Source organism: Drosophila yakuba, unplaced genomic scaffold, assembly GCF_016746365.2.
Source record: "Drosophila yakuba strain Tai18E2 unplaced genomic scaffold, Prin_Dyak_Tai18E2_2.1 Segkk2_quiver_pilon_scaf, whole genome shotgun sequence".
NCBI classification, from domain to species: Eukaryota; Metazoa; Arthropoda; class Insecta; order Diptera; family Drosophilidae; genus Drosophila; species Drosophila yakuba.
Window position 1 is genome coordinate 1,386,227 of NW_025048801.1, and position 144,179 is coordinate 1,530,405.

At 40.2% G+C, this 144,179-nt stretch overlaps 3 protein-coding genes and 2 long non-coding RNA genes across 11 annotated transcripts; 3 read left to right on the forward strand and 2 right to left on the reverse strand.

Moving 5' to 3' along the window:
- Nucleotides 1-1,073: 1,073 nt before the first annotated feature.
- On the forward strand, nucleotides 1,074-4,631 carry LOC122319648 (probable serine/threonine-protein kinase mkcB). The gene has a single exon (XM_043207248.1). It carries the CDS (start codon nucleotides 1,294-1,296, stop codon nucleotides 2,233-2,235), a length of 942 nt encoding a protein of 313 aa, XP_043063183.1. The 5' UTR covers nucleotides 1,074-1,293; the 3' UTR covers nucleotides 2,236-4,631.
- A 27,387-nt stretch (nucleotides 4,632-32,018) lies between these two features.
- On the reverse strand, nucleotides 32,019-33,376 carry LOC120322252. Its single transcript, XR_005562020.2, has 2 exons — nucleotides 33,042-33,376; nucleotides 32,019-32,511 (listed from the first exon to the last, which is right to left on the reverse strand). It is a non-coding gene; the product is annotated as an uncharacterized LOC120322252 (long non-coding RNA).
- A 23,429-nt stretch (nucleotides 33,377-56,805) lies between these two features.
- LOC26535349 lies at nucleotides 56,806-58,463 on the reverse strand. 4 transcript variants are annotated; one of them, XR_005562018.1, is made up of 3 exons: nucleotides 57,876-57,943; nucleotides 57,718-57,802; nucleotides 56,806-57,655 (listed from the first exon to the last, which is right to left on the reverse strand). It is a non-coding gene; the product is annotated as an uncharacterized LOC26535349 (long non-coding RNA). The 4 variants fall into 4 exon arrangements; XR_001453626.2 differs by adding an exon at nucleotides 58,128-58,226 and having other exon boundaries at nucleotides 56,807-57,802; XR_005562019.2 differs by adding an exon at nucleotides 58,385-58,463 and having other exon boundaries at nucleotides 56,808-57,802; nucleotides 57,876-58,328.
- On the forward strand, nucleotides 57,891-66,081 carry LOC120322251 (serine/threonine-protein kinase haspin homolog). The gene is made up of 3 exons (XM_039377309.1): nucleotides 57,891-58,688; nucleotides 58,743-59,540; nucleotides 63,360-66,081. The coding sequence occupies exons 1-3, from the start codon at nucleotides 58,624-58,626 to the stop codon at nucleotides 63,478-63,480; spliced, it is 984 nt and encodes a 327-aa protein (XP_039233243.1). The 5' UTR covers nucleotides 57,891-58,623; the 3' UTR covers nucleotides 63,481-66,081.
- A 1,404-nt stretch (nucleotides 66,082-67,485) lies between these two features.
- Nucleotides 67,486-103,701, forward strand: LOC26536362 (serine/threonine-protein kinase haspin homolog). Of its 4 annotated transcripts, none has more exons than XM_039377307.2 (5): nucleotides 68,032-68,236; nucleotides 68,291-69,188; nucleotides 82,018-82,221; nucleotides 82,278-82,573; nucleotides 103,439-103,701. In XM_039377307.2, exons 1-5 carry the CDS (start codon nucleotides 68,172-68,174, stop codon nucleotides 103,641-103,643), a joined length of 1,668 nt encoding a protein of 555 aa, XP_039233241.1. In that variant the 5' UTR covers nucleotides 68,032-68,171; the 3' UTR covers nucleotides 103,644-103,701. The 4 variants fall into 4 exon arrangements, 3 of the variants coding, with proteins under 3 accessions (XP_039233242.1, XP_039233241.1, XP_015044648.2); XM_015189162.3 differs by lacking the exon at nucleotides 103,439-103,701 and adding an exon at nucleotides 95,765-95,828; XR_005562016.1 differs by lacking the exon at nucleotides 68,291-69,188 and having other exon boundaries at nucleotides 68,088-68,236; nucleotides 103,439-103,595.
- The last annotated feature ends 40,478 nt before the right edge of the window (nucleotides 103,702-144,179 follow it).

The following is a 144,179-nucleotide window of genomic DNA, read 5'->3' on the forward strand; positions in this document are numbered from 1 at the left end:
GTCAGTTATGAACTAATTTACAAATGTATTCTTTCGGCCAATCAAACCTTTTACAGAGGATTAACATAAGCCTTTTAAGTTCTACTTAGCTTTATATGTCAAGCTTATCGGATCGTTAAGCTCGTTACGGTCAAGCGGTTCGTATCTTGGGAGAATGTTATTTATGAGTCTTTTTAAGAGTGAAGCTTTCCAAAAGATCGGCTTTAGCTCTTTTATATGAAGAGTGAATATGTCACTATATATATTTATAGTTTATTGATAATTAATAGGTATTTATGTGTTGAAGTTCTTAGCTCGGCGAATGTTTATAATAAGTGTCCAGGTTACGGGGCGAGGACTGTCACCCGCTCTCCGCTCCCTCTCTCTCTCTCGCTCTTCACCACAGTATTGCTCCCTGAATCTCCAATTCTACTCTTCCTGTGGTAGCAAATTAGTTAAGTAGAATAAGCTTTAGTTTCTAATTGGTAATCGCCGAATAAACTAAACTGCTGTAAGATTTATTGTCAAATCTAACGGATTTCTCCGACAAAAGGCATTTAAAGAAAAAGTACTTATTCATTCCCTTTCACCCTCATTCGTGAAAGTAAAAAGTCCAAATCTCCGAATATATTTAAATATTCATCCCGTCCAAATTGCAAAGAAGAATAAAAAGTCCAAAAAAGTGCAAAATTCCAAATGTGAAAAAGTGAAAATAACTTGTACCAAGTTCAGTGAAAATGTCTAAGTCGAGAGCTCTGTCAAAAGTGTCATTCTGTTCTCGTTTCACTGTGTCCAACCCCAGCCAAATTCTTTTCGCAACACATTTATGCTCAAACGCCGCAGTCCACTTAATACAATTTGCTATCGACGAATACAATAACAAATTTTTTCTCAAATGCCGACGCGGAAAAGGCGTTTTGTTTTCCATCCATAAAATAAAAGATAAATAAATTTCCAAATCAATTTCCGAGCAATAAACTAAAAGCGGTTTTTCTTTTTTAACAAATAAATTTTTCAATATTTATTTATTAATTTTTAAATTTTCATAACAACTACAAGACCCAAAATAATTTTTTCATCCAAAAACAAATTTACTTTGTCATTAAGATTGGAATCGAACGTCGGCGAGTGCAGACGTGTTTCTTTCAAGCTACGAATAGCAAGTTCTAAAAACTACAACAGTATAGTGAAAGTTAAACACAAAGTGTAAAGTGCAGTTTGCACAACTAACAATTATTGACTATAGTAATTATTTACTAAAATAAATAATTATTCCATATTGTTCTGGTAATTGTTATATGTGGACTTAGAACAATGAATCAAAACGACATACGTTCTCAGCGACAATGTGAACAATACGAGCGCCGGCTCTCTTTACAACGCAACAATGCATACTTTTCTTTCGTCTCACCGCAAATCGGTGATCGAGCACCCTCACCTTCAACTAACTCGAAACTTTTGCCCTCAGAGAACGACAGACCGCGTTCTTGCTCTCCCTCTCTGCCTGCTTCGGCTCACAAGTCGTGGAGCGAAGAGACCGCCTCTCCTACCCCGCTCCTCTCGCAGCGCCAAACGACCGTCCCGGGTAACTGTAACACTGCAATAACGAGTGCAGTGACCTCACTGGCAACTGTCACTGCTACCACAACAACAACTTCGTCAGCGGCCCAACTAATTATCGCTGTGCCAGCTGTAAATAATTCAGCAGCACTGACCGTTTGCAACAAAAATAATGCACGCAAAGAAGAATCAAAACAAAAGCAGAAGTCGATTTCGACTGTGCAGACTGGCATGGATCGCTACATCCAAATCAAGAGAAAGCTCAGCCCTCAAAACAATAAGGCAGGTAATCAACCCAAAATCAATCGAACCAACAACGGCAATGAAAACTCTGCAGTAAATAATTCAAACCGATATGCTATCTTGGCTGATTCTGCGACCGAACAACCCAACGAAAAAACGGTAGGGGAACCAAAAAAGACCAGGCCTCCACCAATTTTCATACGAGAACAAAGTACAAATGCACTTGTAAATAAACTCGTTGCTTTGATTGGTGACAGCAAATTCCACATTATCCCACTTAAAAAAGGAAATATTCATGAAATAAAACTACAGATCCAAACAGAAGCAGACCACCGTATAGTGACTAAATACCTAAATGATGCTGGTAAAAACTACTACACATACCAATTAAAAAGTTGCAAAGGGCTACAGGTAGTACTTAAGGGCATTGAAGCAACAGTGACACCAGCTTAGATAATTGAGGCTCTGAAGGCCAAAAACTTTTCTGCAAAGACAGCTATTAATGTTTTAAACAAAGACAAAGTTCCGCAGCCACTATTCAAAATAGAACTCGAACCAGAGCTCCAGGCACTAAAGAAAAACGAAGTGCACCCAATATACAATTTACAGTACTTGCTACATCGGAGGATCACCGTGGAGGAGCCGCACAAACGTATCAATCCAGTTCAATGTACTAATTGCCAAGAATACGGCCACACCAAGGCATACTGCACCCTTAAGTCCGTATGTGTTGTCTGTAGCGAACCTCATACTACCGCAAACTGCCCCAAAAACAAGGACGATAAGTCTGTGAAGAAATGCAGTAACTGCGGGGAAAAACATACTGCAAACTACAGAGGCTGTGTGGTGTACAAAGAATTGAAGAGCCGCCTAAACAAACGTATTGCCACAGCACATACATACAACAAAGTCAATTTCTACTCTCCGCAACCGATTTTTCAACCACCCCTAACTGTCCCAAGCACTACTCCAACAATTTCTTTCGCTAGCGCCCTAAAATCCGGACTAGAAGTGCCCGCCCCACCGACAAGAACTGCTCATTCCGATCATACACCGACAAACATCCAACAAACACAACAAAGTGGCATCGAAGCTATGATGCTATCCCTACAGCAAAGCATGAAAGACTTTATGACGTTCATGCAAAATACTTTGCAAGAGCTCATGAAAAACCAAAATATCCTGATTCAACTTCTTGTATCTTCAAAATCCCCATAATGGCTTCCCTACGGATATCTCTGTGGAACGCAAATGGCGTTTCACGGCATACACAAGAGCTCACACAGTTCATTTACGAAAAAAACATCGACGTAATGCTACTATCAGAAACGCACCTCACAAATAAAAACAATTTTCATATACCAGGATACTTGTTCTATGGTACAAATCATCCAGATGGTAAAGCTCATGGAGGCACTGGAATACTCATCAGAAATCGCATAAAACACCACCACTTAAACAATTTTGACAAAAACTACTTACAATCTACGTCCATAGCCTTACAACTCAACAATGGTTCAACGACTCTAGCCGCAGTCTACTGCCCACCGCGCTTTCCAATCTCTGAGGATCAATTCATGGAATTCTTTAACACACTAGGTGACAGGTTCATCGCAGCGGGTGACTATAACGCCAAGCACACCCATTGGGGATCTCGACTTGTGACGCCAAAGGGTAAGCAATTGTACAATGCGCTTACGAAGCCAGAAAACAAGCTAGACTATGTATCCCCGGGTAAGCCTACATACTGGCCAGCAGACCCAAGAAAAATCCCAGACCTGATCGATTTTGCAATTACTAAACATGTCCCCCGCAACATGGTCACCGCCGAAGCACTAGCAGATTTATCATCAGATCACTCACCTGTTTTTCTAAATATGCTAACTCGCCCCCACATCGTCGACCCACCGTATAGACTCACAAATTTTAGAACAAACTGGCCAAGGTATCAAAAGTATGTCTGTTCACACATAGAACTAACGACGGCATTATCTACAAAGGAGGATATAGACAAGTCAACGGAAACTCTTGGAAACATTTTAGTTTCGGCTGCAAAGGCTTCAACCCCGCCAGTGACGTATGCAAAACCAAACTACATCAAAACTAATCGCGAAATCGAGCGGCTGGTATTAGATAAACGACGCCTACGAAGGGATTGGCAGTCTAATAGATCACCAATTACAAAGCACATGCTTAAGATAGCCACACGCAGGCTTACCAATGCTCTCAAACAAGAGGAAAAAAACAGCCAACGTTCATATATCGAGCAACTCTCTCCCACCAGCACTAAGTACCCTCTTTGGAGAGCTCACAGAAACCTAAAGACTCCAATAGCGCCAATTATGCCACTACGAAGTCCCTCTGGCACCTGGTTTCGAAGTGATGAAGAAAGAGCCAGTGCTTTCGCTGACCATTTACAAAATGTATTCCGACCAAATCCCTCTACCAACACATTTATTCTCCCTCCTTTAATAGCAGCCAATCTAGATCCTCAAGAACCCTTTGAATTCCGACCATGTGAACTAGCAAAGGTTATCAAAGAGCAACTGAACCCAAGAAAATCGCCTGGCTACGACCTAATAACTCCAAGAATGCTCATTGAACTCCCAAAGTGTGCTATTCTTCACATCTGCCTGTCGTTCAACGCAATCGCCAAGCTTGGATACTTCCCTCAAAAATGGAAAAAGTCGACCATAGTAATGATTCCAAAGCCAGGAAAAGATAAAACGCAGCCATCATCATATAGACCGATAAGCTTACTAACATGTCTTTCAAAGCTGTTTGAAAAAATGCTACTCCTTCGGATTAGCCCTCATCTTAGAATAAACAACACACTTCCAACACATCAATTTGGCTTTAGAGAAAAACATGGAACCATCGAACAGGTCAATCGAATCACATCAGAAATTCGTACTGCTTTTGAACATCGAGAATACTGCACAGCCATTTTTCTAGACGTCGCGCAGGCATTTGACAGAGTGTGGCTCGATGGACTTTTGTTTAAAATAATCAAGCTGTTGCCCCAAAACACACATAAGCTACTGAAGTCATACCTATATAACAGAGTGTTTGCAATAAGATGCAATACAAGCACTTCACGCGATTGCGCAATCGAAGCTGGAGTGCCGCAAGGCAGTGTACTGGGTCCAATCTTATACACCCTGTATACGGCGGATTTCCCCATAGACTACAATCTAACAACCTCCACGTTCGCTGATGATACCGCGATACTCAGTCGCTCCAAATGCCCAATAAAAGCCACGGCACTCCTATCCCGACACTTAACATCTGTAGAACGATGGCTTGCCGACTGGAGAATTTCAATAAATGTTCAAAAATGCAAGCAGGTTACCTTTACCTTAAACAAACAAACATGCCCACCACTGGTCTTGAATAACATATGCATTCCACAAGCCGACGAGGTAACATATCTGGGTGTTCATCTGGACAGGCGGCTCACTTGGCGCAAACATATAGAAGCCAAATCGATGCATCTTAAACTTAAAGCAAGGAACCTCCACTGGCTCATAAATGCTCGCTCTCCACTTAGTCTGGAGTTCAAAGCTCTTCTATACAACTCCGTCTTAAAACCTATCTGGACTTATGGCTCCGAGCTGTGGGGCAACGCATCCAGAAGTAACATAGACATTATTCAGCGAGCACAGTCAAGAATTCTGAGAATTATCACTGGAGCGCCGTAGTACCTTCGGAACGAAAACATACACAGAGACCAAAAAATCAAATTAGTAATCGAAGTAATAGCTGAGAAAAAAACGAAGTATAACGAAAAGCTGACCACCCATACAAATCCCCTCGCAAGAAAACTAATCCGAGTATGCAGTCAAAGTCGGCTGCACCGCAACGACCTCCCAGCCCAGCAATAAACTTATTAGGGCATTAATGAAAAAACTATCACTAAGTGAAAGTTAATTAAGTTAGATTAAGATTTGAACACTTATTGTTAGTCTCTTAACACAAAGGGAAGATTCAATAAATAATAAAAAAAGCAAAAAAAAAAAAAAAAAACTTTGTAAACCAAAATTTAAAAAATAAATAGACGACCGCCAAATATAAGTCGTTCACCCGACAAATATTTTTTCCTCTATTGCTTGGATATTAATTTGTGATTGTTTTTAGAAGTACTTACAACAAATTTCTCCGTTTCCAGTGGTAAAGAAAAAATAAAACTTTTTGCTACGTTCTAATAAACATTTTTTCGACCGTGTTCCACATTCCAAGTGTTTCAACCGTAAATCAGGTGGACCTGATTACCATAAATCACTGGTCATTTATACAATTCGCGCATCACTCCAAGTCAGCTGTCCAATTAGTCCTACTAATTAAAACTACCGCGTTTTACACCACTTTCACAACCGTTACATCCTATACGGTCTTTTTCTGCAGCTTTCTACCGTTAACGCAGCAATCTTAAACTTTTTAAGTGCAGTCTAACGATAATCTGTCCACATTTGCAAAAGTGTGACCGTGCTCCAAAACCGCTTCCTTTCCATTTTGCATTTCTTCGATTTTGCCCATCGGGGACGATAAGCAGAAATTGTCCGCTGACAAACCCAGATCTATTTTTTCACCACAAGGGCCGAAGAGTCCAAGAATTGCAAGCATTTCGGTGAAAACGCCTGCTCAGATTTCCGACGACAGCGCACAGCTAAAAATATGGCTGCTTCCGATTTAGCGCTAGCCAAATTCATTTCGGTTTCTGACCGCTTAAGCGAATTTGAGGCTCAGATCAACACTTCGGAATCAGCAGCTCCAACAGTCACGATGCTTAGCGTCCGTCGCGACCAAGTCCGAATCGTATGGGACAAGGTGGAAAAGGAATTCGACATCTGCTCCGAGTGCCTTATGTCAGCAGGCGAAGCGGCAGCAGACAACATGCCTATTCTCAGGGCTAAATACAGTTATTGCTATTCAGTCTATGAAAGGTGTGTTGGCCAGCTCGTTTATAAAATCCCAGCCGCGAACGCTGCGCCCCAGGCCTACATTTCCTCTAGCTGTTGGTTGCCTCCATGCGACACAGAAGTTTTCGCAGGCGACTATCTTCGCTGGCCGACTTTCAGGGATCTTTTCACAGCCATTCATATCAATAATCCACGGCTGACTCCGGTTGAAAAGTTATTCCATTTGAATGCCAAAACAAGTGGCGACGCACATGCCATCGTTTCGATTTCGCCTCTCACCAACGAGGGTTTCCGCTCTGCGTGGCAGAACCTAACAGAGCGTCTCGAAAATAAACGATTGATGGTAATCAGTCAATTGAAAATCCTTTTCAATGTGCAGTCGATGCAGGATTCTGTTTCGGCCTTAAAGGTACTGCAAAGTACTGTTCAAGGTTGCTTGACCGCCTTACAAATGTCAGGCATCAACATTGAGAACTGGGACTGCCTGCTGGTATATCTGTGTTTATCCAAGCTTCCGAAGATAAATCTCTCCTTATGGGAGCAGTCGCTCCATAAGAAAGCCGACATCCCGACATGGGTAGAGCTGAACACCTTCCTCACAGAACGCGATCGAACCCTGGAGGACATCGATGATGTAAGACCGCCTGTACCAAGTCAGTCGCACTCCAAAGCGATGAATTCAAGTGGGTCCTCTAGAAAAATAAGTTCGTGAGTGCAAAAGCACGCATCACAAGTTGTTGCACCGAAACAACCCCTTTAAGCAATTCAAGTCCTTCAAATCCTGCAAGGCCAATATCTGCTAATCAAGCCAATTTCGTTCCTAATGAGCAAGCCGGTGTTCAAAATTATTTTGCCACGGGCTCAAGAGCTATCCTTCTTGGCACTGCCGTGAACAATATTTCCCATCTTTGCACTAACTTTAAGGCACGTGCCCTGATCGACTCCGGATCAGAGGCAACATTTATAACTGTTCAATCTAATTAGATTGAATTTTTCCAGGTGGTTCAAGCCATAGTCTCAGGCTTAAACCAAACAGTGTCAGCTCAGTCAAAGAAGCTCTGCGGAAACGGGATCTTCCCGATTTTCCACTGGCGGATCCAAAATTCTATGAGAGCGCACAAATAGATGTCCTAATCGGAGCCGACATTCTGCCTTCGGTGCTTCTGAGTGGAGCAAAAACCAACATCTGTGGCTCTCTCTTGGGGAAAGAGACCATTTTCGGCTGGGTATTAACTGGGCCAGTGTCAGCCTCAGCACAAAGCAGAATTTCCTCCTTTTCGACGCAGATCTCCCTCGCGTACGATAATTCACTGGACAAACTACCCTCCAATTTGGGAGGTGGAGAATATGCCAACAAAAGTAATGGTAAAAGAATCCGATTCCATGTGCGAGAAGAATTTCCTTCAAACGATCACGAAAGACGAGTGCGGCAAATATGTCGTTTCTCTGCTTTCCGGGCAGGAAATGAGCAGCGTCTTAAAAGAGATGAGGCCTTAAAAGCGAGATACGATTCGGTGATCCAGGAATATCTCGACTTAAAGCACATGCGACAAGTTCTTCCTACCCATGATTGCAACGCCTATTATATGCCACATCACGCCGTCTTAAAACCGGAAAGCGTAACTACTAAACTCCGTGTAGTATTCAATGCCTCCACCCCTTCATCGAATGGTACCAGTTTAAATGATATCCTTCATGCTGGCCCTGTCTTACAGTCCGACTTGACCATTTAAATTCTAGAGTGGCGCTATTTCCGATACGTGTTTAGCGCCGATATCAAAAAAATGTATCGGCAGATCTGGGTAGATCCGAAACACACTCCATTCCTGCGAATACTTTTCCGTAACAATAGAGGGGAAATCAGAGATTTCGAATTGAAAACAGTTACCTTTGGAGTCAATTGCGCGCCTTTCCTGGCCATCCGAGTACTGCAGCAGCTAGCAGCTGACGTAGAACTCAGCCATCTAAAAGCTAGCAATATCATTCGAAAATGCATGTATGTGGCTGATGTTCTAGCCGGAGCGAAATTCACGGAAGAAGCTCAGCTCATGGTGCAAGAGCTCCGAGACGCTTTGAATTCCGCTGGATTTCCATTGAGGTAATGGACCTCCAACCAAAAGGAAGTTTTAGCGGCCATTCAGAGCGACCATCTATTAAATACTGATTTTCTCGAGATCGATGCAGAAAGTACTGCCAAAACCCTCGGTATTCGCTGGAAGACAACCTCCGACGAATTCTTCTTCGTTCCGCCAGAGTTGGCTATTGAAACGTCCTTCACAAAACGCCAAGTCCTGTCCCAAATTGCCAAATTGGTTGACCCTGCAGGCTGTTTAGCACCGTTTATCGTTCGAGCTAAAATTTTCGTGTAGGAGATTTGGCTACAGGAGCTTGGGTGGGACGAAAACATTCAAAATGAGCTTTTTCAGCGTGCCTTAATTTTCTTCAAAGTTATTCGTTTTTAGAGCAGATACGCATTCCACGCTGGCTCTCGTTTAATCCAGATTTCAAGGTCGAGCATAATGGCTTTTGCGATGCAGCGCAAAATGCTTATGGGGCGGCAATATATGTCCGCGTAGAAGTGGGCAGCACCATTATGGTGCAAATCCTAACCGCGAAGACCCGGGTAGCACCAGTCAAAACGGTTTCGCTCCCAAGACTGGAGCTGTGCGGAGCGTTATTGCTTTCCAAAATGGCTTCAGCCATCATTCCACAGATGCCTACGATCGATTCCGAACTTTACTGCTGGTTGCATGCTTGCATGGTTAAGCAAGCCAGCGTGCCACATTTGTAGCATTTGGACCACATTTGTAGCCAATAGGGTGACGAAGATCGCCCAGGCCACAAAAACAGAAAATTGGTCTCATGTTCAATCTGAGCAAAGTAAGAAGTAAATTCGTACAAGGTATGTGTGATCCGCAAAAAGCGGTACAAAGCCAATTGATGGGTGTCCTGCCCAAAGAAAGAGCATTGTTCTCGCGACCATTCACGTATACTGGCATGGATTACGCCGGTCCGTTCGATATAAAGAACTATACGGGAAGACCATGTCTTATCACAAAGGGGTATGCTTTAGTTTTTGTTTGGTTTCTCCACCAAGGCCATCCATTTAGAACCTACATCTGACTTAACGACCGAAAAGATTCTTGTCGCTTTCGCTCGTTTTGTATCCAGAAGAGGGTATCCACTTCAAGTCCAGTCAGACAATAACAAAACCTTTGTTGGCGCTGCCACCCTGCTTTCCCGCGATTTCCTTCAGGCCGTAAAAGAGTCGCTGACGGATGCCTATAGTCATCAAGAGATGGAATGGCAATTTATTTCTCCGGGGCACCCCATATGGGAGGCCTTTGTGAAGCAAGCGTAAAAAGTTTTAAGACACTATTTTACAAATACACTGCCATACAAATATACACGTTCGAAGATGTATCCCTGCTCTTGAAAAATAGAAGCGTGCCTTAACTCCAGGCCACTCTTTCCTATGTCTGAGGATCCGACCGATTTTCTGGCCCTGACGCCAGGTCATTTCCTTGTCGGGGGGCCCCTTATGTCCACGGTGGAACCCGAATTAAAGGGAGAAACGAAATCCATTCTAAATCGGTGGCAGCATTTTAGCTTTTGGGGTGCTTTTGCCGACGGAGTCTTCCGAAACTCCACAATAAATAGGCGCGCCTCTCGTCCTTAGTTGTAGTTCACTAGCACTAATCATTCATTCTTTTTAATTTCGTTTTCGATCTCCTTTCGCCATTCAACTACCCGCAGCATGGCCCCTCGTCAACAAAACGCACGCAGTGCTCGTTGCCGAGTCTGCCGCGGTATCTATCCTCGACGGAAGTGCGCGAGGTTCCTAAAGCTCAGCGCTGAAAAGCGTCTGCGCGCAGTCCTCATCAACAAATACTGTGCCAATTGCCTCGCTCACGAGCATTCCACAGGAGACTGCCGAAGGGGTGATCGTTGCGGGAAGTGCGACCGATCCCACCACACGCTGATCCACATTCACAAGCAGGTTATCTCATCGTCGCGGTCGCGAGCACGCTCTCGTCTCCAACCGGTGCCAAACCGGCAAGCAGTTTCGGCCTCATCCCAGCAAGCAAAACCCGCCAACTCAGCGTAGGAGTTAACCGCCACAACGCCCGGAATCGACGACGCCACGCCCATCGCTCTCGTCGCTGCTGCAACGCTACAGCGTGAACATCCTTCCGACAGCGCTGGTCTAGTTGGAGACCGGGACAAAGACCTTCGAGACCGCAGCACTCATCGATCCGAGCACCCCCATGAGCTGCATCGACGCTTCGTTGGGGTCAGCCTTTTAGTTACCGATGATCAGTGTTGGCGACGAGAAGGCCTGTACCACGACGATTCGCTCCAGGGTCGACGCGTGAACGAAGCTGGGGGTACTTAAGATCGAGCCCACCTGTCCGGGCATTGAGCGACACAGTGGTGTCCAAGTTCCAGGACAAGTTCATCAGCCAGCACTGATGACCAGTTCCGTCGGCCTGCTACCGTCTTGGTCCTGGGAGCAGACGTTTATCAAAAGGTCATCCAATCCGTATTCCTGACCTTCGACGAGGTAATGCCTGTCGCCCAAAAAACAGCTTTTGGGTGGATCGTGCCCGGTGCCTGCAGCCTGCCGTAGGATGGCTATGTTGCAACCCCAGTGATTGGAAGGGGAGCGGAATGTCTAGGTTACGGGGCGAGGACTGTCACCGCTGCGCTCAGGAGAGCTTAGTTAAGTAGAATAAACTTTAGTTTCTAATTGGTAATCGCCGAATAAACTACACGCCCGGTCGCGCCCGCGCAATAATTGAAAGTAAAGTGTTCTCCTGTTACTCGCTCCTCGAGTGTTTTTCATTTCAGCTAACCACAGAAGATTCCAGGCCAGCCACCCCCAACCAAACAATAAGTAAGAGACAAAAGAAGCTTGACAACAGCCCTGGATATTGGCTTCTGCAACGACGTTAGATTACAGCTTTAGATTAACACTTTAGATGCTTCTACTACGGCTCTCTACAACTCTCGACTACGGCTTGTCTACTTTAGTTCAGCTCGGCTTTTTTGTAGCAACGTGTAAAGACACGTTCTTATTCTCCGCTGGCTCTCGATCGACTTCTGACTTCTAGTGCTGCCAACTCTTGTCTCTCCAACCAATGCTGCCAACTGCTCGATATATCGCATGATTACATATATATATGTCTAGATAGACGACCTTTGCTTAGTGTGTATTCGTATATATATGTATATAACGTTAATGTTCAGTTTACCAATTATTGGTGCACGAATGTATGTGTATATAAAATCCTATCAGTAACAACACCCGGGATCCAACGCGTCGAGATCTCATTGCTCCGGATTAAAGTTGGGTTAGTTTGACGGAACACTGTTCCCGTGTTTTTCTATTTATATATATATATATATATATTTTTTTTTTTTAGATATGCATATACTCGGGTGCCAATTTTATTTTTATACGATTAGTAAATATACATATATTTTTGTAATGATGAATTCGATACTCCCCGCTAAAAACAAATATTGTTCCACTTCTTATAATCTTTGTATACTAGCCTTTAATTTCTGTATAACACATTACACAATGCACTAGCCAATAATTTATAAATCAATAAAATTATGCTATTATTTTAACGACAACAAAATGAGGAGGTAAACATTTCCAAAAGAGGTACTGACGGGAGAAGTGGAGTAGGTCAAAAACGATGTAACGTTTGACGGACAACCTTGATAAAAGGAGATCGTATTGCGCGGCCCGCAACGATCCATCAGGCATGCGGACACATGAAGGGGAGAGAATGTGGCCGAAACATTGCCCGATCGTTCTACGATCAAGCTACAGCTTGTGGGCAGTGAGGACTGCTGACTAATATTTATTCTCGTTATGTTGGAGAGGTGAGGGGCTTACCAAGATCCCACGACCCAAAATCGACAAGCTTACGCTGGCAACATGGTGCCTAAACATCAGATGCCCCTCCCTCGGCCTTAGTCCTAAGCCAGGACACGGGCACTGATACGCCGACGTAACAGAATTGGCGCCTAACGCAAGGATTTGTCATATTTATTAAGGAATATTGTCATTAGGTTCAACGAACTAGATTTCTGTATTGGGAGCTTAGGGCACCTAAATAGACATAACTTCCATCTTTTAATGTCCTAAATTAATTGGACCTTTTATAGAAAATTGGCCTTAAGTACAATCAGTGCACGCTTATTAACTGTTTTACCATTTATCATAAGTTAAAGTCCCCAACTTCTACCAAAGTATTAGGCCAAGTAGCCAGGTCGTTCGAGAAGGTTGAGTCCAAAGAAGATAGGAGCGCAGATATAACGGTGTGGTGCGGTTATATCGTTTATTTGACGATCCAGAACAAAAGGGGTGAGGGAACTGACAGGAAAACGTAAGATCGACGCTGCCGACGTACTATTCTAAGGAGCCAGGTCGTTTGAGAGGCTCGAGTCTTTACGGCTTTCTATGATTAATTTTGGGCGGGGAACGATTTTAGTTTCTTTGGTTCACGCTGCCGACGTAGTATGCCAAGAAGACAGGTCGTTTGTGAGGCTCGGGGCCAGGGAAATAAGAAAACTGTTGTGGATTCCGAACGGATAGCTCAAGCTACCGCGGGTGTTGAATTTCGAACGTATCGGTCAAATAGCAGCAGGTTATGGAGTCCGCAAATATCGGTCAAACAGCCTGATTTTCCGACGACGGGCGGGAGGGGGTTTTCGGAGATACACTGTCTTAGGTGGACCAGTTCACATATGGAACCACGTAAAAGCTCCCCAGGAAAAGGTGGGCCAGTTCACATATGGAACCAAGTAAAAGCTCCCCAGGAAAAGGTGGTCGAGTTCATATATGGAACCAAGTAAAAGCTCTTCAGGAAAAGGTGGGCCAGTTCACGTACGGAACATAGTATAAGTTCCATAAGCAGTGGAAGAAGGAGGTATGATGGCCGGATGTAACCATGTCAGGGCAACGACCAACATCTCCGGGTAATTATTTGTTTTTTTCTTTGGGGCTTAGATAGAGGACGAGTTTTTGACTGATGAGAGACTTTTATTAAAGGCATAACAGCACCCCAACTTACCTATCTTATTATAACAAGTTGTAGTCAGCAACGTTCAATGTAGATCGTGTCATATATTTAGCTTCATACCATGGATTTATTAAGAGGGGTCGCTCCAGCATGCTGCCGCGTACCAGGGAAGTGCGGAAGATCGGCCGGATGCTGCCGATAGGCGGGAAAAAGAACTTATGGATTTAGTGAGACAATAAGGAAAATACAGGCTTGGATTGATCGCTCAAATAAACGCTCTGAAGAAGAGGTTGGTTGAGTTTCAAGCCGCACAAACCTTAAGGAACAACCAAGAATGGCACCACCACCTGGACTACCCAGAAACCACACGGATACCTTCCTAAGGCATCAAGACACCCCGACACCAAAACAAGTATCACTAGAGTGCTTTAACAGCCAGATGCATCGATTGAGGGAGCCCTGACGAACGGCCACTCCGCAGCAGATACCGGAACAAGGCGTAGCAGCAGTGACCAGTCTCCAATTTCACCCCGAGTTAGATCGTAGTCTAACGTTTCAAGCGCCAGCTCCAAAGGGTTCGGCTATATAAATGAAACTTAAAATTTGACAGAACCGACCGCGGTATGACCGTTAATAGTTTTTTATTCCGTGTGGAAAAGTTACAAGAATTATATGGAATAAGTCGGCAACAAGTGTTCAGAGAATTCCATAGTCTGCTGATCAGCGCAGCCAGCAAGTGGTATGGGCAACTAAAGGAGGATCGAGCTGAAGATTATGATTTTGATTACAAACAGGGAAACGAAACTTCCTTTTTCCACAACTGGAAGTGACTTAATGAAGGTCAAAGAATTAATGGAGAGGAAACAAGGGGATAACGATTCCTTTAGCGATTATGTCTCCGAAATGCACAACTTGCACTTTAAATTGAAACACAAGATCGCCGAAGATGAGTTTTTAGAGCTTATAAAAGACAACATGAACTCCCAAATGGGTGGTTTATTGTTGACGTCCCCAATAAGATCTCTGGCAGAGCTTAAAGAGGAGGGACTCAGAATGTATTGGTGGTTAAAATACCATGGAAAACCGATGCGAAGTAGACCAATAAATAAGAACCAGCGCTCAAACGTGCAAGGACGCATTCCAGATGATCTCCTTGTAGAAGAATTCCAACGCAAGACGGGAGGCACCCGCAAGTCCAAAAGAACAGAGCACCAACGCAGTAGACAGAGGGTAGTGGACACTGTAGTAAGCGTCCAACGTGCGAGTTAACGGAGAAGAAATACTAGCTCTACTCTATACCGGTGCTACCCTTTTGGGAAAAGGGTAGAAACGTTCCTGAGTAACAGATCACAGACGGTAAACGAAATTCCATGAAGAAAGTTTGCGCACGGCCAGCGGGGTCAAGACTAGAGTAACAGGAGTCATTACACTACCCGTGGAATGGAAATGCGAAACCAAAAACTTTGAGTTCCTAATCGTGCTTGGTCTGACTCAGCGATTTTTTTTCTCGATTGATTTTTGAGAAAAGTTTGGCCCAACGTTTCTTGGGAAAAGAGGGCTCGAGTTAGCAACCCTAGAAACTCAAGCGAACGGCTATCCAAATCTGGTGGACACTGATCCGCCTGATACTGCATACACCCCACACCTGCTAACCGGAAGTTAAAGCCTACAACTGCAGCAAGTAATCGCAACTTTTCCATCACACCTGGAAAGGGGTTTATGGAAGACAGTCCTAGGGCAGCATATAATAGAAGTAACAAATGAGGATCTACCTATAAGGCAACGTCATTATCCAAAATCTCCCGCAAAACAAAAGTTGGTGTGGGCTGAGCTGAATCGCTTGCTAGGTTTGGGCGTGATTGAAGACAGCAACAGCAGCTGGAGCTCCCCAGTAACCCTAGTGCAGAAAGGCACTAAGAATCGCCCTTTGCCACACATTGACGGCCTACTGAGTCGACTACAGGAAACCTCTTATATTTCTGCGATTGATTTAAAAAATGTCTTTTGACAAATACCGCTAGAACTTAAAAGTAGAGAGACGGCTTTTACAGTTCCCGGCAGGTCACTATGCCATTCGGTTTGTGCAACGCAGCAAAAAGAATGTGCTGCCAAATGGATAAGGTTATTCCAGCAGCACTACGTGAGCAGGTACTTCTTTACCTCGATGACCTACTGGTCTGGTCACCTACCATTGAAGGACACCTAGTAATTTTAAGTCAGGTGAGCGATTGCTTACAACGAGCAAAACTTACCATCAATGTAGACCATCGTAAGTTTGGCTACAGTCAGGCCAAATACTTAGGGTACGTTGTAGGAGCAGGATGCATCCGTACCGGTGATGCCAAGATACAGGCAATACAAGATTTCCCTAGGCCGAGTTCCGCCAAGCAAATGCGTAGGTTTCTCGGCATGACTGGGTTGTACCGGAGATTCATTCCGAACGACGCTCAGACTGCATTCCCTCTTCATGACTGTCTTAAGAAAGATCGTGTCAAGAAATTCGAGCCATCCGAAGAGGCTCTCCAGGCTTTTGAGTCAATGAAAACCGACATGGCAGCAGCACCTGTACTTGTCACTCCAGAATTTATAAACCCATTCATCATTTAATGGGACGCCTCTACCACTGGCGTGGGAGGAGTCCTGTTTCAAAATGATGACGACGGCGACGAACACCCAATCGCATACATGTCCGCAAAACTAAACAAGGCACAGAGAAATTACAGCATAACTGAACCGGAATGGCTTTTAAAGTAATAACGGACCATGCTAGCTTCAAATGGCTTATGGGCCAGACTTCACTATCGAACATCGTCAGGGGTCCCTGAACTGGATTCTAGATGCACTGTCTAGGGTTCATATGGATGCAATACAAAAAGTTGAAGTCACCGCACGAGACCTACACAGCGACTTAAAATGCACTTTTTTCCAAGCGTCAGCATATCTGGCACTAGTAGAGGCTGCCGAATCCAACGCCGACAAATTCCCAGATATTTAGACATCAGAAGGGTATGTTTACAAACGAATGGCTTTGACGTCATCAACAGCGACAGAGCATGGAAGCTCCGAGTGCCCGCCGGATCAGAGCTAGCTACATATACAAATCCTTAGCGAAACTGCAACAGTGTGACAGAACGGGCCGGCCAGAAACGCTTTTTATAGACTTTATTGGACCATACCCCCGAACTAAAGAAGAAACTCCGTCATTTTTGTGTGCCTCAACCATTTTTCAAGATTCGTATGGTTCCAATCTATGAAACAGGCTGTAGCCACCGAAGTGGTAAAATTCCTAGAAGTAAACATTTTCCATCAGTTCGGTGTGCCCCAATACATACACTCCAACAACGGAAAACAGTTTTTTTCACAAACACTTGCTAACCTCATGAAACGTTACGGCATTAACGGCATTATTATATATGAACCGGGCTGTATTTCCAGAAGGCCAATGCCGCTGAAAGGGTTAATAAATTTTTGGGGCTACAATTGCCGCTAACCAAAATAATTGGGACTGGCAAAAAGTGGTACAGGGGCTTGACAGGACATATAGAAGAGCGGAGAAGTCATATAACAATTGGACAAGTTTTCTACAGGAAGAACTACCGGCAAAGTAACAAGGCAAAAGGGTATAATGCCCACCTCGGCCCAAATCGCGTGCGCTGCAATATTCTGCAGCGTAAGGGCAAAGCGTTTTACGAGCTAGGCAACGCTTAGGGCAAAAGTGTCGAAGTCTTCCATGCAAAGGATTTATATGTCACCAAAGAATTTCCAGCCTTGTCCAGAAACTCCCTACATAATAAGCGGAGCACTGAGCATGGCTATCAGAAGCAGAAATAGCGGCGTAACCTAACCCAAACATTTCTAAAAGAGGTGCTGACGCGAGAAGCGGAGTAGGTCAAAAACATGACATAACGTTTGACGGACAACCTTGACAAAAGGGGATCGTATTACGCCACGACCGAAAGTGCATGCATTTAGTGTATTACAATTATATTTAGTATATCCTTTTACTTTACGAGTAACGGGTATAACAGTTGTGAAGAAGAAGTTATGAAATATTGCGATCAGTGTATACCTCTTCCTCTTTAACGCGGCATATGAACAACATAAATTGTATTGTAGTAACAAAATAGGTGAAAGGGCTTATACAATTTTGGTAGTTCAAAAGCAGATATAACTACCTTTGGTCAACAGATTTAGCTGCAGTGGTAAGAAAGAGGAGAAGACTGAGGAAGGTCTGACAGATCAGCAGACGCCGAAGTGACAAGACTGCATACAATCGAGCACGCAAAGACCTCAACAGAATGCTTTAAGACCTCAAAAGTAGACCTCTGGAAGCATATTTGGTCGATCTTGAGCCTAACAACGCTCTAGTCAGGAAAAAGCAAACGTTCAGACAGCTTCCAGCCATTCGACCTGTGTGACCCAGAAGATCTAGACGAGACGATACAGTTCTTCGATGTAGCGTGTCCCATGGACTAACCAATACCTAAAATTGTTGGGGATGAAATTCAACAAGAAATCATCAGTTGAAGATATATTAAAATCTGTATGATACAACCGCATATACGGTGCAGCTATAAAACACCATCCACCAAACTGATTTGAAAATCTAAACTGTAAGAATCGAATTGTAAAGTTGTGTCCCCATATATATGGTTAACAAGGGATCATTGTCAGAGAGGTTCCCCGAGCTTCTAGGATGAAGAAAACGAACGACATCATCTTACAATGGAAAATCACACGCATAAAAGGGGTCGAACCAGCAAGGAATCATGTTGTCGACCTGGCCACAAGCTAGCCATGCTGCTTATTTTTCATTGAGAACTCATTAACATGATCTTAATGGTTACCCCCATTTGTCGTTGACAAACTTTTCACACACACACTTCTCGCAGGAATCTCGTTAAAACTAACAACGTGTTAAATAAAAGTCTATACACCCCCAAGACTGACATCTCATGCAGCACAAAATTGCTTTGTGTATCAAAAGCTTGGACAAAGAAATAAAAAATCTGTTTGAAATATCAACTCAGCGAGTGTTGGCGTTTAAAAAAAGTAAACCTCTACATAACTTTACAGTTTCCCCCTCTATGGTAAAGGACACAAAGAAAGGCCATCTCCTTTAAGCATTGCAACAGAACAGAAGGAAGCGGTTCTGACCATATAAAGTTTGTCGGTTCATGTTGCCACGCCCACTCCAACGCCTACAAACCGCCCAAAACTGCCACGCCTATACTTTTGAAAAATAATTTAATATTTTTAAATTTTTGTATTGGTCTTGTAAATTTCTATCGATTTGCCAAAAACTTTTTCCCATGCCCACTCTAACGCCCAAAAACCGTCCAAAGTTGCCACGCCCACACTTTTGAAAAATGTTTTGATATTTTTTAATTTTTTTTTTAGTCTTATAAATTTCTATCGATTTGCCAAACAACTTTTTGCCACGCCCACTCTAACGCCCACAAACCGCCAAAAACTGTCAGTATGGAAATTTCTTCCTTGCACTTCCAGCAGCTGAGTAACGGGTATTAGATAGTCGGGGAACTTGACTTAGCGTTATTCGAACTTTAAGCAGTATGATGGTATGATGTAATAATAATGTCGTTGGTACAAATAAATATTAAATATAGAAAAACTAAATTCCCTAAGAAACTGAAATAAAGTGAAATTGAGTTTGACAAACAAAATATTTTAACAGCCATAAATAGTCGACTCAGATAACAAGCCGACGGTTGTTAAAGTAGAAGAGTTAGCAACCCTGCCTAAATCTTGTATACCCACTTTCTTTGGTGATTCCAGAGAGTGGGATCTTTTTAATCAGGTCTTTACATAACTTATAACTTATAACTTACATAACTGTTGCTTGGCTCTGGAAAAAATTACGAAGCCATTTGGGAATTCTTAACCATGTGGTATGAGAATAAAATAATAATTTTCTCTGGACCCATGAATAGGTCTATGGATATGCTAAATTTAAGTCATTAATCCAATAATCAAATAAAAACATTTATTGACACAATTAATTCAATATTATAATTCAATATATATAAAATAAAACGCACAATAAAGAAAGATGTGGATGCAATTTTTTGCTCACATAATTCTGCGAAAATGTAATAAAAACTCTTTAGATATATTTGATTTAAAGAACAATAGAAATGAAGGCACTTTCTTATGTTATGTTATGGCAAAAACTCAATTCATTAATTTTCACAGAAAGTTAAACCTGTAAAGAAAATGGTTAATACTAACATAAATAACAAGAGAGAATGCTATAGTCGAGTTCCCCGACTATCTGATGCCCGTTACTCAGCTGTTGGAAGTGCGCGTGAGAGTCTTCAAGACTGACAGTTTTTGGCGGTTTGTGGGCGTTAGAGTGGGCGTGGGAAAAAGTTGTTTGGCAAATCAAAAGAAATTTATAAGACTAAGAAAAAAATTAAAAAATATCAAAACATTGGCAGCTTTGGACGGTTTTTTGGCGTTGGAGTGGGCGTGGCAAAAAGTTTTTTGGCAAATCGATAGAAATTTACAAGACCAATTCAAAAAGGAAAAAATATCAAAACATTTTTCAAAAGTGTGGGCGTGGCAGTTTTGGGCGGTTTGTGGGCGTAAGAGTGGGCGTGGCAACATGAATCGATAAACATGCGCTGCGTCTACGTCTTTGGAGTCTGTATGCTTAGTCTTAACATTCTAGCTTTTGTAGTTCCTGAGATCTTAGCGTTCATACGGACAGACGGGCATGGCCATACCGACTCGGCTATTGAACTTGATCAAGAATATATATGTATACTTTATATGGTCGCAAACGCTTCCTTCTGCCTTTTACATACTTTTCAACGAATCTAGTATACCATTTTACAGTACGAGTAACGGTTAGAAAAAGAGCTTACAAACAACCAAAAAAAATTCCTAGCGTAAGTAATTTATATAAACTACTCCTCTTATGACGACGCTTGAACCTTTCCTCTTTGTACCTTGGGGTAAAATTATTTCCGTGACGTTTATTAAGTTCCACTAAGACTATTTCCCCGACCTAAAGAGTTATTTTCCGTATTGATTCATTCATTCTCTTTAGTGGTACCTCTTGTGGTTTAAGATGGAATTCGATTATAGTGCTATAAAACCTTTCCACCTGCCCTTATGAAGTACTATCTAGTGGTGGTGCATATTCTACTTGGACTCTGAATCGATTGAATAAAAGTGATCTAACCGACTCACAGTGGTTGCGCCTATATGGGGAGAGCGGCCAAAAATACTTATAGCAGAAATATCGTTATGAAATTTTTACTGTAAGTTCTTTGAAAAATAAGAATTGGAAAAAATATAAAAAATGGTCGTTAGTTTTACGCCCACAAAAAAGCAAAAACCAAAAAATACACCTAAAAGTATGCTTCAATTTTGTTAATATGAAAGATTATAATTGTTAATGTTTTAAAAAATGTTTTTTTTTAAAGAAAAAATCCAACAAAAGGATAATATATATATCAAGAAATACAAAAAATACTTAGAGATACTAAGGAACATCGATTTCGCATTTAGATATTAAGCAAAAGTTTTAATAAAGACGTATATAATAATGTTACAATAACAAACAGAAAACAGATTTTTTTAAAATTGATTTGTGTTTAGGTGGCAATTTTCGCTGTCCCGTTATTAAAGGATCTGAAGTTATTAATAGACGGTAAAATAAATCGGTGTTTGTTGTTGAAATTTTGTTGTATCCTTATTTCTGGATTCAGCAGCTTCCTCTGACAACTCGCCGATCGATATGAGAGCATTTTTAATTATGGCAGGCCCGTGTATATTTATTTTGTGTAAGATAACTCAGCCATCTGCAAAGTTCTGCAGCTAAAATTTTTCTAAACATTATCTATAAACATTGACCAGAATTTTAAAATTAATTTCATCGTGCTATCAGGTGCCCATCACTTTTGAATACTTAAAAAGACACAGGTTTCACAATCACTTAATAAACTAAAAAAACACGTCAGAAACTCTAAAACTGCAAAAAGTTACATTAAATACCTTTATTTGTAATATTAAATGATTCCATTTTAAAAACACTTTATTTTTAACGCGTAACATAGGACAAGCAGCAAAATACGGCGAAAACTTTACCTTGTAGACTGCAAGACAGCTTGAGTTTATTATTGTTAACACGTATGTTTGGAAATATTTGCAGCTAGACTTACGATTTTTTTTCCTTAAAACATTGACAAATACAGTGATAGCACTCATTAAGGGGGGGTCGGGGGGCAATATATCTAAAAGTTTACTTAAACTAGGAAAATGACGTTCACATAATAAAAAGGTATAATCCATCAAATATTTACCAAATATGATAAATCAATTCAATGATATTCACAATAAGAATTTATTAAAGTTAATATCTGAAACTTTAAAATTCATTTTAAATAATTAAAATTGGACCTATCAATGGCACGTTTGACCACTTTGAAATTCACTTTTGTTGCGACGAAAAGCAATCAAAACTCTGCTTAGCTACACTATATTTTTAGAATGTCCCGTTAGAGTTAGGTCAAAATGGTTTTGCCATACACATATTTGGACATTTTTAAGGCAATCTGGTTACTTTTCGTAAATATTAGGAAAGATTTTTTTTTTTTCATTTTTGGCCTATGGGTGCAACCACTGTGCGACTGGGAGTTAATAGAAGGATCATTGTCCCAATATAAGGATTTCCCATGCGGATAGAAATTTTTAAATTAAATTATTATAGAGCCTGCAATAATTCAATTAAAGTGCTATTGTTTGAGAGCAAATAGGTTGCATAATCGCAAAATTTAGAATACGTATCGTGGTTAGGAAATACTTCCCGTCTGTAAAAAATATCAATACGAGTATACAGTCGGAAGTATAATCTTTGAAGAAAATGTTTTTTCTTAACTTGTACAAACAAACAGTGACGCTTCAGTTTAATGGACCTGTAGGCTTTCCCTAAAATGGATGTTTTTTAAAACAAGTATTCCAGAATATTTATATTACAAACCTTTACTCAGGGGAGTTTCTGGATTTTGAACAGAATCAATTATCCTGAAAACTTCTATTGAGTGAATGTATTCCAACAAAGAATATAACAAAATTTCCGTTTAATAAATTTTTTCTTTTTTTTATAAATGTCTGTATAAATCAACATATCTGTAGGGTCATGCAGCCGCCAAAACTGTGCAATAGACTAATCTTATACTCGTGCATTCGTTATAGCTTTTGATCGGCCCTAGCTGCCAGTAAATTTAACAAAATAAACTGTATCGGAAAAACACAAAACTTTCTACGGCTAGCCCAATAGCTCAATAGCTAAACATTTGGTGACCCCGACGTGATTGTGTTAATTTGCATGCATTAAAACATGCACATATCCCGTTTACATAAATATATTAAAAAGCAATCGGTTGGACAAGCGAGTGGTGATTTCGGTGATAGTGGCTGTGTTTAAGCGATCTAGCATTATATACATACATACATTGCTACATATATCAAGTGCAGCCCGCCGATTTTTTGCTATGCCCGCTGAAAGTGACAAAAACAGGGTTTTAGTGTGCGCTCTGTGACAGTTCAGCGACGACTGACTCTTTCTTTATTCAGCACGTGTGTGTATACTGTTTACATTCGCGACTCTTATAATTAGTTCTTACATTCTATTCTTACATTCTAATATTGCAATGGGGCTTATACTACTATACTTATATACAATTACTACTACTACAGGGTGACCTTCTTAAAGCGCAAAGCCAATGCGTTGTTCAGCAGGTTGCAGAGGCTACAAACGTCGCTGTCTAATGAGACGCTAAGCGGTTACGACGAACACACTCTTACGGTGAGGCTGGACCAGATTGATGAGAACAGAACTGGAGGAATTAGATTTCGACGAAATTGGCTGTGCAATGAGCGAGAGTTTCTATTTTGCGCGCGGAAATACACAAACGCAATGTGCATTTCGCGCCGCACTCGACGCTTGCGGAAGGCATTGTGGTCATCAGACGCAGCCGCAGCCGCGGCTGAGGCCGATGCCGTTGCTGCCTGTGCAGCTGCCAACGTTTGGCGGAGGCTACGCAACCTGGGCGTATTTTTAATCCGTGTTCACGAGCATAATCGACAGCCATCCGGACCTCTCCAACATTTTCAAAAGTGTGGGCGTGGCAGTTTTGGGCGGTTTGTGGGCGTAAGAGTGGGCGTGGCAACATGAATCGATAAACATGCGCTGCGTCTACGTCTTTGGAGTCTGTATGCTTAGTCTTAACATTCTAGCTTTTGTAGTTCCTGAGATCTTAGCGTTCATACGGACAGACGGGCATGGCCATACCGACTCGGCTATTGAACTTGATCAAGAATATATATGTATACTTTATATGGTCGGAAACGCTTCCTTCTACCTTTTACATACTTTTCAACGAATCTAGTATACCATTTTACAGTACGAGTAACGGTTAGAAAAAGAGCTTACAAACAACCAAAAAAAATTCCTAGCGTAAGTAATTTATATAAACTACTCCTCTTATGACGACGCTTGAACCTTTCCTCTTTGTACCTTGGGGTAAAATTATTTCCGTGACGTTTATTAAGTTCCACTAAGACTATTTCCCCGACCTAAAGAGTTATTTTCCGTCTTGATTCATTCATTCTCTTTAGTGGTACCTCTTGTGGTTTAAGATGGAATTCGATTATAGTGCTATAAAACCTTTCCACCTGCCCTTATGAAGTACTATCTAGTGGTGGTGCATATTCTACTTGGACTCTGAATCGATTGAATAAAAGTGATCTAACCGACTCACAGTGGTTGCGCCTATATGGGGAGAGCGGCCAAAAATACTTATAGCAGAAATATAGTTATGAAATTTTTACTGTAAGTTCTTTGAAAAATAAGAATTGGAAAAAATATAAAAAATGGTCGTTAGTTTTACGCCCACAAAAAAGCAAAAACCAAAAAATACACCTAAAAGTATGCTTCAATTTTGTTAATATGAAAGATTATAATTGTTAATGTTTTAAAAAATGTTTTTTTTTAAAGAAAAAATCCAACAAAAGGATAATATATATATCAAGAAATACAAAAAATACTTAGAGATACTAAGGAACATCGATTTCGCATTTAGATATTAAGCAAAAGTTTTAATAAAGACGTATATAATAATGTTACAATAACAAACAGAAAACAGATTTTTTTTAAAATTGATTTGTGTTTAGGTGGCAATTTTCGCTGTCCCGTTATTAAAGGATCTGAAGTTATTAATAGACGGTAAAATAAATCGGTGTTTGTTGTTGAAATTTTGTTGTATCCTTATTTCTGGATTCAGCAGCTTCCTCTGACAACTCGCCGATCGATATGAGAGCATTTTTAATTATGGCAGGCCCGTGTATATTTATTTTGTGTAAGATAACTCAGCCATCTGCAAAGTTCTGCAGCTAAAATTTTTCTAAACATTATCTATAAACATTGACCAGAATTTTAAAATTAATTTCATCGTGCTATCAGGTGCCCATCACTTTTGAATACTTAAAAAGACACAGGTTTCACAATCACTTAATAAACTAAAAAAACACGTCAGAAACTCTAAAACTGCAAAAAGTTACATTAAATACCTTTATTTGTAATATTAAATGATTCCATTTTAAAAACACTTTATTTTTAACGCGTAACATAGGACAAGCAGCAAAATACGGCGAAAACTTTACCTTGTAGACTGCAAGACAGCTTGAGTTTATTATTGTTAACACGTATGTTTGGAAATATTTGCAGCTAGACTTACGATTTTTTTTCCTTAAAACATTGACAAATACAGTGATAGCACTCATTAAGGGGGGGTCGGGGGGTCGGGGGGCAATATATCTAAATGTTTACTTAAACTAGGAAAATGACGTTCACATAATAAAAAGGTATAATCCATCAAATATTTACCAAATATGATAAATCAATTCAATGATATTCACAATAAGAATTTATTAAAGTTAATATCTGAAACTTTAAAATTCATTTTAAATAATTAAAATTGGACCTATCAATGGCACGTTTGACCACTTTGAAATTCACTTTTGTTGCGACGAAAAGCAATCAAAACTCTGCTTAGCTACACTATATTTTTAGAATGTCCCGTTAGAGTTAGGTCAAAATGGTTTTGCCATACACATATTTGGACATTTTTAAGGCAATCTGGTTACTTTTCGTAAATATTAGGAAAGATTTTTTTTTTTTCATTTTTGGCCTATGGGTGCAACCACTGTGCGACTGGGAGTTAATAGAAGGATCATTGTCCCAATATAAGGATTTCCCATGCGGATAGAAATTTTTAAATTAAATTATTATAGAGCCTGCAATAATTCAATTAAAGTGCTATTGTTTGAGAGCAAATAGGTTGCATAATCGCAAAATTTAGAATACGTATCGTGGTTAGGAAATACTTCCCGTCTGTAAAAAATATCAATACGAGTATACAGTCGGAAGTATAATCTTTGAAGAAAATGTTTTTTCTTAACTTGTACAAACAAACAGTGACGCTTCAGTTTAATGGACCTGTAGGCATTCCCTAAAATGGATGTTTTTTAAAACAAGTATTCCAGAATATTTATATTACAAACCTTTACTCAGGGGAGTTTCTGGATTTTGAACAGAATCAATTATCCTGAAAACTTCTATTGAGTGAATGTATTCCAACAAAGAATATAACAAAATTTCCGTTTAATAAATTTTTTCTTTTTTTTATAAATGTCTGTATAAATCAACATATCTGTAGGGTCATGCAGCCGCCAAAACTGTGCAATAGACTAATCTTATACTCGTGCATTCGTTATAGCTTTTGATCGGCCCTAGCTGCCAGTAAATTTAACAAAATAAACTGTATCGGAAAAACACAAAACTTTCTACGGCTAGCCCAATAGGTCAATAGCTAAACATTTGGTGACCCCGACGTGATTGTGTTAATTTGCATGCATTAAAACATGCACATATCCCGTTTACATAAATATATTAAAAAGCAATCGGTTGGACAAGCGAGTGGTGATTTCGGTGATAGTGGCTGTGTTTAAGCGATCTAGCATTATATACATACATACATTGCTACATATATCAAGTGCAGCCCGCCGATTTTTTGCTATGCCCGCTGAAAGTGACAAAAACAGGGTTTTAGTGTGCGCTCTGTGACAGTTCAGCGACGACTGACTCTTTCTTTATTCATTAAATCACCCGTATTAATTTCTTTAATACAGGGTGACCTTCTTAAAGCGCAAAGCCAATGCGTTGTTCAGCAGGTTGCAGAGGCTACAAACGTCGCTGTCTAATGAGACGCTAAGCGGTTACGACGAACACACTCTTACGGTGAGGCTGGACCAGATTGATGAATCAGAACTGGAGGAATTAGATTTCGACGAAATTGGCTGTGCAATGAGCGAGAGTTTCTATTTTGCGCGCGGAAATACACAAACGCAATGTGCATTTCGCGCCGCACTCGACGCTTGCGGAAGGCATTGTGGTCATCAGACGCAGCCGCAGCCGCGGTTGAGGCCGATGCCGTTGCTGCCTGTGCAGCTGCCAACGTTTGGCGGAGGCTACGCAACCTGGGCGTATTTTTAATCCGTGTTCACGAGCATAATCGACAGCCATCCGGACCTCTCCAACATTTTCAAAAGTGTGGGCGTGGCAGTTTTGGGCGGTTTGTGGGCGTAAGAGTGGGCGTGGCAACATGAATCGATAAACATGCGCTGCGTCTACGTCTTTGGAGTCTGTATGCTTAGTCTTAACATTCTAGCTTTTGTAGTTCCTGAGATCTTAGCGTTCATACGGACAGACGGGCATGGCCATACCGACTCGGCTATTGAACTTGATCAAGAATATATATGTATACTTTATATGGTCGGAAACGCTTCCTTCTACCTTTTACATACTTTTCAACGAATCTAGTATACCATTTTACAGTACGAGTAACGGTTAGAAAAAGAGCTTACAAACAACCAAAAAAAATTCCTAGCGTAAGTAATTTATATAAACTACTCCTCTTATGACGACGCTTGAACCTTTCCTCTTTGTACCTTGGGGTAAAATTATTTCCGTGACGTTTATTAAGTTCCACTAAGACTATTTCCCCGACCTAAAGAGTTATTTTCCGTCTTCATTCATTCATTCTCTTTAGTGGTACCTCTTGTGGTTTAAGATGGAATTCGATTATAGTGCTATAAAACCTTTCCACCTGCCCTTATGAAGTACTATCTAGTGGTGGTGCATATTCTACTTGGACTCTGAATCGATTGAATAAAAGTGATCTAACCGACTCACAGTGGTTGCGCCTATATGGGGAGAGCGGCCAAAAATACTTATAGCAGAAATATCGTTATGAAATTTTTACTGTAAGTTCTTTGAAAAATAAGAATTGGAAAAAATATAAAAAATGGTCGTTAGTTTTACGCCCACAAAAAAGCAAAAACCAAAAAATACACCTAAAAGTATGCTTCAATTTTGTTAATATGAAAGATTATAATTGTTAATGTTTTAAAAAATGTTTTTTTTTAAAGAAAAAATCCAACAAAAGGATAATATATATATCAAGAAATACAAAAAATACTTAGAGATACTAAGGAACATCGATTTCGCATTTAGATATTAAGCAAAAGTTTTAATAAAGACGTATATAATAATGTTACAATAACAAACAGAAAACAGATTTTTTTAAAATGCGCAAAGCCAATGCGTTGTTCAGCAGGTTGCAGAGGCTACAAACGTCGCTGTCTAATGAGACGCTAAGCGGTTACGACGAACACACTCTTACGGTGAGGCTGGACCAGATTGATGAGAACAGAACTGGAGGAATTAGATTTCGACGAAATTGGCTGTGCAATGAGCGAGAGTTTCTATTTTGCGCGCGGAAATACACAAACGCAATGTGCATTTCGCGCCGCACTCGACGCTTGCGGAAGGCATTGTGGTCATCAGACGCAGCCGCAGCCGCGGCTGAGGCCGATGCCGTTGCTGCCTGTGCAGCTGCCAACGTTTGGCGGAGGCTACGCAACCTGGGCGTATTTTTAATCCGTGTTCACGAGCATAATCGACAGCCATCCGGACCTCTCCAACATTGAGAAATTTCAACTTCTGCGGTCATGTTTGAGGGAAACTATCCGATCATTGAAAATCACAAACAGCAACTACGAAGCGGCTTTAGAGTTGCTTTAAAAAAGGTTTGATAATCGGCGTCTCGTTTTTCAGGCACACATCACCGAGATTCTAAAAGTAGTACGGAATGATTCAGTGGCATCGCTTCGGGAATTGTCGGACAAGTTTAACGCTCACATCCGTGCGTTGAAGGGTTTGGGGACCACTGAGCAATTCGCTGTCTGCATCATAGTGCAAGTGCTGCTGCAAAAGCTGGATGCGGCGAGCCGAGCTAAGTGGGAGGAGCGCTTGGAGGATCCGGTCTTTGTCAACCTTATTCCGCCGTGGGAATCGATGGCTGCATTCCTGGAGCAGCGATGTAGGATTTTAGAGGCCGTGGACTGCGCCATGGCAACCTATACGCCAGGCGTTCAGGTGGGCAGAAATCGTTCGACGCTAGTTGCTAAAAACAGGTTATCAGCTACGGCAATGCAGCTTGAGCCGCTGCCGCACCTGTGGAATCAGGCATCATACGCTGCTGCATCTAGATGGTCCGCCTTCCTCGCAGCCACATGTTCCGGCGTCTTCAAGCTCCCACACTGAGCCTTCCGCCCCGCTTTCGACTTCTTCTGCTCAAATTGCCCAGGATCTCGGTAGGGACCTTGTGGTGCTAGCCACTGCAACCGTTATAGTGCAGAATCGGTCGAATGTTCGTTTCCTGCCGGGCCTTGTTAGATTCTGGCTCTCAACTGCACTTGGTCACCTCTCGGTCTGCAAATCAACTGCAACTTAAGAGGTCGAGGTCGTCTGGCTCCGTCACTGGAATCGGGTATTCCAATTTCGCGACTGAAATTCTCGGTAGAAATTGCGATGCGGTGTGTCACTTCGAATTTATCATCGAGCATAACAGCAGTTATCGCTTCCAATATCAGGGATCACCAGCCAAGCTTTAATGTGGACATTGAGGACTGGAAGATTTTAGAAAACGTGCAGGTCGCCGACCCGGAATTTCATAAAGCTCAGCGTGTTGACCTGTTAATAGGCCAGTTTTGTGAGCTGCTATGCGTAGGTCAGATAAAGTTGTTGCCAGGACTGAGACTGCTTCAAAAAACTCGTATGGGCTGGGTTGTGTCTGGCGCCCGTGCGGTAGCGGCTTAATAGCGTCACGCGTTCCTTCTCTAGCCAGCGGAGAAAAATTTCCCGGCCCAATAGTTCAAGCCACGAAGGAGGAGCTAGATTGCGAGTCATCACTCTGGGCGCAAGGACCCGCCTATCTTATGGAACCTGAAAGAGATTGGCCACCAGCAGTTTATTCTGAGAAACCGGTCCTTGAACTTCGTCGATGTGTGTTCATCGTAAAGTCGCCGTACGTAAATGTAAGTGCAAGCTTCAAATTTGCAAATTCATACCCCTCAATGCAACGAGCGTTTGCATACATTTACAAATTTTGTAATGAAATTCGTCATCCTGGGCTCAGCGTCGCACACATTCAAGATGTTACTCAGATGATGCTGCTTTTGGTGCAGCGCGCGCAGTTATGGGAGGACATGCGGTCCCTAAAAACGCTGGGAAAAAAAAAAGTTTCCTCGTCTAGTTCCATATCCTCGCTCTCGCCGTTCCTGGACCAATTTCGACTTCTTAGAGTAGGCGGTCGCCTTCGGAATTCGTCATTGGACTTTGATGGCCGGAACCCGAAAATCCTTCCAAGGTCCCATCCGGTGACTCTGGCAATTATTTCGCATTACCATGGAACCAATGCCGGACCTCGAGCTCTTCTGGGTGCAATTTGGTCCCAATATTGGCATATTGGGGGGAGGAATACGGTTACCAAGGCCGTGAACAGATGCATCAGATGTTTTCGGATTAAGCCGCGGCTGATAGAGCACATAATGGCGGACCTTTCCAAGGAGCTCTTGGAGGAATCTCACGCTATTGAGGTTGCTGGTATAGACTTTTGTGGACCCTTCTTTCACAATTCAGGGAACCCTGCCGATCTGGACGTCCTCATTCCGGCGCATTTTCTCAATGGTGGTCCGCCTGCGTCGTTTGCCGACACAGATATAATAGGCCTTAACTATAATCGGCTTGACTCTCGGCAGCGCATCTCCTTTCTTCAGCAAATCTTTTGGTAGCGATGGAAGAAAGAATACTTGACGTTGCTCCAGAAGCGCTCCAAGTGGCGCACCCCAAGGCCTGGCGTTGCCGTGGACAACGTCGTTCTTGTTAAGGACAAGATGGCCTTTGGCGAGAGTCATGCAGTTGATTCCTGGCAGAGACGGTGTCGCTTGAGTTGCAGAATTGAGGACCGCGTCTGGAGTAATAGGGCGGGCAGTTAACCAACTGTGTCTGCTTCCCCTCGTAATATTGTAAGCCGAAGTAGTCAGTAGTTGCAGTTGCGAAGCCCATAGTGCACACCTCTATTCTCACATGAATTTATCTGGATGGCGCTCATTCCTTCGTCTCTTGTTATTTACCTACATTAAGCTTGGGCGCAGCACTCGGCTGTCTGTCCCGCCAATTGTCACTTCTTGGTTTTTGCAAAGACTTAACTTGTGCATTCGTTATAGCTCTTGGTCGCCCTAGTTGCCAGTATAATTAACAAAATAAACTGTATCGGACAAAAGACAAAACTGTTTTTCGGCTACTTATTTCTCGCAACAGCTATTAAAAAAGCTCAATAGCTAAACAAGTTCAATTATCTAACCCATAATCACACGTGGGACTCAAAGAAGTCTGCGCCTAGAAAGAAGCCGCCACAGGAGTGAAGCTAGTAAAGTAAAGTAATATTGCTGAGAGCTGTAATTATGAATAGTTATTTAAATTAGGTAGAAAACATAGAAACATAGGCGTAACGTAAATGTATAACTATGTAAATGATTAAATATATGAATGAATAGAATAGAATCAACCAAAAGAAGTGTAAGAATCAGTGAACATTAAAATGTGTAATTATTTCGCATACGACAAAGTAGATAAGCCAATTGATGATGACCGATTATTTTTGGACACCCCGTTATTTATAGCGCTTTTATCAGAATATTCAATTTATAACCTGTCCGGCAGATCAATGTATAAAAAAATCGTATGATCGAAATTTACATATATGCACATTTTGTTGTTTTGAATTTAAATTGAAAACCTAAGCAATCCGTAAATCATAATGAAGTTAAAAGTACAACATTAAAATACGCTGTTTGAATATATAAGCAATAAAGCTAAAGAAGTCTTATTTTTGAATTAGTACATTTCTTCGCGTATCCTACACAATAAATAAAAATAAATTAAATCGTATTAAGAATCGCAGAAGTGCTCAATTAGTATAAGATATAGAATTTAGAAATGCGAATATTATTGTAGTTTAATTTAGAAATATTACTGTTTTTATCGAATAAAATCCTATTATAATGTTTGAGTAGAAACACCAATTTTTAACTCCATGCTGACCCAAGAACTCCCGTAGAACAATAACATACAAGGGGCCTGAAGCAGAATTTTGTGGAATCGCGTTGGCCATGGCAGGGTGGGCACCTTACACCCTCAATAACATCCTGGGGTGTGCACTGAGAGAAACTCCTTATTAATCCTTCTATATTTCCGCATAACTACCACTAGTGACGACTTATTTAGGCTCGTTGCCGTTTCGCACACATGCACTTTGAATTCTCATCGTTGTTCGTTACTGGAATAATAATAAATAGTATCTTAAGAATTATGGCCCAACGTGGGGCCCGGGAGGATTGTCAAGAAAAATTATAAACAAATAGTATCTTCTTAGCTTCACTAAGAAGAGTTGCTCCACTACGAAGTATGCAACTCCTATACTATCCCTTTTTAATTTCACATTTCTCTATTTCTCAACCATTTGATCAATCTTTCTTTAGCATTGGAATGTAGTATCTATCGCTTTAGAGTATGTTGGAAGCTAACCACGAAGAATGTATTCAAAATGTTTATCATTTTTTTGTATAAAGTCATTTGCTTTGAATTCAGAATAGTTAAAAATATAGGATCAGCTTAATTGACTGCAATTAACAAAAGGATGAACACGCTATCTTTTTGAAAATGCTCTTTTGAAGAATGCTATATTCAACAAACAGCGACTGCAGGAGTACAGAACTAGATGTTACATAACATAAGCCTGGCCGCGGTCGAGAAGCCAATAAATTCGGTAGCGATGATAAATTATGAAGGCAAAGTGCCTGGACTCACATTCATGGTGTGTCCCTATATAGACTACATGGGTGGCCGCGCTTGCCAAAGTAACAAAGCTCCGCTAGGTGTTGGCGTAGTTAATTTTCCTTTTTCTTCTTTCTTCTGTCTTTCGCAGAAAATAATTAAAACAATTGGTCAATGATCTCTTGGTTAAGCATGGAGTAAAATGTTGTTAGGATATATTTGTCGAATAATTACGCAAGCGAGTAAGTTCTTTGCGAGGGTTGATAGAGTGTTATTTCATATATTTTTTATTTCTTTTATATTTGTCGTTGTTGACGTTTTGGTTATATTGACGGATACAACGAAGTGAACTCACAGAAAATACTGTAGAATATAGGGCTAATCAGAACCGAGGAACTACCGTATTTGATCATATCATTGGGTAGACACAAGATAGATTAGAGTACAGGTCTAGTTATAATGGGACTAGATCACTCGGATAACGAAGAGGGTGTTGGATCTTCACAGTTGTGTGCTTTATGAAGAACAAATATTTCTGAAGCAGATTCGTTCAAGACCATGTGCGGGCACCGATTTCATAGAAAGTGCATTCGAACTCATTTAGCGAGCAAGATAAGTTGTCCAACCTGCAATACTGCTTGCCCAGGGGAATTGTTGAAAAGACCAGAGACAGTTATTGCTCAGAACACCAGGCAGCAAGTAAGGCTTGCGAGTTTGCAATCCGATGACGAGAATCACAGAATCGAACTAATGGAGAGCACAAGTCTAGACCAAACAAGTGGACGTTAAGACTTGCAAAGCATAGTGCTAGATGCAGTTCGGGGAATGCAGCATGACTTATTAACGCAGTTAACCGAAAAGGTGTCTAAGTTTATCCAAGCCAATTTGGAATCGAGGGCTCTACAAGGTTCGATTCATAGAGACAAAGAGGAAGGTTCTCCTCTCGATGAGTTACTTGGCATAGACCCAGGGCAGTCGTTTAGATTGCGAAATACGGTGCAGGCCGACGTGTCCTCAAGATCAACCGTATCTGACCTTGTGCAAAGGCCCGATAAGGTCTCGCATTTAATGAACGGGTGGAAAATTCAGTTTAGCGGTGTCACGGGAGGAATAAGCGTAGATAATTTTATATACAGGGTGCAGGCTTTGACCCACCAAACGCTGGGGGGGGAATTTTCAGTTTTGTGCGGCAACGCAAGCGCTTTGTTTGAAGAAAAATCAGATGACTTTTACTGGCGATATCATAATTCAGTCCTAAACGTTAAATGAAATGAATAATGCGTTGCACTGCACCGCCAGTTTAGAGACACTAGAACTGATGTTGATATTCTCGGGTTAACTAGAGATCGCAAACAAATAGAAAGTTTTGATACCTTTTACGATGCGGTGGTTCAGTTAACTGATAATTTGGATTGTCAATTAGAAGAAAAAGCACTAATAGAAATATAAGGGCGAAATTTGCGGCCGGAAATAAGGCAAGAAATTTTAAATATTCCAACGGAATCAATTTCAAGGCTGCGCGAAATCTTTCGAAAGCGTTGATGTTTCCTCGAAGAAGTAAACCATCTTGCCAAAGATGCCTAAAAAACGTTCATCTGAACACCCAAGACGCTCGTTCTGTGTGTGTAGAAAACTCAGTCGACGAACACCAATCACGAGTAACAATAGTCCCAAGTGGCGTCTCCAACACTCCTGGGGATTCCGCCGCATTCGGATGGCATCAAAGCGTTAATGGTAGTAAAAACGTTAGGATAATTTCTTCTTACTTTAACAAACTTAGAAGTTTGAACAAATCAAAAAACACAACAAGAGAGAACGCTATAGTCGAGTTCCCCGACTATCTGATACCCGTTACTCAGCTAGTGTAAGTGCGAAGGACAGTTTTTGGCGGTTTGTGAGCGTTAGAGTGGGCGTGGCCAAAAGTTTTTTGGCAAATAGATAGAAATTTACAAGACTAATACAAAAATGAAAAAATATCAAAACATTTTTCAAAAGTGTGGGCGTGGCAGCTTTGGGCGGTTTGTGGGCGTTAGAGTGGGCGTGGCAAAAAGTTTTTTTGTAAATAGATAGAAATTTACAAGACTAATACAAAAATGAAAAACTATCAAAACATTTTTCAAAAGTGTGGGCGTGGCAGTTTTGGGCGGTTTGTGGGCGTTAGAGTGGGCGTGGCAGCATGATTCGACAAACTCTATGTCCCTGGAGTTTGCATTCCTAATCTCAACTTTCTAGCTTTTGTAGTTCCTGGGATCTCGACGTTCATACGGACGGACAGACGGACAGACGGACAGACGGACGGACAGACGGACATGGCCAAATCGACTCGGCTATTGATCCTGATCAAGAATATATATACTTTATATGGTCGAAAACGCTTCCTTCTGCCTGTTACATACTTTTCAACGAATCTAGTATACCCTTTTACTCTACGAGTAACGGGTATAAAAAGGCTAAACCTATTCTGGAAAATTACGAAAGATTTAAACGCTCTTCGTAATTCTTGCGTTGACCAGCGTGAATTCACAATGGTCAAGATATTAGACAAAGAAGTCCAAGGGCTATTGGATACAGGTGCAGCAATAAGCTGTATTGGTGGAAGCTTTGCACAAAAAATTCTTGGAAGAAAAATCACAATTCGTAAAGTCTTCAATAATATTTCTACAGCAGATGGCAACAAACAAAACATAGTAGGTAAATTAGATACAGACATAGAGTACAAGGGTCAAAGAAAGCCTTTTACTTTATATATCGTTCCTTCATTAAGGCAGAGCCATTACCTAAGCGTTGATTTCTGTAAACTGTTCTACTTATTGCCTCTAGAGATTGGAATTTCAGAGCTTAATGCTCATAAGCTAACTGAGGAACAGAAAAAAACCTTACAAGATATTGTGGGTCAATTCCCGTCGTTTGCACTCTCTGGGCTGGATTAGACAGCCTTCTTTCTCATCAAATCGATGTAGGTGAGACACCTGGGGCCTTGATAACAAGCTGGTAACCAAGAAGCTAAGGGGTTAAACCATCTGACCCTGGGATCCTGGCTAACATAGTTGGACAACTAGTCCCAGCGCAGGCGACATTATGGCGGCCAACAGCAGTAGCCCCAGTTCTCGATTTGCCGTGCGTCACAGAACTGGAAGTCGTCGAGGCAGCCAAGCGTATCAAACCCAATAAAGCCCCTGGCTTAGTCGTCAAAGTAGTGGCTTTGGGTAGATCTGAAATCTTCATGATCACCTTCCAGTAATGTCTGTTGGACGGGGTCCTTCCAACGAGGTGGAAGAGTCAAAAACTAGTCCTGTTGCCGAAAGGCAAGGGTCCAGCACAAGCTGAAAACAGCGTCGGGAAACTGTTGGAACGTATCATGTATAGTTGAATAGAATCAATCACCGAGAGCACCAACGGCCTAGGAAGTAACAATACGGCTTTCGGAAGGGAAAGAGCACCCTAGACGCAGTCACGGCAATTAGTAACATAGCCAAGGACGCCATTGCTGGCGATAGATGTCTAGGAGACAGGAATGAATATTGTGCAATCGTGACTCTGGACGTAAAGAACGCCTTCAACACCGCTAGATGGTCCGTAATACTCCGAGCCATGTACAGAATGGGAATCCCGGAGTACCTGAGGATAGTAGTTGGTAGCTACTTCCGGGACCGGGTCCTGTGGTACGATACGGAAGCTGGCGCAAAGAGATACCGAGTTTCTGCAGGTGTTCCCCAAGGATCTGTACTTGGACCGATCTTGTGGAACATCATGTACGATACGCACAAGACCGAGGCAGTTCTACTAAGTAGCAGAAAAAAGGTGGAAACTATGCTGGTCTCCGTCAACGGGACCCATTTGACCTCACATGAGTACCTGGGTGTTATGCTAGACCACAGGCTATTGTTTAAGAACCATACGGGATACGCCAGCAAGAAGGCTGCAATCACAGCTACTTCTCTGGCTAGACTCATGCCCAACGTTGGAGAACCCAGAAACCCGGCCAGGAAACTTCTGGTGACGGTAGCAAAGGCAACGTTGCTATACGCCCCACCAATCTGGAGCAATGCCGCTAGGAAAGGATCATACATGAAGGGAGCGCGCTCGGTGCTACGGTCCACGGCCATTAGGCTCATTAGAGGTTTCAGGACAATTCAGCAGGTGGTCCTACCATCTTATCCCTGAGCTGGCGGTGGGCCTGTACACCGATGGTGAGGAGACAACAGAGCATGTGCTAATGCACTGCTCCAGGTTTGCGGCGGAGAGAGAGCAGCTAAAGGCCTTGACAAGCAGTCCGTTCAGCCCTAGTGGCTTGTTCGCGGCTATGTTGGCGAACAGTGAGGCATGGGAGCCGGGACACAAAGTAATCATTAATATGATCTGACGAGATGGCCAACAGAACTGGTGGCTAAAACAAAATACAAAACAAATACATTTTCTGTGTGGTGGCGAGAGAAGAATACTACCTTAGCGTGCCTGGCATGTCGTATAAGGCGACTAAAGGGTGGAAGGAGGAACCCCCCCATGGCCAACTACCAAGGAAGGGAATGACCATCCTGCTCATCGAAGTCATACCTTAGCTGGCAGTTCCGGCGAACGAGAAAGAATCGTGTAATTTTTAATCGTTTAATTTTACAAGGCATTATAAAAAAAAATAAAAAAAACACTGCTCTTTAGAATTATTCTTTATAGCGCAAACCTTTCTATCCCACAAACCTCACCAAACACACATCAATACAGGGTTCCATGGTAGAATAACCACTTCAAACAATTACAAAAACAAAAACAAAAACAACTTTCCTGGAAAAAATTAAACCGAACTATTATTGTAGATAACATTATCGACTATAGACGCAAAAACGCAAAATTTAGGTTCGAATGAAAAAAAAGGAAAAAGGAAGCCTCCAACTCTTTCACCTCAACCATCCAACCCACTGCCCCCTCATCCAAAATATGGGCCAATATAAGACGCTTCTGCGGTATTAACCCAGTAGATAATATCCATGCCATCTCAAACCCAGTAAACAATGAGACTACATTGGCTAGCAACGAAATTGCTATCTTATTTGCACAATACTTTTCTGACCTCTCCGGCGACTGGAACTTTTCAGAGGAGTTTCGAAGGAATAAATATAGAAATAACCTACATAACTATACCCCCTCTTCAATAGCCCAAACCATAGAAAAAACATAACATATATAGAACTTATCTCAGCCCTACAAACATTAAAAGGATCTGCTTCCTTATAATAAATTTCAATAAAAACACAAATACAAACTTTAGCTTAGACATCCTATTAAACGATATAGAAAATTGGGGCTTTTACTCCCTATTCAAATGCAAACACCTCCACATATGTAAAAAGCACAACTGTACTTAGCTGCAACAAATACAAATGGAACACATACATAAACTTACTTCTATCCAAACTCCACAATAAGCTAAATATAATAAAATTTCTATCTAGTCTTAAATTAAATTCTAACACGTATACACTACTAGATGTCGCGAAGGCAACGGTCATAGCCGAAATAGAGTATGGTTTGTGTCTATACGGCCATGCACCTAAAAGCATTATAAAAAAAATAAAACAAGAGAGAACGCTATAGTCGAGTTCCCCGACTATCTGATACCCGTTAAACAGATAGTGAAAGTGCGAAGGAGAGACTTTAACACTGACAGTTTTCAAAAGTGTAGGCGTATCAGCTTTGGGCGGTTTGTGGGCGTTAGAGTGAACGTGGCAAAAAGTTTTTTGGCAAATCGATAGAAATTTACAAGACCAATACAAAAATGAATAAATATCAAAACATTTTTCAAAAGTGTGGGCGTAGCAACTTTGGGCGGTTTGTGGGCATTAGAGTGGGCGTGGCAAAAAGTTTTTTGGCGCTGCGTCTATGTCTCTGGAGTCTGTATGCTTAAGCTCAACTTTCTAGCTTTTGTAGTTCCTGAGATCACAGCGTTCATACGGACGGACAGACAGACGGACATGGTCATATCGACTCGGCTATTGGTCCTGATCAAGAATATATATACTTTATATTGTCGGAAATGCTTCCTTCTGCCTGTTACATTATTTTCAACGAATCTAGTATACCCTTTACTCTACGAGTAACGGGTATAATAACACAGACATAAAAAAAACACCTTAAAGCTGAACTTGCGACAAAAAAGAAAGAAAACATAATAAACTCCAGTTAATGCACAGTGGTTGCGCCCATAGGCCAAAAATAAAAAAAGAAATGTTTCCAAATATTTAAGAAAAGTAACCAGATTGTCTCTAAAATGTCCAAATATTTGTATGGTAAAACCGTTTTGTTAACTTTAACGTTACATTCTAAAAATATAGTGTAAAGAAGAACAACTGTTCATTTTTGCAGCACAGCGGAGTTTTGATTGTTTTTCGTCGCAACAAAAGTGAATTTCAAAGTGATCAAACGTACGATTGATAGGTCCCATTTGAAATATTTAAAATGAATTTTAAAGTTTCAAGTATTAACTTTATTAAAATCCTAATTGTGAAATTCATTGAATTGATTTATCATATTTGGTGAATTTTTGATGGATTATACCTTTTTTGTGTATTATGTGAACGTCAGTTTAAGTAAACTTTTAGATATATTGTCCCCCACTTAATGAGTGCTATCACTGTATTTGTCAATGTTGTTTTAGGGAAATAAAATCGTAAGTCTAGCTGCAAATATTTGCAAACATACGTGTAAACAATAATATACTAAAGCTCTCTTGCAGTCCTTCAAGGTCAAGTTTTCGCCGTATTTTGCTGCTTGTCCTACGTTACGCGTTAAAAAAAAGTGTTTTTAAAAGAGAATCATTTAATATTACAAATAATGGTATTTAATGTAACTTTTGCAGTTTTAGAGTTTCTGACGTGTTGTTTTTAGTTTATTAAGTGTTTATGAAACCTGTGACTTTTTAAGAATTAAATGTTAAGTGAACTCATTTTTCACTTAGATTTTTAAAAGTGATGGGCACCTGATAACACGTTGAAATTAATTTAAAAATATTGGTCAATGTTTATAGATAATGTTTTCAAAATTACAGCTGCAGAACTGTACAGATGGCTGAGTTATCTTACACAAAATAATGAACACATAATTGTACATTCATAATTGAAAATGCTCTCATATCGAGCGGCGAGTTGTCAGAGGATTACTGATGTATTTTACCGTCTATTAATAACTTCAGATCCTTTAGGAACGGGACAGCGAAAATTGCCACCTAAACACAAATCAATTTTAAATAAATCTGTTTTCAATTTGTTATTGTAACATTATTATATACGTCTTTATTACAACTTTTGCTTTATATCTAAATGCGAAAACGATGTTCTTTAGTATCTGTAAGTATTTTTTGTAGTTCTTAATATATATTTTATCCTTTTGTTGTATTTTTTCTTTATAAAATTAAAACATTTACTTTTATAATCATTGAAATGGTACCAGTCATTACCTTAACAGCCCCGACAAAATTGGACCAGACTCGACCAAGTAAAAATAATTCGACTTCTACTGGGACACACAAATATAACCCACCAACACTACCCAAATTCAATACCAATTTATCTGTGATATCTCAATAAACCATATATCCCTCCTACAAACCAAAAAAGCCATATTTGGTAACACTAACCCTGTAGACCTTCTTAGCAAACCCAGCCCAGATAACATACAAAAACTCATACTTTTCCTCAAATCAACCAAATTATACCAAAAAAACTGAAAGTAATAAGACAAATGTACATAACAAACACAACAATTATTTAGCCAATAACTAGATTAAGGTACAATAACTAGATTAAGGTACCTATTGTAAACCATTTAAGTTAGTTTAGTTTCGTAAACTGCTCTTTCTATTATAATAAAAAAAAATGAAAAATATGCAGATAAAGGTTCTTTTCCAGTTTGCCCTTATCTGGCAGATTCGATCGGGGCGAATATCCGAATTTGATATTATTTGTTGCTCCACAGCTGGCAATGTTTGCATGTGAGCCCTTAAATTCCAATAATAAATATTATATTTATAAATTTATATACATATATATATATATATTGTGAGGAGTTGGAGTTAGGCAACGCGTAGTAAAGCCAGTGCGAAGCCCGGAGAAAGAGAGTTTGGAAACTCTGAGCTGGAGAAAGAGAGTTTGGAGACTCTGATAAAAGAGAGTTTGGAGACTCTAGAAATAGAGAGAGAGAGAGTGGAGACTTAGGGTCCAGACTTACTGAGAAGAGAGTTTGGAGAGTCAGCAGACTCAAAGGCAAATAACGGGATACATCGAACTTTGGACCGGGACAACGGTAAAATCGTGGAGTTTGAATCCGGAGACTAGAGACCAAAGGGGTGAACCGTTAGAGGAAGCCTATATAAACAGGCCGAACGCTGGAAGCGGGACAGACAGTTGAGGAGAACAAGTCAACAACGTTAAAACGAAGTCAGCAGGGGAGCTACAGCCGTGGTAGTCAACAAGGAGCAAGATCGTTACGTCAAGACGTTCGAGACGAGAAGGTCTCCGAATTGAGACGCAGGTAGCTAGCCAACAGGCGAAGCCAACTAAGGTGGGCACAGGATAAGCGGCAGGGATTGTGGTGTAGACCCGGTGAACTCTGTAGAAGACCGCGAAGTTGATCCAGGCGATCGCCTAGGTGTGTCCGTGCGATCCAAACAGGCGTAATACCGGCGCCACCAGTCCGAATCAGACTTGGGGTTGACGTGTTGCTGTTCCACAGGCATTTTCTCCGCCTTTGGCTGCGTGAGTTTGGGTAAGACAACAACTCTCAGCCTAAGTATCGTGCGCCCAACAACGAAGGTCCGCGCCACTCAGGACGACAGGAGCGGCGAGACAGCGAAACGAGGCCGGTGGACAACCCATCCAGCACTACCGACGGATAATCAGATTTCTTTGTAAGTCCAAGCACGAATAAAGATCCAAGAACGAAACTGCAAGTGTTATTACTGGTAGCCGGGTGATCACGGTTTTCTATAAATTTGGTGGGACGAACGCACAAACTCTACTGAGCTAGCCGCACGTATTCCGTAGCGAGCAGACCAAGAAAATAAGTTCGTTACAATATATATATATATATACCAGAATTAAATTTTTTTTTTTATTATTACTTTGCTTTTATTTATTGAATCTTCTTGTATAGGAACTAACAATAAGTTTAAAAATGTTAACTATAATATGTATTTTTTGAACAGTTGTATTAATTTTCCAACTGTTCTAATAATTTATTCGCTGGGTTGGTAGGTCCTTTCGCCGGAGACGGGAACGGCTGCTGAGCCGGATTAGACATCTCGCTAGGTGGTTGGGGTGCGTGTAAAGCTTGCTATGGTATTTTTCCTTAAGTTCCGTGATTGCATTAGTAACTTATGGGATATTTAAGTCTCTTTTGATGTTTTCACTCCGAACATACCACGGTGCCCTAGTGATGGTTCTCAGAATCTTTGATTGTGCTCGCTGTATGATGTCAATAATGCTATTGCTGGCATTGCCCCACAACTGTGAACCATAGGTCCAGATAGGTTTTAATATAGAATTGTAGAGTAAGACCTTGTGATCTAGGCTGAGCGGAGAACCAGAGTTGATAAGCCAGTGTAAGTTGTTGGCTTTGAGTTTAAATTGGGTTTTTTTGGCTTCAATGTGCCTGCGCCATGTGAGTCTTCTGTCAAGGTGTACTCCTAGGTACACTACCTCATCTGCTTTCGGGAGTGGTATGTTGCTCAACAAGAGCGGTGGGCAGTCTTGTCTATTTAGCGTAAACGTCACGTGCTTGCATTTTTGCTCGTTTACTTTTATTCGCCAGTCAGAGAGCCACTTCTCAACATCGATGAGCTGTGCTGTAGGTTGGATAGGGGACCTTGAACGGCTTAGGATAGCTGTATCGTCAGCAAATGTGGATACCGTTAAGCGACTATTTGTAGGGATGTCGGCTGTATAGATGAGGTATAAGGTTGGCCCAAGAACGCTGCCTTGGGGTACTCCAGCCTCAATTGTATGATCAGTGGAAGTGGCAGTGTTGCATTTCTGTCATAGAGTTAAGACTTTAGAAGTTTGTGTGTGCTTTCGGGTAGGGCTGTTTTAATTTAAAACATTTAGCCGTCGAGCCAGACTCTGTCGAATGCTTGGGATACGTCTAAAAATACTGCTGTACAGTATTCGCGATGTTCAAATGCAGTTCTTATTTGCGTTGTAATACGATTCACCTGTTCAATGGTTCCGTGGTTTTCGCGGAATCCAAATTGATCGGCTGGGATTATGTTGTGGTATCTCAGATGTAGATTAAGTCGGATCAGCAGACATTTTTCAAATAGTTTTGAAATACATGAGAGTAGACTTATTGGTCTGTAAGATAAAGGGACTGTGTGGTCCTTACCAGGCTTTGGAATCATTATGATAATCGACCTCTTCCATCGTTGTGGAAAGTAACCAAGTTTGGTGATGGCATTAAAGAGCCTGGTTATGTAGCGAACTGCAGAGTGTGGCAGCTGGATGATCATTTCCGTTGTTATAAGATCGCAGCCGGCGGATTCTTTCGGGCTGAGATTGTCTTCTTTAGGACGAAACACAATTGGGGTGTGTTGCTGGTGGCAGTTTACAAGTGAGGACGGTAGCGCGAATGTGTTAGTAGCCTGGTTTGGCGTGAACACATTTTGTAGGTGAGCGGCAAATGTGGTGGCTCTGTCTGCATCACTACGGTCCCAGCCGCCTGCGGAATTCCTTATCGGCAAAACGGTTTCAGTCGGTGGGAGAAGAGTTGAGTGGGCTCGCCACAGTGACTTTTGTTTTGTGCCTGTTGGTGTGAGTTGCTCTATGTATCGGCGCTGATCGTCTTCCTCCTCTTGTTCCAGAGCGTTGGCCAGTTTCCGTGTGGCTACTTTTAGCTTTTGTTTTGCTGTTGGGGATCTGGAAGATTGCCATTCTCTGCGTAAGCGTCGTTTTATGTGGACGAGTTGCTCGATATGTACGTTGGTCTTTTTTGAATTAATTATAGTATTTGTTATTTTGAGTGTTGCAGTAAGAGCTGCTGCAGTAAGGATGGATTGCAATGCACAAGTGCAGCTCTCTATATCAGATTCAGTATTGAGCTTTGGGCTTTGCTCAATGTGTGAACTTATATATTTTTTATACCTGAGCCAGTTTGTTTTGTTAGAAGTCAATCTGTATGGTGGCTTCACGTTTTCTGCGTACCGGCGGAGGTGAATAAGTACAGGCGAGTGATCAGATGTCAGATCCGGCAGACATTCAGCTTTAACCAAACTGCGGGAAATTTTTTTCGTAACTGCGAAGTCGATCAGGTCAGGCAGCTTATTGAGGCCTGATGGCCAGTATGTAGGACTCCCGGGGGAAACATGGTCAAGTTTATTAGTGGCTTTTATAATGGTCTTATAAAGCTGTTTTCCTTTTGGGTTCACAAGTCGCGATCCCCAGTGTGTATGTTTAGCGTTGTAGTCGCCTGCTGCAATGAACTAAGGCCCTAGTGCTTGGAAGAAATCCAGGAATTGAGCTTCTAATACTGTGAAACGGGGGGGGCAGTATACGGCCGCTAGTGTGAGGAGAGTGTTGTCCTCCAGCTGAATGTTGATAGATGTGGCCTGAAGATGATTTTCCGCAAATTCTTTGTAAAAGTGGTGCTTCATACGGTTCCTTATGAGTATGGCGGTGCCACCGTGTGCTTTTCGGTCGGCATGATTTGTACCATAGAAATGGTAGTCTCTTATTTGAAAATTGTATTTGCTTGTGAGATGAGTTTCCGAAAGAAGCATTACGTCGATGTGCTTCTCATGTAGGAAGCACATCCATTGGCGTTCCACGTAGCTATGCGTAAGGTAGCCATTATTTATTTGATTGTTGGGCTAGAAGTATTTGTATCAAAAGGTTTTGATTACGCATTATGTCTTGAATGGTGGTCTTCATAAATGTCATAAATTCCATCATGCTCTCTTGTAGGGCTTGCATCATAGCTTCAGTTTTTGTTTCCTGCTGCGCACCTTGGTTATAGTTTTGTTGTGTGTCTAGTTTTGTGTGCACTTGTGGGGTTCGAGAATTTTGGGTTGGAGGCGTCATACCGGATTTTAAAACGTTTTCAAATGTTATCTTGTTAGTGTTGGATGTAGGCCAGGGAGCGAAACTTGCTGCTTTCGAAAAAAGTACTTCAGGATTTGTTTCTGATGGTGTCAGCTTAGCTGTTCCTTGGTGTGTCTGCGCCGTGTTCATTCTTTTGTGAAGACGGATTTTCAGCTCTTTGTAGATTGAACAGCCTCTGTAGTTTGCTGTGTGATTGCACCCACAGTTATTGCATTTTTTCTCGCATGCATTGTCTTTGTTAGTTTGACAGTGTTTGGAGTCGTGGAGATCTCCACAGAATACGCACACCGGGCGAAGCGTACAATACGACCTCGTGTGGCCATACTCTTGGCAGTTTGTACATTGTACAGGAGCGTTACGTTTGTGCGGCTCTTCTACTGTGGAGGCTTGTTTTCTGGTTCATGCTTAATCTTGAAGACTGGTTGGGGCTGCCTGTTTCTGTTTTTGATATTGAATACGCTTTGGGCGTAAAATCACTTTTCCATAAGCGCCTCAGTTATCTCTTCGGGCGTAACATCAGACTCAATGCCCTTCAGTACTACTTGCAGGCCCTTGCTGCTTTTAAGCTGGTAGGTGTAGAAGCCTATTTTTTGTGCGGTAAGATAGTTTGTGACTTTTCTGTAGTTGTCCTCCGTTTTCGTTTGAAGTTTGATTTCATTGATAGTACCTCTTACGAGGGGAATTATATGAAAGCTATCTTTTCCAATAAGGCCAATCAAAGCATTTACAAAACCGCTTGTGCTCTTCTCGCGGATGTATATTGGCGAAGGCTTTGTTATCTTCGGTTCGATATCAATGGATCCCAGCGGCACGTCCTTAGCGGTATATGCCAGCAAGGCAAATCTGTTGGTATTTCCGGGGGCTACATTGTTGGTAGGTAGAGTTGTCGCTTGTATTTTTCGGCTTGTTTTCCATAACTGAATTTTCCGGGCTGAGCTTTCGCTTTATTGTAATGTAGCAGGCCATTCCAGTCTGCCAGGTCGACCCAGCTTTTTTGTTTACGTTTTCTTTTTGTTTTGCTGGTAGTGCAGCAAAACCGTTTATTGCTTGCGGTTTTGCTTTCGCTGACTCAGTCAGAGCGTGAGCGGGTGCAGCCGATGACGAGATAATAATAGCCTCGGTTTTTGAGATTTTCTAATATGGACTTTAGACTTTAAGGTTCTGATCAAATGAAGAGAGAGAGAGCTTTTGAGTTGCTGACTTTGAGTTGCTGTCTTTGCAATTCTCTTAGATTCAAGTGCATTCGCTCTTGGATACAAGTGCTCTTAGATTCTTATAATTTTGTTTATTGAAATCTAATACTTCTGTTTTTCGGAATTGTGAGTCCGAGCTTTGAATGTAGGAACGGGACGATGATGGGAGGGCTTAAGCATGGAATGTTTTAATTAGGCAACGGATATTTAGTCTACCAGTGGGTGACTTATCTGGAGTTAAGGTTTTTCCTCTCAACCTTGTCTTGAGGATCATATGACAGTCTTATTCTTATCTGGTATCTGTTGGGTACATGCAGAGTCGTGTAGGGTGTGTTTGGGTGTACATGTTGTATGTGTATTATTGTGTAGGCATGTGCTTAAGTCTTAGGGACCTATGGATAAGTCACTATATACTTTATATGGTCGGAAACGCTTCCTTCTGCTATTCTTCTGTTACATACTGTTCAACGAATGTAGTATACCCTTTTACTCTACGAGTAACGGGTATAATTAAACATATTTTCCACACTCATTTCTCCGACCAAAAACATTACTAAGCAGACACTACAAAACACATTTAATATACAACAAACAATGAAACTTTTTAATTAAGGAAGATTTTAAGGAATGGCACCCATCCTGGGGCTCCCCAACAACAAATACACGACGGAAAATAAATCATTGACAATACGCAACTTATTCTGTTAAACGACAAATCTACCACACACTTTTGAACACACAATACTTACACCGAACTCCCACCGAATAAAACCCTTTCCCCTTCACACCCCTCTCACCAAAAATCCACGGAGCGTCTGACCCAGAGTGGGCGGCTACGTGGTCTGCGTCTGCGCCATAGTGACCGGCAGTAAATCCAACCCTGGCAGAAGGGATAAATCTGCAACACAAACCTGGCAGTAGGGATAAAATGCATCCAAGTGAGGAATGTCGGTAAATAACATCACTACTCCAGGTGGCAACTACTTAGTTGGAAATCCACCCGTGGTTAATCCCACGACAGGGGCACGGATTCTGGAGGCCCCAAACCACGTTCTAAACCAACCTGGCGAGGTGGTGGCAAGCTTGGCTGCCTCGACAGTGATCGCAACAAGCAAACACTATAGCGAAATGGACAACGCGGGAGCTTTTCAAAGCAGTAAAAAGATCTTGCGTTCGCCGATCCTACCAAGGTCACCTGGGCCACCACAGACTGGTGGGTCAGTCCTGGCCGAGATGGGAGATGGTCAGGACACGCCGAAGCGGGCAAGGACCCCGAGCAGCCCCTCCGGCTCGAGCCGCAGTACACCTCCAAAGAGGACGAAGGCGGATGGGCAAATCCGCTGCGCCGACAAGCTATCGGAAATCGGACGGGTCCTGGATCAGCTGATAAACCTGACCAACGTGAAGCAGGTGAGGCACATAAACGTGCAGATGAAGGCGATGTTCGCCAGGATGAAGGCCCTCCAAGAAGACGCCAGCCGGGGGCTGGACATGGAGGACGAACAGCGCCACGCCCTCCCAGGGTGCCCCAAGTGTGGGGACAAACGAATGAAGACCGAGCATAAGTCGCAGCAGACCACCCCCAGGCGAAAAAGGGACAGTTTCGTGCAAACGGACCAAACGGCAAAGGGAAAGAAGCCGGTGGATAAGAGAGCGAGCCCCCCAAGACAGCAGGCGAAAGCAGCGGAGCAAATCCCGGCTCAGCCAACGGGAGCCCCAAGCCGTGGGAAGCCGGACACGTGGACGAAGGCGGAGACTAGGAAGAAGGCACGCCTAGCGCGGAGACCCGACGCTGTCATAGTCGAAGCGAAGGGAAAAACCTACAACGAGGTCTTGGCTTTGGTCACCAGGCGAAGCGACGGACAACTGCAGGAGTTGGGAAGGAACGTGCACAAGGTTCGCTGCACAGCTAGTGGTAACCTCCTGCTCGAGCTAAACAGGGATGGAGAGAAGAGCGCATCGCTAATGAAGAGCGATCTGGAGGCGGTGCTCGATGGAGTCGCATCTGTGCGAGCTCTGACGCAAGACTCGAGGTTGCAATTCCTCTCGATCTGCGACTTGGACCCATTAGTCGCTAAAGAGGACCTGTCAAAGGCGTTGGTGGACCAATTCCAAGTTGAGGCAAGCTCAATTAAGCTGAAAAGCCTCCGACCTTCCTTCAGGGACACCCAAACGGCAGTAGTGGGCCTGCCGTGCAGCGAGGCACAGGCGGTCCTTGCCAAGGGTAAGCTGAAGGTGGGATCGACAGTCTGTAGAGTCAAGGAGAGCGACTCCAGACCCAGGTGCTTCAAGTGCCTTGAGCTCGGCCATATTGCAGAGCGTTGCAAGAGCACTGCAAATCGCAGTGACTGCTGTCTCAAGTGCGGACAAACCGGGCACAAGATTGCTAGCTGCACTCAAGAGGCCAAGTGCTTCCTATGCACCAGTGCCAGGAGAGCCGACGCTAGGCATATTGCGGGTAGCAGGAGATGTCCTATGAGCACCAAGCCACCGAGGAAATGAAGATCGTCCAGATTAACCTAAATCACTGCGAAGCGGCGCACCATCTGTTGAGCCAAACCATGCGCGAAGTCCAAGCCGACGTAGCGCTAATAAGCGAGCCGTATAGAAAAACCCCCGGGTCTGACTACATATTGGACGGTACAGGAAGCGCCGCGATCCTAATCAACGGGACAAGCCGGCCAAGAAACCTGCGCATTGGCTCATTCTTTGTAAGGGGGCTGGTTGGCGACCTGTGCCTGTACAGCTGTTATCTACCGCCACGCCTTTCCCTTCCGGAATTTTCGGCAGTTATTGATGAGCTGGCTAACGACGCAAGAGGAGAGCGAAACGTGGTCATCGCTGGGGACTTCAACGCCTGGGCAGAGGAGTGGGGCTCAGTCCACACGAACGCAAGAGGGCGTACACTTCAGGAAGCCTTCGCGTCTATGGACGTAGCTCTTCTGAACACGGGGACGGAGCACACCTTCAGCCGAGCTGGAGCAGGATCGGTAGTAGACCTGACCTACTGCAGTGGCTCGCTTTTCCAGCGCGCACAATGGTCCATCAGCGATGCCTATACGGCAAGTGACCACAAGGCGATTATCTCCGACATCACCACCAGAGGATCCTTCACAGCCCCATCAGCGAAGAGGCACTTCAACCCAAAGACGCTCCAGCGGGACGCGTTCCTGAGGGAATTTGGGAGCCCCGACATCGGTGAGAATGCAGCGGCAAGCGCAATCAGCCTGACTAGAGCAGTCGAGAGGGCATGCACAGCAAGCATGAGGGTGTCAAGGAGCCACCACCGCCACCGGGAACCAGTCTATTGGTGGACCGACGAGATCGCGGAGGCTCGCAGAACATGCCTTCGGGCAAGACGGCGGCAGCAAAGGGAGCACGGCCACCCCAACAACGAGACTCTGAGGCAAGAATACGCCGACAATCGAAGGGCCTTAAAGAGACTCATCAAGCAGTCGAAGAGGAGATGCTTCTTGGAGCTATGCGACTCAGCCGAGCAGGACCCTTGGGGCTCAGCATATAAAATAGTGGTTAAAAAGCTACGCCAGGCGAAACCTCTAAAAGCAGGCGACGCGGCCACGATGACAGCGATCGTGGAACACCTGTTTCCAATGGTGCCCTCGGATCCGCAACCTCCTCACGCGGCTCCAGGCGACTTGTCGCAGATAGCGCTCCGACCGGAGGAAATACGCGAGGTCGCAAAGGATATGCCTTCGGGGAAGGCGCCAGGGCCGGACGGTATTCCAGATATCGCCGTCAAGCTTGGAATGTACGAGCACACGGAAGCATTCGCAGCCGTCTTCAACCAGTGTCTCACGGAAGGCTTCTTTCCAGAGCGCTGGAAGAGACAGAAGCTGGTACTGCTCCCCAAGCCCAACAAGCCGCCCGAGGACCCATCCTCATACAGACCGATATGCCTGATCGACCACATCGGCAAGGCTTTCGAACGCTGTATCAGCCTCAGACTGCACGAGGCCATCTCCGCTGCAGGGGACCTCTCAGAAATGCAGTTCGGCTTTAGGAAGGCGAGATCGACAGTGGACGCCATAGCAACGGTCAAGGAGATCGCCTCGAAGGCAATTGAAGGCACAAGATGGCACGGAGGCAGCAAGGAGTACTGCTTGGTGGTAACATTGGATATAAAAAATGCGTTCAACACAGCGAGATGGGGCGTAACCATAAGAGCATTACAGCACCTAGGGGTACCGGACGCTCTGGTGGGCATAGTCAAGGCCTACTTCAGCGACAGAGTGCTACTGTACGACACAGACGGAGGCACACTTGAGCACAGGGTGACCTGCGGGGTCCCCCAAGGTTCGGTTCTCGGGCCGCTGCTGTGGAACGCAATGTACGATGGTGTGCTACGGCTGCCACTACCAGGGAGAACCAAAGTGATTGGCTTCGCTGACGATATTGCCGTGGTAATCGTGGCAAAAACCGTTAATGAAGCCGAGAGCCTCGCGAATGCAGCAATCGGCATCATAGTGGAGTGGCTCCAAGCGGTCGGCCTGGACATTGCTCACCACAAAACGGAGGCAGTGCTTATATCTAGCCGCAAGCAGGTAGAGACAGCCACCATCCGAGTCGGAGACACCACGGTCACGTCGGCGCGAGCGATTCGATACCTAGGGGTCTTGTTAGACACTAGGCTAACGTTCAAGGAGCATCTGGCGGAAGCGAACAGGAAGGCGTCGAGCGTCGCTAGGGCTCTAGCGCGAATAATGCTCAACTGCAGGGGCCCAAGACAGGGACGCAGAATACTCCTACAGTCCGTCTGCAGGGCAACAGCCCTGTACGCAGCCCCAATATGGGCGGAAGCTGCGGAGAAGAGGTCTTACATAAGGGTCTGGAATCGACGCACAGGCTGTGCGCCCTAAGGGTGTGCTCCGGCTTTCGGACAATCTCAGACGACGCAGCCCAAGTCATAGGAGGAAACTCTGCCCATAGACTTGCTGGCCTTGGAGCCGAAGGAGATACACCACGAGGTGAAGAAGATTGTGGGACAGTGCAGCTCTGCCCAGAAGCGAGCCATAAAAGCCAACGCCAGAGCCAACAGCTTGGAAAGGTGGCAAAGACGGTGGCAGCAGTCGACGAAGGGAAGATGGACCTTCAGGATCATCCCGGATGTGGTCGCATGGACGCGAAGACGGCATGGCGAGGTGAACTTTTGGCTCACCCAAATGCTTAGCGGGCATGGATGCTTCAGGAGCTACCTGGCTAGGTTTGGCCACGATGACGACAGCCACTGCTCAGAATGCGGCGTCGACGAGACGGCTGAGCACATCATTTTTAATTGCCAGCGATTCGACCGCGACAGGGAAGGCTTCATGGAGGACATAACGGACCCTTCTACCCTAGGGGAGCGCATGATCTCGGATCAGACGTTCTGGGATCAGATCAGCAACTTCGCTGCAGTGGCGATGAAGAGGCTGCGGGCAGCGGAAAGAGAGAGAGCCGCTCGGAGTCAACAGGATCCTAGCTAGGGAAAAATGAGCGCATCCTGGCCCTGCGAAGCATAGCCTCGCGGTAGTACCGCAGGGACTCCAGGATTTCTCGCACCTCACAACACCTTACAAACCCCCCCCCCCACACACAACACCCTCCAACCCCCCAACAACATTACTACTTGTAAATATTAATATCCACCCACAACAATAAACATGAAATAAAGAAAATAAAAAAAAAAAAAAAACAATACTTACACACACATCCACCACTCTACTCTGGGGAGAGAGTCTGCACTTTCGTTGAAGCGAACGTCTCTTGATAGCGCTGCGCGAAAATTTCGTTTTAACACACACTCTGCTCTGAGGAGAGCAGTCCACACTTTCGTCGAAACGGACGTCTTTCGGTAGCGCTGCGCGAAAATTTCGTTTTAACGTGGTTGTGCCGAGCAGTGATAGCGGCAAATCTGCAAAAACACACTGTGGACTCGTGCCATAGTTCCGCGCGTAACCTAGTCATGCTGAATGACCGCGTGCTGCAGGTGATTGTCAAAATCTTTAAGTTGGCAATTTCTGCAGCTGACAGCGCTGCTAACTTATCTCGAAGGCGATCGTGAGCGAGTCGCGTTGCCAGATTAACGGCGAGACCAGTGCTGACCGTTGGGCGCGTAATTTAATTCCAAATTTTAAATTCATTTTGATACTGCTTTCCTGTGAGCGTTCTAAACTTTAGAAAGGGAAAAGGCACAAAGGTCGCGGACAGATTAAAAATCATTATCTCACCGTGCTAGTGCCTAAGCAGAGGCTGGTGTCCGAGTCGAGGCGGAACCAACCTCAATCAGGAACCAGCCAGGGGGAAATCCGTGGCCGCCGTGGGAACCCTTCACAAAGTTGGTGCTCCACATTGGTAAGCGTAGTAATTCTATAAAGTAGATGGAGAAGCTGCAGATTGGCGAGATCCCCGTCTAGAGTAGTCGGAAACCCGGTTCTGGGAGACGGAACTACAGTTCCGGCGATGGTGTCTAGCGACTGCTGCGCTGCTGTAGATGTGGAGAACTTGGCTCCTACAGTCTCTACTACTGCGACATGTCATAACAATTAACAACAAGGCAAAAGAACTGCACGAAGTAGCCGCAAACGTAAGGCGAACGTACCCAGACGTGTAACAGATAGTGTAGCCAGATTTTGTAGGACCTGGCGGCATGTAGCGGGGGTATCCGGCACTGAATTTCGTGACCCATTAATCGACTCTAGGCAGGCCATCATTTGCGTAAACGCTATAATACGATATGTAGTCCATCTTTGGAGAGATACCGCATGCATTAACCAAGAGGTTAGAACGTGTAAAAATATAAAAGCCATCCAAAGTTGCTGATAGCAAAAGACAGCCGACGCCGAGCGCTAAGGATTCTGGCGTTAGAAGATCGATTCCATCATTTAAGAAGATCTTTAGACCTCGACATTGAGAGTACCTCAGCCGAGGATTCATAAGCAACAAGCCGATCGCCGTTGGAATTAATTTGGCCGCCCAGGTCGGCGCCGCGCTTCACAAGAGGGCCAGCGCAGGGCGGATAATGGCATAGTATTTCCCCTAAAACCACGTCAAGAAGGATGACCTGATCCAATTCTATCCCGAATATCAACTTCACCGATCGTCAGTTGCCCGATGCCAGTTTCCGTTTTATATACCATTATCGCTGAGATTTTGTAAAACGGCGATGTGACTCCAATTAGATCCCATTCCGTTAAGATGGGGCTCTGCAAGTTGTTATGCTCGCATTGTTAAATCTCATTTAATTATCAGAAGGAAGTATTCAGTTCTTTTGGGTTATGAAGCCGCCAAAACTGTGCAGTAAACTAATCTTATACTCGTAATATTATAAGCCGAAATAGTCAGTAGTAGCAGTTGCGACGCCCATAGTGCAAACCGCTATTCTCGCATGAATTTACTGTACGGCGCTCATTCCTTCGTCTCTTGTTAAATACCTACATTAAGCTCGGGCGCAGCACTCGGCTGTCTGTCCCGCCAATGTCCCTTCTTAGTTTTTTGGCAAAGACTTAACTTGTGCATTCGTTATAGCCAGTATAATTAAAAAAATAAACTGTATTGGACAAAAGCCAAAATTTTTTTCGGCTACTTATTTCTCGCAACAGCTATTGAAAAAGCTCAATAGCTAAACATTTGGTGACCCCGACGTGATACATATCTTGCACATATCTCGTTTACATAAATATTTTAAAAAGCAATCGGTTGGACAAGCGAGTGGCGATATCGGTGATAGTGGCTGTGTTTAAGCGAGCAAGCATTGTAACTGCTCGAGCGCTTGTATGTACATACATACATAGAGCTGCAAAGTGCCTTCAAAGTTCTGCATACAGAACTGGAGGAATTAGACGCAATGTTTGCGGAAGGTATTGTGCCCCAACCGAGTAGTGGTCACCAGACACAGCCGTGTTCACGAGCATAATCGACAGCCATCCGGAACTCTCCAACATTGAGAAATTTCAGAATCTGCGGTCATGTTCGAGGGATTCGGCTCTGGAAACTATCCGATCATTGGAGATCTCAAACAGCAATTACGAAGAGGCTTTAGAGTTGCTTCAAAAAAGGTTTAATAATCGGCGTCTCGTTTTTCAGGCACACATCACCGAGATTCTGGGTCTAAAGGTAGTACGGAATGGTTCAGTGGCTTCGCTTCGGGAATTGTCGGACAAGTGTAACGCTCACATTCGTGTGTTTAAGGATTTGGGCACCACTGAGCAAATCGCTGGCTGCATCATAGTGCAAGTGCTGCTGCAAAGGCTGGATGAGGCGAGCCAAGCTAATTGGGAGGAGCGCTTGGAGGATCCGGTCTTTGTTAACCTTATTCCGTCGTGGGAATCGATGGCTGCATTCCTTGGGCAGCGATGTAGGACTTTGGAGGCCGTCGATTGCGATATGGTAACCTATGCGCCAGGCGTTCAGGTGGGCAGAAATCGTTCAACGCTAGTTGCTACCACCCAAAATTCTCTTGATTGAATGCTTCGCCCCAATGCAGGGCATGCCATATATTATTGCGCGCAATTTAGAAACTTAGCGCCAGTAGATCCTCTGCGCGAGGCAAAGAGACTAGCACTTTGCCTAAATTGCCTAAAGTCAGTTCATCGAGCGGCTGCTGCAACTGTGGAATGAGGCATCATACGCTGCTCCATCTAGATGCTCCGCCTTCCTCGCAGCCAGATGTTCCGATGTGTTCAAGTTCCCACACTGAGCCTTCCGCCCCACTCGAGGTTGTCTGGCTCCATCACTGGAATCGTGGATTCCAATTTCGCGATTGATGGATTCTCGGTAGGAATTGCGATGCGGTCTGTCACTTTAAATGTCTCAACGGGCATAACAGCAGTTATCGCTCCCAATATCACGGAACGCCAGCCAAGCTTTAATGTGGACATTGGGGACTGGATGATTCCAAAAAACGTGCAGCTCGCCGACCCGGAATTTATAAAGCTCATCGTGTTGCCCTGTTAATAGGAGCTAGCCTGTTTTATGAGTTCCTCTGCGTAGGTCAGATAAAGTTGTTGCCAGGACTGCCACTGCTTAAAAAAACTCGTCTGGGCTTGGTTATGTCTGAAAGCTGCGCGCGCCCGTGCGGTAGCGCCTTAATAGCGTCACGAGTTCCTTCTCTAGTCAGCGAGGAAAACATGATGTGGGACCTGATTCGCTTCTGCAGCGCTTTTAGGAGGTAGAAACTTGTCCCGGCCCTATAGTTGAAGTCACGAAGTCGTCACTCTGGGACCCGCCTATCTTATGGAGCCTGAATGAGATTGGCCACCAGCTGTTTGTCCTAAGAAACCGGTGCTTGAACATCGTCGAAGTGTGTTCATCGTAAAGTCGCCGTACGTAAATGTAAGTGCAAGATTCAAATTTGCAAATTCATACCCCTCAATGCAACGAGCGTTTGCATACATTTACAAATTTTGTAATGGGATTCGTCATCCTGGGCTCACCGTCGCACACATTCAAGAGGGTATTCAGATGATGCTGCGTTTGATGCAGCGCGCGCAGTTATGGCAGGACATGCAGTCCCTAAAAACGCTAGGAAGAGTTTCCTTGTCTAGTCCCATATCATCGCGTTCGCCGTTCCTGGACGAATTTGGACTTCTTAGAGTAGGCGGTCGCCTCCGGAATTCGTCATTGGACTTTGATGGCCGCCATCCGAAAATCCTTCCAAGGTCCCATTCTTGGCTGTCTATCCCGCCAATTGTTACTTCATCGTTTTTCGGCAAAGACTTAACTTGTGCATTCGTTATAGCTCTTGGTCGGCCCTAGCTGCCAGTATAATTAACAAAATAAACTGTATCTGAAAAAAGACAAAACTTTCTTCAGCTACTTATTTCTCGCAACAGTTAAGTGTTGAAAAAGCTTAATAGCTAAACAGTATCAATAGACGTTTTGGTTTATTTTTCTCCTAGTTAAGGAAAGGCAAGAATCTGCAAGACACGGATAAAATATAACAGTATTAGAAATAATGAATAGCTAACAACCATTATAAAACTTAAAATACAAATTTGCTACTTACATAATCATGAAATTAAATATTTGTAAATGTTATTGATAATTATTTGAATTAATAATTATACTTAATTGCAAAATACAAACCCGAATCTGAAAGCCGTCACTATTTGACGCCCTTGAAGATCATAAATTAAAACTGCAAGTGATCAAAAACAATAAAACAAAAACAAGAGAGAACGCTATAGTCGAGTTCCCCGACTATCTGATACCCGTTACTCAACTAGTAGAAGTGCGAAGAAGGGTCTTCAACACTGACAGTTTTTGGCGGTTTGTAAGCGTTAGAGTGGGCGTGGCAAAAAGTTTTTTTGGCAAATCGATAGAAATTTAAAAAACTAATAAAAAATGAAAAAATATCAAAACATTTTCAAAAATGTGGGCCTGGCATCATTTGGTGGTTTGGCGTTAGAGTGGGCGTGGCAAAAAGTTTTTTGGCAAATCGATATAAATTTACAAGGCCAATACAAAAATTAAAAAATATTAAATTATTTTTCAAAAGCAAGGCGTGGCAGTTTTGGGCGGTTTGTAGGCGTTGGAGTGGGCGTGGCAACATAAATCGACAAACTTGCGCTGCGTCTATGTTTCTGGAGTCTGTATGCTTAATATCAACTTTCTAGCTTTTGAAGTTACTGAGATCTCGACGTTCATACGCACGGGCAGACAGGCGGAAATGGCCAGATCGACTCGGCTATTGATCCTGATCCAGAATATACATACTTTTATGGTCGGAAACGCTTCCTTCTGCCTGTTACATACTTTTCAACGAATCTAGTATACCCTTTTACTCTACGAGTAACGGGTATAATGATTCCAGCTTCTTTGGCTGCTTCATTTTGTTCCCTTCATTTGCTTTCCGTAAGTATCGTTTGCTCAGAATTTGTTTGCTGTATCACCGGGCCTGGCTTTAATTTGAATACAATTAAAAAAGATGTAAGGATTATTGCAAAAACTGTTTCTAAACAAAGCATACATAATTCTGACATAAACATTAATGTGTTTGGTTTCGGCTTGTACGCGAAGAAACACGATTGCAAAACTTGAGCAATCGTTAAGATTTTGATTTTTTATCCTGACTCTACTAAAAATAGTTTAACAAAATGCATTATATTAGAACTCTAGAATAGGCCTTCTATTTCAATGTTTATTAGTGTTCTATGGGAAAAGAATCAAAAAAAAAGGAGAAGGAAAAATTTTTTTTTCACACCAAATTTCCGAATGGGACTATATTGTTAATTATATTATTGATTATATGAAAGCATACCCAGTTTTGACAGACGTCAGAGTCTTACACTCCCGTGCAACGCATCTGTAAGCACTCCTTAAAAGGATTCTTAATTCATTCCGGAAAAGGCTTCTGTAAGCATTACCTAAAAGGCGTCTGGATGTTTTCCAAACCAAGTATTTTAAAATATTTATGATACAATAATTTCGGAAACTTACTCTGGATTATTTCCCGGACTAATTATAAAGAAAAGTTCTATTGAGCAATTCTGAATGTATTGTAACTACAAAAGAGGAAGTGTTTCTGTAGAATATAGCAAACAAATAATTAATTTAACGATGGTTTTAAGATGGTTTTATTTTTATTGTATACCTACAATAAGTCTATATAAATTTCCGTATTAATAGTCGTGCTTATTTATTCTAGTAGAGGAATGGCGAACATCTGCAATATATATGTAAATATTATTTAACTGTATTACGACTGTTAAACGGTGTTAATGGAGAAAAACTAAATACGTTGAAAAGAAAAGTACAAAGTAAAACGTACGTATGTAAGGACAAATAAAAACTCATAGTTAAATTGAAATATAATATTTGCAAATATTAATAAAAAATGTGCTACTTACTTGGAAAACGCAAGCCTTAAAACCATCGTTAAATTTCTAAGGCCTTAAAAACACTTTTTGAATATTAAAAGTACAAGTAAACAGAAACGCAATAATACAACAAAAATGCTTAGTCTTTGTCTGCTGTTTTCGCTCTTTGTCTTCTTATTCGTAATAGTTTTTCGTAAGTACCGTTTGTTCAAAATTGGTTTGCCCTTCTTTCTATGGCAGTAAAAAATATAGCACCAGACAATGTAAAAAAACATAAATGTACTCACTAGAGTATTTATTGGTTAATAGAAAATAAGTTTTGCACGTTTCGTAAAAAGCGTTCTGTAGTTATCAGGTTCCAAGTCAATGGCATAAATATATGTAAATGGAAAAAAATTCCGAAAAATTGTGGGTCAACCCTATAATCTAAAAATAAAGTTATCGGATCACAGCTGTTATCGAAGCATCATATATCTATTGTAATGCTTTAAAAATTTAAAATTTATAGTAAATAAGCAAAACAAAAATGGATTATTCTTTAGAGGACGGTAAATGGAGTGATCCGTTCGATGAACTTTTGGACTCTAGAACGTAAGAGTAAACCCATTTAATGCATTAAAATTAAAATAATAGGTTGGCTTCTAGGAAACTACGTAAAATGAATATTGTAACACAATCTGTTAGAGTACCCCATAACATTGACTCCAGTGTTGAAAATAGCAGCTTCATAGAAATAAAGGAAACCATTCATGAAGACAAACCTTTGACTTGTGAAGATTGCTTTATAAAAGTGCATTGTCCCAGTGATTCTATATCAACTCCTTGCGACAAACGATTAGGCGCAGTATTATTTAATTGCGGCCTCTCTCCAATAACTCGCTTGAAACTTGAAGGTTTTGAGGGCAGCAGTGACACTGATACTAAAGACGCAAATATTAATGTAAATGTCGAGAATCCATTTCTAAACATAAATGCCAGCCCAAATATGTGTTCTAATTTCGGGAAAAGACAGTTAAGTAAATCATATAAGATGGTTACTGTTGTGCACCCTTCTTCGATTGTATTAAAACCGGGAAAGTGGCGAAAATCGCTGAACAATTTTATCCGAACTAAAATAACTGAAATAAATTTCAACAAAAAAGTAGAACGAAGCTCAATATGTCAGGATCGAAAATCTTTAGTTTTAAAAGGCGAACACAAATTTAAAAATAAATGTGAAGAAGAAGTTCTGAAATATTGCGATCAGTCTATACCACTTCCGTTTAATGATGCATATGAACAAAATAAATTGTTGAATTCTATTAAAATAGGTGAAGGGGCTTATGGAGAAGTATTTCTTTGTTCAAAAAATCAAAACAGATTAGAAAAACACATCTCCAATATAGTTTTAAAGATTATACCTTTAGAGGGTTCTACTGAAATTAATGGAGAAAAGCAAAAATCATTCAGTCAAATTTTACCAGAAATAATTATTACTACAAAAATGAGCAGCCTTCAAACAAACAAAATTAATTCTACGGATGGATTTGTAAGCATACACAAGGTAATTTTTGTAGTGTTTTAAGCTACTTTCATAAAAATATGTTTAACTAGAAATATCACATTGTTTTAAAAAAAAACTATATTTATTTATACAGTGCAAGGGCTTTGGGTTGCATATAAATTGATATATCTTATGAGTATTTGATTTCTAACATTTACTGAGTCTAAAAACATTCTATAATTACCGATGTATTTCAGTATTTATATATTGAATATAGATTTTATATCTCTTTAAATTATTATAATTTTAGCATTTTTGAGCAACTATAGGAAATTTGTGATCGCAGGTTATAAAAGATTATGCATTCGTTTGCATTGTGTTTAATAGGTGTACATATCTGAGTTATTGCAAAATTGGAATTGCTTCGATGGTGCTTGCCAGAATTTGTTCGGTTGGATTAATCTCATGAGATTTGTTCGCTCGATTTGCAAGAGAGAACGCTATGGACGAGTTTCTTTAATATCAGATACCCGTTACTCACCTAGTGAGAGTGCGAACGAGAAAGCTCAATCTTTTTGGCATGTTTATAATAAGAAAAATAAGTTCAAGGGGCACTTGCAAAAAACATGGTTCGGTTCTTTTGTAATACTGGGTGCGTGTCTTAACTCCGGCCTTTTTAAAACGAAGGCTGTCCACAGACTTCTTCTTGGGTTTATAGTCAGTTAATATCCCATTTCCAGTTCCAAATGTTTTCCAAATGGCAAAGCCCTTACATACCGGACAACCAAGGTACTGGCCTACTGACCCCGTTAGAATTCCTGATCTCTTGGACCTTGGCGTAAGCAAAGGTATTGACCCTACCAAAATATCCACATCTGCCTGCTACGACCTGTGTTCGGATCATAGCATTGTCAAGATCCTCTTAAAAAGTTCGTACATAAGGACCTCACCCGCAGTGAAGCTTATAAGGCGCAACACAAAGATCAGCAATTACAAAAGCTGGCTGGAAGAACACTTAGATCCTTAGCCGGAAATCCACTAGAGGATATCACTAGAACTACAAATCATATCCGCAGGGATAACTAGTTTTGGTTAACAGATTTAGCTACTATGGTAAGAGAGGGGAGCAGACTGAGAAGGGCCTGACAGATCAGCAGACGCCAGAATGATAAGACTGCATACAATCGAGCATGCAAAGACCTCAACAGAGTGCTTATAAAAAATCAAACGCTTTTGCCGAACACATAACACACAGCTTCCAGCCGTTTGACCTGTCTGACCCGGAAAATCTAGACGACAAGATACATTCTGAGAAGCTATACTTAAAGAAACTAATGCCAATATTAGAGGAGAAAAATTTTACTCCGGACCACCAGTTTGGTTTTAAAAGGGGTCATGGGCCTGTTCAGCAGTGTCAGACACCTGTGAGCAGAATTGTAGATGCTTTTGAAAACAAAATGTATTGTGGTGCAGTTCTTTTATATGTTATACAAGTCTGCGACAGAGTGTGTCATCAAGGATTATTTTATAAGCTCAAGCAATATCTTCCTAGACCGTACTACTTGGACTAAAATGGGGTACTGTTCAGCAGTCTCAGAGAGCTGTAAGCGGGATTTTAGATGCTTTTAAAAACAAAATGTATTGTTGTGCAGTTTTCCTAGATGTTAGACACTATTAAAAAAGATTACAAAGCAAGAAATGTACCGGACAAAATTACCACTATTAAATTCCAAAAAAAACAGCTTACAAACAAGAAAAAATATTCCTTGCGTAAGTTATTTTAATAACCTAATCCTCTTTTGAGAAAGCTTGAACCTTTTCCTCTTTATACCTTGGGGTAAATTTATTTCCGAGACGTTTATTAAGTTGTACTAAGTCTGTTTCCCCGACCTAAAAAGTTATATTGCATCTTGATTCATTTTTTCATTTACCTGTTGTGCCTTAAGATGGACCGTGTCATCCAAACCTCCTCTTAGTTTCATTTGCTAATTCGAATGAATCGGTTGAATAAAAATGATCTATTCGACTGGGAGTTAATGGTTCATTGTCACATTATAAGGTTTTCACATGCGGATAGAAATTTATTAATTGAATTATTCGCTATTTTTCGAGAGCACAATCGCTCAGATCGAATTCTGTCAATCAAAGATTTCCTGTCTTAGAATTTTTAGGGAAATATCGAAATTAAGTAACTGCGTTGAAGAGCAAGCAGATGTGTATAACTGCACACTTTCGGGGTTATGAAGTCCAAGCCATACGATTTTTCAGCTTGATTCTTTAATGACTCGTTATTTTGCTCGGCCGGAATTCTGTGGGATCTTGTGTACTAGGGGTGGGAGATTAAATTTATTGGTGACTGGGCTCGGTTGAAATGATCAGTGAAGGTCCGTGCCACTACAAGACCAGTTTCCCGTTCTGTTAAGTAGGAGTACAGTTTCTGTTGGCCTTAAGTTTCTCGATATACCGTTGACGTGCGTCCACTTCTTCTTTGTTAAGCGCTTTTGTAGGTCAGCGAGAAGCTGCCTTTAGTCCACTCTTTGCGCCAGATGATCTGTGCTCCTACCACTCCGCCGGTCACTATCTTGGTCTGTCCTTTTATTATTTGATGGCGTTGATTCTGGAATTCTAGCAAACCGATCAATGTCTTTCTCGCTTATCCAGGGACCAAAAAAAAATCAGTATGGGAACAAACATATATATTTCTAACTGTCCCAGTTGGTCCTATTGCTTGTAAGCCTATACGGCTCGTAGATTGATGTGATTCGATGTGTTTCTGCTGAAGCATAATTTAAACAAGAGAGAACGCAATAGTCGAGTTCCCCGACTATCTGATGCCCGTTACTCAGCTGTTGGAAGTGCGCGGGAGAGTCTTCAACACTGACAGTTTTTGGCGGTTTGTGGGCGTTAGAGTGGGCATGGCTAAAAGTTTTTTGGCAAATCGATAGAAATTTACAAGAGTGTGGGCGTTGTAGTTTTGGGCGGTTTTTGGCGTTAGAGTGGGCGTGGCAACATGAATCAACAAACTTGCGCTGCGTCTATATCTCTGGAGTCTGTATGCTTCTAGCTTCTCTAGTTCCTGAAATCTCAGAGGACGGACAGACGGACATGGCCAGATCGACTCGGCTATTGACTGATATAGAATATATATTCTTTATATGGTCGGAAACGCTTCCTTCTGCCTGTTACATACTTTTCAACGAATCTAGTATACCCTTTTGCTCTACGAGTAACGGGTATAAAAAGCAATGTACATATATTAACAGGATATTGAAATTATACTTGTCAGTAAGGTGAGTCTCTGCGAGTAACTTGACATCAAGGTTTCAATGGGCTAAAAGCTGAGTAAAATTCTAGGCTGTGCCTCGAAACGAAAGCGTTCCAAATAGCTATTATTGTCACTATTTTGTTTTATAAGAAGCAAGCATTTGTAAACAATGCATCCTCGCCACAGTTGCTTAATAGTTTAATTGAACTTTCGTCCTTGTTTTTAGGACAGTTAGGACGGTACTTTGAGCTTCGCTGCAAACGATAGAGATCGATTTTAGGGCGCAGTACGCTTTGGTGTGGCCATATTCTTGGTAGTTGGTGAACTGCACATGATTCGTGCGCTTATGCTTCGGTGCAGTAAAAACTGTGGTTTATAAATAAGTAATTTTTTGTTTCGATGGTTCAAGTTCAACTATGAAGAGTGGCTGCGGCACTTTCTTTCTGATAAGAATGCTGATCACCGTTTTGGCGTTGAAGTTGTTCTCCTTTGTTCTCAATAAAAAAGCAAAAACATTCAGTCAAATTTTACCAGAAATAATTATTACTACAAAAATGAGCAGCCTTCAAACAAACAAAATTAATTCTACGGATGGATTTGTAAGCATACACAAGGTAATCTTTGTAGTGTTTTAAGCTTACTTTCATAAAAATATGTTTAACTAGAAATATCACATTGTTTTAAAAAAAAACTATATTTATTTATACAGTGCAAGGGCTTTGGGTTGCATATAAATTGATATATCTTATGAGTATTTGATTTCTAACATTTACTGAGTCTAAAAACATTCTATAATTACCGATGTATTTCAGTATTTGTATATTGAATATAGATTTTATATCTTTTAAATTATTATAATTTTAGCATTTTTGAGCAACTATAGGAAATTTGTGATCGCAGGTTATAAAAGATTATGCATTCGTTTGCATTGTGTTTAATAGGTGTACATATCTGAGTTATTGCAAAATTGGAATTGCTTCGATGGTGCTTGCCAGAATTTGTTCGGTTGGATCAATCTCATGAGATTTGTTCGCTCGATTTGCAAGAGAGAACGCTATGGACGAGTTTCTTTAATATCAGATACCCGTTACTCACCTAGTGAGAGTGCGAACGAGAAAGCTCAATCTTTTTGGCATGTTTATAATAAGAAAAATAAGTTCAAGGGGCACTTGCAAAAAACATGGTTCGGTTCTTTTGTAATACTGGGTGCGTGTCTTAACTCCGGCCTTTTTAAAACGAAGGCTGTCCACAGACTTCTTCTTGGGTTTATAGTCAGTTAATATCCCATTTCCAGTTCCAAATGTTTTCCAAATGGCAAAGCCCTTACATACCGGACAACCAAGGTACTGGCCTACTGACCCCGTTAGAATTCCTGATCTCTTGGACCTTGGCGTAAGCAAAGGTATTGACCCTACCAAAATATCCACATCTGCCTGCTACGACCTGTGTTCGGATCATAGCATTGTCAAGATCCTCTTAAAAAGTTCGTACATAAGGACCTCACCCGCAGTGAAGCTTATAAGGCGCAACACAAAGATCAGCAATTACCAAAGCTGCCTAAATTGCCTAAAGTCAGTTGCAGCGGCTGCTGCAACTGTGGAATGAGGCATCATACGCTGCTCCATCTAGATGGTCCGCCTTCCTCGCAGCCAGATGTTCCGATGTGTTCAAGTTCCCACACTGAGCCTTCCGCCCCACTCGAGGTTGTCTGGCTCCATCACTGGAATCGTGGATTCCAATTTCGCGATTGATGGATTCTCGGTAGGAATTGCGATGCGGTCTGTCACTTTAAATATCTCAACGGGCATAACAGCAGTTATCGCTCCCAATATCACGGAACGCCGGCCAAGCTTTAATGTGGACATTGGGGACTGGATGATTCCAAAAAAAGTGCAGCTCGCCGAGCCGGAATTTATAAAGCTCATCGTGTTGCCCTGTTAATAGGAGCTAGCCTGTTTTATGAGTTCCTCTGCGTAGGTCAGATAAAGTTGTTGCCAGGACTGCCACTGCTTAAAAAAACTCGTCTGGGCTTGGTTATGTCTGAAAGCTGCGCGCGCCCGTGCGGTAGCGCCTTAATAGCGTCACGAGTTCCTTCTCTAGTCAGCGAGGAAAACATGGTGTTGGACCTGATTCGCTTCTGCAGCGCTTTTAGGAGGTAGAAACTTGTCCCGGCCTTATAGTTGAAGTCACGAAGTCGTCACTCTGGGACCCGCCTATCTTATGGAGCCTGAATGAGATTGGCCACCAGCTGTTTGTCCTAAGAAACCGGTGCTTGAACATCGTCGAAGTGTGTTCATCGTAAAGTCGCCGTACGTAAATGTAAGTGCAAGATTCAAATTTGCAAATTCATACCCCTCAATGCAACGAGCGTTTGCATACATTTACAAATTTTGTAATGGGATTCGTCATCCTGGGCTCACCGTCGCACACATTCAAGAGGGTACTCAGATGATGCTGCGTTTGATGCAGCGCGCGCAGTTATGGCAGGACATGCAGTCCCTAAAAACGCTAGGAAGAGTTTCCTTGTCTAGTCCCATATCATCGCGTTCGCCGTTCCTGGACGAATTTGGACTTCTTAGAGTAGGCGGTCGCCTCCGGAATTCGTCATTGGACTTTGATGGCCGCCATCCGAAAATCCTTCCAAGGTCCCATTCTTGGCTGTCTATCCCGCCAATTGTTACTTCATCGTTTTTCGGCAAAGACTTAACTTGTGCATTCGTTATAGCTCTTGGTCGGCCCTAGCTGCCAGTATAATTAACAAAATAAACTGTATCTGAAAAAAGACAAAACTTTCTTCAGCTACTTATTTCTCGCAACAGTTAAGTGTTGAAAAAGCTTAATAGCTAAACAGTATCAATAGACGTTTTGGTTTATTTTTCTCCTAGTTAAGGAAAGGCAAGAATCTGCAAGACACGGATAAAATATAACAGTATTAGAAATAATGAATAGCTAACAACCATTATAAAACTTAAAATACAAATTTGCTACTTACATAATCATGATTAAATATTTGTAAATGTTATTGATAATTATTTGAATTAATAATTATACTTAATTGCAAAATACAAACCCGAATCTGAAAGCCGTCACTATTTGACGCCCTTGAAGATCATAAATTAAAACTGCAAGTGATCAAAAACAATAAAACAAAAACAAGAGAGAACGCTATAGTCGAGTTCCCCGACTATCTGATACCCGTTACTCAACTAGTAGAAGTGCGAAGAAGGGTCTTCAACACTGACAGTTTTTGGCGGTTTGTAAGCGTTAGAGTGGGCGTGGCAAAAAGTTTTTTTGGCAAATCGATAGAAATTTAAAAAACTAATAAAAAATGAAAAAATATCAAAACATTTTCAAAAATGTGGGCCTGGCATCATTTGGTGGTTTGGCGTTAGAGTGGGCGTGGCAAAAAGTTTTTTGGCAAATCGATATAAATTTACAAGGCCAATACAAAAATTAAAAAATATTAAATTATTTTTCAAAAGCAAGGCGTGGCAGTTTTGGGCGGTTTGTAGGCGTTGGAGTGGGCGTGGCAACATAAATCGACAAACTTGCGCTGCGTCTATGTTTCTGGAGTCTGTATGCTTAATATCAACTTTCTAGCTTTTGAAGTTACTGAGATCTCGACGTTCATACGCACGGGCAGACAGGCGGAAATGGCCAGATCGACTCGGCTATTGATCCTGATCCAGAATATACATACTTTTATGGTCGGAAACGCTTCCTTCTGCCTGTTACATACTTTTCAACGAATCTAGTATACCCGTTATTCGTAGAGTACGGGTATAATGATTCCAGCTTCTTTGGCTGCTTCATTTTGTTCCCTTCATTTGCTTTCCGTAAGTATCGTTTGCTCAGAATTTGTTTGCTGTATCACCGGGCCTGGCTTTAATTTGAATACAATTAAAAAAGATGTAAGGATTACTGCAAAAACTGTTTCTAAACAAAGCATACATAATTCTGACATAAACATTAATGTGTTTGGTTTCGGCTTGTACGCGAAGAAACACGATTGCAAAACTTGGGCAATCGTTAAGATTTTGATTTTTTATCCTGACTCTACTAAAAATAGTTTAACAAAATGCATTATATTAGAACTCTACAATAGGCCTTCTATTTCAATGTTTATTAGTGTTCTATGGGAAAAGAATCAAAAAAAAGGAGAAGGAAAAATTTTTTTTTCACACCAAATTTCCGAATGGGACTATATTGTTAATTATATTATTGATTATATGAAAGCATACCCAGTTTTGACAGACGTCAGATTCTTACACTCCCGTGCAACGCATCTGTAAGCACTCCTTAAAAGGATTCTTAATTCATTCCGGAAAAGGCTTCTGTAAGCATTACCTAAAAGGCGTCTGGATGTTTTCCAAACCAAGTATTTTAAAATATTTATGATACAATAATTTCGGAAACTTACTCTGGATTATTTCCCGGACTAATTATAAAGAAAAGTTCTATTGAGCAATTCTGAATGTATTGTAACTACAAAAGAGGAAGTGTTTCTGTAGAATATAGCAAACAAATAATTAATTTAACGATCGTTTTAAGATGGTTTTATTTTTATTGTATACCTACAATAAGTCTATATAAATTTCCGTATTAATAGTCGTGCTTATTTATTCTAGTAGAGGAATGGCGAACATCTGCAATATATATGTAAATATTATTTAACTGTATTACGACTGTTAAACGGTGTTAATGGAGAAAAACTAAATACGTTGAAAAGAAAAGTACAAAGTAAAACGTACGTAGGTAAGGACAAATAAAAACTCATAGTTAAATTGAAATATAATATTTGCAAATATTAATAAAAAATGTGCTACTTACTTGGAAAACGCAAGCCTTAAAACCATCGTTAAATTTCTAAGGCCTTAAAAACACTTTTTGAATATTAAAAGTACAAGTAAACAGAAACGCAATAATACAACAAAAATGCTTAGTCTTTGTCTGCTGTTTTCGCTCTTTGTCTTCTTATTCGTAATAGTTTTTCGTAAGTACCGTTTGTTCAAAATTGGTTTGCCCTTCTTTCTATGGCAGTAAAAAATATAGCACCAGACAATGTAAAAAAACATAAATGTACTCACTAGAGTATTTATTGGTTAATAGAAAATAAGTTTTGCACGTTTCGTAAAAAGCGTTCTGTAGTTATCAGGTTCCAAGTCAATGGCATAAATATATGTAAATGGAAAAAAATTCCGAAAAATTGTGGGTCAACCCTATAATCTAAAAATAAAGTTATCGGATCACAGCTGTTATCGAAGCATCATATATCTATTGTAATGCTTTAAAAATTTAAAATTTATAGTAAATAAGCAAAACAAAAATGGATTATTCTTTAGAGGACGGTAAATGGAGTGATCCGTTCGATGAACTTTTGGACTCTAGAACGTAAGAGTAAACCCATTTAATGCATTAAAATTAAAATAATAGGTTGGCTTCTAGGAAACTACGTAAAATGAATATTGTAACACAATCTGTTAGAGTACCCCATAACATTGACTCCAGTGTTGAAAATAGCAGCTTCATAGAAATAAAGGAAACCATTCATGAAGACAAACCTTTGACTTGTGAAGATTGCTTTATAAAAGTGCATTGTCCCAGTGATTCTATATCAACTCCTTGCGACAAACGATTAGGCGCAGTATTATTTAATTGCGGCCTCTCTCCAATAACTCGCTTGAAACTTGAAGGTTTTGAGGGCAGCAGTGACACTGATACTAAAGACGCAAATATTAATGTAAATGTCGAGAATCCATTTCTAAACATAAATGCCAGCCCAAATATGTGTTCTAATTTCGGGAAAAGACAGTTAAGTAAATCATATAAGATGGTTACTGTTGTGCACCCTTCTTCGATTGTATTAAAACCGGGAAAGTGGCGAAAATCGCTGAACAATTTTATCCGAACTAAAATAACTGAAATAAATTTCAACAAAAAAGTAGAACGAAGCTCAATATGTCAGGATCGAAAATCTTTAGTTTTAAAAGGCGAACACAAATTTAAAAATAAATGTGAAGAAGAAGTTCTGAAATATTGCGATCAGTCTATACCACTTCCGTTTAATGATGCATATGAACAAAATAAATTGTTGAATTCTATTAAAATAGGTGAAGGGGCTTATGGAGAAGTATTTCTTTGTTCAAAAAATCAAAACAGATTAGAAAAACACATCTCCAATATAGTTTTAAAGATTATACCTTTAGAGGGTTCTACTGAAATTAATGGAGAAAAGCAAAAATCATTCAGTCAAATTTTACCAGAAATAATTATTACTACAAAAATGAGCAGCCTTCAAACAAACAAAATTAATTCTACGGATGGATTTGTAAGCATACACAAGGTAATTTTTGTAGTGTTTTAAGCTACTTTCATAAAAATATGTTTAACTAGAAATATCACATTGTTTTAAAAAAAAACTATATTTATTTATACAGTGCAAGGGCTTTGGGTTGCATATAAATTGATATATCTTATGAGTATTTGATTTCTAACATTTACTGAGTCTAAAAACATTCTATAATTACCGATGTATTTCAGTATTTATATATTGAATATAGATTTTATATCTCTTTAAATTATTATAATTTTAGCATTTTTGAGCAACTATAGGAAATTTGTGATCGCAGGTTATAAAAGATTATGCATTCGTTTGCATTGTGTTTAATAGGTGTACATATCTGAGTTATTGCAAAATTGGAATTGCTTCGATGGTGCTTGCCAGAATTTGTTCGGTTGGATTAATCTCATGAGATTTGTTCGCTCGATTTGCAAGAGAGAACGCTATGGACGAGTTTCTTTAATATCAGATACCCGTTACTCACCTAGTGAGAGTGCGAACGAGAAAGCTCAATCTTTTTGGCATGTTTATAATAAGAAAAATAAGTTCAAGGGGCACTTGCAAAAAACATGGTTCGGTTCTTTTGTAATACTGGGTGCGTGTCTTAACTCCGGCCTTTTTAAAACGAAGGCTGTCCACAGACTTCTTCTTGGGTTTATAGTCAGTTAATATCCCATTTCCAGTTCCAAATGTTTTCCAAATGGCAAAGCCCTTACATACCGGACAACCAAGGTACTGGCCTACTGACCCCGTTAGAATTCCTGATCTCTTGGACCTTGGCGTAAGCAAAGGTATTGACCCTACCAAAATATCCACATCTGCCTGCTACGACCTGTGTTCGGATCATAGCATTGTCAAGATCCTCTTAAAAAGTTCGTACATAAGGACCTCACCCGCAGTGAAGCTTATAAGGCGCAACACAAAGATCAGCAATTACAAAAGCTGGCTGGAAGAACACTTAGATCCTTAGCCGGAAATCCACTAGAGGAAATCACTAGAGCTACAAATCATATCCGCAGGGATAACTAGTTTTGGTTAACAGATTTAGCTACTATGGTAAGAGAGGGGAGCAGACTGAGAAGGGCCTGACAGATCAGCAGACGCCAGAATGATAAGACTGCATACAATCGAGCATGCAAAGACCTCAACAGAGTGCTTATAAAAAATCAAACGCTTTTGCCGAACACATAACACACAGCTTCCAGCCGTTTGACCTGTCTGACCCGGAAAATCTAGACGACAAGATACATTCTGAGAAGCTATACTTAAAGAAACTAATGCCAATATTAGAGGAGAAAAATTTTACTCCGGACCACCAGTTTGGTTTTAAAAGGGGTCATGGGCCTGTTCAGCAGTGTCAGACACCTGTGAGCAGAATTGTAGATGCTTTTGAAAACAAAATGTATTGTGGTGCAGTTCTTTTATATGTTATACAAGTCTGCGACAGAGTGTGTCATCAAGGATTATTTTATAAGCTCAAGCAATATCTTCCTAGACCGTACTACTTGGACTAAAATGGGGTACTGTTCAGCAGTCTCAGAGAGCTGTAAGCGGGATTTTAGATGCTTTTAAAAACAAAATGTATTGTTGTGCAGTTTTCCTAGATGTTAGACACTATTAAAAAAGATTACAAAGCAAGAAATGTACCGGACAAAATTACCACTATTAAATTCCAAAAAAAACAGCTTACAAACAAGAAAAAATATTCCTTGCGTAAGTTATTTTAATAACCTAATCCTCTTTTGAGAAAGCTTGAACCTTTATTTCCGAGACGTTTATTAAGTTGTACTAAGTCTGTTTCCCCGACCTAAAAAGTTATATTGCATCTTGATTCCTATATTCATTTACCTGTTGTGCCTTAAGATGGACCCTGTCATCCAAACCTCCTCTTAGTTTCATTTGCTAATTCGAATGAATCGGTTGAATAAAAATGATCTATTCGACTGGGAGTTAATGGTTCATTGTCACATTATAAGGTTTTCACATGCGGATAGAAATTTATTAATTGAATAATTCGCTATTTTTCGAGAGCACAATCGCTCAGATCGAATTCTGTCAATCAAAGATTTCCTGTCTTAGAATTTTTAGGGAAATATCGAAATTAAGTAACTGCGTTGAAGATCAAGCAGATGTGTATAACTGCACACTTTCGGGGTTATGAAGTCCAAGCCATACGATTTTTCAGCTTGATTCTTTAATGACTCGTTATTTTGCTCGGCCGGAATTCTGTGGGATCTTGTGGTGCTAGGGGTGGGAGATTAAATTTATTGGTGACTGGGCTCGGTTGAAATGATCAGCGAAGGTCCGTGCCACTACAAGACCAGTTTCCCGTTCTGTTACGTAGGAGTACAGTTTCTGTTGGCCTTAAGTTTCTCGATATACCGTTGACGTGCGTCCACTTCTTCTTTCTTAAGCGCTTTTGTAGGTCAACGAGAAGCTGCCTTTAGTCCACTCTTTGCGCCAGATGATCCTACCAATCCGACGGTCACTATCTTGGTCTGTCCTTTAATAATTTGATGGCGTTGATTCTGGAATTCTAGCAAACCGATCAATGTCTTTCTTGCTTATCCAGGGATTTCTATAGGTGCAGTCGCAGCAGATATCGAATTTTCTGTACTGGAAGCTACCGCCAAGCTTACCGCTCGAAACCTCTCGTTCGAAAGCGGATCTAAAATGGTTTGATGTCTCTCCTCATTGCCTGATTGCAGGCAACTATCAATTTCAATTATTTCAATATCAAATGTTATTATGTCATATGATGCAGACGAATTCATGTTTAATGTTAGATGAGCTCTAATGTTTGCCAAATCTATCACACAGCAAAACCAACCCATGGGGTCGAGCCTGATTGCCAATTAACACCTCCAAAGGACAAGAAATTGTAGAATTCAGTTCCACCACTGTTCACTCGATTCCACTTCTGCCAAAAAATTTTTCAGCGTGTTCATCCCCCGTTAGAAATCAAGCTAACTTGTAACTTTTGTTACATACAAAACTGTGAATACTTGAAAATTGTGAAGCAGCTGCCCTAATCGACGATAATGCGATTTGGTACTCCAAATAAGGATACGGAAAAATTTCATATCATTTTTACATCATTCAGCACCTAAAAAGTTTTCATACTTTGGGAAAAACTTGACACGAATTTCAAAAGTACGAGGCCAAGCCAATCAATTTTCTAATGCTAGTGATAGTTTGAGGAGTAGGCAATAATGAAGCTATATTTCGCACATTTGGACTATTCTGAACCATTGTTTTAAAAATGCTGAATTTTTTTAAATGCTGCGCGCTGAATAACACTTTTAAGGCCAAAAGGCATTGTCAGAAACTCGATTTGACCATTTTGGGTCACGCTTGCAGTGAATCGGATGGTTCACAATCCAGGTGAATCGGAATTTGGTTAACACCGCCTTCCATATCGACACATGTAAAATAATTTGCTCCGTGAAGTCCAGCAATTTGGTCATTGATATTATTTATTTCGCCTGTATTTACTGAAGTATGAGGTTATCATTGGTAAATTAAACTGAATGATTTTCAATTGATTAATTGAGCTTTCTAATTATTGACCAATATCAGTGTATAAACAAATTGTTAACAATAATTAATATAACAATTTGTTAACAACAATTAATATCAATAACTAATATTTGCCTTGACGTGCCTCAATTCGTTTTCTTTACCGGTGAATACTTTGAAAACTAAACCATATTCTATTTCGCCGCAACCAAAACCTTGGGCATAATATAAAGTCTCGCGTAACCCTATTAATTAGTTATTTTCAACACGCATTTTCATATTTCCCAAAAATTGGTAACAGCTTAAGTGCCATAAAGGCAACGGACCTATTCGTATTTTTCTTTTGCAATCTTTTCGCTCGTGTGTCTGTGGTCTCGCGTGTTATTAATACTCCCGCTGCTGACGCCGACGTCAATTGGCCGGTACACTTTGCACCAACACTGCGCAAAACTATCGCAGGCTGGTCGGCCAAAAAGTCGTAGTTTCGGCACTTTTTAGTACAACTGGCGCCCTCGACGCAAATTCGCTTTGTCGCTTTCGTTAGAATACCTGTACGGCGCTATCAGTAGTTGTTGCCGCAGTTGTGGTTTATAATTGCATTAATTCTCGCTTAGTCTACCAACGACGTAGAATAAGCAATTGGCAGAATAAGCAGACCACCGTTCGCACGTACTGAACACGGTCAACTACGGTACCGCCTTGGCCCCGTTTTTGGTGCAGCCGCACCATCTCGCTGAGATGCATCGCACAGACTATCCACTCGACTCTTCAGTCATTAAGTCGGCATTTTACGTGGATGACTTGCTCACTGGCGCAGGCGATCTCTTTCAAAACTGGAATTATGTGGACCGAGCATGCTAACGGAACTGTACGCCAAAATAAAGCATGATAAGCAAAACGCAGCATGCTTCTGGACCGATTCGCAAATCGTACTTCACTGGCTAAAGCAACACTGTGACACTCTCAGCATTCGTCGGAAACCGAATCTCTGAAATTCAGATCCTAACAAGGAATTTCAAGTGGAGATTTGTGCCTAGAGCAGCGAATCCTGCTTATATTGTATCACACGACGCAACTACATCAGAACTCCAAACGTGCGGTTCTTAATGAAATCATCTGGAACTTGGAAAAAAAAAAGGCATGTTTTGTTCAACAGTGGTCAAAAACCATGTTCTTAAACAATTGACCAAATTCAGTTCATACATTTGTTGTTTACGAACAATCGCATACATCTTTCGTTTCGCGCATCCTACAAAGGAAGCCAAAGGACTAGATACCCTGATCCGTCTGGAATAATGGATCGTAATGCCAGAGATTTTGCTCGTCAAATCGTACGTTCCTGCATGTCTTGCGTTAACTATAAGCCCAAACTGCAGAGAACCACTGACTTTGCAACATTTAATTTTATTTCTCCTAGAGCTGCGCACTTTAGAAGGCCCTGGGAAGCGGGCGTGAAGAGCGCAAAGGGTCTACTTTACAGAACACTGACGACTTCTATATTCACGCATGAAAAACTTTGCACTGTCACAGCTGAAGTGAAAACCATTCTTAATTCACGCCCTTTGTCTCCGCAGTCTTCAGATTCCAGCAAACTCTGAGAACTAACCCCAGGCCGTTTGCTGACAAAAAAATCTCTTCGTGCTCGTCCAGAACGCCCCATCCAAACGTAAATTATTATAAATCTGGAACGGTTTGACGCCGTGACTGCTGCTAAGCAACATTTTTGGGGAAAATGGTCAGCCGACTACATAAACGAGCTTCTAGGATGAAAAAAACGAACGACATCATCTTAAATTTGACGATAATCTTTCGCCCCTACAATGGAAAATCAGACGTATAAAAGGGGTCGAACCAGCAAGGAATCATGTTGTCGACCTGGCCACAAGCTAGCCGTGCTGCTTATTTTTAATTGAGAACTCATTAACATGATCTTAATGGTTACCCCCATTTGTCGTTGACAAACTTTTCACACACACACTTCTCGCAGGAATCTCGTTAAAACTAACAACGTGTTAAATAAAAGTCTATACACCCCCAAGACTGACATCTCATGCAGCACAAAAATGCTTTGTGCATCAAAAGCTTGGACAAAGAAATAAAAAATCTGTTTGATATATCAACTCAGCGAGTGTTGGCGTTTAAAAAAATAAAACCTCTACATAACTTTACAGTTTCCCCCTCTATGGTAAAGGACACAAAGAAAGGCCATCTCCTTTAAGCATTGCAACGTAAATCTTTCAGCTTATTATACCCGTTACTAGTAGAGTAAAAGGGTATACTAGATTCGTTGAAAAGTATGTAACAGGCAAAAGGAAGCGGTTCTGACCATATAAAGTTTGTCGGTTCATGTTGCCACGCCCACTCCAACGCCTACAAACCGCCCAAAACTGCCACGCCTATACTTTTGAAAAATAATTTAATATTTTTAAATTTTTGTATTGGTCTTGTAAATTTCTATCGATTTGCCAAAAACTTTTTCCCATGCCCACTCTAACGCCCAAAAACCGTCCAAAGTTGCCACGCCCACACTTTTAAAAAATGTTTTGATATTTTTTAATTTTTTTCTTAGTCTTATAAATTTCTATCGATTTGCCAAACAACTTTTTGCCACGCCCACTCTAACGCCCACAAACCGCCAAAAACTGTCAGTATGGAAATTTCTCCTTTGCACTTCCAGCAGCTGAGTAACGGGTATCAGATAGTCGGGGAACTCGACTTAGCGTTATTCGAACTTTAAGCAGTATGATGGTATGATGTAATAATAATGTCGTTGGTACAAATAAATATTAAATATAGAAAAACTAAATTCCCTGAGAAACTGAAATAAAGTGAAATTGAGTTTGACAAACAAAATATTTTAACAGCCATAAATAGTCGACTCAGATAACAAGCCGACGGTTGTTAAAGTAGAAGAGTTAGCAACCCTGCCTAAATCTTGTATACCCACTTTCTTTGGTGATTCCAGAGAGTGGGATCTTTTTAATCAGGTCTACACATAACTTATAACTTATAACTTACATAACTGTTGCTTGGCTCTGGAAAAAATTACGAAGCCATTTGCGAATTCTTAACCATGTGGTATGAGAATAAAATAATAATTTTCTCTGGACCCATGAATAGGTCTATGGATATGCTAAATTTAAGTCATTAATCCAATAATCAAATAAAAACATTTATTGACACAATTAATTCAATATTATAATTCAATATATATAAAATAAAAGGCACAATTAAGAAAGATGTGGATGCAATTTTTTGCTCAAATAGTTCTGCGAAAATGTAATAAAAACTCTTTAGATATATTTGATTCAAAGAACAATAGAAATAAAGGCACTTTCTTATGTTATGTTATGGCAAAAACTCAATTCATTAATTTTCACAGAAAGTTAAACCTGTAAAGAAAATTGTTAATACTAACATAAATAACAAGAGAGAATGCTATAGTCGAGTTCCCCGACAATCGGATACCCGTTACCCAGCTAGTGGAAGTGCGAAGGAGAGTCCTCAGGGTGTGGCAAAAAGTTTTTTAGCAAATCGATAGAAATGTACACTACTAATACAAAAATGAAAAACATCAAAACATTTTTCAAAAGTGTGGGCGTGGCAGCTTTGGCGGTTTGTGGGCGTTAGAGTGGGTGGAGCAAAAAGTTTTTTGGCAAATCGATAGAAATTTACAAGACCAATACGGACGGACAGACAGACGGACGGACAGGCGGACATGGCTAGATCGACTCCGCTATTGATCCTGATCAAGAATATATGTATATATATATACTATCTGTGGTCGGAAACGCTTTCTTCTTACATACTTTTCAACGAATCTAGTATACCCTTTTACTTTACGAGTATCGGATATAAAAATTATAGTGACCATTGTGTATATTGTAATCTACCGAATCATTATTTAATTCAATGCCATAAATTTTTAATAATGAATCCAGCAGAACGGTCTGACTGGCTAAAAAAAAATTGGATTTGCCTAAGATGTCTGAGGCAACCGTATAATAAACAAGAGAGAACGCTATAGTCGAGTTCCCCGACTATCTGATACCCGTTACTCAGCTAGTGTAAATGCGAAGGACAGTTTTTGGCGGTTTGTGGGCGTTAGAGTGGGCGTGGCCAAAAGTTTTTTGGCAAATCGATAGAAATTTACAAGACTAATACAAAAATGAAAAAATATCAAAACATTTTTCAAAAGTGTGGGCGTGGCAGTTTTGGGCGGTTTGTGGGCGTAAGAGTGGGCGTGGCAGCATGATTCGACAAACTTGCGCTGCGTCTATGTCCCTGGAGTCTGCATTCCTAATATCAACTTTCTAGCTTTTGTAGTTCCTGAGATCTCGACGTTCATACGGACGGACAGACGGACGGACAGACGGACATGGCCAAATCGACTCGGCTATTGATCCTGAACAAGAATATATATACTTTATATAGTCGGAAACGCTTCCTTCTGCCTGTTACTTACTTTTCAACGAATCTAGTATACCCTTTTACTCTACGAGTAACGGGTATAAAAATATACAAACAAAAATTTCGTTGACATACAGAAATAAGTAGAATACCTTCTACAGGAACGTGCATCTCCAAGCACAATGCTATTATTTCAATAAAAAAAATTCGCCAAAAAATCTCCAAGTTGAAGCACTCATTCTCCCAAAATTTATGAAAGTACTTTCGATAGTCAACGCAAATAAAGTTGATCAAAAAAAATAAAGAGCTTTAAATTAGCCGACCCCGATTTTTATAAACCTTACATTTTGCAAAATGGAGTTACAAAAATAGCAAATAAATGTAGAAAATCCAAAGGAAACTATTGATTATTTTATGGTTGCCATGCTCGTAATATGTTTTAACATAAAACATTTAGACATTTAAAGCATTTAGTGCATTAACTCACATGTCCGTCTATCCGTCCGTATGAACGCTGAGATTTCAGAAACTACAAAAGCTACAAAGTTGAGATTAAGCATACGACTCCAGGAACATAAGCGCAGCGCAAGTTTGTCGATTCATGTTGCCACGCCCACAAACCGCCCAAAGCTGCCACGCCCACACTTTTAATATTTTTATAATATTTTTGCTATAATATTTTTTCATTTTTGTATTGGTCTTGTAAATTTCTATCGATTTGCCAAAAAACTTTTTGCCATACCCACTTTAACTCCCACAAACCGTCTAAAAAATGTTATATTTTTTATTTTTGTATTAGTCTTGTAAATTTCTATCGATTTGCCAAAAAACTTTTTGCCATACCCACTTTAACTCCCACAAACCGTCTAAAAAATGTTATGATATTTTTTATTTTTGTATTAGTCTTGTAAATTTCTATCGATTTGCCAAAAAACTTTTTGCCACACTCTAACGCCCACAAACCGCCAAAAACTGTCAGTGTTGAAGACTCTCCCTCGCACTTCCATTAGCTGAGTAACGGATATCAGATAGTCGGGGAACTCGACTACAGCGTTCTCTCTGGTTTTTATATGGAACTTCGCAATATCCGGTTGAATTATAAAAAATCTCGTCGGTATAAGTGGTTTGTCGCTAAAAGCGGAGACATACTGAGCGGAGGTCCTTTTATATAACTTTTTATGGGGACCAACCAAGCCATCCAGTTTCCGTCGCAATAACTGGAATGGCGCTATAAGCGGAGTCGTTATAACCGGATTCGTCTGTATATCGAGTTTGTTATTTGATTTTCAAGCCTCACGATCAAAAAGGGGGTAAAGAGATGTGGTTTTTGAAGCTTCAGCTAAGATATTTTTGACATTATTATTAAATGGAGATATTAAGAACCAGTATGGGGTTTTGAGAGTATGCGGAGAACTGCAAAACTCAAATGCAGAATTTGAAGTTAAGCAACCGATTAGTTTAGAATAATGTTACATAACAAACTTATTAATTAAAAAATGCTTATAGCAAAACATTTTATGGAAGGATAAACATAATGCAAACATAAATCCAACGAAAATATTAAATTTTTATTGCTAGACTTGGGAAATGTGCCAATATATATTTAGATAACGGAACATATTTTGTAGGAGCTAGATCAAATAGTAAATTAGATCAAGAATTACGTTATGCAATTCAAGACCAATTAGCGATTGCAGCGCAGCTGGAAAAGAATTGGATTGATTGGCAAATCTCAATCCTTTTTAGATACAAGAATTAAATAAAAGTTTAAACTCAAGACCATTATACCGTATAGTAAATGTGATGGACCAACAAGAATTGTTAATGCCAGATAATTTTTTATTGGAATAAGTGAATGAGAAAAGATTTCTAGGTAAAATGGAAAAATAAATATTTGCATACGCTCCAGCAAAGGCATTAATTGAAAGGAGAAATTCCAAATATAGAAGAAGGGCAAATAGTTTTATTAAAGGATACAAATTGTCAACAAGCGAGTTGGTCTTTAGGAAAGGTGTCTAAAGTCTATTAAGGGAATAATGATTAGGTCCTTGTGGCTAAAATAAAGATGCAGGATGGATTTATCACAAGACTCATTGCTGAAATTTGTGCCTTGCAGGGAATAAAATCTGTTGAAAAGAATTAAAGCCGAATATGACAGAGAGCAAATAGAAGAAAATATGAAGAATTTCTTAGATAACCAGAACAACATTATGTTTATAAAGAATCGATAAAATTCTTTATCTTATGGCTTTTATCATAAGCTTTTTGATTGATAATAATCACGGTAGGCTAAATACAAATAATCTTAGGCCAAATCACCTTAAAAAGAAAGAACAATAATTCAGCAATGGTTTTCTGAGAATCTAGTAATTACAGGAAAACTGTTAGGTACGGAACTTAAGGAGGTGTATTCACTGTTAACAGCTACGGTCTCATTTAGTGACTACAAATTTATACTATTTATACTATTTCTTGGCTTCAAAGCAAGCAATTGCAAATATAAAAGGCATTTTCACGTTGTCTGATTTTGACAAATAAGGGAATATGCAAAGAAATTTGGCCAAGGGTTTCTGGAATTGATAATGCATGTGAGATTCAGCCTTTAAGGCCTGAAAGAGCGGTGATTTGTATCTAAAAAACAGTAGTCGACTCTAAAAGTTACTTGGAGGGTTGAAAGAGAAAAGCAATTGGTTATTTAAGGTGCCTTGAAATGTTAAGGTCCGAGTACAATGTACAAGCTCTCAAATTGAGTTGGTTGACTTGCCTCAGCCAGGATTTTTAAGCATTGCTCCATATTGTAGGGCATGAACCGACGATAAAATTTTAGAAAATTTCGGTCCGAAAGGAAAGAGGCACTATCAACAACTTATATAAGAGATGTTAGTGAAGTTCCGAAGCTTATTGTGATCCTCTGAAATGATCAATATTAAATAATACTGAAGAATTTGAACAATTGAATAATGAAATTAAATTTTTAAAATAACATCATTACAAATTGAAAGAGTTAGATTTCCATTATATTTGCGGACATGTTGGTTTTAATATTGCTTTAATACTCGTAATCATGGTTATATTAATAATATATTTCCTACGGAAATGTGCTGTTAGGATAAGAATGCAAGCAATATCCTTTGCACGTCCGTTGTTAGTACTTTAGAAGTAAACAGTTGTTTAACAAAAAAATATAAGCGAAAAGTTAAAAACAAAATTAATACATTTAGTCTAATTTATTTTTTTAATGTAAAATTTAAATATTCATTCAGCCTTGCAGCCGATTGCAAGAAGCAAGATCGCTACGTTGTGACGTTCGGGACGAGGAAAGCCTCCGAACTGAGACACAAGTAGCTAAGGTTCTTTAAGACAAAGAACGTTGACCCGACGAGTCCGAAAGCATTTAAACAGGTGGGTCCAATCGTAGCGAGTACGCGGCGGGACTGTAGTGAAGACCACTCCGACTGTGTCGGAGATTCCGTACGTAAACCAGGCGATTTCCGGGAGCGTCCATAATAACCGAGCAAGCGTTGTACCGACGCCACCAGTCTGAGCAGAGGTGGGGTTGACGTGATGTTAGTTCACCCGGCACGCAACCGTTAGTTGCGACTAACAAGGTGTTCGCCTTGAGAGCCCAGTTCACTCTAGAAACAGTGACGCTTTCCAAGCCCACCTCCTCGCCACCAAACCCGCGGGGCCGCGGCAGTACCTGGCTCGCGAATATTTCCACGTCGGATAAGAGACTCAACCCGGGATACCGAATTTAATTGTTAAAGCGAGTCAAATTTATAAAACTGTTTCGGATCCTGCGAGAGCTGCAACTTATAACGGTTTAAATAGTTTATCTAACTCTTTGCATTAAGCATGGTAAGGTTCAACAGAGCATTTTAATATTTAGAAAGGATAGTCTGAGAACCGTCTTTTTTTGGGGGACTACATAGTGCCAGGTATATATATATATTTGAATCACCTAGAACTACCAATTGGTCCCTATCATAAAGTCTTTTCGAAACGGATTGGATATAGGAGGATACAAAATAGCTCACGAGGGTACATTAATGTCACTTAGAACAACCAGTTGGTCCCTATCGGACAGTCTATTTGAAACGGATTGGATAACGGACAAATGGTTTATATATTCAGGAAATTCAGAAGACGGCGGAATGTAAGAGCACGTAATATAAACAAAGCTATCAGAAAATGACAGCCCTACGCATACGAATTCTACGTTGCGGAACTTGTCAAAAAGTACCTGCTCTGACGTGAAGGTAGACCTAACAGTAACTAGGACTCCACTTCCCCGCCTGGAGGGACAAAGATGCCTGTATACTATGTACATACCGGGGAAAATTTCAGAGTTAAGTATCTCCGGTTCTAAACAAGGTTCCCACGGACCCTTCTTTTTTCTTATTTTGTTTCGTTTTGTCTTGTCAAACATCAGATGACGAGAAACGATCGCTGACAATGCGATAGCTGCCGATCTTGGCAACATTTGTGGATTTGCAGCGATTGACAGCTGTTCAGTTGTGGAGTCCTGTTGATCATTTGCCAGTGGCTGCGGAGTGTTCCCCTTAGGCACCCTACCATCAGAGCCTTTCTTGCGCTTTGTATATTCTTCTAATAGCACGGAAAGGAGAAAGGAAGGCTAAAACTGCTGATCAGTCCTTTAAAACCGCCATTTTGGTGAAAAAGCCTTTTATCATTACCTAATGTCGTCTTTGGGGACTTAGGGTCCGCTTGAAAAATAAATTATTTTGATTTGATTCTACAATATTAATTCTCGCTTTAACAATAATGTGCTTAACAGCATTGATTGAAACGATATCCTGTCACGCGGGAATTACAAATAAATCCTTTAATACTTCAGACCTATAAAGTAGTGTTATGTAAATATACTAAACTTTCTTTCAAGGTATCACTAGTCAAAGGAAACTACCCACAACATTTTATAAAATTGTGGGAAAAGTATGATAACGAAAAGGGATCTGAGAACGACCATCCGCGACTTTTTGGAGAAAATCAACTTTTTGTCATCCTAGAACTGAAGTTTGCAGGAAGTGACATGGCGAATTTTCAATTTTTAAATTCAGAACAATCATATTACGCTTTACTACAGGTAACTCCCATATATATTTTTAAAATATAATAGTTAATTTATAACTTTATTTATAGATTATTCTAGCGCTTGCTGTTGGTGAAGAAGAGTATCAATTTGAACACAGGGATCTTCATTTGGGAAACATATTGATTGAATACACTAATAAGAAGCACATAATTTTTACACTTAAAAACACTCATTTAACTGTGCTTTCAAAAGGAGTGAACATGACTATTATTGACTATACTCTTTCAAGAATAACCATTGATAGCTGCTGCTATTTTAATGACCTCTCAAGTGATGAGGAACTTTTTCAGGCAACAGGAGATTATCAATACGATGTTTATCGACTTATGCGGAATGAATTGAAGTAAGTAAACCCATCAAAACTTTCAGTTTTTCTTTAGATATGCTTATTTAAAAATGAAAATATGTAGTCGATTGGAAAGTTTAGGATCCGTTTTCTGAAAAAGTCTTTATTTTGCTGATATCTGGAATTTTTTATAATATCTCTTAGCCAACACACATTTTTTTTTTTTAATTCCTTTTTTTATTCCTCTTGGGAACTTAGGGCTTCTACGAGAGCTTTCCATCTAACTCTATTTTGAGCTGTCTGTTTTGCACTTGCCCATGTGGTGTTTATTTGGGCTAGTTCTTGGTGAGCGTTTTTTCTCCAGGGTTCCAGTCTAGTGCCATCCTCACTATGCTACTCGGGTTTCTTCTGAGAGCGTGCCCTATCCACATCCATTTTTTCTTCCTTATTTGTATGTGAATCGGGGACTCGTCGGTAACGCGCCACAGTTGTGTGTTGGCTATTCTGTTTGGCCAGAATACACCACATATGACTCTCAGGCATTTGTTGCTGAAAGCCTGTAGCTTCTGTGTTATTTTCTTCGTGGCGAGCCATGTCTCACTTCAGTATAGCAGTATGGATTTCACACACGCATTGTAGATCCTGAGCTTTGTTCGTCGGCTGATTTGTCGGTCTCTCCATATGCGGTATAATCTCCCAAATGGGAACTCGATTGGGTTCCCATTTATGTTGATGTTTTCTTGGCTGGAGTGGTTGAAGCGCATAGGTTTTGTTTTCGCTATGTTTATCTCCCTACGCTGCTGGCTATCCTGACGAGGTTGTCTCTTTTCCTCTGTATGTCGTCGAGTCTGTGCGATATGAGGCAGATGTCGTCTGCGTAGTCCAAGTCCTTAAGGTGTCTGGTGAGGTTCCACGTAATTCCGCGCTTCGAAGAGCATACTTCGCTCATTAACTCGTCGACTACGATGTTGAAGAGGAGTGGTGACAGCGGGCATCCTTGCCGAATTACGGTGTTTGTCTGGAAAGGTGCACTAGTTTTTCCATTGTGCAGTATTGCCAGGTTGGCATCGTCATACATCGATTTGATGTGCAGGTACTCCTTTTCTTGCAAGTGCTCGCCATATTGCTGCTCTTTCAACTGAGTCGAATGCCTTTTTAAAGTCGATGAACAGGAGGTAAAGCGGGGCTCTCCATTCCACAGCTTGCTCGGTTATTATGCGTAGTGTATTTGCCTGGTCTACGCAACTCCTGTGTGGTCTGAAGCCTGCCTGTTCGTCTCGGATTGATGGCTTAATTTTTTCCTGGAGGCGTTCGTTCAGAAGTGTAGCTAAGATCTTGCAGCTGGTGTGAGCAGTGTTATCCCTCTCCAGTTGTTGACTGCAACTAAGGTCGCCTTTTTTGGGAAGCTTCACAATGATTCCGCTTTTCCAGAAGGCTGGCACCGTCTCGCCATCCCATATGCGTGAGAAATGTGGATGCAATATTTCAGCCATCAGTTGGGTGTCAACTTGAAGCAATTCGGCTGGTGTCTTCGTTTGTGTTCTGTTTGTGATGGGTTTCTGTGAACCGTGCAATGTGCTGGTATAGCGAGCGCATGTTGTTCTCGTCGGCTGCTCGTTCTGCGTCTGCCGCAAGTCTGTCGCTGTGCTCTTTTGTCCTTTCTGGCCGACCTTTTCACCGCTCTGCATAGTCCGTGATACGGACGGTACTGTGTGCGCTGGTCCGCCAGAGGCTTCAGGTGGTTCCTCCTTCTAATCAGGTCCCAGGTCCCTTCAGATATCCAGTCCGATCTTCCGCGTTGTTGCAGGCCGAGTATTTCCTCCGCCGTGGTCCTTAGTTGCCTGCAGGTGTGCTCCCATGGGTGGTCTTCTAGGGGGATCAGCTGTTCTCGCAGCGTGGACGTCATTCTCGTCTTCAAAGTAGAGTCGCTAAGGAGGTGCAGGTTCAGAGGTGGCGCTCGCCGGTGTTGACTGTTGCCAGTGTTCCTTGAGTGGTTGCGGTTGAGCTTTATTGAAAGTTCTCCAATGGCTGCTCCCCTTTTGTTCCGTACGTGAGTGTCTCCATTTCCTGCTAATGCGCATATGTGGTCGATCTGGTTGCGCGTATTACCACTTGGAGATGTCCAGGAGTATTTGTGGACATCTTTGTGTGGGAATATTGTGCCGCCGATGAACAGTTGGAATAGCTGGCAGAGTTCCACTAATCTCTCTCCGTTATCGTTGCGAGTCCCAGTTCCATGCTGGCCCATGACAGATCTTAGTCCAGTGTTGTTGGGGCAACTTTGCATTGAAGTCACCCATGAGGATGTTAATGTCACCTTGCCGTAGCTTGTTGAGGGTTGCTGTAAGAGCAGTATAGAAGTCGTCCTTGGTGTCGTCGTTTGCGTCTTCCGTCGGGGCATAGCATTGAGAAATGTTTAGTCAGTAATGTCAGAAATGGATTACCTGGAAACTAGTGCCTTCTTTATGCGCTTGGACACGAAAATTCCCACTCCATATCTGCTGCCGTCACTGTTGCCACTGTGTAGGACTAGATTGCTATCTGATGTTGTTGTTTCCCCACTGCCAGCCCACCTCATCTCGCTGATTCCAGCTATTGCAATGTGGAGTTTTTCCATCTCCGCCTCGAACTGTGCTAACCTAGATGGTTCTCTTAGAGTTCTAACGTTCCATTGTCCAATTCGTGTCCGTTTTGAGATGCCTATAGTCGTTATCGAATTTGGGGAGCCGTTTATGTTTAAATTTCTCGTATTAGTTTCAGTAATCGTTGTAAGTTTTTCGACCGATCTCTGGTGATTGGCCAGATGCGGCTTATCCCAGTGGTGGGGCTGCCACCTGTCGCCATCGGGGATTGGCGTCTACGGTGTTGTGTTGTTATTCGTAGAAAAGCGAACAGTCTGGTAACGCGCTCGCCCTGCTGGGTGTTGTTGCTGTTCGCAGAAAAACACAGGGTGCGCTTGGTACTATGTGGGTGCCCCCGTTTTTCTCCCATGTAGTGAGGAGGGAGTGGGGCGTTGGGGCAAGTGGAAGTTGCCGAAAATTGTTGTAATAGTCATTTATTATGTGGAGGAATACTTTCTAAAAGTTAGAAAAGCATTTCAGAGAGGAAGTTCAAGGCCATACAAAGGTCATGCTCTCGTCATGGGTGGGGTTTGAACACACGACCCCGTGGTTAGCAGGTAGTTGCGCAATCCACTACACCACACCCCCAACACACATTACATCATTTAATCGAGAGCTCAGCTGAACGGTCGGAATGGACATCGACGACCCTCTAACTATTAAACCAGATTAGACGTGCAAATTGTAAATTATATGTATATACCATTTGGAAAACATTTGGAAACAAGCTTGCGCTGCGTCTCAACTTTCAAGTTTTTAGAGTTTCTGAAATCGTCTCAATCGATTCGTTCATTTTACTGGCAAACGAGCGGACAAACGGACATGTCCAGATTGACTCAGCTTATGATATTAAACAATATATATACTTTATATGGTCTGAAACGCTTTCTTTTACCTGAATCTACTTTTCAACGAATCTAGTTTACCCTTTTACTCTTCGAGTAACGGGTATAAAAAATTATTACTCTACGAGTAAATGGTAATGAGGTCAAAATTTGTTCAGTCGCAGAATTAGGTGTATGTACTCGGTATTAAATATCTGTTCAAACGGCCATAGGCTCTAGTCCGGGATCCACTGGCATAGGCGTGTTCCTATCAATTCAGACTGCAAAATGCAGAGCGACAATAAACGAGTATCAAATAACCAGTCCAGCGGGCGCAAAATAGGGGAAATATTACTCCTGGGTAGGAACTCTTAGTCCATAGAACCGATTATGGCAGTGGGCAAGAGGAAGCTCTAGTCCAGTAGAAAAGACCTCCACAGAAAGAAAATACAGTCTCGGGAGAAGACAGTCCAGAGAATAGAGGGTCGTGGAGACAGCCTAGAGAGATAGAGATTTCGTGTCCAAAGGCTGACTACCGATCTCGGATCCAAGGGGGACACAGAAATTTCGTTCTCAAGACAAATAGAAGATTTTGAGTCAAAAGCTTCCGACAACGCAGCCAATGTTATCAACACCGTGAAACTAATAGGCCACAAGGACGTTTGCAACACACAAATAAGTTCATTGCCATAGTGCTAGTGTTTCCCACGATGCTGAAACTAGAAATGACTTACAAGCGATCAGTGCACCGGCGTCGTGACCATTAGCATCCAGCATTCCACATTGACAATAAGTCTAAGACGTCAAAATCTGGCATTTTTAAATGCCAGACAAACAAAATAATGGCAACACAATATCACCCAAAACAAGTGTAGTGACCAAGTAATTGGAGAATATATATGTATGTGTAATTCCAACTTCATGACTAGTAACACCCAGGATCCAAAGCGTTGAGATTTCATCACCTTGGATTAGAGTTTGTCAGAACAAAGTTCACCGATTTTCTTTATATCTTTTATATATATTCTTGTGCAAGTTTTATTTCTTTTTATTTTCAACATGTTTTTGGAATAATGTTCACACAAGTGTATTAAGCATAGAAGGTATTTTAATTTTTATGTTTTATAATTTATATTTTTTAAAAATTACTCTTTGGCGACGAGTATTAGCCTTGTTGATGTATGCACAAAGACAAGAGCCTTCAGATCGATATTTGTAGTTGTGAAAAGCTATCAGCTTTGCTGACGTGTGCACCGGTGCCTGGTGGTGAATTCAATATTTTCCGTAAAACAAATTATTCTCAACTTATGGAGCTTTGGTATACTAGAATGGCACTAGCCAACAATATATTAATTATTAAAAATGTATTCGGCATGAATACAATATACCGACGGATCAACAGCAGTACGGACAACGCAAGAAAGAGTGAAGAAATAATAACAAGACAAAATGCTATACACGAGTTCCCCGACATTCAGATACCAGATACTTAGCGAGTAAAAATGCAAACGAGAAGTTTGAACATTTGTGGGCGTAATGGGACTGATTTTGTTTTTAGGGGAGAGCATCGACTTTTCCAGCGGGAAACGGTGCCCACATTTTTTTTTAATCGCCATTATTGCGGTAACGCTCTTACAAAGGTATGTTGTAAGGCGCTAGCTTGGTAATCAATTTTTTCCAGCAATTAATTGAAAATTTCGGCTATGCAAGTTATAAACATATACCTTAGCTTTTGTTTTATGAGATTCTGAAATCTTCTTTTTAGCCAGTTGGCGTACAACTTGCAACATTTCGGCTGTTTTCAGAGCCACATAATCAATTAATGATTTAAAATTTCTTAGCGGCTCATAATCTATGTTTTGACCTCAACTGAGAAAATCTCATACTTTGGTGACTGCTCGATCTTAAGGATGGCATTCATGTTAACGTCCCAATTCTTATGATCTGTCCCGATATACAGTATATTTGCAACAAGGACTGACCTATTTACTCTATCATTTAAGTTTGCTTGTGGTTAATAAATAGATGTGCAAATTTGCTTGACTAATTTACCTTTAAACGCTCTAAAACAGGATGACTCAAATTATGACCCGTTATCCGTTAGTACTGATTCTGCTGTGCCAATGGTCTAAGAATTTTGTTATGCCTTTTTGTTGACTTACAATTGAAACCGCTTGACACATAGCTACAAAAATTTGAGTTAGCATTTCTGGCCATCATTGACCCCGAGATTAAAAAGCCGTCAGTGATTGTCAAGGACTTGCATTTTCAATTCCGCATACTGCTCTGAATTAAACTCCTTTGAACTTATATCATTAATGGTCCTCCGTTTACTATATCAGAAACAACTTCTTCGCGACGCAAGACTGCATCGGCGGCAACGTTCTCTGTTCGTCGGTCATCTAATTAGCCAGTGAAGACAAGCATGGTCCGTTATTACGAAAACCTCTTGCTCGTCGATTTAGGCTCTCGACAGCTTTAATCCCTTTATTTTGTTCTTTCGTTCGTTCGATCGTTGTACACACATATATATCACAGGGTTGCTTAGGGCTGCTATAAAAGAGTGTGTACAAAACAGAAATGCTTAAGGATACTATAAAAGAGTGTGTTTACATACAAAACAGAAATGCTTAGGGCTACTATAAAAGAATGTGTATATATACAAAAACAGCTTAAACTGCTTTTAAAAATTTGACAGCATCAAAACTGAAGATGAGGTGAGCTTGATCTTGGCAAATGCATCCGCCGCTTCTTAAATACGCATAAGAACTTTGTTTTCCTTGAGAAGTTCGGTTAGTGGAACGGCAATTGTAGCATAAATATCTACAAAACGTCTGTACCGTTCGGCTTCACCAAGAAATCTACGCAATTGTTTCGCTAATGTCGCCTCTAATGTAAAGTTGACCACTCTATGCAGTTCTTCTGGTGTACCATGCTAGAACCGAAAACCAAATTGGAATTTTGGGATCGCCTTGGCAGCAGCATTAACTTTTAGCAATTTGTTAAAGATTATCCACTCCATAATTTTCCATTAAACGAAAGATGGCTGAGTGCACCTTAGTTTCTCATTTTCCTGGCTTGAAAATTATGATTATGTTGGCAGACTTCCAGACTTTTGGGAAATGAACTCAAGAAAGTTACTGTTATAAATTCGTACTAAGAAGAACATTCGAATGGTTCTGTTATTTATCAGGTCCTCCCCCGGGGTTTTCTTTGGTTTAAGCTTACTAACAAGACACTGCTATTCTTCCAGAGAAATTGGAATCGACAGAAAGTTTAATTTTGAAGGGCGTTTCTAACGAATCCGCTACCAACGGTACTGAACGGTACTAGCTAATTCGAGTGGTCTGAAGCGTTACTCCAGGTTGCTAGCAAAAGCTTCTGCCTTGTCCTGGGACAAGCGACACCAGTCTCCTGCCGAGTTCCTTATAGGAGAATTTTAAGCAGTCTGATTTTTGCTATTTACCAAAGAGGGTAGTGTGAAGGTAACCGGCAAGTTGTAACGAGTAATGCGACATTGAGTAAATAAGAACACGAAGCCGTGGTTTTCAGGGGACCACGGTTCCCGTTAATATATTTGTTTCAAATGTTCTTTGCTTAATTTTCGAAGGGCTTAGAAGTTACGCGGAGTAGCCGCCAGAGCACAAATCGCTCTCCAGAGCACAAATCGCTCACCATATGTATAACTTATATTCATCTAAAGAGAAGACGAGTGTCGTATGCATACATAAGTGAGCACTTGGTGGCGAATGCCCGTAGTGCTGACACTGCAATAGTTGCGGCACCGGCCTTGGCTCGGCGGATCAGCATTCTTGTCTGAATATATTTCCGTTCTCATAAACCTTGCAACCAAGTGTTACAATGTGCATGGACGGTATTCATGTTATAGATGTGTATAATATATGTGTCTATATGTGCATACTATGTACATCTCCCTCTTTTTAAAAAAAGTTTGGTTTCTTATGGTTTTAAGGGGTTGGTCAACCCAACAAAATATATTAGGAATTACAAATTTTTAACCTATTTTTATGGACTACCTAAAATTGTACCATTTTCTTTATATCCTATTATTCTCAAGCTTGTGACCCTTTTCGCTCCTAGGAAATACCTCCTATTTTTAATTCAAAATTACTAATTTAATTTTCCAAATACTAATTCATATAGTACCAAATATTATCAAATATAGTTTGCCAAAATCCGGCTACTGAAGAAGTGTTGGCTTCATTAATCCCCTGTTTGGGAACGAGACACCGCGCGAACAAGTCACCCTTTATCTTTGTTTACATTTACATTTGCATTTGTCTGCAGCTGCAGCGGAGCTTATCAGCGGAATCAATGTAATTGTCCGCGAGCTTGCCCAGTACTTTTCCAAACTTCTAACTTTTTCTAACTGTAACTTGTTTACGTCTTATGCTAGTTTAATTGTATGGCGTGAGTACAGCCAAAGCTTAAGTCAGTCACATTTTTGATCTACAAGAAATCGTACGCATCGGTATCGAACTAATTAATATTAAGTGTCGGAAATTAACCAATAAATCAAACAAAACAGTACCACTGGCGGTTTATTTATGAACATCCCCTTTTAAAATATTCGACTGCTTCATTGCTAGTCCATTCAAATGGAATATTCTTTTTACAAAGCCTCGTTAAGTGGCGTGATTTCTGAGAGAAGTACATAATAAATGTTCTGTAATAATTGCAAAATGCGAAGAATCTCTTAGCTTCATCTGCACCTACTGGATGTGGGTCATCTGGATATATACCTTAATCAATACATTTGTGACCTAAATAAGTAACCCCTTTCATAGTGTGCGTTCTTCTGGATGTAGCTTTAAATTATGTTGTCTCCATAATTTGAAAACGTCAGTTAAGTGCTTTTCACACAAACCTATGACTACTAAATCGTCCATAAACAGAAATGCATGCGAAGGATGTAAGCCTGAAAATGCAAGATTCATCCATGCAAGATTCAAATGGTAATCGCGTGTAGCGAAATGCTGTTATATTTCTTGACCTTTCGTCTTATTCGATTTAATGAAATCTTGACATCAGGTCTAGGCACCAGAAATATTTTGCTCGACCTAATTAATCAAGAATATCTTCTATTTATGTGAATGTATTATAGGAATGTTTATGTTTTTGAAATTTTCGGACATCAAAGTAAACCTATTTTTTTGGTCGTGGAATTCTAAAATACAATTGTTTTTTTTAATGAGATCCAAACCAATCATACCATCCCCTGGTATAGGAAAATTAACAGGTAAGATATGGAATACATATGGTATTGCTGTATTTGCAATACACATTTCTAAATCTATATAACCTAGAGACTGAATTGTCCCTTGCCCTATACCTGATATACTTGTGAGTGAGTTTAAATCGTTTAAATTTTTTTTCTGCATTTAAGCAGGAAAATTTCTGAAACCTGTATCTATTAAAAGAGTTACCAGTGAATTGGTACTAATATTCTTTAGTTGTGTAAATATGCTTAAATTGAGACTAATTTTATACAGATTTACTGTTGATCAAGGAGGCTTGTTGGTCTTCCGTTTGAATATTTCGGACACTATTACCATAATTTTGGTGGTTGTTTTAGTTTTGGTTACCCCTTGAGTAACCTCCACCTTTATTATTATTTTGGTTAGCGCCCTCTGTTTCCTCCACTGTAACAACCTCAGCCTCTATAATTATTATTAGAGATATAATTTACACGACCATTATCTCTGTTTTGGTAATTTCCTCGGTTATTACTTCCTCGATAGTGTCTTCTATTATTATAGAATAACACACTATTCAAATTGCCGGTCATTTCTGCACAGCAGTGTATACATTTTTCAATCACACTATTCATGGTGTTAAAATTTCCTGCTTCTAGTATGGTAATGAGCTTATCATGCTCAAAATTCTTTGTCATTGAAGAGATAGCTTCATTAGTAGCAAATTTGTTAAATAGGACAAACCCGTTACTCGTAGAGTTAAAGGGTATACTAGATTCGTTGAAAAGTATGTAACAGGCAGAAGGAAGCGTTTCCGACTATATAAAGTATATATTTTCCTGATCAGGATCAATAGCCGAGTCGATATGGCCATGTCCGTCTGTCCGTATGAACGTCGAGATCTCAGGAACATAAGCATACAGACTCCAGAGACATAGACGCAGCGCAAGTTTGTCGATTCATGTTGCCACGCCCACTCTAACGCCCACAAACCGCCCAAAGCTGCCACGCTCACACTTTTGCAAAATGTTTTGATATTTTTTAATTTTTGTATTAATCTTGTAAATTTCTATCAAATTTTTGGAATCTAGACCATCGTCCATGTAGGCTGCCACAAGCGACCTACGTAGGTTTTCAATTTCAGTGGTATATTGTGCTGCAGTTTTGCCTCGCTGTTGTGTATTAATCAGTTTAGCTTTAATAACATCAGGCGATCCGCCGTTAACTGATGCCTTCAATACACTTATTATACCGATAATGGTCTTTTCATTTATCTCTGTCTTGATTACCTTTACCGATAGCTTCCCCTGATCTCCTTTTGTCAGATCTGTTAAAAGAAGAGCCGTGAGGAATTGATCTAAGTTTACGAAATATGTATGTGCAATATTCTCTTGACGTTGCGGCATAGTCTGTCATTTTGGGTGTTCTTTCTGGTATACTTGAAGTATTTGAATCTGAAATTTCTTCTTCTAACAATTTGGGTAATTTTATTACCGCTGGAATTGAAAGATCGTGATGAACCTCTTCTTTGATTTCTAGTTCAAATTCTCCTAAACTTTCAATATCCTCACCTATTTCAGCGACTATAGGTGTGCTTAATATCGTTGGGATAGTTAAATTTAAGTTGTCTGGATTTGACATTTAATAAGTTCTCATTTAAACTGTTTAGAAATTTTACTGATTGTGTTAAATGACTTTTTTTAAGTCTTTTTCTTTCTTTGTGTATCAATTGGCGTGCTTCATTAAAAAGCATCTTACCAATATCTAAGAATGTCTTATTGAACTTCTCTATTTTGTGTGATGCACTTGTACGACTTGTCGAAAGTCGTTTAAATTTATTCATTTCTTATGTCTTCCCAGTCCATTTATATATTTATTTATTTATCATAGGCTATCCTAAATAGATATTATCTTCTTTTCCTTGTAATATCTTCACATAAGGTAAAATTGATAATAGCTTTGACTTCTCTATTTTCGAGGAATGTAGACTTGCGTATAAGTAAAATGTTTCTTTATATTCTTCCTCGAAATCATATGCGCTTATAAACGCATGCAATTTATTTTAGATCTGTATACATATTAAAATGAACAAAAGTTCCCATCTTAGAGTTTCTTCAATTAATAAATATTATGAAGTTTCAATTAAATATTAAATAATGAATTAAGAAAGAAAAATTAACAATATGTGAACTTGCGTATAAGTCAAATGTTTCTTTATATTCTTCACCAAAATCATATGCGCTTATAAACGCATGAAATTTACTAAAGATCTGTATACATATTAAAATGAATAAGGGTTTCCTTCTTAGAGTTTCTTCAATTAATAAATATTATGAAGTTTCTATTAAATATTAAATAATGATTTAAGAAAGAAAAATTAACAATATGAGAACTTGCGTATAAGTCAAATGTTTCTTTATATTCTTCCTCGAAATCATATGCGCTTATAAACGCATGAAATTTACTTAAGATCTGTATACATATTAAAAAGAACAAGGGTTCCCTTCTTAGAGTTTCTTCAATACATTTTTCCATTCCCGTTTTTATACCCGTTACTCGTAGAGTAAAAGGGTATAGTAGATTCGTTGAAAAGGAAGGAAGAAAGTGTTTCCGACCATATAAAGTATATATTCTTGATCAGGATCAATAGCCGAATCGATCTGGCCATGTCCGTCTGTCCGTCCGTATGAACGTCGAGATCTCAGAAACTAAAAAGGCTTGAAAGTTGAGATTAAGCATACAGTCTCCAAAGACATTGGCGCAGCGCAAGTTTGTCGATTCATGATGCCACGCCAACTCTAACGCCCACAAACCGGCCAAAGCTGCCACGCCCACACTTTTGAAAAATCTTTTGAAATTTTTTTAAAGCTTTGTATTAGTCGTGTATAGTGGTTTGCGAAGTCGCAAACAGCGCAGACGCAACTATACATAGTGCTAATGAAGATCTTATTTGAGATTAAATTATATATCCATAATGGAGAGACCAATCAATTTTTTCTCTAGACAAATAGAAATAGAAAAAGGCGACAGTGACACAACAAGTGTAAGCCACTACTTTCAAAAACTAAAGATTAAATAATCTATAAAGAAATGAAATGAAATCAAGGAATATGAGTGCACCAAGAAAAGTGCAATTTACTTCCCTAATGATGATAATTTTCTGATCTTCCAGAGGGCATTTACCGAAATCATAAGCCCTAACAATTTTACAAAACTACTAAGATGTACCACGAAGCTAATTGATATACCAAATAGTCAAAAGCTAATTCAAAATATTATCAATGAATGTGAAATCTGTAAACTGGAAAAAACAGAACATCGAGACACAAAATTGACACATGAAACAACACCAGAAATATTTAACACTAGGGAAAAATATGTGATAGATTTTTATCTCACGGGTAACCAGATCTTCCTATCTTGTATTGATATTTATTTAAAATTGGCTTCACTAGTTGCAGTAAAAAGTAGAGATTGGCTAGAAGCGAAAAGAGCCATTACTAAACAAGAGAGAACGCTATAGTCGCCTTCCCCGACTATCTGATACCCGTTACTCAGCTAGTGGAAGTGCGAAGGAGAGTCTTCAACACTGACAGTTTTTGGCGGTTTGTGGGCGTTAGAGTGGGCGTGGCAAAAAGTTTTTTGGCAAATCGATAGAAATTTACAATTTAGACCAATACAAAAATGAAAAAAGATCAAAAGATTTTTCAAAAGTGTGGGCGTGTCAGTTTTGGGCGGTTTGTGGGCGTTAGAGTGGGCGTGGCATGAATCGACAGTCTAGCACTGCGTCTATGTCTCTGGAGTCTGTATGCCTAATCTCTTTCTAGCTTTTATAATTCCTGAGATCTCGACGTTCATACGGACAGACAGACGGACGGACAGACGGACATGGCCAGATCGACTCGGCTTTTGATCCTGATCAAGAATATATATACCTTATATGGTCGGAAACGCTTCCTTCTGCCTGTTACATACTTTTCAACGAATCTAGTATACCGTTTTACTCTACGAGTAACGGGTATAAATATTCAATGATATGGGAAAGCCTCAGGAAATTAAAGCGGACAAGGAATCAGCTTTTATGTGCATAGTTTTGCAAAACTGGTTAAGTACCGAAGGCGTAAAAATTTCTGTAACAACCAGCAAAAATGGTGTATCTGATATAGAAAGATTTCTCAAGACCGTAAATTAAAAGCTGAGAATCATCCGTAGTGAACAAAATATTGAAGATAGGTTTACAAGATTCGAAACAATCTTATACGTCTTATACTAAACATAATAGTACAAAACGATCACCGCAGACATTTTTCTGTATGCAGGCAGCCCAGACTTTAATGTACAACAGAACAAAATAGATAATATCAAATATCTTAATAAGAATAGGCATGATTTTGAAGTTGATACAAAATATAGACAGGCTCAACTCGTAAAGAGTAAAATCACCAATCCATTTAAAAAGACAGGAAGGATTGAACAAGTAGACAGTAAACATTTTGAGAAAACAAACCGCGGCAGGAAAATCGTTAATTATAAATCAAAATTCAAGAAACAAAAAAAGATTAATAAGAGCAAATACGATAATTCCAGACCAGCCAGAGAAGCGCAAAGTACGCAATATATTTCTAATAATGCTTAGTTACATGTTACCACTTATCACTATGGTCAAATGCAGCAACATCGAAGTTAACCCAATAAGTGCGAAGAATGGATATCTAATATTCCGAACCGGAGCAATGAAATTCCAACCAGCTACGAATACCACTATTTGAGTATAAACATAACAAAGACTTATGTTCGAAAATCTAGTAACTGAAGCAAACGACTATCCCAATGTACCTCAGATACAATATTTAGTCGATAAACTAGAACGGGAAATAAATGGATTAAGAATTATTAACAGAAGCAAAAGGGGTATTTTGAACGTAGTAGGGAAGGCATATAAATACTTATTTGGTACATTAGATGAAGACGACAGCGAGGAGCTAGAGGAAAAAATTAATAACATGTCAGATGCCTCCGTGAAAACCCATGATCTAAACATGGTTATCGACGTAATTAACAGCGGTATAGACATAATTAATAGGCTCAAGGTGGAAAAAGAACAGAACCAACAAATTGCGATACTGATATATAACCTACAGCCGGTTACAGAATACATAGAAGATTCGAGTTAGGTATGCAAACCAGATTAGGAATCTTTAAATTACCAAACCACGATTATTTGAAACACGTAAATTCGGAGAAAATGCTAAAGATAAAAACATCAACTAGGCTCAAGATAAACACGAACGAAATTTCGATTATATCCCACGTTCCTAGCGAGGTCACTAAAGTTCCGTTTACGAAACGGGAAATAGTTCCGTACCCAGATGAACATAACTATATTCTAACCGAGCAAATATTCGATAAATTTTATATATTCGATAACCAAGTATTTCATAGATACAGATAAATTAATATTCGGCAAATGTATTGTTGGACTTATTAAACAAGAGCAAACTTAATGCAAATACATTAAAACCCAAAGAAATTTCCACACAAATTATATATAGAACAGAATATACTATTATTATGGAATATTCCTGAAACAGTTATCAACCAAGATTGTACAAACAACAAAATATTAATATCGGGAAACGACATCATTAAAATTAAAAATTGTACCATGCAAATAGTTGAATTCCTAATTTCTAATCTCTAAATCTAGCAAATTATTTATATTACCAACAATGTTACACGTTTAGAACCAATAAATCACTTAGAAACAAGAGAAATGATAAAATTGCATGTAAAACACTACAGCTTTTCCCAAATTATATGCATTACAACTTTTGTCATCATGATAATTATTTTGACTCTGTATTTAGCATATACTCTTAAAAATATACCTAAGAAAATTATTGTCAAATATTGTAAACAAAAAGGAGAACATCCCCACCTTGAAACTAATGTCAAGGAAAATATTCAACCAGAAAACAATGCTATGATATATCCAAATTTAACGACCTGAGGACAGGCCAAATTCAATGATTGGGAGAGTGACTTATCCATAAGTCCCTAAGACTTAAGCACATGCCTACACACTAATACACATACAACATGTACACCCAAACACACCCACACACCCAACACAACTCTGGATGTACCCAACAGATACCAGATACCTGATAAGTCACCCACTGGTAGACTTAACATCCGTTGTCTAATTTAAACAATCTATGCTTAAGCCCTCGCATCATCGTTGCGTTCCCACGTTCAAAGCTCGGACTCGCAATCCCGAAAATAGAAGTATTAGATTTCAATAAACAAAATTATAAGAATCTAAGAGCACATGTATCCAAGAGCGAATGCACTTGAATCCAAGAGAAATGCAAAGACAATTAAAGTCAGCAACTCCAAGGCTTTCTCTCTTCATTTGATCAGAACCCTAAAGTCTAAAGTCCATATTTGAAAAGCTCGATACCGAGGCTGGAACGTCAATCAAATCAGAGTAATTAGAAGAGTTCAGTTTAAGGCCTAATTATAATCGGTCGGTGTTTTTCTCAACTAAAAATATTGTAATCATTCAGTAAAATAAAATTATATTTTTTTTGTTACATATGAGTATTGCGATTATTTAATCATATATATATTGTATATTTTAACTGGAACTTTTATTTCGTGCTCTCGACCCTTTTTACCCAGCTAGGCGCCGTCGATTTCTGATGCCCTGCTCCCTCAGTGTCGCAAGGAGTGGTGTGCCCCTCGCGTTTGTGACTTATGGAGTGTTTACCATATAGGTTCTGCGCTCTATTGTATTTATTTGAAATTGAATTTTTATATTCAGCACTTTTACTGGTGATATATTTTTTCGTTAGTATTTTCGTTTCGGTATTCGTGTGTTGAGCTCACAAATCATCTGGAATGGTTTGTCATTAGAATTTTAAATAAGTTCAGGCAATCCCACTTAGATGAATTTAGTTATTCTTAAAAGTTTTATTTATTTTATTATCTGTTTAAGTTACGAATTTACGATCCCTAATGTTTTAAGTGGAGTATTGATTTAAGTGTTTTGCAGAGGGCCCGGCGGAAGGTGTCGGTAGTGTTTGGAGTATACTCGAGTAAAAATGTATGAACTGTAGCTGAACAATTCTCATGCGTATACACACGGGAGCGAGAACACTTTTCAGTATTATTTATATTTATATATTTATACAACGAGTATTTATTTATATTTATTTTAAACAAAGAAAATAAGAATGTAACTTCAGGAATATATTTATATATATTTTATATTTATTTAACGAGTATTTATTTACATATATTTATTTTAAACCAGGAAATTAAAAAAGTAAAAACATAAAGTATTGTTCTCCATTTTTATTTTTGTACAAAAGTTTAACCGAACTAACCACGTGCAATAACTCGAGCCAATGTTTGCAGAGAGTAAGATGTTCTACCCGAACGCTTCAATCATACAAGTATTAGTGCGAAACATTTTTGGTTGTATCCTACAATAGTGAACGTGCAAAAGCAAATCAAGTATGAGGTGATTGGTAAATACTTAAAGTGTGTTGGTTGTTGCTGGTCGAAGGCAAATGGTCAATTACATGAATCAAACCGAAAAAATCAGTGAGAGTCCAAATCAGTACTCGAGTATGAACAAATATGTTTGACTCGTTGCAGCTCTCTGTTACTTACCCACCTATAAATTCGACAAAGTATATAAATGAACAAAAATATATCATTTTTGTACTTTCAAAGTGTTATAAAATATTTTTTCTCGGATCTACCCAACCAGTTTTTTTCACGTTTTGCCGGGCCTGGTTTACAGGCTCGTCTTTGTGACGAACTGATTTGGTTGGTCTTCCCCCTATGGAATACGTGCGGCTAGCTCAAAACATTTCGTGTGTTCGTCCCACCAAATTTATATTAACACGTGAACACCCGGTTACCGTCGTCCCGAGGGGTACGGACCTTGTCGCTGGGTACCCTTTTCTTGGGCTACGGATTGTCGTCGTCACCTAACGCCTGGTGAAACAACAACACGCCGACCCCACGTCTGCTCTGACTGGTGGCTCCGGTACAACGGCTGCTCGGTCCGCACGGACACATCAGGCAATCGCCTGGTTCACGTACGTTGTTTCCGACACAGTCGACCGGGTCTTCACCACAATTCCTGCCGCCTCTTCGGGTCTTTGCTCGGCCTGGCCCTGCCTGTTAAATGCTTCCCGACTAATCGTGCTTAGTCGTATTAAACCTCAGCTACCTGTGTCTCAATTCGGAGACTTTCCTTGTCCTGAACGTCTCGACGTAGCGATCTTATTCTTTCATGACTAACACGGCTATAGCTCCCTTGCTGACTTCGTTTCTTCACGTTGTTGACTCGTATACTTGTTCTCCTTGACTGTCCTGCTTCCAGCGTTCGGCCTGTTTATATAGGCTTCCTTTTACGGTTTATCCCTCTTGTCTCCAGTCTCCGTATCCAAAGTCCAGCTGATACCGTTATTATCCTTACCCTGACACGTCGACGCCTACCGTTGACTTGCCATCCTGCTCCAGATCGTGCCGTCTCTTTCTCGCTCTCCATGTTCTCTCCTTCAAACCGTGTGTTCTCCAAACTCTCTTTCTACCGGTTCTGTTTCTCCAAACTCTCTTTCTACCTTTTCGGTAACTCTCTTTCTACAACTCCTCGTCTTTGCACTGCCGTTACTACGCGTAGACTTGTTGCGTAACTGGCAACGGCAGGCCCTCCCCATGCAATCTTTATTTAGAGGAACTCCATAGCTGCATGGTCTCACAATTTGAAGGCATCTGTTGCCCCCGAAGATGTGAGGGGCCTGCGCAAAATGCGAGACGGCACACAGATAGCGACTGTGATGCTCAGTGCAAACGATGCAATCACTGTGCTTAAAAGGGACTCGGTTAACGTAGGCTGGTCACGGTGCCGCAACAATCAGGATGTACGTCCTACAAGATGCTTCAGGTGCTTGGGATATGGCCATAGGGCAACCAACTGCAAGGCAGCCGACCGCTCCGACTGCTGTCTGCGGTGCGGCGTGAAAGGGCATAAGGCACAAGGATGCGTGGCCCCGCCAAAATGCCTCATTTGCAGCGAGAATGTCGATAGGAATCACTCGACAGGTGGCTTTGCGTGCCCCACCTACAAGGCGAACATCGTAAAAGGAGTCAAGAGCCGTCGCGATGATGCTGGACGCAATTAAAATCATCCAGCTTAATGTCAACCACTGCGCAGCTGCTCATAGCCTCCTGGCTCAGACTGCGGCGGAGCGCAGCATAGACATCATGCTCTTAAGCGAGCCCTATTTCCCGGGAATTGGAAACCCTTCGATGATCTTGGACCAGTCAGGCAAAGCGGCTACGTCGGCTCCACGCCAGGAACGGGCCTACTTCCCGATGCGTGGTATAACATATGCGAGGGTGAAGGGTGTGCATATTTATAACTGCTACGCCCCGCCTAGCGACAGCACTGACCAATTCGAGGAGATGCTGGACACTCTTGCCAATCATGCGAGAGGGCGCTGTCCGACAATTATTGCTGGGGACTTTAATTCCTGGGCAGTCGAATGGGGCAGCAGGGTATCCAATCCCAGAAACAGAGAGATCGGAATGCCTCAAGGCTAGAAGGAGAGCACAACGAGCCAGAGGTAGCCCTCAACAAACGGAGCTTTTGGAAGCTTTTAAAGCCAAGCGAACCGCGTTCAAGCACGGAATCTTGGCGGCCAAGGCACAGGCCTACAAGAACCTGCTGGATAGCGTAGACGACGACACCTGGGGTCTGGCCTATAAGCTGGTAAGCAACAAACTGCGGAAGAGAGATGTCCCCCCTTCGGATCCTGATGTCCTGGCCAACATCGTTGCGGAGCTATTCCCGATGCAGTCGACCACATGGCAGCCATTAGCCGCAGCTCCAGTCTCCGACTTCCCGAGCATCATTGCACAAGAGGTTGTGGAGGCAGCAAGGCGCATCAAGGCTAACAAAGCCCCTGGACTTGATGGCATTCCTGGAGTAGTCGTCAAAGCAGTGGCGTTGTCTAGACCGGACATTTTTAGGGACAGCTTTCAGCAGTGCCTCCTGGACGGAATCTTTCCAGCAAGGTGGAAAAGCCAGAAGCTGGTACATTTTCCTAAAGGGAAAGGTTGCACACAAGTTGCAGATAGCTACCGCCCACTATGCCATCTGGACATAGTAGGAAAGCTATTTAAGCACATCCTATATGCCCGAATAGAGGCTGTAACCGAGAGCATAAATGGTCTAAGCAGCCACCAATATGGCTTTCGAAAGGGAAAGACTACCCTCAACGCACTCATGGCAGTGAGAAACATAGCCAAGAACGCGCTCGAGGGCGACAGATGGCTAGGTGGCAGAAAAGAATACTGGGCGAAATCGTATCTTCTGATATGATACGGAAAATGGACCGAAAAGTTACCGAGTCTCGGCTATCCTTCAAGGATCATGCTAAATACGCTAGCAGGAAGGCAACCATCACATCGGCAGCCATATCTGGACTTATGCCCAACGTGGGAGGCCCCAGAGACCCAGCCAGGAGGCTATTGGTAACCGTAGCAAAGGCAACGCTTCTATACGCTGCGCCAATTTGGAGTGACGCCACAAAGAAAGGATCATACTTAAAAGGAGCGCGTATGGGGATAAGGTCGATGGCCCTTAGGCTAATAAGAGGCTTTAGAACGATATCTCAGGATGGAGCATTAGTTCTGGCAGGTATGCCACCAGCCAATCTGGAGATCAAGGCTCTTGGTCTAATCAGCAATGGTGCTACACGAGACGAGGCTTATGAACGGGTGGTTGGGGAGTGGCAGACGAGATGGCAAATGTCGTAACGGGGAAGGTGGACCTACCAACTCATCCCGGAGATAGACGCATGGACGCAGTGCAGCCACAAAACCTTGGACTACCACATGTCCCAATTCCTCACGGACCATGGCTGTTTCCGGGCCACTTACATCGTTTCCGCCATGTAGACTCAGCCCAATGCCTATACTGCATTGATGCGGTGGAAGCGGCGGAACATGTGCTAATGCACTGTTCTAGGTTCTCGGCGAGAAGGGAACAGCTGAAAGCGTTAACTGGAGACCCGCTTAGTCCAAATGGGTTGATCACGGCGATGACGGCGAATTTAAATAAATGGGAGCTGGGACACCGCATCATCATAAATATGATGAAACGAGTCCGTGCCGACGAGACGGCCAACAGAGCTGGCAATTAAAACACAGGAGTGTTCCTGTGAGGTGGCGGGATAAGGATAAGCTTGTCGTAAAAGGCGACTAAAGGGTGGAAAGGAGGAGCGCTACATGGCCAATACATCAGGAAGGGAGAGCGACCCGGCTTCACATCCTGCTCATCGAAGTCTTACCTTGACTGGCAGTTCCGGTGAGCGTTTATAGGACTGAAGAGCATACGAAGGTTTTTCTTTTAGTACGTAGGCATAATCCCACCAGGGGTTATGAATCGTGCATGCCAGCTACGGACGGTAGGTGGTATCTTTAGAAGATTTTAATTTTCCTACCGTAAAGCGATACAAAAAAAAAAATTCAATCTTTATTTGCATTAGTGCGGAATTTTAACTTCTCATATCTTCTACTTCTTCATCGCAAGGCCTATTTTTTCTCTGTCGTCCTAGCGATTAAGCTTTCCCCGTCTTTAAACAGGCTTACCTCTTCGTTCTTTGCGTAGTGTAACAAACTAATTGTCCACATTTGGTTCGCAACTAGTTTTAGCGGCTTGTTCAGAGAATTGGCGTGTTCGTCCCACCAAATTAATTTTTTGTGTGATTGCCGGACATATCTCCGGCTCCCAATACAAATTCAGTCGATCCTCGTTGTCTGCTGTGCGGCGTCGTTTTTACGACGTCTTTCCGTAATATTCGTCCTCGACAACCCTGACCGTGCCGGGTCGAATGAGGTGTATCGTCCTTTAGGTCTAACCAAAGCTCTTTCCAGAACCACAGTTGTAACACCCGAAAGCGCACTTTTGTTTAGATCGCTTGTGTCACAGCGATTTCTACTCACTTGTCTTTCCTGGTTCGTAGTTTGTGCACCTAATTGTTCATATCTAAGTACCCATTTTTTTTATTCCTCATGAAAAGTAATCTGTTTGAAACATTGAAATTAATAGTGTTTTATAAAAGTATGTCCTAGTTTCTTTGCTCGCACGAAACATATGTTTTAAGCAATAAGTAATAATAATAATTTCGTTAAACCTTTGCTGTAAATAATCATTTTTTCTTTTATTTTTTTTAGGAACAACTGGTCATTGTTTTCACCAAAAACAAATATTCTATGGCTGTCATATGTTATCGCTAAGTTATTAGATAGCGTGAAATATAAAAATATCAATACAAAGGTTCACAGGATGTACATTGACAAAATAAAGGAATTGCAAAACATTATAATGACATTTGAAAGTGCTACTCATTGCGCTACTTATATGTTTAATTTAAATTAAGATGTATGTATGTACTGATTGAACTATTTTGGATTAATAAAAAATATCTAAAATAATATGTAAAAGTCAGTTTAAGAATATGCAAAATAATATAATCTAATAGGTCGATTTGAATTCAATTTTCATCCGTATAGAAGGACTAAGAAACCAACGATCAGGGAAGCGTCAATGGAGCACAACCATTTTGGTATGGAATCGAATTTCGGCTGCAAAAATTGATTTCCTTATAAGTTTTCGCTCAGTAAAGCACTACACGGCACAGTACTAGATAATTTCCATAAAACATTTCGTTCTAGTCGCATCACGGTGTTATTCTTTTCGAGTAGCCCCTCCAGGCTAGAGGAGTCTGTGCTAGAGTGGCTTTCCGGCATATTTCAATTTTGTTGTTTTCTTCCAACGATTTTTTGTTAGTGGTCACTTACAAATCGGCTAAATAGGAGCTGAAAATTGGTAAACTAAATTCATCGCAAAGCATGTAACAGGTAGAAGTAAATTACAAACCAGCCAGGATTTCGTCTCAAGGAGTACATCACCAATACACGTAGATAGGTGATCATAACGAACAGGATAACGACAATTAAGAAAACTAACAACTAGCAAACAAGTACTTATCCGTAAGTCGACAGCGGGCTCGGGAGAGTTAAGGGTCACGGCCGGAGTCCCACAAGGATATGTTTAGTACCGTTGATCTGGAACACTATGTACAATGAAGTTCTCAAGAATGCTCTTCCGGATGGTACCAAGATCGTAAGCTTCGCCGATAGGACCTATCCTGGTCTCGAGCAGAAAGGGGGGCACTACACTACACGACATCGCAACGCTCCATAAAGTACCTTGGAGTCCAGCTCCAAACGCGCCTGTTGTTCCGAGTACGTTCACAGAAAGGCCAGCGCAACTACTGGGTCTCTGTCGAGAATGTTTATACCACGAGAGTTTCAAAGCAAGCCACTCGGAAGGTGCTGACGGGCGTTGTAACAGCCCAGTTGCTCTACGCAGCTCCAGTGTGGGCAATGCTTTGCGGCAGTACCGCGAAAACCCGGTCCCTTATTCTGTTATTAATTATTACTGAAAAATACATTAATAGAGGAATATAAGAACCACAAGCTCTGAAAAAGGGGCATTGCAGGAGTTTTCAGCAAGACTTCTTTAGATGCTAAACAGTAGGAAACAAAGCACTTGCATACAACAACCCGTTAAAACTGTGAACACGACGGAATCTGCAGGCTTCACCGCTGACGTCGAAATGACGCTACAGAACTAGGGATACTTATAAAACTCGGGAAACTGATGACAGTAGTCACCCCAAATAACAGCCAACGAAAGAAACCAACGAGGAAAGAGGAAAATCAGGAAGCACTGCGTCGGATTCCTGCTTGTGCGCGCAGGTACACCCCCTTCCAAGATTGCTTGTGCGCCAATAAGTAATTATGAGAGTTTTTATGAAAAGTCGTATTTTTAAATTCAGAATTCATAATTAATTCAGAAAAGCATGCCAATTTTTTTTTTGTTTTTCTTGTAGAGGGTTTCCCATGGCATATACCAAATTGGCGGACTTGGCCTGTTTTTTGATAGTAGTGGGAATATACGATTCTGAATTAAAAAATCTTTTCATAAAAACTCCCAAAATTACAATTGCACTTCATCGCGCACAAGCAATCTTGGAAGGGGGTGTCCCTGCGCGCACAAGATGTCTGTTCATGGATATGCACCTTGTCCTAAATGTTCTGGGAAGTTAACTGGTCGTTGGAATATTTGTTGAGAAATATATAGAAATATAATACAAACTGGTTATAGGGTCGTGTATACGTATAAATAAAAAATCAAATAATTTTAAAACCGTTAAAAAACCGCCGTTCCCGTATATTCCAGCTATTTTCAGCTAAAAGCTATTGAGCCGTTGATTAGAAAAAATATAAACAATCTGAAGTCAAAGCGACTTTCAACTTAAGGCTACCCACGTTTTGAACTTATGCCTTGCAAAATCTTATTTATAAAGTTACAATGACTAGTAGTCATCAATAATTTCCTAAGCCCTGACTGCGGTCATCCGAAATAATACCCTACAGAGAATTGTACTTTAGATTATCTGTGCTATGTTTCCAATTTCATTACGCTAGGAGACCCCATAAAATCAAATTTGTATGACTCTTTGAAAATATTATTATGAAAGTCAAGCGGCTATTTATCTGCATCCAAACCCGTCGCTCGCCCTCCTTTTCTGACTTCCCCATTGCAGTCTGTAAAGGCTCCTTAATTCGAGAACCAATCAGATGGATTCTAAGAGTAGACACCCCCTGTAGATGTCAAACTCCTCGTGTATAAAAATGGATCTTAACTTGCTCAGGATCAATTCTTATAATACCTCAGCACAGCATTCTTTCAATAACCGTTATTGAAAAAAGTTTAACTCAGCTACCCACTTTTGTTTATCAATTGTAGAATACATTACATACATTACATACATACATTGTTCATTAAATAATTTGTTAAAGTTATTTGTATTCTTTGAAAAATCAAATTAAGAAACATACTGTAATGGTTACACATATGTTTAAAGTTAAATAAAAAATAATTTGTAAACCATTTAGATCGTCTATTATCATTTACTATGGATTTCGTTAAAAAGTTGTTTGTTTGTGCCAAAAAAAAAGAATACACTCGACTTATATATTGTAATTATTGCGGATCTGATACGCATTCTGAGAAGAACTTCGCCAAGAACGCGACCAGGAAAACCATAGAAAAGCATAGTATATTTCAAAACAAATATACAAGAAATAACGGAAAAAATATACGTTTTATAATTTATTTTGTATAAAATAAATCAGTGAATACACATTAAAAATGTTTCGACAATTTATACATCCTTACACAATGTTAATTTGTGGACCTTTAGGATCGGAAAAACAACATTTCTAGAAAATCTGATAAACAAGAAGAATGATCGTTTTAATGTTTCAATTGATCGAATTATTTGGTGTTGGAGGAGATTGCTAAGCCAAATTTTAATAACATTGAATACTTTAAAGGAGTTCCTGAAACCATCGAAAATGAAACTAATGAGCCTATTCTCTTGATATTGGACGACTTGATGATGGGAGCCTTTAACAAAAATGTATGTGAACTGTTTACTAAAGGTTCCCACCATCGAAATTTATTTGTTATTGTGGTTACTCAAAATATATTTCACAAATCATCGCATACCAGAGATATTTCACTTAACACTAAATATATAATTGCGTTTAAAAATCCTCGTGAAAAACTGCAATTTTAATGCCTAGCAACACAAATTTAATCGGAAAACCCCATGGAGTTATTTAGAATATATGAAGAAGTAACAGAGCAACCACACGGGTATTTACTTATTGATCTTACTCAGGGCACGAATATGGTTTACAAAATGAGCCTAAATCGCTTGAAAGCGAACAAACATATATTGTATGTTCTCAAAAGGGCCAACAACAAACTACGGAAGGCAATTATAAGCAATGGTGATAATGAGCTGGTAATAACAATAGTAGAAATAGTTTTAAATACATTACGCGGAAATCATTAAGTCACTAAAGCGCATCTAAGTGCTTTAAAAAAGTATAAAAATGCATTGCGATACATTTTATGTCCAAAGCGTACATTAAACTCTAAGAGACACGTCCTAATTTAAAAAAGTGTTTTTTATACCAATTCTAATTAGTTCGTTGCTCTCAGAAAATTTTGGAAATGGTTTAAAAAATGAGAATAATTTTAATAAAGTAATTTTAATGAACCCGAATATCTTACAAAAATTACTTAATAATGATCGAGTGAATGAATTAATAATTACAACATTTTTAGCAATTTTAAATAATAACAAAACAAGTGATTTTGATAAATTGATTAAAATTCGACAAGAACTAAGTTTCTATCAAAAAAAAAAAGGATTTACCTCAAAAAACTGATGAAGAAGATTTTGATCAAAAGAAACTGCAGAGTTATTGCATGATAAAAAAAGGTAATGTCCGGCATTTCACTTTCAAGAAACGAAGAGTTTCCGGACTTACCTCTAGAAAGTGATGATGAAACAACACTTCGTTTTCAGAAGATAAAGAAGGTATAAAAAAAAGAGAGAAGGTATGAAAAAAAGAGAGAACGCTATAGTCGAGTTCCCCGACTATCTGATACCCGTTACTCAGCTAGTAGAAGTGCGAAGGAGAGTCTTCAACACTGACTGTGTTTGGCGGTTTGTGGGCGTTAGAGTGGGCGTGGCAAAAAGTTTTTTGGCAAATCGATATAATTTAAAAGACTAATACAAAAATGAAAAAATATCAAAAAATTTTTCAAAAGTGTGGCAACATGAATCGACAAGCTGCGTCTATGTCTGCGTCTATGTCTCTGGAGTCTGTATGCTTAATCTCAATTTTCTAGCTTTTGTAGTTCCTGAGATCTCGACGTTCATACGGACGGACAGACGGACATGGCCATATCGACTCGGCTATTGATCCTGATCAAAATAATATATACTTTACATGGTCAGAAACGCTTTCTTCTGCCTTTTACATACTTTTCAACGAATCTAGTATACCCTTTTACTCTACGAGTAACGGGTATAATGACTTATGTAAATGCTTTCTTAATTACATTGCTCAGTAATGACTCATTGAATGTATTTCCTGATAATTTAAAGTGTGCATTTACAAACATTGTAAATATCGCCGAAGACATGAATGATGACTGGGAAGTAGGCATTACAGATACATATGTATCTGAATAATTATATAACAAAACAACTACAAAAAAAATTAATTTATTTGAAGAATCAGAGTTTCTAAGTTTAGTGAATGCTGAAACATTTAGATATAATAACGTCGCTGTTGAATCGAAAATATCTGAATGTGGATTGATTTTTATTTACGCTGACATAATTAAACCCAGGTCTGTTGGTAGTAAGAGACCTCAATGTCTTCGTGTAATGCATTATAACGGAAAAGAAAGAAATATTCAGTTTAAAAATATTGAATATTATCCTTTGGATATATGGTCTCCAAATGAAATCTAAATAATTATTACTGATTCAAGTGGATATAAAGTACCTTTCGAGACTTTCGCAGTGCCGATTTTTGTTACTCTTCACTTTAGAAAAAGGAGAAGGTCAAACCTATAAATAATACATACCCAAATAATGCCTACTTAGAACACAAATAGTCATCATGGTGAAATCTTATCAGGATTATTATGTAAATCAGTGTGGAGCAGGTTTGTCCAATATAGGAACCCTAAATGTAACCCCGCGAATTATTCAACAAGGGCGAGGAATCGGAAATTTTTTTAGTGGACTTTTTAATTACATAAAACCACTTTTCATTTCGGGTTTAAATGCTATAAAAAATCAAGCTGCAGAGACTGGAAAAGCTGTAATTAATGAATTTGGTAGAAAGCCATTAAGAAATATTATTCAAGAACAGAGTAAAATTGCTTTACAAAACCTATCAAATAAATCAATAAATAAAATGACACGGTTTCAAAATGGCAGTGGAAAAAGAAATAAAAAGCGAGGTGGTAGAAAAAAACGAAATCATTTAACATCTAAACGACAACGTAAAAATACCCAACCGTCTCATAAAAGAAAAAAATCATCAAGGAAATTAAATATTACGGATATTTTTTCTAACACAAAATGAGTAACCATATAGAATGTATGAAAGGCGAATTAGATTTGTTTGCACCACACCCCACGCAAAGTTCAATTCTACGAACCGAAAAGGTTTCTTATAATCCAATTGCATCCTTGGATGGTGCCTCCTCAATCGAATTTGTTTGTTTGGGAAATGGTGAAACATATCGAGATCTATCAAGTGTTTATTTACGACTTGTGGTGCAATTGAAAAAAAATGATAACAGCGTCATTGAAGGAAATGCTGTCGGTGTAGCAAACAATATCTTACATTCAATATTTAGAAGTTTATCAGTATATTTAAATAACATATTAGTTTCGCAGAGTGATAATAATTATCATATCTGCAAGCAGTTTTAAACTATGAGAGTGACGCCTCGGAAAGCCACTTGGCCTCGCAAGGTTATTTTCCAAATTTCGGACGATTAACATCAGGAAAATACGTTTATCCGAGCTCTAATGAAACTCTGAAAAATATATTTCAAAATAGTAATAAGGTAGAACTATTTGGAAAAATTCATATTTAATCAAACGAAACTTCTTGTCAATAATGTTGACTTAAGAATTAATTTTAATATTGAAAAAACTGCATTTTATTTAATGGAAAAGGATAGCGAATCAAATTTAAAGATATTAGAAGCACAACTTTTCATGAATCATGTAACTGTGAACCCAAGCATTTTATTGGCTCATCATCATGTTTTACAAACAAAAAATGCTCTTTACCCATTCAGTAAGGTAGAAGTAAAATCGTTTACAATACGCAACAATACGCTATCAATAGACAATGCTGTAATTGGAAAATTACCAAATTTTCTAGCTTTTTATATGATTAAAAACCGTTCATACTCAGCCAACAGAGGACTAGATCCATTTAATTTTGAACATTTTAAAATCCAACGCTTTAATCTAATGGTGAATGGAGTTCAAGTTCCTTCGCAAGCTCTGGAATTTGACTACTCGAACTCTGAAAACGTTCAAAGCTCAAGAGGCTATAATATGCTATTCAGATCAAGCGGAATAAAACATTATGATCGGGGTCTTCAAATTACCAAGGAAATGTTTGATACGAACAGTTTTATATTAGCCTTTGATTTAAATGCTGATCAGTCAAATACCACCATATGTTCAAATTTGATGTCGCAAGGCACAATAAGAATAGAAGGAAGATTTTCAGAACCTCTTAGTGAAGCCGTTACTTGTCTGGTATATTGTGAATAAGATTCCATGATTGATATTGATAAGCATAGAAATATTCGAACCCTTTTTTTTAAATGAATACTTTACAAATTCACAATTTGCTTACAAAACATATATACACAAAATAAATTTTTAAAGGAGTTTTCCCTTCGGACCAGCTTCAAAAACTATTTCAAAGTATCCGGCTTTAATTATTGCAAACACCGACACTTCAGATCAACCAGGAACTCATTGGATTGCATTCTATTTCGAAAGTCGCAAATCAGCAGAATATTTTGATTCCTATGGACAATTTCCCCAAAACAAAGAATTCGTGACATTTTTAAAATCTAACGCAAATTAATATTGCTATATCAAGCAACAACTACAAGGATATTTTTCTAATACGTGTGGTCATTATAGCATAATGTATGGTCTTTTTAAATGTAAAAAGAAAATATAATATTTATTAACAAATTTTAAGAGAAATGGTTTTTCATATAACGATAAATTAATACATAAAATGTTTAAGTCTAATTTTAAAAAATAAAATGCAAGATATTTAAGAAAATGAATGTAGTTTATTTATTAAGTCGTTTGTTTAGCTTATAATATTTTAACATAATATTGAAGGCCTCGTCTCTTAAAATTGGAAGCCTATGACACTGGCACGTATCGGGTGCTTCCGAAGCGTCATCATCAATCCAGGGACAAAGCTTGCAGTATATTTAGAATGGATCAGTTCTTTATCCTTTAAGTCCTCCGGAGTGCTCTTCAAATATATAAGCTGCGTTACGTGCTCCTCAAATATCATGTCTTCGAACTGCATCAAGAAGAGCTCAATTTTTTCGGAGTCCATTTTCGTTAAGGTTCTTTTAAGGTTTTTTAAAGACTGATGTTGGATTTAGAAAACTCAAACCTTTATATTGGAAAATTTCATTTACTTATTTATTTACTGATAAAAATTCAATTCGTGCAGAACTATATCTATTTACATCCTTCCCCTTATATACCATATGGGTAATACCATTCTCATTTAATTTCCTAAAAGGTGTCTTAGTACAGAATTTGTTTACATAACTCTTAGGTAGAAAAATCCAAACATCTTTTTCGTCCTTGTCTGCTAAATAAAGAGCTACCTTAGTTCCATAAGGTGTCTTTTTCAGCTTACAACAAGTGATCTTATACTCAAATCCAATACATAGATCTTCAGTTTTTGTATAACCAATCACAGGCTTCGATTCATTCAGAGTCTCTAGGAAATCCTAGAAATTCAATAAAATTTTAACAGGATTTATTTATTAATGTCCCACATGCATACCATTTCTGACCAACGGGAGATTTGATTCGTTATGCTCTAGTAACTATCCGTATTATACTAATGCATTTACTTACAATTACGAGACTTTTATACTGTTCAGCACTACATATATATATATATATATATTACAAGAACAAAATACTACGTGAAAGAGATACCAATATATCTGTTATGCTCTTTATATACATAAACTCAGTTAAGCCTATGTAGAATATTTTTATATACTTGAGTATATCTATCTCATTTTGTATAAATATATAACTTCATATGAAATAAAAGGTTACTACAAACCTAATATAAGACAACACTTTTCTCGAAAACTCAGATTCAATTTTTACTCTCAGAATGACAAAGTTGTATTGTGAGTTGTGTTCGGAAACAAAATCGTTTGCTTCACGCAGCGGTTTAAAAAAACATACCTTAAAAGTGCATAACTTCAGCTATCAAAAATCAAAATCTTCTTATTATTGTTGCTTTTTCTGTCCCAATGAACGAAAATTCTGGTTGCGATATAATTACAATGTTCATCTCTTGCTGATGCACGATGCAGAATTAAAGAGTATGCGTAAATCAATGGACAGTTATCAAATAAAGATAAAACAAGTTTGAGAATTTAATTTTGTAAAATAGTTTTATTTAATAAATTTCTGTATAATATAGACAAATTAAAAACGTAGATCAAATAATACGTCTAGTAATGAATGGTCATCTTCATCCTTCATTATTTGTAAATAAATGTTGGGTTGACTTGGCTCGATGAACTGATCAAAGATATGATCATCATCAGGAAACTCATAAATTATAGGATCTGTGTGCAGTATATCCATATCAAAATGCTGTGCACATTGCATTTCTTGATCGTCTCCAAATGAAATCTCAATATTAATTACTGATTACCTTTTGGAAGGTCAAGCCTATCGTCATCATTGTGAATGTTATCATGATTATTATGTAAATCAGTGTGAAGCAGGTTTGTCCAATATAGGAACCCTCTATGTAACCCCGCGAATCATTCAACAAGGGCAAGGAATCGGAAACTTTTTTAGTGGACTTTTTAATTACATAAAACCCCTTTTTCCCGCGAATCATTTAACAAGGTCAAGGAATCGGAAACTTTTTTAGTGGACTTTTTAATTACATAAAACCACTTTTCATTTCGGGTTTAAATGTCATAAAAAATCAAGCTGCAGAGACTGAAAAAGCTGTAATTAATGAATTTGGTAGAAAGCCTTTAAGAAATATTATTCAAGAACAGAGTAAAATTGCTTTCAAAATCTATCAAATAAAGCAATAACTCAAATGACACGCTTTCAAAATGGCAATGGAAAAAGAAATAAATAGCGAGGTGGTCTAGACAACAACGTAAATATACCCAACCGCCTATTAAAAAAAAAATCCTCAAGGAAATTAAATATTACGGCCTCTTAAAAAAAAATCATCAACGAAATTAAATATTACGGGTATTTTTTCTAACACAATGAGTAACCATATAAAATGTAAGAAAGGGGAATAAGATTTGTTTCCACCACATCCCACGCAAAGTTCAATTCTACGAACCGAAGAGGTTTCTAATAATCCAATTGCATCCTTGGATGGTGCTACCTCAATCGAATTTGTTCGTTTGGGAAATGCTGAAACATATCGAGATCTATCAAGTGTTTATATACGACTTCTGGTGCAATTGAGAAAAAATGATAACAGCGTCATTGAAGGAAATGCTGTCAGTGTAGTACCCAATATCTTACATTCAATATTTAGAAGTTCATCAGTATATTTAAATAACATATTAGTTTCGCAGAGTGATAATATTTATTATTATAGAGCATATCTGCAAGCAGTTTTAAATTATGGGAGTGACGCCTCTGAAAGCCCTTGGCCTCGCAAGGTTATTTTCCAAATTTCGGACGATTATCATCAGGAAAATACGTTTATCTGAGCTCTAATGAAACTCTGAAAAATATATTTCAAAATAGTTATAAGGTAGAACTATTTGGAAAAATTTATGGTGATATATTTAATCAAACGAAACTTCGTGTCAATAATGTTGACTTAAGAATTAATTTTAATATTAAAAAAACTGGATTTTATTTAATGGAAAAGGATACCGAATCTAATTTAAAGATATAAGTAGCTCAACTTTTCATAAATCATGTAACTGTGAACGCAAGCATTTCATTGGCTCATCATCATGTTTTACAAACAAAAAATGCTCTTTACCCATTCAGTAAAGTAGAAGTAAAATCGTTTACAATTTACCCAGGAAACAATACAGTATCAATAGACAATGCTGTAAATGGACAGTTACCAAATTTTTTTAGCTTTTTGTATGATAAAAAAACCGTTTATACTCAGAAAACAGAGGACTAGATCCATTTAATTTTAAACATTTTAAAATGTAACGCTTTAATCTAATGGTAAATGGAGTTCAAGTTCCTTCGCAAGCTCTGGAACGTTCAAAGCCCAAGAGGCTATAATATGCTGTTTAGATCAAGCGGAATAAAACATTATGATCGTGGTCTTCAAATTACCAAGGAAATATTAGACACTTCAGATCAACCAGGAACTCATTGGATTGCATTCTATTTCGAAAGTCGCATTTCAGCAGAATTTTGATGTTGGAATGACTGATGTTGGATTTAGAAAACTAAAACGTTTATATTGGAAGATTTCATTTAATTTTTTATTTACTGATAAAAATTCAATTCGTGCAAAACTATATCTACTTAAATCCTTCTCCTTATATACCATATGGGTAATACCATTCTCATTTAAATTCCTAAAAGGCGTCTTAGTACAGAACTTGTTAACATAACTCTTAGGTAGGAAAATCCAAACATCTTTATCGTCCTTGTCTGCTTAATAAAGAGTTACCTTAGGTTAATAAAGTGTCTTTTTCAGCTTACAACCAGTGGTCTTATGCTCAAATCCAATACATAGATCTTCAGTAATTGTATAACCAACCAAAGGCTTCGATTTATTCAGAGTCTCTATGAAGTCCTAGAAATTCAACAAAATTTCAACAGGATTAATTAATTAATGTCCTATATGCATACCATTTCTGACCAACGATAGATATGATTCATTATGCTCTAGTAACTAACCGTATTATACTAATTCATTTATTTACAATTACGAGACATTTATACTGTTCAGCACTATATATATTACAAGAACAAAATACTACGCGAATGAGATACCAATATATCTGTTATGCTCTTTATATACATAGGTACAGGTACACCCCTTCCAAGACTGATTGTGCGCAAATAAGTGCAATTGTAATTTTGAGAGTTTTTCTGAAAGGTCTTATTATACCCGTTACTCATAAAGTAAAAGGGTATACTAGATTCGTTGAAAAGTATGTAACAGGCAAAAGGAAGCGTTTCCGACCATATAAAGTATATATATTCTTGATCAGGATCAATAGCCGTCTGTCCGTCCGTATGAACGTCGAGATCTCAGGAACTACAAAAGCTAGAACGTTGAGATTAAGCATACAGACTCCAAAGACATAGAAGCAGAGCAAGTTTGTCGATTCATGTTGCCACGCCCACTCATACGCCCACAAACCGCCCAAACCTGCCACGCCCACACTTCTATAAAATGTTTTGATTTTTTTTCATTTTTGTATTGGTCTTGTAAATTTCTATCGGTTCGCCAAAAAACTTTTTGCCACGCCCACTCTAACGCCCACAAACCGCCCAAAGCTGCCACTTCCACACTTTTAAAAAATGTTTAAATATTTTTTCATTTTTGTATTAGCCATGTAAATTTCTATTAATTTGCCAAAAAAATTTTTTCACGCCCACTCTAACGCGCACAAATCGCCAAAAACGGTTGAAGACTCTCCTTCGCACTTCCACTAGCTGAGTAACGGGTATCAAATAGTCGGGGAACTCGACTATAGCTTCTCTCTTGTTTTTAAATTCAGAATCGTGAAAATCATACCATTGGAAAGGGCTTGAAAAATCCTTTCCAGTGACCCCCTATTTGTTTGTTTACACCCGTTAGTCTCTATTCGTTGAAAAGTATGTAACAGGCAGAAGGAAGTGTTTCCGACCATATAAATTATATATATTCTTGATCAGGATCAACAGCCGAGTCGATAAGGCCATGTCCGTCTGTCCGTCCGTATGAACGTCGAGATCTCAGGATCTACAAAAGCTAGAAAGTTGAGAGATTAAGCATACAGACTCCAGAGACATAGAAGCAGCGCAAGTTTGTCGATTCATGTTGCCACGCCCACTCTTACGCCCACAAACCGTCCAAACCTGCCACGCCCACACTGTTGAAAAATGTTTTGATATTTTTTCATTTTTGTATTGGTCTTGTAAATTTCTATCGATTTGCCAAAAAAACATTTTTGCCATGCCTACTCTAACGCCCACAAACCGCCCAAAACTGCCACGTCCACACATTTGAAAAATGTTTTGATATTTTTTCAGTTTTGTATAAGTCTTGTAAATTTCTATCTATTCGCCAAAAGATTTTTTGCATAGAAGCAAAAACGACCACAAACCGCCAAAAGCTGCCACGCCCACACTTTTGAAAAATGATGTGATATTTAAATTTCTATCGATCTGCATAAAAACTTTTTGCCACGCCCACAAACCGCCAAAATCTGTCAGTGTTGAAAACTCTCCTTCGCACTTTTACTTACTAACGGGTATCAGATAGCCAGGGAACTCGACTATAGCGTTCTATCTTGTTTTTGTATAAGACTTGTAAATTTCTATCGATCTGCAGAAAAACTTTTTGCCACGCCCACTCTAACTCTCACAAACCACCAAAAACTGTCAGTGTTGATGACTTTTTTTTGCACTTCCACTAGCTAAGTAACGGGGAACTCGACTATAGCGTTCTCTTTTGTTTTTTTTTTAGGGAGGGATGAGATGGGGGGTGAGATTTCTTTTGAAGGATATGCACTTTACTCTGTCCATAATTTTCTGGGAAGGTAACTAGTGGTTGGAAAATTTATTGAGAAATATTTAGAAATAAACAAACTGGTTATAGGGTCGTGTATACGTATATGTCGCAGTTTCGCCGTTATTTTCCATAATGTTAGCGCAGTGAGTTTCGACTGCACTGAAGTACTCCGCACAACTGCTTGTGTCGCACACTTCTTCTACGTACTTACCATCGAACCACACTCGGCGTCAGCGACAATACGCTGGCGCCGCGCTAAAACGGTTCTTCCCAAAACTACAAAATACAGACGACCAACAGCTGCACAATTAGAGGCCGATGCAATATTTCCATTATGATGAAATACTAAAAGCATACCCATACACTAACACATGCAAAAGTATGCTCCGACACGGCCATCCTGACCGTTACACAACCTCGTGAAATTATACCAACAATAAATCTTTTTATATCTGGCTTTAATTGGTCCGAGCTATATTCTTGCAGCATAATGGCCGATGCCATAGATATTTTTTATACTGCAATTAAATCATTTTTCAACTCTTGTGTTCCGATGTACTATCCGTCTACCTCTAACAAACCTCCTTGGTTTAATAAAGAGTTGACACATCTAAGAAATGTTAAGCCCAGACTTTATATAAAATTTAAAAATACCGGTTCTCAATCTATATTTTCTAAATATGTAAGTGCTCGGTTAAATTTTACCGTGCTTAACGCTCAGTGTTATAAAAATTATTTAAACCGTTGTAAGTTCCAGTTCGCACAGGATCCCAAACAGTTTTATAATTTCGTTAACACTAAGCGCAAAACAACCAGTTACCCTTCCTCGCTTTTTTGAAAGTACTTCGGTAACATCGGATCAGGCAATAGCCGATCTATTTGCCAAGTTTTTTCAAACCACATATTCTACGTTACCTCATTCTGAACGGCCGTACTCTTAGGCGGTATCAAAGTCAAATTTAATATTCTGTCCCACTTTAAACGAAAGCTCACTGCTTTATGATCTTCAGCGATGTATGCCTATCTATTCGCCAGGTCCCGACGGAATTCCTGGCTGTGTCCTTAGATTCTGTGCGGAAGCCTTGTGCAAGCCTCTACTAAAACTGTTTAACTTATCTCTGGAATCTACACAGTTTCCCCAAGTATGGAAGGAGTCCTTTGTGATCCCTCTCCATAAAAAAGGTAGCAAATCGGATGCAAGCAATTACAGAGGAATCTCCAAATTGTCTGCTATCCCTAAGCTTTTTGAAAACGTTATCACTCCTCATTTGCAGCATCATCTGCATTATATCACCATGTCAGCATGGGTTCATGAAACGCAGATCAACAACTAATAACCTTCTGGAGCTAGCCTCCTTCGTAGTACAGGGCTTCAAAAATAATCTTTAAACAGATGTCATTTATACGGATTTTAGTAAAGCATTCGACTCTGTTAATCATTCACTTTTAATAAAAAAACTTGATTTATTAGGTTTCCCTGTTGATCTCCTAAATTGGATTCTAAGTTATCTGAATGGCAGGACGCAACGGGTCCTCTTTAAAAATTCTCTTTCTTGTATTCTCCGAGTCACATCCGGCGTCCCACAAGAGAGCCACCTAGGTCCGCTCCTTTTTACCTTATTTATTAACGACCTTCCCTTAATAATAAATCATTCGCGTGTACTAATGTACGCTGATAATGTAAAATTATGCTTGCAATATAAGGACTTTTCTCGCCATTTGGACTTACAATCCGATCTAGATCGCTTTCAAACCTGGTGCCGTGATAACGTATTCAACTTAAATGGCTCTGTAAAGTTATGACCTTTTATCGTGCCAACTCAATGCACGCAACTTACACTTGGCCACACGCCATGATCAAAACAATTGTTTTGCACTTGTGCTTACATTATTATTATAAATTTCATTATAAGCCCTTCAGGCTTCACTTGCTAAAACTTATATTTTAATCATTTCATTACTGTCTCTTTCAACAGCTTCCTTTTCCATTTCCTTATTACTGTATCTTTCAACAGTTTCATTTTCCATTTCTTTATTACTGTCTCTTTCAGCAGTTTCATTTTCCATTTCTTCATTATGTCTCTTTCAACAGTTTCACTTTCAACCATTTCATTTAAATTCTTTTTACATTTTTCTAGTTCTTCTTGTACTCGCCAATCTGGCATTTTTCTTATGTCATCGTGAGCATATTTATGTTTTCTATCGTTCGTTAACGACCTGAGCATATATCTATCCCCATCCAACAATTCAGTTATTTCAAAAGGCCCTCTTAACTTCGGACTTAACTTTGTTTGATGCCTTTCTTCATTTTTTAACAACACGAAATGTCCAACTTGACATCGAACAACTTTGACTTTTTCTTTATCAAATTGCGCCTTGTTATATGCTGTTGCAGCTGAAATATTGCGAACTGTCTGTGATCTTACTTCTGCCAAATCAATCTCGTCTACCGTATTGCAAAGGGGAAGCAACCCCAACGGACGAGCAAATTTGCCAATAAACAGTTCTAAGGGACTTGCCTTGGTTGCTCTACTAACCGTACAATTTAACGCTAATTGAACCTCTCCCAACGCATCTTGCCAAGAGCGGCTGCTAGTCTCAACTGTAGTCAATAAGTTCTTTAAGGTGCCCATGATGCGTTCGACTTGCCCATTAGCTCTACTTGCACCAGTCGCAATCAAATGCAAATTTATTTTCTGTTGATCACAAAACACACTAAATCTAGTGCTAGCAAAACACCTACCCTGATCTGCTATAATGCGATTTGACACTCCAAACAAAGATATAGCCGACGACACAGCCTTTATGCAATTCTCAGCGTCAATCCTAATAGTGTGGGTCAGCTAAACAAATTTAGTAAAAGCTTGGACGATTATATACTCTTTCTGATCAGCCTTGCCACTCAACTTTCCAGCAATGTCAATATGAACGGTGTGCCAGGGTATATTTACTTTTGGTATTGGATGAAGGCTAGCTTGAATTTTGCCGGAAGAAGTCTTCGATATTTTACAAGTAATGCAGTTTTCAACGAACTTTCGAATATATTTAGACATGTTTGCAAACCAGTAAAAGTCATAGGCCATATCTAATGTCTTCTCCCAACCCAGGTGCATAACTGCCTCATGAATTTGATTTATAACAGACCATCTAAATGATCTTGGAACAATTGATAAGGAACGGGTTCTACCGTTTCGCTGGATTTTCCGATATAATATTCCGCTTCTCAATTCATAAGTTTTTGAAACATCCGCAGGAAGAGAATAATCTTTCAATTTATTTACGATATCAACTATTTCGGAATCCAGACGCTGTTCAGCCAAAAGCCAATTACTGGATATTTCTGCTAGATCAACTCTTTTTTCAGGGATCTTGAACTTTGTAGCAATTACATCAGCTGAAGTCAAATTTCTCGAAAAGAAGTCAACATATGCCATTCGTTTACCTTCTCTATATTGCAAGTCAAATGTAAAAGACTGTAAATAAGCTTACCATCTTTGTACCCTGGGAGATAGGTCAAGTTTGGTCCTTGATGCTTTAAGAGAGTTACAGTCAGTAAAGACAACACAATTTCTACCTAGTAAATAATGCCGAAAATGTTTTATAGCCAAAACAACAGCGAGAGTCTCCAATTCATAAGAATGGCATTGTGACTCAACAAGTGAAGCAGCCTTACTAAAATATTTGACGACATGAGTCCTATTATTGATTTTGTGTAATAAGATGGCACCGTATCCACGAGAACTTGCATCTGTATGCAACTCTATTGGGTGTCGCGGGTCAAATATTACTAAACTGGCTTTTGTGTAAGGATAGAGTTAATCCTTTGTCTAATTTGTTCATGCTCTGCATTCCAAATAAATTCACTCCTTTCCGAAGTCAAAAGATATAGCGGGAAGGAAATCCCTGTATAAATTGTCTAAAATAAGAAGCTAATCCTATAAATTGTCGTAAAGAAGAGACCGACTGAGGGGGTGATAAAGCAGTTAACGCTGCAATTTTTAACGAGTTTGGACGAATTTCACCTGCACTCACTTCATATCCCAAATATTGAACTGTTGACTTAAGAAAAGAAAATTTTTTTAAATTAAATGCAAATCCAGCCTTGGTGAGACAATCAAGAGTAATCTGTCCCCTTTCTAAGTCCTCACTTTTTGTTGAAGCAGCCACCATTACGTCATCCATATATACGACAACAAATGTATTTGCAAGATCTTCAAGTGCTTGCATCACTGTAAGCTGAAAAACGGAAGGAGCATTTTTGAGCCCAAACGGCATTTCCAAAAATTCGTATTGCCCATCTGGGGTGACAAAAGCTGTACACACTACCAAATCTGCATGCAAGGGAATTTGGTAGTATCCACTTGCCATGTCTAAACATGTAAAATATTTCGCTCCATGAAGTCTAGCTATCTGATCTGATATAAGAGGCAAAGGATATCTATCTGAGACCGTATTTAAATTTAATTCTCGGTAATCAACTCATAAACGGTGAGAACCGTCCTTTTTTTATACCCGTTACTCGTAAAGTAAAAGGGTATACTAGATTCGTTGAAAAGTATGTAACAGGCAGAAGAAAGTGTGTCCGACCATATAATGTATATATATTCTTGATCAGGATCAATAGCCGAGTCGATTTGGCCATGTCTGTCTGTCCGTCCGTCTGTCCGTCCGTCTGTCTGTCCGTATGAACGTCGAGATCTCAGGAACTACAAAAGCTAGAAAGTTGAGATTAAGCATACAGACTCCAGGGACATAGACGCAGCGCAAGTGTGTCGAATCATGCTGCCACGCCCACTATAACGCCCACAAACCGCCCAAAACTGCCACGCCCACACTTTTGAAAAATGTTTTGATATTTTTTCATTTTTGTATTGGTGTTGTAAATTTCTATCGATTTGTCAAAAAACTTTTTGCCACGCCCACTATAACGCCCACATACCGCCCAAAGCTGCCACGCTCACACTTTTGAAAAATGTTTTGATATTTTTTAATTTTTGTATTAGTCTTGTAAATTTCTATCGATTTGTCAAAAAACTTTTTGCCACGACCACTCTAACGCCCACAAACCGCCCAAAGCTGCCACGCCCACACTTTTGAAAAATGTTTTAATATTTTTACATTTTTGTATTAGTCTTCTAAATTTCTATCGATTTGCCAAAAAACTTTTTGCCACGCCCACTCTAACGCCCACAAACCGCCAAAAACTGTCAGTGTTGAAGACCTTCTTCGCACTTTCACTAGCTGAGTAACGGGTATCAGATAGTCGGGGAACTCGACTATAGCGTTCTCTCTTGTTGTTAACTAACATTATGGGACATGCATAGGGTGAGCAGCTCGGCTTTATAATCTTACACTCCAATAGCTCCTTAATTTTCTCACGCACTAATTCTCTTTCATTTGGACTAAGCTTATATGGTCTTCTTTGAACAATTTTTGTTGGGTCTACCAATTTAATTTTCATTTCCCTTGAGCTAACTCAGGAACTCAGGACAAAGGAATTCCGTTAATAAAATATTTTAAGTATTTTCCCATTAGACTCTTTAATTTGTTCATATCTTCACCAACAAGATAAGTATTTAACTCGCAAAGTTGTTCATCATTTGAACAATAATTTACAGTTTTTGATCTGACAATTTCAAATTGGCCAGGTGATACTATTACATTAAATCCTGGGTTGGGTTCCTTGGGTTCAACAACTTCACAAAGTTCCGCCCTTTTCACCTGATGCGTGCCTTTTTCTTTCTTCGGTTTACTGCAATATGTTGAAGTATGGCCACGTTCACCACAGTTAAAACAGGTTGCATCAAATTTTTGATGGTGACCAACTAGTCTTCTGTCGTTGCTGTCCTTAGCACGAGATGAAAGATTTTGCTGCTGTTTAGTTCTGCATTCGATCATCTTGTGGCCTAGTTTTCCTCCACATTCATATCACGCCATTTCGTAATAAGTAAGGTCATCATGCGACTAGCGTAATTGGAAAGGCATTTTTGCCACGCCCACTCAAATGCCCACAAACCGCCCAAAGTTGCCACGTCCACACTTTAAAAAAATGTTTTGATATTTATTCATTTTTGTATTAGTCTTGTAAATTTCTATCTATTCTCCAAAAGACTTTTTGCCACACCCACTCTAACGCCCACAAACCGCCAAAAACTGTCCTTCGCACTTACACTAGCTGAATAACGGGTATCAGATAGTCGGGGAACTCGACTATAGCGTTTTCTCTTGTTTTTAAATTCAGAATCGTGAAAGGCATACCATTGGAAAGGGCTTGATCCTTTCCAGTGACCCCCTATTTGTTTGTTTACACCCGTTAGTCTCTATTCGTTGAAAAGTATGTAACAGGCAGAAGGAAGTGTTTCCGACCATATAAATTATATATATTCTTGATCAGGATCAACAGCCGAGTCGATAAGGCCATGTCCGTCTGTCCGTCCGTATGAACGTCGAGATCTCAGGATCTACAAAAGCTAGAAAGTTGTGAGATTAAGCATACAGACTCCAGAGACATAGAAGCAGCGCAAGTTTGTCGATTCATGTTGCGCCGCCCACTCTTACGCCCACAAACCGCCCAAACCTGCCACGCCCACACTGTTGAAAAATGTTTTGATATTTTTTCATTTTTGTATTGGTCTTGTAAATTTCTATCGATTTGCCAAAAAAACATTTTTGCCATGCCTACTCTAACGCCCACAAACCGCCCAAAACTGCCACGTCCACACATTTGAAAAATGTTTTGATATTTTTTCAGTTTTGTATAAGTCTTGTAAATTTCTATCTATTCTCCAAAAGACTTTTTGCCACACCCACTCTAACGACCACAAACCGCCAAAAGCTGCCACGCCCACACTATTGAAAAATGATGTGATATTTAAATTTCTATCGATCTGCATAAAAACTTTTTGCCACGCCCACAAACCGCCAAAATCTGTCAGTGTTGAAAACTCTCCTTCGCACTTACTTACTAACGGGTATCAGATAGCCAAGGAACTCGACTATAGCGTTCTATCTTGTTTTTGTATAAGTCTTGTAAATTTCTATCGATCTGCAGAAAAACTTTTTGCCACGCCCACTCTAACTCTCACAAACCACCAAAAACTGTCAGTGTTGATGACTTTTTTTTGCACTTCCACTAGCTAAGTAACGGGGAACTCGACTATAGCGTTCTCTTTTGTTTTTTTTTTAGGGAGGGATGAGATGGGGGGTGAGATTTCTTTTGAAGGATATGCACTTTACTCTGTCCATAATTTTCTGGGAAGGTAACTGGTGGTTGGAAAATTTATTGAGAAATATTTAGAAATATACAAACTGGTTATAGGGTCGTGTATACGTATATGTCGCAGTTTCGCCGTTATTTTCCATAATGTTAGCGCAGTGAGTTTCGACTGCACTGAAGTACTCCGCACAACTGCTTGTGTCGCACACTTCTTCTACGTACTTACCATCGAACCACACTCGGCGTCAGCGACAATACGCTGGCGCCGCGCTAAAACGGTTCTTCCCAAAACTACAAAATACAGACGACCAACAGCTGCACAATTAGAGGCTGATGCAATATTTCCATTATGATGAAATACTAAAAGCATACCCATACACTAACACATGCAAAAGTATGCTCCGACACGGCCATCCTGACCGTTACACAACCTCGTGAAATTATACCAACAATAAATCTTTTTATATCTGGCTTTAATTGGTCCGAGCTATATTCTTGCAGCATAATGGCCGATGCCATAGATATTTTTTATACTGCAATTAAATCATTTTTCAACTCTTGTGTTCCGATGTACTATCCGTCTACCTCTAACAAACCTCCTTGGTTTAATAAAGAGTTGACACATCTAAGAAATGTTAAGCCCAGACTTTATATAAAATTTAAAAATACCGGTTCTCAATCTATATTTTCTAAATATGTAAGTAACCGAGCACTTATTAATTTTAATTTTACCGTGCTTAACGCTCAGTGTTATAAAAATTATTTAAACCGTTGTAAGTTCCAGTTCGCACAGGATCCCAAACAGTTTTATAATTTCGTTAACACTAAGCGCAAAACAACCAGTTACCCTTCCTCGCTTTTTTGAAAGTACTTCGGTAACATCGGATCAGGCAATAGCCGATCTATTTGCCAAGTTTTTTCAAACCACATATTCTACGTTACCTCATTCTGAACGGCCGTACTCTTAGGCGGTATCAAAGTCAAATTTAATATTCTGTCCCACTTTAAACGAAAGCTCACTGCTTTATGATCTTCAGCGATTTAAGCCTATCTATTCGCCAGGTCCCGACGGAATTTCTGGCTGTGTCCTTAGATTCTGTGCGGAAGCCTTGTGCAAGCCTCTACTAAAACTGTTTAACTTATCTCTGGAATCTACACAGTTTCCCCAAGTATGGAAGGAGTCCTTTGTGATCCCTCTCCATAAAAAAGGTAGCAAATCGGATGCAAGCAATTACAGAGGAATCTCCAAATTGTCTGCTATCCCTAAGCTTTTTGAAAACGTTATCACTCCTCATTTGCAGCACCTTTGTAGGTCAATTATATCACCATGTCAGCATGGGTTCATGAAACGCAGATCAACAACTACTAACCTTCTGGAGCTAGCCTCCTTCGTAGTACAGGGCTTCAAAAATAATCTTTAAACAGATGTCATTTATACGGATTTTAGTAAAGCATTCGACTCTGTTAATCATTCACTTTTAATAAAAAAACTTGATTTATTAGGTTTCCCTGTTGATCTCCTAAATTGGATTCTAAGTTATCTGAATGGCAGGACGCAACGGGTCCTCTTTAAAAATTCTCTTTCTTGTATTCTCCGAGTCACATCCGGCGTCCCACAAGGGAGCCACCTAGGTCCGCTCCTTTTTACCTTATTTATTAACGACCTTCCCTTAATAATAAATCATTCGCGTGTACTAATGTACGCTGATACTGTAAAATTATGCTTGCAATATAAGGACTTTTCTCGCCATTTGGACTTACAATCCGATCTAGATCGCTTTCAAACCTGGTGCCGTGATAACGTATTAAACTTAAATGGCTCTAAGTGTAAAGTTATGACCTTTTATCGTGCCAACTCAATTCACGCAACTTACACTTGGCCACACGCCATGATCAAAACAATTGTTTTGCACTTGTGCTTACATTATTATTATAAATTTCATTATAAGCCCTTCAAGCTTCACTTGCTAAAACTTATATTTTAATCATTTCATTACTGTCTCTTTCAACAGCTTCCTTTTCCATTTCCTTATTACTGTCTCTTTCAACAGTTTCATTTTCCATTTCCTTATTACTGTCTCTTTCAACAGTTTTATTTTCCATTTCTTCATTACTGTCTCTTTCAACAGTTTCACTTTCAACCCTTTCATTTAAATTCTTTTTACATTTTTCAAATTCTTCTTGTACTCGCCAATCTGGCATTTTTCTTATGTCATCGTGAGCATATTTATATTTTCTATTGTTCGTTAACGACCTGAGCATATATCTATCCCCATCCAACAATTCAGTTATTTCAAAAGGCCCTCTTAACTTCGGACTTAACTTTGTTTGATGCCTTTCTTCATTTTTTAACAACACGAAATGTCCAACTTGACATCTAACAACTTTGACTTTTTATACCCGTTACTCGTAGAGTAAAAGGGTATACTAGATTCGTTGAAAAGTATGTAACAGGCAGAAGGAAGCGTTTCCGACCATATAAAGTATATATATTCTTGATCAGGATCAATAGTCTAGTCGATCTGGCCATGTCCGTCTGTCCGTCCGCCTGTCTGTCCGTCTGTCTGTCTGTCCGTCCGTATGAACGCTAAGATATCAGGAACTACAAAAGCTAGAACGTTTAGATTAGGCATACAGACTCCAGAGACATAGACGCAGCGCAAGTTTATCGATTCATGTTGCCACGCCCACTCTAACGCCCACAAACCGCCAAAACTGCCACTCCCACACTTTTGAAAAATGTTTTGATATTTTATCATTTTGGTATTGGTCTTGTAAATTTCTATAGATTTGCCAAAATATTTTTTGCCACGCCCACAAAACGCCCGAAGCTGCCACGCCCACACTTTTAAGAAATGTTTAGATATTTTTTCATTTTTTTATTAGTTTTGTTAATTTTTATCGATTTGTCATAAAACTTTTTGCCACGCCCACTCTAACGCCCACAAACCGCCAAAAACTGTCAGCCTTGAAGACTCTCCTTCGCACTTCCACTAGCTGAGTAACGGGTATCAGATAGTCGGGGAACTCGACTATAGCGTTCTCTCTTGTTCTTTATCAAATTGCGCCTTGTTATATGCTGCTGCAGCTGAAATATTGCGAACTGTCTGTGATCTTACTTCTGCCAAATCAATCTCGTCTACCGTATTGCAAAGGGGAAGCAACCCCAACGGACGAGCAAATTTGCCAATAAACAGTTCTAAGGGACTTGCCTTGGTTGCTCTACTAACCGTACTATTTAACGCTAATTGAACCTCTCCCAACGCATCTTGCCAAGAGCGGCTGCTAGTCTCAACTGCAGTCAATAAGTTCTTTAAGGTGCTCATAATGCGTTCGACTTGCCCACTAGCTCTACTTGCACCAGTCGCAATCAAATGCAAATTTATTTTCTGTTGATCACAAAACACACTAAATCTAGTGCTAGCAAAACACCTACCCTGATCTGCTATAATGCGATTTGACACTCCAAACAAAGATATAGCCGACGACACAGCCTTTATGCAATTCTCAGCGTCAATCTTAATAGTGTGGGTCAGGTAAACAAATTTAGTAAAGGCTTGGACGATTATATACTCTTTCTGATCAGCCTTGCCACTCAACTTTCCAGCAATGTCAATATGAACGGTGTGCCAGGGTATATTTACTTTTGGTATTGGATGAAGGCTAGCTTGAATTTTGCCGGAAGAAGTCTTTGACATTTTACAAGTAATGCAGTTTTTAACGAACTTTCGAATATATTTAGACATGTTTGCAAACCAGTAAAAGTCATAGGCCATATCTAATGTCTTCTCCCAATCCAGGTGCATAACTGCCTCATGAATTTGATTTATAACAGACCATCTAAATGATCTTGGAACAATTGATAAGGAACGGGTTCTACCGTTTCGCTGGATTTTCCGATATAATATTCCGCTTCTCAATTCATAAGTTTTTGCAACATCCGCAGGAAGAGAATAATCTTTCAATTTATTTACGATATCAACTATTTCGGAATCCAGACGCTGTTCAGCCAAAAGCCAATTACTGGATATTTCTGCTAGATTAACTCTTTTTTCAGGGATCTTGCACTTTGTAGCAATTACATCAGCTGAAGTCAAATTTCTCGAAAAGAAGTCAACATGTGCCATTCGTTTACCTTCTTTATATTGCAAGTCAAATGTAAACGACTGTAAATAAGCCCACCATCTTTGTACCCTGGGAGATAGGTCAAGTTTGGTCCTTGATGCTTTAAGAGAGTTACAGTCAGTAAAGACAACAAAATTTCTACCCAGTAAATAATGCCGAAAATGTTTTATAGCCAAAACAACAGCGAGAGTCTCCAATTCATAAGAATGGTATCGTGACTCAACAAGTGAAGCAGCCTTACTAAAATATTTGACGACATGAGGCCTATTATTGATTTTGTGTAATAAGATGGCACCGTATCCACGAGAACTTGCATCTGTATGCACCTCTATTGGGTGTCGCGGTTCAAATATTACTAAACTGGCTTTTGTGTAAGGATAGAGTTAATCCTTTGTCTAATTTGTTCATGCTCTGCATTCCAAATAAATTCACTCCTTTCCGAAGTCAAAAGATATAGCGGCTTCATAAAGCAAGGAAATCCCTGTATAAATTGTCTAAAATAAGAAGCTAATCCTATAAATTGTCGTAAAGAAGAGACCGACTGAGGGGGTGATAAAGCAGTTAACGCTGCAATTTTTAACGAGTTTGGACGAATTTCACCTGCACTCACTTCATATCCCAAATATTGAACTGTTGACTTAAGAAAAGAAAATTTTTTTAAATTAAATGCAAATCCAGCCTTGGTGAGACAATCAAGAGTAATCTGTCCCCTTTCTAAGTCCTCACTTTTTGTTGAAGCAGCCACCATTACGTCATCCATATATACGACAACAAATGTATTTGCAAGATCTTCAAGTGCTTGCATCACTGTAAGCTGAAAAACGGAAGGAGCATTTTTGAGCCCAAACGGCATTTCCAAAAATTCGTATTGCCCATCTGGGGTGACAAAAGCTGTACACACTACCAAATCTGCATGCAAGGGAATTTGGTAGTATCCACTTGCCATGTCTAAACATGTAAAATATTTCGCTCCATGAAGTCTAGCTATCTGATCTGATATAAGAGGCAAAGGATATCTATCTGAGACCGTATTTAAATTTAATTCTCGGTAATCAACTCATAAACGGTGAGAACCGTCCTTTTTGTTAACTAACATTATGGGACATGCATAGGGTGAGCAGCTCGGTTTTATAATCTTACACTCCAATAGCTCCTTAATTTTCTCACGCACTAATTATCTTTCATTTGGACTAAGCTTATATGGTCTTCTTTGAACAATTTATGTTGGGTCTACCAATTTAATTTTCATTTCCCCTGAGCTAACTCAGGAACTCAGGACAAAGGAATTCCGTTAATAAAATATTTTAAGTATTTTCCCATTAGACTCTTTAATTTGTTCATATCTTTACCAACAAGATCAGTATTTAACTCGCAAAGTTGTTCATCATTTGAACAATAATTAACAGTTTTTGATCTGACAATTTTAAATTGGCCATTAAATCCTGGGTTGGGTTCCTTGGGTTCAACAACTTCACAAAGTTCCGCCCTTTTCATCTGATGCGTGCCTTTTTCTTTCTTCGGTTTACTGAAATATGTTGAAATATGGCCACGTTCACCACAGTTAAAACAGGTTGCATCCTATTTTTGATGGTGACCAACTAGTCTTCTGTCGTTGCTGTCCTTAGCACGAGATGAAAGATTTTGCTGCTGTTTAGTTCTGCATTCGATCATCTTGTGGCCTAGTTTTCCTCCACATTCATATCACGCCATTTCGTATTCAGTGACGTCATCATGCGACTAGCGTAATTGGAAAGGCAATCACCGTCAATCGGACAATCTGCCAGCATTGCCAAAAACATAGCCGCTGGAGTTTCCGCACTGGCAAAACGCTGAACGAAAAGTTCTTTAAATTCGGCCCAAGTTATGCCAGGATAACATATTTGAGCAAGCCACTGCGAAGCACTACCTTCCATCGCTGCACTCAAGGCCATCACCAACGCGCTGCCTTTTATGGTGTTTTCTGCTAAAATTATGTCAACTGTAGAACACCATACCGTTGCATCGGCGCCAACAACGTCTGCGTTGAATTTGGGTAGCACTACCGAATTTTTATTTGTTGTTTCGGATGCCGTTGTTTGCAGTGTTTTCACAAGCTCGATAAAATTTTTATTTTGCATTTCCATTAAAACCCGCCATGAACCACTAGACATATCAGGTAGCGAGCCCGATCCCACTTCTGATGTCGCAGTTTCGCCGTTATTTTCCATAATGTTAGCGCAGTGAGTTTCGTCTGCACTGAAGTACTACGCACAACTGCCTTGTGTCGCACACTTCTTCTACGTGCTTACCATCGAACCACACTCGGCGTCAGCGATAATACACTGGCGCCGCGCTAAAACGGTTCTTCCCAAAACTACAAAATACAGACGACCAACAGCTGCACAATTAGAGGCTGATGCAATATTTCCATTATGATGAAATACTAAAAGCATACCCATACACTAACACATGCAAAAGTATGCTCCGACACGGCCATCCTGACCGTTACACAACCTCGTGAAATATTACCAACAATGCTTTGTTCTTTACAACTTTAATGCAACAAAACCATTTTCAAATCACACTTACATTAACAAATTAAATTTCACATTTCAATATCATTCTTAGAGTAATACAACTTTTTTATCATTATTCAATCATTTCATAACAATATCTAATGCGCCACACGCCATGATCAAAACAATTGTTTAGCACTTGTGCTTACATTATTATTATAAATTTCATTATAAGCCCTTCAAGCTTCACTTGCTAAAACTTATATTTTAATCATTTCATTACTGTCTCTTTCAACAGCTTCCTTTTCCATTTCCTTATTACTGTCTCTTTCAACAGTTTCATTTTCCATTTCCTTATTACTGTCTCTTTCAACAGTTTTATTTTCCATTTCTTCATTACTGTCTCTTTCAACAGTTTCACTTTCAACCATTTCATTTAAATTCTTTTTACATTTTTCTAATTCTTCTTGTACTCGCCAATCTGGCATTTTTCTTATGTCATCGTGAGCATATTTATATTTTCTATTGTTCGTTAACGACCTGAGCATATATCTATCCCCATCCAACAATTCAGTTATTTCAAAAGGCCCTCTTAACTTCGGACTTAACTTTGTTTGACTTTTTATACCCGTTACTCGTAGAGTAAAAGGGTATACTAGATTCGTTGAAAAGTATGTAATAGGCAGAAGGAAGCGTTTCCGACCATATAAAGTATATATATTCTTGATCAGGATCAATAGTCGAGTCGATTTGGCCATGTCCGTCTGTCCATCCGCCTGTCTGTCCGTCTGTCTGTCTGTCCGTCCGTATGAACGCTAAGATATCAGGAACTACAAAAGCTAGAAAGTTTAGATTAGGCATACAGACTCCAGAGACATAGACGCAGCGCAAGTTTATCGATTCATGTTGCCACGCCCACTCTAACGCCCACAAACCGCCAAAAACTGCGTTTAAGACTCTCCTTCTCTCTTCCACTAGTTGAGTAACGGGTATCAGATAGTCGGGGAGCTCGACTATAGCGTTCTCTCTTGTTTTTAAGTTGACTCGGCTGGTTGCGTTGGTTTTTTTATGTTCGCTCTGCCGGGGCTGTGCTGGGGCCTCTACCGGTATTGGCCGGTGGGTTCTGGCGTCGTGTTGGCACTACCGGTAATGTCGTGCGTTGCTTTTTGTTGGGCTCTGCCGCTGTGGGCTCTGCCGATATTGGTGCGGGCCCTTGCCGTGTTGCTGGGTTTGCGTATGTTGCGGGCTTGGCCGCTTATGTTTCGGGGCTTGATGGCCGGTGTTGCTGGGCTCTGTGTTGCGGGTAGGGATGTCGTGATACTAAAAAAATTTCATATCGATGATATTTTTTTTATCAAAACAAAATGATGATAATATTTAAAATATCACAAAAAAATATCAATATATATGTGATTTTTGATTTTTTTTTCAAATAAAATTGTATTTCCGCACAATGAAAATATAAAAGGTTTTTATTAACTTAATTTTCATATTTAATTTCATATTTTCATTTAATCTTAATATATCATAACTTAAATTCATGGATTTCTAATACAGTTCATAATAATAATAATAATACGGATATAATACAGATAATAATAAATTCTCAGTGAAATTTTGAGCTTCTGAAATTTAAACATACGCACACATACATACACCATATGGCATACCTTCTTTTTCGCACATTTTACGAAAACATGGTTATGTTTATTTTTAAGGTCCGAGGACATGTTTGAAGTGTTTCCACAGGTTTTTATTATTCTTTCGAGCAATTTGCATTTTGCAGTCCTGTTTTTTATTTCTATGTAATTTGATTTGATATCTATTTTATCACGAGCTCGTGTAGTTGGTATCGCGTCGAAATCAAAGTGAGCGAAGGGAAAATATAAAAAAAAAATATCGCAATACCGATACTTGGGCAAAAAAAATATCACGATATAAATATATAATTTTCAGAAAAAAATATCGATATATTGATATTATGATATATTATCAACAACCCTAGAGAATTGGTTCGACCCCAAGATCTCCACAAGTTTAAAAATTTCAACAATAGTCAAAGCATAAAAAAAAAATCGCGATCTAGAAATCCGTAAATTGTTTAAATGTGCATTTAATGTTTAAATAATTTATTTTGTTATTTTTATTCCTTTTTCATTTTGTTTTGTTCGTTTATCTTTTGTATAGAATTAAAAGAATTAAATGTATAAATTGTACAAGCCAATTGTTGTCTTTTGCCTTTTGTGTTTTGTATAATTTGTCATTTACAAATTTTTTTTTTTTTTAAATGCTTTGTTTTTATTTATTGAATCTTCTCATTTACGAGACCAACAATAAGTGTATCAAATCTTATACTATAACCTAACTAGGAGTCATGTAGACTGAGACAGTGGCCCTGACAAGTTATGGCTGGGTTGGAAGGTCTGTACGTTGCAGGCGGGTTCGGCTGGAGACCCGAGTCAAGACCCTTGCTAGAGGATTTGGGTGGACAGAGAGTTTTTCATTGTAGGACGCTTTTTGCTTGTCAATTTCATCTTTTACTGCGAGAATGCCGAGGTCCCTGTGGATGTTTTGGTTACGAATATACCATGGTGCCCCAGTGATAGTTCGCAGGGTCTTTGATTGGGCTCGCTGTATTATGTCTATGTTGGTTCTGCTCGCGTTCCCCCACAGCTGGGAGCCATACGTCCAGATTGGCTTAAGAGCGGAGTTGTAGAGCAGGACCTTGTAGTCCAGACACAAGGGCGATCGTGAGTTTATAATCCAGTGGAGGCTGCTGGCTTTCAGTTTTAGGTGCAGATTCTTGGATTTGATATGTCTACGCCATGTTAGACGTTTGTCGAGGTGGATGCCCAGATACGTTACTTCATTAACTTGGGGGATCTGCGTGCTATTCATACAGAGCGGAGGGCAAGTTTGTCTGTTAAGGGTAAACGTTATGTGTTTACACTTTTGTTCGTTTATTTTAATACGCCAGTCAGATAGCCACTTCTCGACTACCACGAGGTGGTTGGCGAGTTGGGTTGTTGCACGGACTGGGCATCTGGAGCGGCTAAGGATCGCAGTGTCGTCGGCGAAGGTGGATGTTGTTAGTCGGTCACTCGTGGGAATATCTGCTGTGTAAAGGACGAATAAAGTTGGCCCAAGTGCGCTACCTTGTGGGACCCCAGCTTCGATAGTGTAGCTGGTCGAATGCTTGAGATACGTCGAGAAATATCGCGCTGCAATATTCCCTATGTTCGAAGGCTGTGCGAGTTTCTGATGTTATTCTGTTTACCTGATCTATAGTTCCGTGTTTTTCTCTGAATCCAAAATGATGGCCTGGGATAATGTTGTGGGCTCCCATATATGGTATTATGCGCGTTAGAAGGCATTTTTCGAATAATTTGGACAGGCATGATAATAAACTTATTGGTCTGTAAGATGACGGAATCGTGTGATCTTTTCTGGGCTTCGGTATCATTATAATAATTGATTTTTTCCATTTCCTTGGATAATAGCCGAGACGTATGATTCCATTGAAGAGTTTACAGATGACCTTAATAGCACAGTACGGAAGTTCCATTATCATTTTTGTAGTTATTAGGTCACCGCCTGGAGCCTTTTTTGGTTTTAGCTCCCTGATGACTTTTGTGATCTCGTTCGGCTGAAATGTAGTTGGCGTGGATTCAGTTTCGAGGTGGATTTGCGGAGGAACATAATCATTTGCTGCGGGGTTCGGCTGGAAGACGCCTCTGAGATGTAAGGCAAATGATTCGGCTCTATCCTTGTTGCTGCGGGCCCAGCACCCTGAAGAATTCCTTATAGGGGTGACGGTTTGAATTGGAGAGCTTAGATTTGGGTGAGCCCTCCACAATGGATGCTTTGTACTAGTTGGCGAGAGTTTTTCAATATATTTAAGTTGTTCATTTTTAGCTTCTTGTTTCAGGGCCCGGTTTAGATTGCGGGTGGCTTCAGTAAGTATTTGCTTTGAGCATGTCGATCTGCTGGTTTGCCAAGCTCGTCGCAGACGCCTCTTTTCCAGAACCAGCTGTTTAATTTACCGGTTGGTTTTTAACTTCTTAAATTCCCCATCCTTCCGTTTAGGGGTTGAGATCCTGGCTGCTGTGACGAGTACCTCTTCCAGTGCGGCGGTGTAGCAGTCGATGTCCGCTTCGATATTTAGTTGGGGAGTTAGCTCAATGTGGGATATGTGAGTTCTGTATTTCATTCAGTTAGTGTTGTGCGACGTCAGCCTGTGGGGGTGGTCCGCAATTTCTGGGCTTTGAAGAAGGCTTATCAACAAAGGCGAGTGGTCAGATGAGAGATCCGGTAGTGCTATGGCGCTTATTAGATTGCGTGGGATGTTTTTTGTCACCGCGAAATCAATTAGATCTGGGATCTTTTTTGGTTCTGCAGGCTAATATGTGGGGCTACCAGGAGAAACGTAGTCCAGTTTATTGCTCACCTTTATAAGTGCATTATACAGTTGCCTTCCTTGGGAGTCACGAGGCGTGATCCCCAGTGCTTGTGTTTGGCGTTGTAGTCTCCTGCGGCTATGAAGCGATCCCCCAGAGTGTTGTAGAAGTCCATGAATTGACCTTCAGAGATATTAAATCGACAGCGGCAATGCAAAGGTTGCCGTTTCCTGAGATCACTTTTATGGACGTGGCTTGCAGGTAATTTGTTGCAAACCTTTGATGAAAGTGGTGTTTGATGTGTTCTCTGATTAAGATGACCGTTCCGCCGTGGGCCTTGCCATCCGGATGATCTGTGCGGTAAAAGGTATAACCTCTTATATGGAAGTTATATCTCCCTGTGAGGTGCGTTTCAACCAGCAGCATGGCGTCGATGTGATTTACGTTTAGGAATTGAGTTATTTCAAGTTTATGCCGTGAAATTCCGTTGGCATTCCACATGGATATACGTAGGTTAGTCATTTATTATTTGGACTGTTGTGCTAAAAGCAACTGAATTACCATATTCTGGTTCTGAACAGGGGATTGCATGGTTGTTTTCATGAATGACATAAGTTCCATCATACTTTGTTGCATGGTGAACATCATAGTTTCCAATTTGCTTTGCGGCTGCATTGGAACCTGCTGAGCATTTTCTGAGTGAGGCTGGGGCGGATTTTCCATGCCTGTTCTTAGTGCTTTGGCGTAGGAGATTCCCTTGGTTGTATCTAGCTGCCCAAAAGATGATCTGGCTGCCTTGGCGAAATGTTGTTGGTGCGTAGCTGTCGCTCGTCGCATACGACTCTTCAGCTCCTTGTAGACCGCACAGCCGCACAGTTTGCCGTATGGTTTCCTCCACAGTTGCCACATTTTTTCATTCTTCTTCTTTGTTTGCGGGGCAGTTTACGGAGTTGTGGAAGTCTCCGCAGACTACACAGACCGTCCGAAGTGTGCAGTATGTCTTGGTGTGTCCATACTCTTGGCAGTTTGTGCATTGAACAGGGCCGTTGCGTTTGTGGGGTTCTTCCACGGTGATTCTTCGATGCAGTAAGAGCTGCAGCTTGTAGATCGGGTGCACTTCGTTTTTCTTTAAGGCTTTGCTATCTGGTTCGAGCTCGACCTTGAAAAGTGGTTGCGGTTTTTTGTTTCTGTTAACAATATTGCTAACATTTTTGGCACAGAAGCCCCTGGCCTTAAGGGCTTCTTGAATTTCAGAGGGGGTGACGTCAGGTTCTATACCTTTTAGCACAACTTGCAGTCCCTTACTGCTTTTTAGTTGATAGGTGTAAAAGTTCTTTTTTGTGTCTTCCAGACTTCGTTTGAACCTTTGTTTCGTGTATGTTCCCTTTAATAAGCGGAACAACATGGAAATTCTCGTCCCCGACCAGCGCAACAATTTTGTAGACCAGGGCGCTTGATCTTTTTTTCCTTACGTAAATAGGTGGGGGCTTAGGTTTCCTTTGGGTCTCCTGCCCCAACTCTGGTTGGTTGTTGTCCGCCTCTGCTAAGATGGAGAATCGGTTTTCATTGGAGCTCCTCGTTTGATCGGTGCTTTTGTTGGTTCGATTGATCTTGGGTTTATTGCCAACCGTGTTGGGTGGACTAAGCTTGCGCTTAATCTGGATGTAGCGGTCCATGCCGGTCTGTATAGCCGGGACCGCTTGCTGTTTATCGAGGCTAACTGTTTTTGTTGCCATTTTATTTTGTTGTGCGGCCGTTGGGACCGAACTCACAATATTGGTAGTTGGTTTAATTGTTGGTGGTGAGTTTGCTGCAGAAATTTTAGCACTGCTTGTTGTTGGAGCTTCATTCAGCGAAGCCGGCGGTGATGGGGTTTGGCATTGGTTCCTCCATGATGCGGGAGTTGGGGTGAGCAGAGAGGGTGAGCAAGAGCTGGCTCTCTTGCTGTCGACGGTCAGTAGAGTCGAGTTGCTCTTTGTCGACTTCTGATGTTGATCTATATCTCTAGTTGAAAAATACTCGTAGGAGTAGCAAGCAGTTCTTGGGTTGACGGAGCTTCTACGCTCATTCTTTTGATCGCTGCTCATTTTTTCGAGCTTGTTGTGCGTGGCACTTATTTGTTTAAATTAAACTAAATCAAATTTTTAATTTAATTTTGAAATTACGCGCCCAACGTTCGCACCTCAGCACTGGTCTTACAGTTGATGTGGCAACGCCACTCGCTCATGATCGCCCTCCGAGATAAGTTGGCAGCGCTGTCAGCTGTTTTATCAGCTGCAAAAATTGCAAACTTATATATTTTGCTAACCACCTGCAACACGCGGTCATTCAGCACGCCTAGGTTACGCGCAGAACTATGGCACAAGTCCACCGTTTGTTTTTGCAGATTTGCCGCTAACACTGTTCAGCACAACCACGTTAACACGAGATTTTCGCGCAGCGCTATCGAAAGACGTCCGCTTCCACGAATGTGTAGACTTAATTGATTACAAATGAAATTCAAAAGGTTAATGTACATAGGATGTTAAATGTAGGACTAGTGAAAAGTGATTTCAAAGAATCAAGGAACCACTTGTTGCCTTTTGCCTTGTGTTGAGCCAAGATATTGGATTTTTATGTCTAAATACAACATCCATTCTAATTATTTTCTGTTTTAAATCAATAGTATCAATAGCGTACATTCAAACCACGTCAGGACTTTAGTAACAAGGAATTTTACACAACGATACCTGAAAACGATTGCATGGAAACCCGACTTTTATTTGTTTATTTATTTTCTTTTACCTTATTTTTGTGTTCTCATTTATTTATTTAATAGGATAATTTTTTTTATTAATAGCCCACATTAGTTATTTATTTATTTTATTATATTATATATTCTTGAGAGTATAGTATAGGTCAGTGTAAAGCACACAGCACCGAAGACTTAACTAAAATTGTCGAAAATATATGGCACATCTGCGCTAGAACTATTTCTTATCCTAGCCAAATTCTAACCACCTGTTGCGGACACGAATTTCACCGAACTTGCTTTACTGCGAAATCGGGGAAAAATAAAATCTGTCCTGTCTGCTCTAGCTCCCTCTCATTACCGTCTACCGAAAACTTGTCCGGGGAACTAGAAGGCCAACCCTCTGGGTCAAAACCTAAAACTCCAAGAGCACAACCGAACGTACTAAATAGGTCCAAAACCAGTCAAGAAAGGCTACAACAAAAAACCACAATGTCCAACCCAAAGAACCAGGAACAGCCTTCACCACCGACTGAACCCACAATCGATTTTCAGACAGCAATGGCTGAAAGCATAAGATCGGCTATCTCGGAAGCCATTACGGCCGCCTTGGCCCAACAAACAAAATGTTTGGCAGACGCTTTGGGTCAACACACAAATAGCCTGACCCAAGCGATCACTGCGGGCGTTCAAGCTCAGGGATTATGCCTTTCGTCTAACCAAGTAGTGCTATACCCAATATACGACAGAGCTAACGCAGTTCCACAAGGCTCACCAAATGTAGGTCCAACCCGAAGCGTAATCCAGTCACCTGCATCAGCAATGACCTTCTTAAGACCGGATAAGATAGCCCAGATAATGTTCAACTGGAAACTACGTTTCTCAGGAAAGGGTCCAATGGCTGTCGAGGACTTTATTTACCAAGTCGAAGCTTCAGCCGGTTAAACACTGGACGGTAATCTTCAACTCGTGGCTAAAAATGCCAGTACCTTATAAGAGGGTATTGCGAGCGAGTGGTATTGGCGTTACAACAAAAGTGTAACCGTTGTGCGCTGGTATGAATTATGCGCCGCACTTAAAGGGCAATTTAAGGACGACCGAACTGACATTAATATCAGGGCCGAGATAGACCAGAGAAAGCAACGCGGAAACGAATCATTCGATGATTTCTACCGGGTAATCGCAACTCTTGCGGATAGACCATCGCAGCCCATGTCCGATGGAGCTATGGTTGAAACCTTACGAGCCAATCTCCAACCCGAAATTCAGCACGAAATTTTATACGAGCGTGCCGATACAGTTTCCGAATTAAGAAGGTTGTTTAGGACTCGGGAAATCTTCATGCAAAGCGTAGGGAAGCCTCAGGGATTTCCACAACGGTACCCAGGCAACAGGTTTGCGAGGTCCAATGCCAGATCGGGTCAGAATCGGAACTCGAAGATATAGAGGAAGACATAGAGTTAGTGGCCATGGAATTGCAGTGCTGGAACTGCCGGGAAAAGGGTCACAGGTATCAGAAGTGCACCGCGGACAGAAGTGTCTTCTGTTGCGGTAAAGCAAATACTTATAAGCCGTCATGCAGTAAATGTACTAGTAACGCTCCAAAAAACCAGCCAGGGCGTGCCACAAAGGTACGCAGACTGATGGTTTTGAAATCGACGATGAGCAATTAAGCGATTTCAACCAAACAAGTAGCAGTGTATCTACAACCTTTGAGGTGGACCAGGTCCCACAAAAGCTCGATGGCACGGATACAAGCCGATCAAAAGTTCGCAGGGAGAAAAGAAAAAAACTAAGAAAGGAAGAACGGAAGCTGCTTCTCTCAGCCATGGTGGGGCAACTTCGCGACGTTAGGCCTTATGCTCAGATTTGTACCTGCTGGGTAAAACAGTAGTGGGCAGAGGCATCTGTTAGCTGCATAGGTGGTAGTCTGGCCATAGAGCTGCCAGGACTAAATATTTTATGCCAGAAATTTACCGCAGATGTTAGAACAGCCGATGGTCACTCACTCCATTGATGTTGCTCAAGCAAAGCCTGTAAAACAAAGACACTATGCCGTATCTCCTGCAACAGAAAAACTGATGTACGCCGAGTTGGATAGGATGCTCAAGCTAGGAGTTATTGAAGAGTCATCCAGCGCTTGGTCCTCTTCAGGTGTCCTGGTGCAAAAACCAGGTAAAGTTAGGCTTTGCATCGATAGCTGAAAGTTAAAATAATGCCCTTAATAAATGGAATATTGAGTAGACTCCCTACTGTGACATGTGATTGGGTTAGGGACAGACCCTGATAAAATATCCGCCATACTCGAGTTTCCAAGCCAGCATGTTCGTTGATTTTTAGGGATGACTGTGTGGTATAATAAGTTCATAAAGAACTTCGCCGCGCTAGCCTCCCCACTAACAGGTACACTTAAAAATAGACGGAGATTTGTTTGAGGTGACGGTTGGATGTCAGGATCAGCAACGTGTACTTGTATCGCCGCGCGGAACGCGCTGCAGACGAAAAGGTTGGATAAGTCTTGCTGGAAACTTTGGCTTCCCAAAGAATTAGTTCCCGACTTGCTAAAAAGAGCTCATGAAGAGCCCACTGCGGAGTAGCAAAAATGTTGGAAAAACTATGAAGATATTTTTATTGGCCAAGCTTAGCTGCAGATGTCAAGGAATTTGTCAACAAGTGTGAGGTGTGTAACACTGAAAAACACCCCAGTCAGATCTTAAGGCCACCTTTAGGAAATACTGGTCATTCAGACCGCGATCACCGATAAGCTATCGACCTTGTACGGTCACTTTCAGAAGCTGACTGCTGAGACTTGAGGACGACACGGCCTCAGAGGAAGAGTTCGTCGGAGAGGATGAAGCCTCCGACGAGGAGGACGGCATGCTTGTCCGCGCCCCAAGGGGATGGATCATGGCCGGCGGTACCTCGTACCTCGTAGTACAGGGCCTCTAAAAAAAAATCTTCAAACAGATATCATTTATACGGATTTTAGTAAAGCATTCGAATCTCTTAATCATTCACTTTCGGGTCAGAATCGGGTCAGAATCGGAACTCGAAGATATAGAGGAAGACATAGAGTTAGTGGCCATGGAATTGCAGTGCTGGAACTGCCGGGAAAAGGGTCACAGGTATCAGAAGTGCACCGCGGACAGAAGTGTCTTCTGTTGCGGTAAAGCAAATACTTATAAGCCGTCATGCAGTAAATGTACTAGTAACGCTCCAAAAAACCAGCCAGGGCGTGCCACAAAGGTACGCAGACTGATGGTTTTGAAATCGACGATGAGCAATTAAGCGATTTCAACCAAACAAGTAGCAGTGTATCTACAACCTTTGAGGTGGACCAGGTCCCACAAAAGCTCGATGGCACGGATACAAGCCGATCAAAAGTTCGCAGGGAGAAAAGAAAAAAACTAAGAAAGGAAGAACGGAAGCTGCTTCTCTCAGCCATGGTGGGGCAACTTCGCGACGTTAGGCCTTATGCTCAGATTTGTACCTGCTGGGTAAAACAGTAGTGGGCAGAGGCATCTGTTAGCTGCATAGGTGGTAGTCTGGCCATAGAGCTGCCAGGACTAAATATTTTATGCCAGAAATTTACCGCAGATGTTAGAACAGCCGATGGTCACTCACTCCATTGATGTTGCTCAAGCAAAGCCTGTAAAACAAAGACACTATGCCGTATCTCCTGCAACAGAAAAACTGATGTACGCCGAGTTGGATAGGATGCTCAAGCTAGGAGTTATTGAAGAGTCATCCAGCGCTTGGTCCTCTTCAGGTGTCCTGGTGCAAAAACCAGGTAAAGTTAGGCTTTGCATCGATAGCTGAAAGTTAAAATAATGCCCTTAATAAATGGAATATTGAGTAGACTCCCTACTGTGACATGTGATTGGGTTAGGGACAGACCCCGATAAAATATCCGCCATACTCGAGTTTCCAAGCCAGCATGTTCGTTGATTTTTAGGGATGACTGTGTGGTATAATAAGTTCATAAAGAACTTCGCCGCGCTAGCCTCCCCACTAACAGGTACACTTAAAAATAGACGGAGATTTGTTTGAGGTGACGGTTGGATGTCAGGATCAGCAACGTGTACTTGTATCGCCGCGCGGAACGCGCTGCAGACGAAAAGGTTGGATAAGTCTTGCTGGAAACTTTGGCTTCCCAAAGAATTAGTTCCCGACTTGCTAAAAAGAGCTCATGAAGAGCCCACTGCGGAGTAGCAAAAATGTTGGAAAAACTATGAAGATATTTTTATTGGCCAAGCTTAGCTGCAGATGTCAAGGAATTTGTCAACAAGTGTGAGGTGTGTAACACTGAAAAACACCCCAGTCAGATCTTAAGGCCACCTTTAGGAAATACTGGTCATTCAGACCGCGATCACCGATAAGCTATCGACCTTGTACGGTCACTTTCAGAAGCTGACTGCTGAGACTTGAGGACGACACGGCCTCAGAGGAAGAGTTCGTCGGAGAGGATGAGGCCTCCGACGAGGAGGACGGCATGCTTGTCCGCGCCCCAAGGAGATGGATCATGGCCGGCGGTACCTCGTACCTCGTAGTACAGGGCCTCTAAAAAAAAATCTTCAAACAGATGTCATTTATACGGATTTTAGTAAAGCATTCGAATCTCTTAATCATTCACTTTTAATAAAAAAACTTGATTTATTAGGTTTCCCTGTTGATCTCCTACATTGGATTCTAAGTAATCTGAATGGCAGGACGCAACGGGTCCTCTTTAAAAATTCTCTTTCTTGTATTCTCCGAGTCACATTCGGCGTCCCACAAGGGAGCCACCTAGGTCCGCTCCTTTTTACCTTATTTATTTACGACCTTCCCTTAATATTAAATCATTCGCGTGTACTAATGTACGCTGATGATGTAAAATTGCAATATAAGGACTTTTCTCGCCATTTGGACTTACAATCCGATCTAGATCGCTTTCAAACCTGGTGCCGTGATAACGTATTCAACTTAAATGGCTCTAAGTGTAAAGTTATGACCTTTTATCGTGCCAACTCAATGCACGCAACTTACACTTTAAGTGGGTGCTCTTTAAACAGAATAACGCATGTTGATGATCTTGGTGTTCTTCTGGACCCTAAACTTAAATTTTCAGACCATATTTCATCTATTGTCAATAAGGCCAGAGGTGTGCTTGGTTTGATAAAACGGTGGTCAAAGGAATTTGATGATCCTTACATGACCAAAACCTTATTTATTTCTCTAGTCCGTCCGATCCTCGAGTATGGATCACCTGTTTGGAGTCCGCAATATGAAGTTTACTCGGACCGCATCGAATTGGTTCAAAAGAACTTCTTACTTTTTGCCTTACGGCGCCTTAATTGGGATGCAAACCTTATATTACCTCCCTATTCAAGTAGATTAATGTTAATTAACTTACCCTCCTTAGCTAACCGTAGAACGATGCTTGGAACAGTCTTTATTTTTAACCTTATTCGTGGTGAAGTGGATATTCCCGACCTGGTTAGTCGGCTAAACTTCACTGTTCCGAGCAGATTTACTAGAAATTATGTACCTCTAATTTTAAATCATTGTAGATCTAATTATGAGTTGCATGATCCCTACAGACTATTATATTCTGACTATAATAGATTGTATCCTATTATCTCTAATTCTGACTCTCTGCCGTTTTTAAAGCGATCAATACTAACATACTTAACGAACTCTTAGATCTTACTACTATATAGTGACATATCCATAAGTCCCTAAGACTTAAGCACATGCCTACACACTAATACACATACAACATGTACACCCAAACACACCCACACACCCAACACAACTCTGGATGTACCCAACAGATACCAGATACCTGATAAGTCACCCACTGGTAGACTAAACATCCGTTGTCTAATTTAAACAATCTATGCTTAAGCCCTCGCATCATCGTTGCGTTCCCACGTTCAAAGCTCGGACTCGCAATCCCGAAAAACAGAAGTATTAGATTTCAATAAACAAAATTATAAGAATCTAAGAGCACTTGTATCCAAGAGCGAATGCACTTGAATCCAAGAGAAATGCGAAGACTATTAAAGTCAGCTACTCCAAAGCTTTCTCTCTTCATTTGATCAGAACCCTAAAGTTTAAAGTCCATATTAGAAAAGCTCGAAACCGAGGCTTGAACGTCAATCAAATCAGAGTAATTATCAGAGTTCAGTTTGAGACCTAATTATAATCGGTCGGTGTTCTTCTCAACTAAAAATATTGTAATCATTCAGTAAAATAAAATTATATTTTTTTTACATATGAGTATTGCGATTATTTAATTGGCGCAGTCGGTAGGATCTGTTAAATAAAGAGTCCTTTTAGTACGGTACTGATCCATTGAAGGATACGCTATACAACTAGCTATCCAGGATCGGCGAATTAAAACAGTGATTCTATAATTATTTTGAGATCCGCAAAAGAATCTACGTGAAAGTAGTATTCAAGAAAAATCCCGTGTGGTCAGTAACATCTGCAAAACAATTTAAAATCCCGTGCGGTC

Bases quoted from the DNA above. Each gene is read 5' to 3' on its own strand.
- LOC122319648 (XM_043207248.1), top strand. From the start codon at position 1,294: ATGAATCAAAACGACATACGTTCTCAGCGACAATGTGAACAATACGAG.
- LOC120322251 (XM_039377309.1), top strand. From the start codon at position 58,624: ATGGATTATTCTTTAGAGGACGGTAAATGGAGTGATCCGTTCGATGAA. The intron at 58,689-58,742 runs GTAAGAGTAAAC...GTTGGCTTCTAG, and splicing joins GAACTTTTGGACTCTAGAAC to GAAACTACGTAAAATGAATA. The intron at 59,541-63,359 runs ATTCAGTCAAAT...AAAAGCAAAAAC, and splicing joins AATGGAGAAAAGCAAAAATC to ATTCAGTCAAATTTTACCAG.
- LOC26536362 (XM_039377307.2), top strand. From the start codon at position 68,172: ATGGATTATTCTTTAGAGGACGGTAAATGGAGTGATCCGTTCGATGAA. The intron at 69,189-82,017 runs GTAATTTTTGTA...CTTTCTTTCAAG, and splicing joins GATTTGTAAGCATACACAAG to GTATCACTAGTCAAAGGAAA. The intron at 82,574-103,438 runs GTAAGTAAACCC...TATTTTTTTTAG, and splicing joins CTTATGCGGAATGAATTGAA to GAACAACTGGTCATTGTTTT.